The sequence below is a fragment of the Notamacropus eugenii genome, chromosome 4 (genome assembly GCF_028372415.1).
Source record: "Notamacropus eugenii isolate mMacEug1 chromosome 4, mMacEug1.pri_v2, whole genome shotgun sequence".
Taxonomy (NCBI): Eukaryota; Metazoa; Chordata; class Mammalia; order Diprotodontia; family Macropodidae; genus Notamacropus; species Notamacropus eugenii.
This window is the reverse complement of record NC_092875.1, coordinates 238952852-239097030: the sequence shown is the minus strand read 5'-3', so window position 1 is coordinate 239097030 and position 144179 is coordinate 238952852. Positions and strand designations below refer to the sequence as shown.

The 144179-nt window shown below is 37.7% G+C and overlaps 1 pseudogene; it reads left to right on the top strand.

Annotated features, from left to right (window-relative positions):
* The first annotated feature begins 34917 nt into the window (after nucleotides 1-34917).
* Nucleotides 34918-92496, top strand: LOC140502460 (probable E3 ubiquitin-protein ligase TRIML1 pseudogene; annotated as a pseudogene).
* Nucleotides 92497-144179: the final 51683 nt, after the last annotated feature.

The following is a 144179-nucleotide window of genomic DNA, read 5'->3' as shown; positions in this document are numbered from 1 at the left end:
ACAAAAGAGAAGACGGAGACAAGGGCAGGGAGGGAGGATAGAGGAGAGAGCAGATAGGTCACAGGGGCAATTAGAAAGCTCGGGTTCGGGGGGGGGAGGGGATAAAAGGGGAGAAAATTTGTAACCCAAAATTGTGTGAAAATAAATGTTAAAAATTAATAAAAAAATAAAATAAAATAAAAATAAAAATGAAAAACAAAAAAAATAGATTAGAATAGAAGAAAGTAAAAAACAGTGGGGAAATATATATAATTAGGTTATTTTAGGGGAAAATGAAGAGTGTAATAAAGAAAAATGAGACAAAAATTTGTGGAAGGAGAGTACAGAAAAGAATTAGAATATTTATAATTTCAGATACTTTGATAATAAAGACATTTATTTAAACTGGAGTTCTAGAAACATAATTCTAAGAATGACTTGTTTTCTTAAAATGCTAATGTATGGTTTTTTTTAATCACGTCTTCCCTCTTTGTGTTCTCATCGACTTTCATAGGTTCAAGGATCAACCAACTCTTGTCAGATGATTCCCTTTCAACCCTGATTCTCAGCTTTCCACTGGATATCTCTTCTAAAATGAGAGTCCATTCTTCCTGCTTTTTTTTCAAACTTCCCTTTTTCTTTTGATGACATCATGCCTCCCAATTACCAGAATTTGTAACGTCAGAGCTACTTTGATATCTTATTACCATATATTACCAATTGCCAGATCTATTCAATGCTACTCCAACATCTCTCATATTGATTCCCTTTTCTCCATTTGCACAATAAATACTTTATTGTAAGCCTTCACAATATTGTACCTGGATTATCATAACAGTCTCCTAATTGGTCTCCCAGCTCCCAGTCTCTCCATCTCTCATCTATCTTGCGCATGACTGCCAAAATAATGTTCTTAAAGCACATCTAGCAATGCCACTCTCTTACTTAAAAATCTTCAGCAGTTCCCTATTGCCTGTAAGATAAAATACAAACCCCTTAGCCTGAACTTTCACAATTTTACTCCCATCTATCTTTCTATTTATATGATGCTACTTTATTTAGTAAATACTATGTCCCATTCAATAGTTCAGGGAACTGTTGGCCATACCTTGACTAATGTCTCCATCTTCTCCTTCTGTGTATCCACACAAACCATTTCCCCATGCTGAGAATGAATTTCTACCTTATTTCTGCCTTTCAGAATCCAAGTATAACTTTAAGACTCACCTCAGGTTCCATATATCACCTGAGGCTTTCTAATCTAATTTTTGAAGGCCTAATTTCAGAGGCTTGAAAGGTGAACATTCTCTCGGACCCATTCTCCACCATTCAGTAGTAAAAGCTTACTAAATGGATGGTCATTTGGCTATGATTAGTGATAGTCCGAATGAAAGCTGAACTCAGTACATGACTCACATATCTATTATGAGGGGCTTATTAAAGAACACAGGTAGACTAGGGTGAATAATGAATCCCCTCAAGTGGAAGCACAAACTCAAATTCATCCTTTCTGAAGTTATAATTACATAAAATATAGCAATTGGCTCAACGCAATAGAAAGATACAGTTACAAATTTGAATGATGGGATCACTTCAGAGAATTCATTATTTGTACTAACTAACCATCAACATTCAAGGGTGTGAGGAGGGGTATAAGACTGTGCTTTAGTACAATATTCCTTCCAATATTGTGATGTCTTCCTTTTGTAGGTCCCATATATCAGATCTTTTGATATTTAAGTTGTTAAATAATAAAAAGTTCTCAGTATGAGCAAGGTCTCTTGCTCTGGTTTATACTTCATGAGTTTGGGTGACCGTGACTAGACAAGACGCAGGTGGCTGAGATTATGGCTTGTTTTTCTTTCCTGGTATAAACAGTCAGACTGAACAGAATTGAATTAATATCCAAATCTGTAGTCAATAAAACGTTGTTTTTAGTGGCAATCATTAATTTGTTTTGTTCTTTCCTCACCAGAGAATAACCCAAACCTCAATCCTGCCCCTTTTAATCAATTGCATGCATTTACAAGGTGACTAAGTAGGCTGAAGGATATTGTCCTGTGCCTGAGGCCAAGTACTCACAGTGGGGTTTGTTATGGTCTAATTAGCCCAGGATATTTGGATTATTTTAAGGTGTTTATAAAAAAACCAACTTTAATCATCCTATTGTGACTTCATTCAAGTCTTATTTGAGACATTGCCTTGAAAACTATTCTGAGTTGCTTCTGTTCTGTTCTTCTTGTTGGTCTCCCCCTCAATATTTATCAATGGATGACTAGTGCCCAGGCAGAGGGCAGTCAGGTCTGGTTTCACTGGGGCCACAATCTGTTGGTATATAGACAGAAGGGAAGTGTCTCTCAGAAACCAATATGATTAGGATATTATAAATTTTTTACATGCAATCTCACTTACATGAAGCTTCCTAATGGATGCAATCTGTTTTAACTTTCTTATCTACCTATCTGATACTGGAAAAGCCAAGTAAACGAAAAAAATGTGTTGCCCAAATATTGTGAAGTAACTGGACAGGCAGTTGATTAAATGAGTTCTTTAATAGGTGTATCTTGGACAAGCACTACAGATGGATAATCAGCTGAGCTGAGAATTAAATAGGAGGAAGAAATCAAGCTCGAATGCATTTGGAAAAGTGCACAGTGATTGTGATGATCCCAAACTGCTCATTGCTGAAAAAGCCCATCTCTCCAACACTAATATTATCCCAGTGATGCTATCTGGCTGCAAAACATGGAAAAACACAATCTCAGAAGAATGAAAATTACAAATAACTCAGAGAACAAATGGACTGATGTAAACTCCTTAAGGACAAGGACAATTTCCTTTTGAATCTTTGGGGCTTAACACCCAGTACTTTGATACTGTTTGCATTTAATGAATGTTTTTGGATAGGAATTTATCTGAAAGATGAGTGGTGAGTATAAAGCTGGCTGTAGCATGTTACTGGTGGCACCTCACATTTTAAAGTATATTCATGGTGAAAAATGAAGGTATGTTAGTCACGTAGCAAGAATTACAATCAATAAAATGACAAGTCAAATAATACATTGGTACTGTCAAAATGTTAGAACAATGGGATAGACTGTAATCAATTGGATAGATTCTCTATGAATAATTTTTTATAGAAATAATGAACAAAATTTCCCAAGATGAGGAAGTATGGAGAAGTTTTGTTCCATATCATGGGAATGAATTCTCACTCTAATAAAATCATAGAATTTTTAAGAATATCACATTATCCCAACAACTACAGAATCATAAAATTTACAGCTACAAACTAATCCAAGAATGTTAGAACTGGAAGGGACTTTAGGGATCATTTAGTTCAACTCTTTCTCCAATGTTCTGCAAATGGGTATGTCTTTGACTTATAGGATGATATGGTTTCTAAAGAATTAAAGTTGTGGGTGTGAATATGAGTATGAATTGAGTATGAATAATGAACATTATACAAGAAAAACAGTCTAAAGAGTATTATCAATAAACTGTAAGCAGTCATGTAGGAAGATCGAGGAATAAGCAATGATCAATCCATGCGCTTCACTCATATCCATATAGTGCAAAAAGATCTAAAGGGAAGCACTTAGCCATTGAGTCACCCTCTCTGGAGAATTGATGGAAGGACATGGAACATGGTCACACAAGATTACAACTTATGGATTGGCTGTGATCTAAAATTGTTGGAAGAAGTACCCCAAATCATAGAGATGACAAATCCATTGATGTTAGTATAATTTGATTGTTTTGTAGTTTTAAAATACATTCTAAATTTATTAATCCTTTTTTAATACTCATTGGTTGGTTGGTTGTTGTCCTTCATTCTCGAAGAGGACCAAAATGACATCATTATGATAAAGTCAAGTTTCAATGTGTCCAAATGTGGCTGATCAAATGAACACAAACTCAGAATGCTCCACCACAGGTTGGGCACAAATAGTTCATGTAAACATTTGGGGTGGATATTCTAAATTTGCATATCCTGTAATTTCTTTGAGCTGTTTCAATTCTGCTTTGCTCCATAGAGCACAGCACCTTCTCTGATGTGGGCATGCCATGCTGAGTGGTACTGTGCCAGTGTCTCCCATGTCACCCAATCAATTCCATAGCTCTTGAGAGAGCCCTTGAGAGTGTTCATGTACTGCTTCTTCTGGCCACCATGTGATCGACTGCCCCAAGCAAGTTCTCCATAAAATAGTATTTTTGGCAAGTGTATATTTTGCATTCAAACAACGTGTCCAGCCCATTGGAGTTGCACTCTCTGAAACACTGTTTGAATGTTTCGCAGTTCAGTTCAAGCAAGGACCTCAGCTTCTGGTACCTTATCCTGCCAGGTGATCCTCAGAATCTTCCTAAGACAATTCAGATGGAAGCGATTCAGTTTCTTGGCGTGGCACTAATAGAGTGTCCAGGTTTCACAGGCATACAGCAAAGAGGTCAGTACAATGGCTTACACCTTCAGTTTGGTAGTCAGTCTAATACCTCTTCTCTCCCATACTTTTCTTCAGAGCCTCCCAAACACTGGCCTAGTTCTGTCAATGTGTACATCAACCTCATTATCAATGTGTCCATCCCTAGAAAGTATACTATCAAGGTACATGAACTTATCCATAGCATTCAAAACTTCTTCATTTGTTGTAACTGATGGTTCCATGTATGGATGGTGTGATAGTGACTGTTAGAACATCTGTGTTTTCTTGGTGTTGTTAGGTCACTATATATTCAAAGATACAGATTTTTCAGTAAATAATGCTTTGCTTGAAACCCATATATTTTGTCATGTTGTCTTACTGCTATCCTTCTTGATATAACGATTTATCATTTCCATGATTTGTTTTTTGAACTGTTCTTTACTTAGCCTTCATTTAGCTTTATGTCTTAGGTTTATATTTCCTTTATTTATGATAATGTTATGCCATTATGATCAATAAATAATGTGTTTAGTTTTTCTCCCTTTCTTCAATTATTTAGAATTCTTTGTACTCTGCTCTCTTTTATAAGGGTATCATTAAAGCTGAGATTTATAATCTTTAAGATTGAAATTTGATAATCTCTAAATAAATCCACTCATTCAACCATCTTTCTGGAATTCCTTTTTTTCAGCCTTATTCCATATGATTCACATTGATACAGCTTTTATGTGAGTCAAACTGAACCTCTAGTTTTTCTCTGAGCTCTATTGTCTATCTCTTTCCTTTATATATTGGTACAAACCTACTGTTACACCTAAAATGTCCTCCCTACCTCCATCTTTCAAATTCTTTATCTTTCTACAAGACTCAGCTCATGTACCACGTTTCCTTATCCCTCCACTTGTTGGTGTTCTCTAGTCTTTCCAAATCAGGTGATTTGTTTCATTCTTTCTTATTTTTGAATATATGATGCCCTTTATTAAGAAGATAAGCTCCTAAAGGGCAGAACTCGTTTCAGTTTTGGTTTGGATCCTTCGTGTGTTTGTATCTCTCAGAGTGCTGTGCAAAAATTCTGTTTAATAATTTTCAATTGAATCAGGAGTCAGATGCATACACATGATCACTGAAGTCATAGACGTAGTGATGGAGGGTATCTTCTTGTGTGCTTTGTAGCCCCAGAATGGAACGGTCTGATGCAATTATCATTTCAACCATTTGTTTTATTAGAACATTTCTACTATAGCTAGAAATTTTAAAAAATACAGTTGGGTCTGTATTCCTTTAGGCTCTGCTCTCAAGAAGTGTGGGTATGTTGCATATTACTTTGTGTCTATTATATTTATCTGACTTTAATAGACATTTTATTCTTAATTTCCAGAAAGGGGAGAAATAAAAATTTCCTGGAAATATAAGAAAAATGTATCAAATAAGGTGAAGATGAAAATACCTGCTGACTCCCTCGAGGAAGCTTTTAAGTATATTATTCCTTTAGGCTTTGATTCTACTAAATTTATGGACTGAATTTCAAGCAATCTAATCCTTAGAGACTATTCTTCATTTATACTAAGCAAAACTCATGTCCAAGTCAAGAGAAAGTTATCAGTAGGGTAATTATTCTTACAGTCTGTAATCAATTCAGAGAGCCAAAAATAATGTAGATCTCTCTCTCTCTCTCTCTTTCTCTCTCTCTTTCTCTGTGTGTGTGTGTGTGTGTGTGTGTGTCTTTAAGAATCTACCTCAGTTTTTAATTATATACTGTAAAAGAAAATTAAGAGGGATAACCAAAGTAGCTTAACATGCATCACATTTTAATGGTTCAGTATGTCCATTATTCAGATCCTTTCCTTCTCATCTATCATCCTATTCTCCCTTTCTCTTTGGTCAGTATATTTGTGTGCTATGTAGATAGTGCTCAGCAAATACTGCTTGAATGAGTGATATGGTTTCTATTTTGCTAGTGGAAGTCAGCAACCTGAGGGGGTGGAGTCATTATGTCACTCCCTCCTTTGTTGGGGATCAGTGAAGATGTTTGTTCCCTCATATGTGCAAAGGCAGAGACAGTATTTAGCTAATTAAGAAAGCCTCTGTTGCTCTTCCAGGGTCTTTGACTCTACATTTGTAGTCATAATCCTTTCCATCAAAAATATCTGGCCACTGACTAACAAACAAAAGTTACAGACTATGATCTGGTGAGACTTCTGAAACTCTGCTGGCACAACTTTCATGCACAGCATTGTCCCTTCAAAATGCCAATTTGGAACATCAATGCCCACCAGCTAGATGTCTTGGCTGTAGGACTCTAGCCCCTCAAAGATGAAAATACAATTTTCAAATAATAGTTTCAGTTATAACTAATATACTCACTATGGAAATGTTATATTGTAATACTTAAAAAAGATCCACTATTTCCTGAGTCAGTATATAGCTACAGTTGCAGACCATAACATATATATCCCTTAGCAAATAGTCTTCAGAAGGTGCTGTTGATTTATCACCTGACTCCATCTCTTGGGTGTTGACCTTCTTTGCATACTCAGCTAGGCTGGTCCTCAGAGACAGATTACAATCCATCACTGGGCTCATAGTCAAATCCCTCCCGATCTGGTAAGACATGACAGCTTCAAAAGCACAAATTTTGAGAATGAGGAGTCATCTCTAAGCCACAATGAAACCTTAACAGCAGACTTTAATGGAGAAAAGAATTTTTTTTCCTCTTTACTTCTGCCCCACTCCCCTTCATTAGAATCACTCAAGCACAATAGGAATAATGGTGCCACTATTGCCAAGATTGCTTGCCTCACTATGATATGACCCCTCTCTCTCTCTCTCTCTGTCTCTCTCTCTCTCTCTGTCTCTCTCTCTCTCTCCCTCCGTCCCTCCCTCCCTCCCTCTCTTTATGTGTGTGTGTGTGTACCCACACACACACACACACACACACACACACACACACATACAAAGCCTAAATTTGAGCAAAACTCTAGCCAGAAGAATTAAATTCATTTTTACTGGCCAGTATTTGTCAATGACACACACAGACACATATATATATATATATATATATATATATATATATATATATATATATATATATATATATATATATATAGAGAGAGAGAGAGAGAGAGAGAGAGAGAGAGAGAGAGAGAGAGAGACATACAAACATTTGTATGCATGTATGTGTACCAACCCATATTCATTTGAGAATGACAACATAGGTGGAGCAAGAGCCATATCTACCTAGCATATATATATATATAGACATCTTTCAGTAGTCTCTATGTAATTTGCCAGTTTCACGGCCCCCACTTCTATTATTTTCTGATAAGGAGAACAGTGGCACCACTGCATATATACACGTGTGTATGTATGCATGTGTGTGTGTTTGTGGGTGTTAGGATTCACTGAAAGTTGTTAAACGTTTTAAACAGAAGGTTCACCAAACAACTAGGCAATGATGATACTGTCACAAGGTCACTGAAAGCAGCATCTTTGACATGTGGCGATTCCTTTTTTATTTTGGGGGGGAGTGGGGATGTACTGGTTCCAAAGATCATAAGAGTTGCAGTCTAAAAGCATAGCATGCTGCAGAGCTTTGAATATTTCAAGTGCTTAATAAGTGGCTAGTGAATGTTGAATAAATGAATTGGATGAAAAGACATGGAAGGGATGCGTTCTATACATTTGGTGGGGATATTAATATTGTTGATTTTCTATTTTACCACATACAGAACATTTATATGAGAAAACTTTGATCATCACACACTACAAATCCTTGAGGTATCTACATAGTGATTTGGATTGAAATTAGATAAGGAGTATCAGCATAAATTTGGATTTTGTCTCATGAATTTCTGTGTATCTTTACTGCTTTTTTCTTCCTAATTTGTATCTATTTATTATGCCATCTAACTTGTTTGACATACATGCAGTTCCCCCCACCACCTTTTCCTTATTTTTTTAGATTACAACTCTTTTGATCTGATTAGTAAGATTCTACACAAATAAGTCATTCCTAGATGTTTAAAATTAGGAGTTTCCCTGTCTAGGAGTCCATCAATGTCATATTATTTCAATTGGAGTTAAGAAGACGCAAGTATAAATTTAGCCTCAGACACTCACTACCTGTGTGACCCTGAGCAAATCAGTTCACATTTATATGCCTCAATTTCATCATCTGTAAAATGGAGATAATAATAGGAACTAAATCACAGGGTTGTGGTGAAGATCAAATATTTGTGAAGTGTTTTGCAAATCTTACAACTCTCTGGCTATGATTATCTTAAGCTGTCTTTCAAAAATCCAAATTCCTCTCTCAGACACCATCATCTTAACCAGCTGTTCACTTCTCAAATCATCCTTTGAATTCTGAAACCCTTTCCTTCAATCGGCAGTAGTAATGGAACCACCAGCTGGTACCTTCAGTTATTTTCCAAACCTCCTGATCATTAGCAATGCTCTTGGTAGCATCCTTTTGCCAATGTAAATTTCCGTAACTGAGTAGTTGCCAACATAATGGGCTGCAGCCCTCTGTGTGAAATGTCATTGAGTTGGGAACTTCAGTGAAGATGGCGCACGACCTGTTTCTTGGTTTGATTCCCCTGGAAATACTATTTACTTGTAAATTCCAGAATTTGTTCTCCAGATATTCTCTTGAAATATGCAGCAGAGGTCCGATTATTTCAGTTTTTCACTCTGCTTTGCTTAGGACATCATTGACGACAATACAAGGTAGTTATTACCTTTGTTGCTGATGCCACCTTTTTTTCTGAGCACATAGTCTTATGAAAGCCTTATCTTTTCTTATAGATATTATCTCTTTTAACTTCCAGCAACATTTCCCTCCCGCTTCTTTTTAACTAGTTTGTGAGCCTCTGATCCCATGACATTATAGAAAGGTAAGTCCTTCCCTATCAATCTTTCTGGATTCAAGTGAAAAATTTTCAGTAGCATTGACCTTACAATTCTATTAATACATTTTGTTGATTTCAAATGTATATTGCAACATGGTTCAAAGTGCACTGGAAAAATCAATAATGATTATAAGCAGGCTGGCAAATATTTGTTGAGTCCCCCAAAGATCCATCCCTGCATGAAATCTTTCTTCTGGGCGCAAATGAATGAGGCGGGAGGAAGGATGGTATGCACTCCGTTTATTCTCAGCTAGCTCAGAGTATATATAAGCATTCTACTTCCATGCATGCAAGAAGCTCATATACACTGTGTGCTGAGCTTATGTGCTTGGCTGTTGCTGCTCTTGCTCAACATAATTGTGAAGGTGGGTTATTGCTTAAGGGTGGTCCATCACATAAGTCATGCAAGACATGGCATCCCAAGAGATTTCTCCCGAGGACACCATGACCCTGATAATCCGAGAGTTCCAAACCCCTTACACGTTATAAATAATAATTTCTATATGAGAAATATAAAAAATATTATCAGGGAAATATATGCTCAGAAAAGGAGAGGGGCCACTTGTGCAGTGATAATGAGGGAAGTTAGATGGTGCTGAAGTGCTATACTGGAATTCATGGCATATTAATTACTTAAATGAAGATCTTGAATATATTGTCTAGAACTTCTATGGAGAACATGTGGGAGGACTTGGACAAAAATAGTACAAAAGGAAAAGACATAGAGGGAATGCAATCTGTAGATATGGAGGGGGTATTGATATCAAAAGCTAATAATAATAGCTAGCATTTATATAGCATAGTAAGACTTGCAAAGTACCTTATAAACATTATTACATTTTATCCCTGACAACAACCCTGAGAGTTGTTGCTATTATTATCCCCATTTTACAGATGAGGCAACCAGAGGTGCCTAGGGTCATCTTTGAAGTATCTGAGACAAGATTTGAACTCAGGACTTCCTGATTCCAGGTCTAATGTTCTACCCACTACACCACCTAATACTCTTTGGGATTCACTGAAGTATCAAAGTATATTATTACAATGCCACAAGAGTGATCCAAAGGAAGAGAAATATATTGCCATTAGTAATATGGAGAACCTTTGATATTAAAGGATTGAAGATGTATATTTGTTGCTGAAAATGTATTCCATCAAAATATACATTAAATATATCCCCACCTGCACAGTCAGATGTGAGAAAGAAAGAACTGAGCAAACAAAATATCAGAAGACTTTTTTGATTGGGAATGTCAGAGATTCATTAAAGGAACAAGGAATAAAAGGACCTACAACTGCTGGTAGATTAAAGTTGGTGAGATCAATGTTGCTTCTGTCTTTCTGCAGGTGTTCCCAACAGAGCAGAAATGGAAATTAAATGAGAAAAAAATATAGGAACTATTTCATAATCACCCCCAAAACAATCAGCCAAATGGTAAAATAACCTTCCAGAAGAATTCTTCTCCAGCTCAAACATGACATTTTGTAAAATAAGCCAGAGTCTTCTAGTATCTAAACTGTATCTTGCGTGTGAAAGTTGTGTAAATTCTTGCAGATAAACCTAGATATTGTTTATTAAAAGTCTTCCTCAGTCTTCTAAAGTATGTATTTGATCTTTGTGAATAGGAATGTACCAGTATTTACTTTGACAAATGCTGCCTCACCTCCTCATTTCTTCTCCATTTGTGCCAGCATGAATTTCATTCTATTAGGATCTCAGAGGGTGGTATTCAATATGTCTCTTCATCAACACACTAAGTGGTTGCTTGGTGGTCCAGAAGAATTAATGCAGTTTCTGTATCCATAACTTCCAATCAGGGATTAATCTAGGTACAAGAAGACTTTGGCTTATTAAATGACATCTGTAGGGTTTTTGTTGCCATGGAAACATTGGGGGGAAATATCCTGTCTTTACTATGACTCATTCAACAATAAAAACTTATTAAGTAACTATTATAGGAAAGCAGTTATTCAGATTCTATGAAGATTCTCCCCCAGTTGTGTCTACAAAGCTTTTGGTGTGTGTCCTGGAACCCTTTTTTAGCAGATTGAGTGAAGTACATAGACCACTTTCTCAGAATTATGTTTTCATTTTTCCAAATTATAATTGAAGGAAACACTAATTCTCATTAAGAAGTTAATGAAAATAACGATGTAATTTTTCTCATGCAAGTTCATGGATCCTCTGAAATTTATTGATGTACTCTGTGACCCTACTTTAAGAACCACCGGTCCATGGTACCCAGTCTAGCCACAATTTTTACCCAGTGACTTTGTAACATCTTATATCAGCCTGTATCATCAGTCTCATTACAAAAATAATAAAAATGTGTATAAAGTGCTTTACAGTTTACAAAGTCCTTTACATATATTATAGCAATTGAACATTTGTCTAGGCCAGAGAAATAGTATATATCTGGAGTCTTATTATGTATTGAGGAAACAAACTGCAGATTATTTCTGAAATTATGGAATAAAGAAAAAGCAAGACAAACAATTTTATATGAAAAGCAGAAACTTACAAAAACAATAGCTTCTGAATGGAGCCACTGTAATATCCAAAGCAGCTGCTGTTTGTTTCTAATTGCTTTACTTAGTGTTATTCTGAATTGTCATAAAAAGGAGATGGGTGAAATAGAGTGTTTGGGGAAAATTATCTCAGTAAATTGTTATCTCTTACTGTATGCAAGCTGGTGAGAAAGCCTCCAATACATACCAAATGAGAAGGTCTAGATTGGAACTTGACCTGCATTAATCTGACTTTTACTTTTAAGTTCTTCCATAAGGGCATTAGGAAATGGTGATTTTGTAGGAAATGGTGATTTTGTGGGAAATGTATCCAGAGATCTACAAATTACCACTCAAAATAAGGTGTAGATCTTGAGGGGATGGCAAGACTAGATCAGAGAAATTTGGAGTCAGGAAGAAGTAGATTTAAAATTTACCTTAGACCATAAGTCAATTAGCCTTTTTCAATCTCAGTTCCCTCTTCTGTTAAATTCAGATAATAATAGCACTTACTCCACAGGGTTCTCTGAGGATCAAAGGAGATAATAGGGGTTTTGCACATGCCTGGATCACCTAACATGGAGACACCCTGCTTCTAGGAGTGGGGTCACCCTTCTATTTTGTGCTTCTTCACCTCATGAGTAGGAATGTTGTTCATTTGTTTCAGTTTTGTTCAACTTTTTGTGATCCCCTTTGGGGTTTTATTGGCAAAGATATTAAAGGAGCTTGCCATTTGCTCTTGCTGTTCATTTTACAGATGAGGAAAATGAGGCAAACGGGGTTAAGGGATTTGCCCAGGGTTATATAACTAGCAAGTGTCTGAGGTCAAATTTGAAGTCAGGAAGCTAAATCTTCCTGATTCCAGGCTCAGTGCTCTATCCCCTGTACTACCTAGCTGCCCATGGGTAGGGGTAGCCTCCTTGAATTGCCTATACAGCCAGAACAGGTAGTATCTTTACAACTATCAGCCTGATTCAGGTACACACTCCTTCCTGCTTGGTGTGAAAAGGAAGTATCAGAAGAGAGGGGGACTCTGTTCCTTTGCTCTCCCTTGTACTCTGCTGTGGCTCTAAGAAATGGGCATGGAGTCTCTGTTATATTTCACTTGTCCTCAGTTTCAGGTACTGGCTAATCCAACAAGTCCTGAAAGTCCAAGCCATGGTGACATTGGAACTTGTCCTCCAGGGAGGATGTTGCATTCAGCCAGTCCCACAGGGAAACCTTGAGAGGCAGAGTTCTCAGATTTTGAGCCTAAGGTGGAGTTTGGAATTAGAACTAGAACTATGCTATATAGGAATGAAACTAAGCCATGAACTTAATCCTATTCCCCTCTTTGAAGAGTGAGGGGGTATGAGGTAGGGATAATTATACTTCAACTGTCAAGGAATATATTTGTATATCATTGTTATACCTTTGAGGTAAATATTTCTTTGTAAAAGCTAATCTCACTGTTAGTAGTTAAATGAAATTGAGGTGCGGAGGACTCACCCCTACAACTGGGAAAATGAAATCATTGGGGGCTAGAGCTAAAGGCAAAGTCTTGACACTCCCAAACCTTTTAAGGGTAGTGGAGAGCCCTAGGGAAGGAGTGAACTATAACATATTTGGCCTACAGGCAGTGGGGACCAGGGTGGTCACTGTTACATATGTAAAGTGTTTTGTAAACCTTACTGTACTATATAAAATGTGGATTATCACGAAGCGTGGAAAATTTCACATTGCTCTGGTACCCTTCTTTAATGCATTATTTCCTGACCTTCCTGTTTTGCTTCTCCTGTTTGGTGGGATGTGGAGGAAGGATCCTTAGTAGGAAAAGTTTGTGTGTGATTTTATGTTGAACACTTACATCAACTAGAAAGGAATAATAAAGCACCCATCTAGCTCATTGTATTCCAGACCATTGTCTGGTCTCTTCCCTCTGTTTCTCTATATGAAGTCTATCAGTATCCTTATAGTGCTTACTATTTGCAACATCTCTCAACATGTACCCTTCTCTCCTCTGACACTGCCACCAATCTAGTGCAGGACCTTATCACCTCATGAACAGATTATTGCAGTAACCTGCTGGTGAGTCTGCCTGCCTCAAGTCTCTCCCTACTCCAAACCACTCTCCAGCAACTAAGGTGATTTTTCTGTCTTTTCCTGTTACCCTCCTACTCAGTACACTACAATGACTTCCTATTATCTCCAGGAGAAAATACAAAATGTTCTGTTTGGTGTCTTTCATTACCTAGCCCCCTCCCACCTATCTAGTTCATTTATACCATACTTTCCAATATTTACTCTTCAATCCAGTGACATCAACCTCCTTGTTTCATGAATAAGACAATGCATCTCTTAGCTATGTGCATTTTCTCTGAGTAATACTCTCCTTTCTCTGCTTTATTGACCTCCCTGGTTTCTTTTAAGTCCCAACAAAAATCCCACGTTCTACAGGAAGCCTTCTCTATTTCCTCTTAATTCCAAAGTTTTTCCTCTTTATTTATTTATTATTTCCTGTTTATTTATAATGTATATTTATGTTATATTATATATTTATAATTTATTCCTATATTATTTATTTATTTCCTGTTGTTGTTCATATTTTCTTTTTTTAGTTTGCTTTCATGTTGTCTCCCCCATTAGACTGTACCTTGGTCAAAAGGACACCAGAAAAAGGTACTTTAGAGTCAACTACTCCCCATCTCCTAGCTGAACTTTTCTCACAATCTGATCCTGCTTGTCCTAAACTGATCTCCATGATTCAGGTTCATTGGTATAATGTTTCCCAACCTCTACAAAACCTGACATTCTCAGTCTAGAGATGGTTGTGATGGAGCATTAATGATGAACCCCTAAAAAGCCCTGAAATTTCCTACAAATTTCAGTATCTCAGATCACTGGTGCCTTTGTCCAAGTTATCTGGCCCACCCAGCCCATCTTGATTACTTAATTAGCTTACTTGACACATCTCAATCCCATCCAGTCCCCTTTCTTTGCTACCTCCAGACTTCCCCAAGCTACTTGATGCCATCCAGATTTTCTCACAGTCTTTTTCTGTATAAAGGTATCAGTCCCATCCTCATCAAATGTGAAGATTCTTAAAATCTGACCCCTTGCATTGGCATAACAATACCACAAACTGCCTAGAAATATCTCCCATATAACCAGTGTCTTAATAAACTCGTTACATGGACTGAAAGAAGGCTTGAGTGGTTGAATTCTTTCAAGGAAGACCGCCACCCTGTACCCTTGCATTCTGGGATTCCTAGCACCCATAGACTACAACAGTTATGTGTTTCAAAAATATTTAATTTTTGGGTGAACCAATCTAAGCCTTTGCTAAAAGTAATCTTAAAGACCTTTAATATTTTGTTATTATTAATTTGAATTTTGACTCTGTAGCTAATATGTTGCTAGCTCTTTTCTTGCATCTAGAGTCCTAAAACCAATTTAAAAAATTCCAAATCCTCTTATTTACTTAAGAGGGGATATGAGGGGAAATGAGTCTCCGTTTCCTCATCTCTACAATGAGAGAAAATAGGTTTGTATTATCTACTGAGGATCTTTCACTACCATAGTTTTAATTATCACCTCTCTGAAGATGTTTCCCTGATATATTGTTTGGACCCGAGTTCTACATCTCCAACTGCTTGCAAAATATTTCTGCCTGTATATATTGTTTGCGCCTCAAACTCAACATGTTCAAAATTAAATTTATCACTTCATCAAATTCTGCCCAGTCTCCTAACTTCCTTATATCTTTTTCTTTGGAACCCCTGTCCTTCTTTTCCTTTCCCCCAGTCTCCCACCCCCACTGCTCCTAAACAATGGTTAAGCACAGTCATGTTCCTGCTTAGAGTAGCATTTGAACTCAGAGCTTCCTAATTCCAAGTTCAGTGCTTTATTTGCTTTATTGCCTAATATTTATGAAGTGTCTGCTATGTGCCAAGAATTATGTTAGGATTACCAAAGATACAAAGGCAAAAAGTAGACAGTTCTGCCTGAAATAGCTTGCATTCTAATTACATTATACTATATTTCAATATATAACAATAAAACAACTTTAAATGAGGTGCTAATATTAACCAATCATTAATTAATACTATTAGTATTTATGTTTCAGTGGAGTTCAAGGCAAATAAGATGTAAAGAAATGCAAAATCCAGGTGTGATATGAGTTTTACTCTCTAGTGTTATCCCTGCTTCATCTCCCCCTGGCTAGTTCTGCTCAATCATTTCTTGAATGAAATTACACATATGTGTGTTCACACACACACACACAAGAATTATGTGATCTATCTATATACATCCTGTAAGTAAGGAGGATTTTGTTATTCTTAGTTCCCAGGATCCATGGCCATAAGAAGCTCTAGTTCCCAGGTGTTAGATACTGGTTTCCAGGCTCATGGCTTGTAAACATCTCCACTATGTTTGCTCAGTGAGATCTAAGGATGACATAATGTAATATTGACTACACTTGAACTGAATGGTGATATTGCTAAAGTTAACTTGTGAGCTTAAAGCTGGCAAGTTGCCTTCTTTGGCTGTTGCCCTATGAATTAAGCGGACAGTGGTCAGTAAGTGGGAATTTGGGTAATGCATGGAGAACTGTATGCCTCCACTGGACCCCACTGAGGCTTGGGGGAACCCTTGGGGGAATATGACAATGTAATGCTGTGTGTGCCTGGATCAACCCCCATCAAGGCTTGGGGGGATTTGTCAATGTGTACTTTCCTCAACCAGCCCCCATTGAGGCTTAGGGAAACTCTAGGAGTTGTAGCTCCTACTATATTCTCACCCAACCCTGTGAGAAGAGTGATTAGGGAAGCTGTAGTACGTGGTGCTCCCATTATCAGCAACCTCTTGAGAAGACTAGAACAAAGTAAGCTTATTTAACCACTTATTGTGTCTCCACTCATCTTCCTATCTGCCTTGATCAAGAGTAAACCTGTGGTAGAACACCTGTTAGCAGCTCTCCTGTGATTCCACCTGACTTATACTTGGTATAGTTGGTGTTACCTATGTGTTTGCCTGGGAAATACATACATATACATATATCTATATACATACACAGATTTATATGTGTGTTTATTTCAAGAAAGGGCATTAAGGTATATGCATGGATATGGATATTCTGGGTTTGTTTCTAGCCCTTCAGGGCAGTTCTGTGTGCTTTTCCTTTTGTCCTTATCGTTCTCGCTTTCATCTAACTTCTAGGTCACTCTGTCTCTTTCCTTAAGGAAGAAAAACTGACTCATGGAACATGGCAAAAGACAGATATGAACAATATTATAATGCACCATGCATAGAGCTGGTAACTGCTAGTTGTCGCCAACTTCTAATGAGAAGAGACTAATTTCTTAGACAACTGGCTTCTCAGTCATTCAAGTGCCCCTCCTAGGCAGCCTGAAATTAGCATGCGATTGGTTTTTCTGCAATTTTTCAAGATGGCTACCTCATTGATCTCTAACAAACTGTTTTTAAGGGAACCCCCTACCACTTTTACCTCACCTGACAAATTAACTTTGATAAAGATTTTTAAGCAGAACATAAATGGGATTTTAAACTGAGTTATACAGAGGTTTCTCTACACTTCTTAACTATAGTGAAACCTTTCTCCTAAGCTGTTTCCCCTTCTGAGATTTAAAGACAATAACTAAAAGCAGGGAGGGTCATTGATGTATAAAGGAAGGTAGGGGAAGAGAGTAGCAACTCAGCCACAAAGAAACATTGCTGCTAAAGGAGCTGTATGGCATTGGCAATTACATTTCTTCATTATTTCATTCCCTGGCCTGAACCTACTAACTGCTGCTTGCTTAGCACACAGTGAGTTAGACAGTTTCACTAGGAGGCCTATTGTGCCTCCTAGGCACTAGAGAATCCCTGGAGATTTCCTGGCTACATTTTTGTAGTCAGAATCCATAGGTCAAACCTATGTCAGGCTTGCTTTCGGTATCATCCAAATGTCAGCCTTTCTTTCAGTAACAAACTGGGCTTTCAAGCCAGTACTAAGTGACTAGTTAGAAGTGTTGCCTCAAATTCTTTATCATCAATGAAATGTCATTTTCTTAGCCTTGTTTCCTAAGTTATTTAATAAATGGGATCCAGCATTAATCAGTGTCAAGGAGGTCCTAATGCTAGTTTCCTTTCAATTCAACAACATGATTGAGTGAACACAATTATCTTCACTTGGATTTGGTTACTCATAAGCCTGCCTGTTGTCTCAGTGCCTAACCTAAAGCTCAAGCATTGAAGATACTCAAAAGGAGAGGAAGGTCAATGTAAACAGCATTAGACTTTACGGTGTCCTGAATTCACCACCTACTGGTCACTCAGAGCTAAGTACTGAGAGATTTTTTGCCACCTTCAATGATGTATTGCAGTTTCTAATATTCCTCCACATAATAAAAAACTAAAACAGATCATTAAGTTCAGGTTTCTTAATAATACTTCTAAAATTTCTTCTCACCTGTTTGAACCTGATTACTGTGATAAAACCCTTTTTCTAAACACAAATCTGCCTGACTCAACCATTGGTACAAAGCTTCTTTTGAGTTCATTTGGATGTTGCCTATGAGTGGCTTTTTGATTCAATACTTTCATTTTGGTATTTTCTTAGGATCCATTAAGAGGTAAGCCAGTTTCATTTATGTACTTGCAGGTAGACAAAGCAGCGCATAAAGAACTGGGCCTGGAGTCAGGTAGACCTGAGTTTAAATTTGACCTCAGACATTTACTACTAACTAGACCCTAGTCAAGTCTCTTCATATTTTTGGCTCAGTTTCCTCAATTATAAAATGGGGGCAATAATTGCTCATGCCTCCCAGACTTGTTTTGAAGATTAAATGAGTCAATTTGTAAAGCACTTTGCACAGTAACTGTCACCTTGTAGGCACTACGTAAATTCTATCATTATTGGTACCATATTCAACAAATTCAGTGGCAAGGATTCTTATTGTCACAACGGTCATGACAAAAACTGTTGTGCACAAGTCCTGAAATATGTTTAGACTTTCCATCAAACATTGTTGGCAAATTCGTTTGCTCATAATACTGGTAGCACAGCATATTTTTGGGGGGTGGGGTGTTATATTGTTTTGGTATAGTTAGTCTAGTAGTTGGATTTGCACTATGAGAGAATTATGGAAATTATAGAAATCAAACTGACTTCATCTTGTAAAACTAACTCCACTTTGAGATCTAAGTTTCATTTTCCCATAAATTCTACCTGTTTGATAGTCATGGGAATTGAGTGACAGCCTATTTCACATGCACAAAAGTCTAGCTATTTACTCTTCTTCCTCCCAACTATCAAAACGCACTCATGCCTCTCCCAACTCTGAAAGTCCCTGATCTTTTTTTCTAGTTAGAAATCAGATTACCTAACTTTGTAACCTGATTTGTATACTGTTAATTGTTTTATTTTAATTGATAAAAATCTGTTTCCCTTTGTCTGAAGGGTCCATAGCTCATCTGAGGTGACAGGGTCCTGATTTGTTATGCAATTGGCACGAATTGCTTAATAAATTGATATGCTTAGAAGCTTGAACCTTTGTCTCTTCAGTCATTTCAATCAATCACTCCACAGGCCACGGTTTTTGGTAAAACCAGTTAGGTCAAGGTAGGGTTCAGATCCCCAGGATGGGATTTCAAAAACTTTGCAGAAGACTTCCCTGGAGCTTGGACACCCCCTCCGCCCAATTTCATTTCTTTCAACCTAAAGTAAGCCCCCAGCATTGTTTGTTGAGGAAAGAAAATCTTCTGCATTACTTACTGGAGAAGAATAGGAAAGCTCCCAGCTTTCTGGGAAAGGTTGACCCCAACACTGATGATTTTTTGAAAGAAACTAAATGACAAATTTATGGAAAGGTGAAAGTACTAATGTGAACCTTTGGAAATGAGTTAATTGTTAACCCTGAACTCTAAATTTTAAAAAGCAGGTGCCTAATATCCTGGAAAAATTGAGATTTTTGATTTTGTGATTGAGAAACCAGTTTTTGCTTGGAGCGATTTGTCCTGTAGCTAAAATATGATGCGGTAAGATGTGTTTTATTAATTGTGGAATCAAATGGGGAAAAAAGTTTGAAAAATGCAGGGAAACTGGTCCAATCCAATTTCAGCAATATATTAGCTCTGTGAGCTTAAGCTCTTATTTCTGTTTACCTCAGTTTCCTGATCTGTAAAGGGGAAAATAGTAATGGTACCTACCTGCTACAGTTGTTGTGAGGATCAAAATGATAAACTGATTGCAAAGTGCTTAACACAATGCCTAGCACATGATAAATACAATATAAATGTTGACTTATTATTATGTTTTTAATTAAATGTAATCACTTTATACTTGATAACTCTATACAGAGCTTTAGATGTGATTAGTATAAAATGACAAAATTGATAAAAATAAATGATTTTGATATGAGATAATCTGGAAATGCATTCAGCTGAAATGACATTATCTGACTGGTAATTAGTTTTATTTCATGTTTTAAATACATGATATTACGTCAGAAAAGCTGTTAGACAAATAGCTTTTATAATCTGGATACTATTAGATCATGAATTGAGTTGTTAAAAGAATAATAAAAATGGATATTTGAAAACTGCTAAATATCTAATGGGACTTATTTTGTTATAAAATTATTAATCATGATAATATCAACAATAATAGTAGACTATTTGTAGAAATAGTTGCAAAGGTCCTCTATGATGAACTTATCTTTGGGGATTTTTGAGAGTTGTATTCAAGCGGGGTCATAAAATCTTATCAGCCCTACTACAAAATCTAAAGTGCTGAAGTTTGAGAACCTAAAACCAAGGAAATAGAATCCCCTGTCCCACTCCTTATCAAAGGAAGAAGAATTTACAAGTTTAATATAATAGTGAGTTTGCATGTGAAAATTTGGGGCTATCACTCATAAAAATTATGAAATGATGTAACTTCAATATATTAATATGAATCAACTATCAGGTATTTACTATGTATCTAAAATCCTAGAATGTAGTTAGTTCTAATTTATAAGTAAAAGAGAAATTAAATGTGACCATTAGGGAAAATGAGAAAATTAATAATATTGAAGGTCTAAGCTGTGATTAGTGAAATTTTTCTATTTGAGTTAAAAAACTCTTGGGACTATAATTAAATATTATTTTAGATTTTGATTACAAGGGTGGTTGTCATGAAGCCAATAATAGAAAATGGTATGTGCTACAGTTTGAGATTTGCTACAGACGGATATCTATCCCTGGCAAAAATTGAGGGAATGACCTTGGTGTAACCTAAGGTAAGATTTTCTTGACTCAGTTTCTGCACTGTGCTATTTCTTTTTCTAAAATTTTTTAACATCTTTTATTTAAAGTTTTGAATTCCAAATTCTATCCCTTCCTCCCTCTCTCTCCTCTCCTCCCAGAGACAATAAGCAATCAGATATAGGTTATACATGTGCAATTATGTAAAACATTTCCATATTAGTCATTCTGTACAAGAAGACAAAAAAAAAGAATGTGAAAAATAGCAAGATTCAGTCTGTATTCAATCAATATCAGTTGTTTTTCTGGAGGTGGATAGTATGCTTCATCATTAGTCCTTTAGAATTGCCTTAGATCATCATATTGCTGAGAAAAGCTGTCATTCACAGTTCTCTAAAAAATATTGTTATTACTATGTACAATGTACTCCTGGTTCCGTTAACTTCACTATGCATCAGATGATGTAAGTCTTTCCATGTCTTTCTGAAATCATCCTGCTTGTCATTTCTTACAGTACAATGATAATTCATTACAATCATATAATCCATACAACCATACAATTACAATCAGCTTATTTGGCAATTCCCCAACTGATGTGTATCCCTTTGATTTCTAATTGTTAACCACCACAAAAAGAGCTACTATAAATATTTTTGCACAAATAGGTTCTTTTCCATTTTTTTGGATGTCTTTGGTATAGAAATATAGCAGCGATATTGTTTGATCAAAGAGTATGCATAGTTTTATAGCCCTTTGAGCATAGTTCCAAATTGCTCTCCAGAATGGTTAGATATGTTGACTACTCCACCAACGATGCATTAGTGTCCCAGTTTTCCAACATCTCCCTCCAATAACAAGCATTTTCCTTTTTTTGTCATATTAGCTACTCTGATATGTATGAGGTGGTACCTCGGAGTTCTTTTAATTTGCATTTCTCTGATCAATAGTGATTTAGGGTATTTTGTCTTATGGCTATAGATAGCTTTAATTTCTTTGTCTGAAAACTGCCTTCTCATATTCTTTGATAATGTATCAAGTGGAGAATGACATATTTTTATAAATTTAACTCAGTTCTCTATATATTTGAGAAAAGAGACCTTTTTCAGAGATACTTGTTGCAAAATCCCTCCCCCCACCTCGGATTTCTGCTTTCCCTCCACTTTTACCCTATCAATAGAAAATGAATCAGTATTATTGGATGAAAGAGTGAATCCTATGTACAGTCTAAAGATTGTGGCAACAAGAAATTCAACAATGGTACAAAAGAGAACTACTACTTGCAAAAGAAGAAATTAGGAATAAATTTCAGTCAGAAATTGGAATTGTTGATGTGGAACTAGAAAAAAACACAAATGGAAGAGTAGAAAAATTGAGCACATAATTACAACTCGCTTAAGCAGAACCTGTGAGAGAGGCTGTAACAAATTTGGAACAAAAAAATTGTGAAATGAAGGAAAGTATGGCCAAAAAAAAAAGGAAAATCAATTAAGTATTATTTTGGTAGGAACCTGTGATTTCACCCATATGAGGCACTTCTGGTGTCTACTCCTTCCACTGATGCAGATTGGCAAGTCTTCTTAAAGAGTAGCTAGGGGCTCAAAGGTTAAGTATTGCATAGGTAATGTGGCAAGTTATGTATGAGAAACATAATTTGACTTCAGCTCTTTCTGACACCCCATTTAATTTTATTTTGCTACATTGTATCTCATGAGGCATTTGAAATGATAATTAGATGATAAGAGGTGCTTAATTTTAAAAAGTTGTTGATTTACTCCTAAAAAATTGAATTGATTGAAATCTGGATCCAAAATTGATCTAGTTCAATATCTAATAGACATGCTATTACCAAAGAAGAGAGCAAGAAGAGTGGAAATAAAATTTGTGGTCATAAAAGCTTTCATCTTTATGTTGGAGTACAAATAATGAGCAAATAATAGCACACACACAAGTTCTCTCCAAGTCTATTTTTTATTTACAATTTAGACAAAGAATTATAATAATACTGGTTGAGATAAAAGCACTTTCTAAGAAATTTGTTGAACTAAGAATCATAAGACTTAGATCTCATCCTGAATCAGCTATTCATATGAATAAATGTATGATCTTTGTCAATTTATTTAATATTTTTAGTCACAGTACCCTTATCTATACAATTAGGGTGTTGGACTAGATATTCACTAAAGTCCTTTCTTGCTCTAAATCCTGCAATTCTGTGATATCATTGCATGTGAAATATAGATTAAAAAAATTAACACTACAGTTAAACAAAGACTACTTTTAATAAGGCCTACAGTTCTTAGGCTTCAAAGGAATTAGAAAAATGGCATCAGGAAACATGACAGCTTGTTTTGGATTGTAGGCAATAAAGGTTGCTTGAAAACCTCTTGAAATTACATATCAATGGTAAAGTAGTTCCATTGACAGACTTTTTTTGGGGGGGGGGGAATTCCTGTTTTGTATAAAATAAGGTATACTTATTTAGAATACTTGTCTCAGAAAAAGACAAGAGTAAATACTACCTAATTTCTGAATGGGCCAGCTAAGTGGTTCAGTGTCGATACTGAAGTCAGCAAGACCTGAGTTCAAAAATCTGCCAGCTGTATAACCCTGAGAAAGTCACTTAACCCTGTTTACTTCAGTTTCCTTATCTATAAAATGAGCTGGAGAAGGAAAAGGCAAACCACTCCAATATCTGTGCCAAGAAAACCCAATGGGGTCATGAAGAGTTGAACACAACTGAATCAACTAAACAACAACAAAAATGTCTGGGAAAAAAAAAAGCAGCATTTGAGAAAGATTCCTGTTTACATTCCCTTATATAGGGGAATTAGACGGAATATCAAGATAATAAATACAAGCCTAGAAATAGAAATGGACCAGTAGCCAGGCCCATCTCTCCTCTCACCCCCAACCCCAGAAACAGGTAGGAAACAGCTTGGGCAAAGAGAGAAAATTAGTGAAGTGCTTGTACATGAGAAACTCTCACCCATTTCTCACTGACAAGCAGTGGAGTTGTGTAAGTAACAATCCTGTATATAAATTGTGAATCACCTTTTTTTTTAATCATTTGTATGTGATAGATTTTTAAAGCTTCACAATTGTCATTTCCTGATTCCTTGTTTCTCTCTTTATCTATCATCTTGTTCTCTTTCCCTCTGCTCATCATTTACCTTAATACTTAGGCTGCATCAGCAGAGTACTTTTCTTTTTTTTTTTTTTTAACTTCAGCTGAAGCACAACAGATTCTGCTCCAGCCACTTATTCTAATTCTCTGTGTCTGTCTTTCTGTTTCAAGTGTGTTTCTTATAAACAACATGTTGACTTCTGGTTTCTAATCCATTCTGGATCTGCTTTCATTACATAGGTGAATTAATTCCATTCACATTCACAATTGTGATTACTAACTGTACTCTTTCCTCTCTCCTATTTTCTTTTATTTCATCTTCTCTTCTCTCTTTTTCTCTTTTATCCTGTTTCTCCTCAAAAGTCTATTTTTCTTCTAACCACTGCCTCCTTTAATTCACCTTCCTTACCCAGAAAAGTTAAGCATAATGCTGAATGAAAAAAAATGGATAGTTAATGAATTGTCAGATTTTTATAACTTTATTACAAAAAGACCTAAATTTAATAGAAAATCTGACATATAAGACCTAACAGAAATATGAGGTAAACATCAAAGACTAATTACAAGGGACTCAAAAAGGACAGACTGTTTACTTTTTATATGAGGAAATATAAACTGTATGTCTAAGACTGTGACTAGTAACTGGACGGTTTGAAAGAAAGAATGGGGTGGAGTTCAGTATGTGACTCTAAAAAGTAATACTCTCTAGGAAAAGATAATTAGAGCAAATATACAAATGGGGTACAAAAAGAAGAATTGATACAGAGGAATCAGATGAAGTAGGAGGGCTGGTAGTTCTGGAATCCTCTCACTGGGAATGAGTTAAAGAGGAAACAATAGATATAAAATTCAGAAGGAAAGAAAGATGACTCTGGGAAGATGGCAGACTAGATCAGAAAATTCTAAGCTTTCAAGATTTTCCCCCACAGAAGAGTTAAAATAGCACCTTAGGGCAAACAAAATGTGGGTGGAGATAAATGAGAATAGGGCCACAAACATGGGTCTTCCTGAGACAATTTCAGAAGATCAGAAGAAAAATTCCAGGACCAGGTTTGGTCGCTGTGAAGAGTAAACATCTCCAGGCTAGGTTCCATTTTAACAACAAGCAGCCAGTCCTAGGGTTAGTTTGTTTGAGAGGCTGCATATAATGTTAATTATGTTAATGAGAGTTAAAGAGCCTCCCCACCAATTAATGGCTCTGTTAATGTACACATTAAGTATTATCATGAGTGTAAAAGAAAATGGATATCTGACAAACTTAGACTTTCAAGACATAGTTTAAAAAATATCCTGAACTTAACAGAAGATTCAACATACAAGAACCAAGAGAAATATGGTTATGGTTGTTGTCCTTCATTCTCAAAGAGGATAAAAATGACATCACCATGAAAACCTTAAGTTTCAATGTGTCCCACTGTGGCTGATCAGACCAATATGAGTTCAGAACACTCTACCACAAGTTGGGCACATAGAGTCTATGTGAATATTTGGGCTAGATACTCCAAATTTGCTCATTCTATGTTTACTTCACACTGCCTCAATTCTGCTTTGCACATAGAGCACAGAACCCTTTCTGATGTGGGTATGCCGTGGTGAGCAGTCCTGTGCCAGTGTCTCCCACGTCGCACAATCAGATTCAAAGTTCTTGAGAGTGTCTTTGTATTGCCTCTTCTGACTACCATGTGATCACCTGTCCCATGCAAGTTCTCCATAAAATAGTCTTTTTGGCAAGTGTACATTTTGCATTCGAACAATGTGGCCAGTCCATTTGAGTTGCACTCTCTGAAGCAGAATTTTAACGCTTGGCAGTTTAGTTCAAGTAAGGACCTCAATGTCTGGTACCTTATCCTGCGAGGTGATCTTCAGAATTTTCCTAAGGCAGGTCAAATGGAAGTGATTCAGTTTTCTAGCATGGCGCTGGTAGACTGTCCATGTTTCACAAGCATACAACAATGAAGTCAGCACAATGGCTCTGTAGACTGTTGGTTTGGTAGTCAATCTAATACCTCTTCTCTCCCATACTTTTCTTTGGAGCCTCCCAAACACTGAGCTAGCTCTGACATCAACCTCATTGTCAATGTGTACATCCCTGGAAAGTACACTACCAAGGTAAGTGAACTTATCCACAGCATTCAAAACTTCTCCATCTGTTGTAACCAATGATTCCACATATGGATGGTGTGGTGGTGGGTGACTGATGGAGCACCTGTGTTTTCTTGGTGTTAATTATTAGGCCAAAATTAGCACAGGCAGTAGAGAACTGATTCATACTTTTTTGCATCTCAGCTTCAAAGGCTGCATTGAGTGCACAATCATATGCAATCAGAAAATCATGCACCAACATACCCTCCACTTTGGTCTTGGCTTGTAGCCTTTCAAATTGAAGAATTTACCATCAGTGTGGTAACTGACCTTAATGCATTGTTCATCCTCATTGAAAGCATTTGACAACATGGCTGAAAAGATCATGTTCAAAAGCATGGGAGTAAATACAAAGCCCTGTTTCACTCCATTGGTGACTGGGAAGGCATGAGACCATATGCAGAACCTGGGCAAACATACCATCATGAAATTGAGGTACAATACTGATGAACTTCTCCAGGTAACCAAATTTTGACATAATTTTCCATAAACCCTCATGATTAACAGTGTCAAAGGCCTTGGTCAGATCTATAAACATTGCATACAGACCTCTGTTCTGTTCCTGGCATATCTCCTAGACTTGTTGGGCAAGAAACACCTTATCAACTGTTCCTTGGCCCTTGCTGAAGCCACACTGACTCTCAAGTAGATGACCATCTTCCAGGTGAAGGATCAGTGTAGTAAGGAGGATTTTAGCAAGAATATTTTCAGTAATGACTAAGAGAGAGACTCCCCTCTCACCCCCGTGATTGTCCCAGGATAATCTATTTCCTTTACCTTTATAGAGATGGACAATGGAGGCATCCTTGAACTCCTGGGGGATAATCTCCTCTTGCCATATAACCTGGAAAATTTCAGTCAGCTTTTGTATGAGCAATGGTTCCCCTACCTTGTAAATCTCAGCTGGAATAGAATCAGCACCAGGTGCTTTGCCACATGAAAGGAGTCTAATGGCACTCAAAACCTCTTCTTCAGTTGGAGCTTCAGCTAAGAAGGGATTGACTTCAACCTGAGGTAGTCAATGGCCTCAGCATTGATTGATGATGGTGTGTTGAGAACACTAAGGAAGTGTTCAGCCCATCTCTCTAGTATCATATCCTTATCACTAATCAATGTGACTCCATCAGCACTGAGTAGTTGTGATTAACTGTAGGTTTTTGGTCCATAAATAGCTTTCAGAGAATCATGGAAGTACTTTGGATTGTTACTATCAGCATAAAATTTAATTTCATCTACCTTCTTACTGAGCCAGGAATCCTGCATCTCTCTAAGCTTTGTTTGTACTTTACTTTTGATGTAATTAAATGCTGCTGTCTTAGAGATGGATGAACTATCCTGCTGGTAAATCCTGTGGAGTTGTCATTATTCATTTCACAGTTTCTGAATTTCCCCATCATTTTCATCAAACCAGTCTTGGTATTTGTGAGTGTTCTGATGCAAATGAGCAAATGCAGTGTTTTACACCAAATCTCTGAAAGCTGCCTACTCCTTTTCTGCTCCACTGCTGCCAACTGTGTGTTGGCTCAACTTTTCCTCCAATTTAACAACAAACTATTCACACTCAGAAAAGAGTTTTACTTTGTTGACATTAATTCTGGTAGTCATTTTGCCTTGGGGGAGGCACTTTTGATGAATGCAAATATTTAGCTTGAAAAGGATAAGTCTATGATCAGTCCAGCACTCTGCACAACACATTGCCTTCATCACTCTCACATCTTGTCTGTCTCTTCTCCTTATAATCACATAGTCTATTAGATGCCAATGCTTGCTGTGAGGGTGCATCCATGAAGTTTTTTTGCATTTAGGTAAATGGAAAACAGTGTTGGTGATAAGAATGTCATGCAATGCATAAGTCTTCAGCAGGAAATGACCATTGCTGTTGCTGTTTCCAACTCCATTCCTCCCTAGGACTCCTTGCCAAGGTGGGTAGTCTGAGCCTACTCTAGCATTAAAGTCACTCAGAGTTAGAAGCTTGTCCTCTTTTGGTACATTGATGATAAGGGTCTCTAGGACTTCATAAAAAAATTTTTGACCTCATTAGGGTTTGTCATGGTGGGAGCATAGACACTGATGATGGTGGCATGATGTTTTTCTGCAAGTGGCAATCCTATTGTCATGAACCTGTCATTCACTCCTTCTGGTAGTCATACCAGCTTGCTGACTACATTAGTTTTGATTGCAAAACCTGCACCAGATTCATGGTGCTCCCCTTCACTGTGGCCACTCTAGAAAAATATGAAGTGAAGGAAAATGGAGGAAAAACTGGGAAAAAAAGAGTAATACAAGAAAAACAAGAAGGTTATGAAAGAAAAGTCAACCAATTAGAAAAGGGGATCCAGAATTTTAAAGAAGAAAATGATACCTTAAAAATCAGAATTGGGCATAGTGAAATCAGTGAAATTATAAGAGATCAAGAAATAGTTAAACCAAATGTGAATAATGAAAAACAGAAGAGAAAGTGAAACATCTTATAAGAAAAACAACAGATTTGGAGAACAGATCAAGGAAATAAAATATAAAAGTCATCAAACTAACTGAAAGATATGATCAAAAAAAGAATCTTGATACAATAATAAAAGAAATAATTAAATAAAATTGTCCTGAAGCATTAGAACAAGGAGGAAAGTAGAAATAGAAAAAAAACTCCATCACTTAAAAAAATCATCACTTAAAAGAAATCCTATGAGGAAAATTCATAGGAATATCACAGTCAAATTCCAAAATCCCCAGCTCAAGGATGAAATATTAAAAATATCAAGACAAAAACAATTTAAATATGATGGTACCACAATTAGAATTACACAAGACTTAGCAGCAGAGACCTTAAAGGATCACAGGTTTTGGAACACAATATATCAAAGAGCAAAAGAAGTGGGACTCTGGCCAAAAATAACATACCCTGCAAAGTTAAGTATTATCATGAATGTAAAAAAAAAATGGACATCTGATAAACTTAGACTTTCAAGACTTAGTTTAAAAAAATCCTGAACTTAATAGAAGATTCAACATACAAGAACCAAGAGAAATATAAAGTACATACCAAAGACTAATTATAAGGGACCCATAAGGCCAGACTGTTGACATTTCATATATATAAAATGTATGTCTAAGAGTCTTATTTATAATTGGGTAGCTCATAAGAAAGATTGGGGTAAACCTGACTAGGATATGAGTTTAAAAAATAAAACCATTTAGGAACAGCTAAAAAGAGCAATTATTTTATACAAATGAGGAGCAAGGAGAAGAATCAATTCAGAGGAATTAGATAGGAAAGAGGGCTGGTAGTTCTGGTAACCTACTTTCACTGGGAATAGGTTTAAGAGGGAACAATAATATATATTTAGAAGAGTATAAATGACTTCTAAATTCAGGAGAAATAAAACAGTAGGGACATAGGGAGGGGGGAAAGGAAAAGGGAGGGATCTTTAGAGGGGAGAATGAGGGAGTAGGTAAAAGGAGGGTATAGAAGGGTATTTAGATTTATGAGAAAGGGAGGACAGGGGACGGATCCTTGGAGTGGAGTAGGCAGGTAGGAGGGCAAGGTAGAAGTAAAGTAGAGGAGGGAGGAGGGATAGGAAACAAGAAATATGCACAAGCATAAAAACAAAGATCAGGAGTAGAATATGTCTGGGAAAGCATATGTATAAATAAATATATACACACACGCACGCACACACGCACACACACACACATATATGTGTGTGTGTGTGCGTGTGCGCGTGTGTGTGTGCGTGTGTGTATGTATATAGCTATTTCTATAGAGAAACATATCCAAACCATATTGTAAGTTTCTAGGGGTGGGAGGGGGGGAAAGAATAAAGCAAAAAAGTGCACAGCAGAGAACAAAAGAAAATTCACAAGGAAGCAAAAAATAATGGACAATTCTCAACACAACATATTTTTCATACAGGGTTTCTTGAAAATTTTTTATTACATATTTTGAATCCTCTCTTATGTTCCTCTATGCATATACCATGCTTTTTCCTCCTTTCTTACTTTGTATTTAAGTTCCATTATTTACATTTATGATATGTTTTTGTTCATTTGTGTTCTGTCCCTTGAGTCTAAAATAAAAAAAAAAGAAAAGAAGGCAAAGAGGATAGGGAGGGGGGGACAGATAAGGGATGGATTTTTAGAGGGAACCCTTTTCACATCATATCTGGGTTAAAGAGGGAACAATATATACATTTAAAAGGAAATAAAGGACTTCCAAATTTACAAAGAAACAAGAGGGTGAAGGAATAAGATAAGAGGGTATAGAAAGGTCTCTAGGTAACAGGAATGGGATAAAGAAGGAATAATATATCTTTGGAAGGTTATAAAAGTCTTCTAAATTCAAATAGAAGCCAGAGGGAAAGGGGAAAGGGTATGGATTAGGGGGTGGGGGAGAAGATAACAGAGGGACCTTTAGAGGGGTTAAGTAATGGCATGGTAAGATGGGTAGAAGTAAAGTAGAAGAGTCAGGAGGGATGGGAAATAAGAGATACACACAAAAGAACCAGAGTAGAATTTCTTAGGAAAGAAAGAAGGGGTAGTAATCATGACCTCAAACAAAATTAAAGCTAAAATATATTTAATCAAAAGATAAAAATAGGAATACTACACTATATGTCTGCTATATTAATCAATATTGCTTTAGACTATTTAAAATAACTACACAGTATAAAGTTGGAATATTGCTGTGGAGTAGTAAATGATGAGTTCGTGGACTTAGAAAAATGTGGAAAGACTTGGACTTATCAAGGAAGATGTTATCAACCCTCAGAGAAACAGAGGACAAACGATTTCCAGACCTCTCAGCACAGGATGGGGGTCTGTGGGAACAGGTATAGAGGTGGAGTCCTGTACTGAGCCTGTGGCAGTGAGAGCAGCTACTCCTTGGGGTTATCAGGTCACAGACTAAATGTTTGAAAGTCATCTATTTAAACTTCCAGGAGTCAAGATGGCAGAGTAAACAGTAAGTGCATCCACCTTCCCTTCTTGATTTTGACAAACCCAGAGAATATTGCCCCAGGAAAAATCCTGGAATTGTAGAGCCAGGAGAAAGGGCAAGGCAGTCTTTTAATTCGGGGGATTAATGGGAAAAGGCCCCTTTTACTGTGACTGAAGGGAATGAGTATAGGATGAGAGTCATCCAGGATGACCAGCATCAAACCCTACCTTAGGAGACTGGCAGGAGATCCTGAGCCCCAGGGTGGTGGAACTGGCAAGAGCCAAGCATGCCTTTGCACAGCCAGGGAAACTGGGAGACACCAGCATGGATGGGCACCCACCAGCAGTTGAGCCTACCTGTGCTAAGTACAGGTCTGACCTCCAGGGGTCAGACCACCCCTCCCTAACAACTCATACTGTGAGCTTCAGTGTAATCCCAGGGAAACACAGAAAGACCTCACCTGGTCTCAGTACACACCAACCAGTTCTAGCTCAGCACCAGGCAAGCTACAGCATTATATTGCTTCCAACTGCCAGAACCAGAGGCCACAGCACACAGTCAGTAACCAGGCCCCTAGCCCCCAGTACAAGAAGTGTGGGACAGAGTCCCATCTGCCCCAGAAGCAGAGATTCACTTTAAAAGCCAAGAAAAAGGTGTTTAATAAGAAAGCATGTGTAGAACCCATATAAGATTGCATGCCATCTTGGGGAGGGAGGGGAGAGAGAGAAGGGGAGAAAATTTAAAACTCATGGAAGTGATTGTTGAAAACTGAAAACAAATAAATTAAATTTAAAAAATTTAAAAAAATAAAAAACTGGTCTTAAAAAAAGGCAAAAAAAGGCAATCACAATGAACAAGAAACAAATTAGAAAAATAAAGATCATAGATTCTTACTATGGGGACAGGGAAGACCAAAATATGAATTCAGAAGATGACAGTATTGATACCATACTCATATCTGAAACCTCAAAAATCCAAAAAACCTCGGAATATGAACTGGTCTCAAGCCCAAAAAGCATTCTTGGAAGAGCTCAAGAAGGATTTTAAAAGTCAAATTAGAGAGGTGGCAGAAAAATTGATCAATTCTTTTAAAAATATAATTGACAAAATTGAAAAAAATTCACTGAAGAAATAGGACAAACAAGTATAGTGGTCTTACATAGATGCATATGACTATATATCTATATATGAGTATGATTATAGATATATAAGTATGTGTATATATGAATTTGCATATATATATGTAGGTATGCATGTGTGTATATGTATATACATATGCATATACATGTATGTGTATATATATGTATGTGTGTGTGCATGTATACACATTTAATTATATCCTTCTTGGAGGAGACAGGGAGGAAGGGGAGAAAAACAACAAAGTAAAATGCACAGCAGGGAATAAAAGAAAACTTACAAGGAAGCAAAGAAAAGATAGACAGCTCTGAACACAATTATATAGGCTTTCTTGAAATGGAAATTTATTGCTGTATATTATGAATCCACTCTTACGTTCTGCTGTGCACATGGCAGCAATTTTTTTCTTTTCTTTTTTTCGTATTTGTTTTAGTTTTTAAGTATATAATGTTTCTTTTTATTTTCTTATTCTGTAAGTTTTAGTATTTAAGTTTAAAATAAATTAATAAAAATTTAAGAAATTGACCTTCCCTTTTATCACCATTTCCCTCCCTTTTTTTAATCCTTTCTCCTCCTACTTTCCAATTAAGATAGATTTCTGTATCTAACCAGATAGTTATGTGTGTATTCCATTTTTAAAAAAATTCAGACAAAGATGAGGTTCAATTGTTGCCAATCCTCCAATTTTTGTCTCAGTTGTAATACATAATACTGTACATAAGCTGTTCCTTATGTAAGTCTTTCATGTGAGATAATTTCCCCCATTTTTTCTCTCCCTTCCCCTTTTCCCAATGCATACCTCTTTCTCACCCATTCATTTTTTGAGATCTTCCCAACATAATCTATGCTCCCCTGTGCCCTCTATCTATTTAGACTCCTTCTAACTTCCCTAACAATGATAAAGCTCTTAGGAGTTGTATATATCATGCTTCCACACAGAAAAGTAAGTGGTTTAATTTTATTGAGTCTCTTATTGCTATTCTTTTATGTTTACCTTTTTATGCTTCTCTTGAGTTTTAGGCTTGCATATCAAAAATGTATTTGTCTCTGAGCCTTCTGTCAGGAATGCTTGGATGTCCTCTATTTCATTAAATATTCATTTTTTCCTCTGAAGAATTATATTCAGCTTTGCCAAGTAGATAATTCTTGGTTATAATCCTAGCTCCTTTGCTTACAGAATATCATATTCCAAGCCCTTCACACCTTGAATGTAGGAGCTGCTAAATCTTGTGTGATCCTGACTATGGCTTCATAATATTTGGATGATTTCTTTCTGGCTGGTTGAATTATTTTCTCTTTGGCTAGAAGCTATGTAATTTGGCTATAATATTCCTGGGAGTTTTCATTTTGGAATCTCTTTCATGAAGTGATTGATGGGTTCCTTCAATATCTATTTTATCTTCTGGTTCTGGGAAATCAAGGTAGGTACCCTTGACAATTTCTTGAAATTTGATATCTAGACTCTTTCTTTGACTATAGCTTACAGGGAACCTAATAAATTTTTTAATTATCTCCTCATGATCTATTTTTCAGGTCAGTTGTATGTCCAATGAGGTATTTCATATTTTCTTATTTTTATCATTATTTTGACTTTGTTTTATTGTTTTTTGATGTCTCAAAGATTCAATAGTTTCCACTTGCCCACGCCTAATCTTTAAGAAATTATTTTCTTCAATGAGTTTTTTACAGCTCTTTTCCACTTTGACAAATTCTGCTTTTAAGGAGTTCTTTTCTTCAGTGAATTTTTGTGCCACTTCTACCATTTTGAAAGTTCTAGGGTGTCTAGTTTTAGGGTGTCATTTTTAATGTGTCACTTATAAGGTGTTATTTCCTTCAGCATTTTTGGTGCCTCTTTTATCAAGCTGTTAATTCTCCTTTCATGTTCTGCAAACAAGGGAGTGGTTGGTTTATCAGCTATATTTATTCCAAATTTGAACCTACTCTCCTAAGGGACTTTGTGTATAAGTAGAAGGGACTGTATATTCCACACAGGGATGGGACTTTGTATCTACTACTTAAAGTGGATACTTAAACATTCTCTCTCCAAAGAACCTAATAAAAGAGATAGAGTGGCCCAATTTGATGATTTTGGGACTTTTTTCTCATGTTTTTACTTTTTGTCCAAGCTATACCTTCTCAGTAAATATACTTATATAAAAACCCATTGAAATTAATGGGCTGATTGATATTGGATAGGAAAGACAGTTGCTTTTAAGAGTGTACTGGATGTCAGTGAAGTGTGATGAACAGTAGTAACAGAAGATTGACCCTATCAAGGTTAATCCATTGATAGAGCTCAAAAAAGAATAAATGTGAGACAGAGACAAGATGGCAGAGTAGAAAGACACACATACTCTAGCTCTTCCCCCACAGTCCATAAAATAACCTGTAAAGAAAGACTCTCAACAATTTCTAGAGTAGCAGAAGCCACACAATGATGGAATAGAGGAGATTTCCAGCCCAGGGCAACCTGGAAGGCCAACGGGAAAGGTCTGTCACACTGGACACAGAATACAGCCCAGCGTTGGCCACATGGTGCCAGAAGGAGCAGGGCCAGAGCAGGCCTCAGTGGAAGAATCCCCGGCAGCAGCTGTGGTTCCCAGATTCCTCAACCTACAGACACCAAACACAACTTCAAAAGTCAGTGAGAGAATTTTTTCACCTCTGTTACAAGGGAGCAGGGTCTTCCCCTAGCCCTGGCCCCAGGCAGCTGCAGAGCAGCAGCCAGTATCCACTGTTCCATTGTTAGAGGGCTCAGCTTAAATCCCTGGGGGGAATTGAACAGCTGATCTGAACCTCAGCCCTGAGTGATGGCCCTGCCCCCTGTCTAAAGCCCCTGGGGGAATTAAAGAGCTGATCTGAACTTCAGTCATGAGCCCAGTTGGGGAATAAACTCCTCTCCCTTGATTGTGCTGCCTTGGAGGAATTGAGATCTTACAGATCCCAAGAGTATACCCTACTCTTGACAAAGGACCCAAAAGTCAAGTAAGTGGTTGGAAAAATGCCCAAAAAAGGAGGATAAAAGACAATAGAAGATTACTTTCTTGGTGAATAAGTATTTTCTCCCATCCTTTCGGATGAGGAAGAACAATGTTTATCATCAGGGGAAGACATAAAAGTCAAGGCTTCTGCATCCAAAATCTCGAAAATAAATATGCAGTGGTCCCAGGCCATGGAAGACCTCAAAAAGGACTTTGAAAATCAAGTAAGAGAGGTGGAGGAGAAATTGGGAAAAGAAATGAGATCAATGCAAGAAAATCATGAAAAGTGGGTCAACAGCTTGCTAAAGGAGACCCCAAAAAAATGCTGAAGAAAAAAAAAAAACCTTTAAAAATAGGCTAACTCAATTGGCAAAAGAGATCCAAAAAGCCAATGAAGAGAAGAATGCTTTAAAAAGCAGAATTAGCCAAATGAAAAAGGAGGTTCAAAAGTTCACTGAGCAAAATAGTCTTTTAAAAGTTAGAATGGAACAGATGGAAGCTAATGACTTTATGAGAAACCAAGAAATTACAAAACAAAACCAAAAGAATTAAAAAAAAAATGGAAGGTAATATGAAATATTTCATTGGAAAAACAACTGACCTGGAAAATAGATTCAGGAGAGACAATTTAAAAATTATGGGACTACCTGAAAGCCATGATCAAAAAAAGAGCCTAGACATCATCTTTCATTAAATTATCAGGGAAAACTGCCCTGATATTCTAGAACCAGAGGGCTAATTAAATATTGAAAGAATCTACCAATCACTTCCTGTAAGAGATCCAAAAAGAGAAACTCCTAGGAATATTGTAGTCCAATCCAGAGTTCCCAGGTCAAGGAGAAAATATTGCAAAGAGCTAGAAAGAAACAATTTGAGTATTGAGGAACTACAATCATGATAACACAAAATCTAGCAGCTTCTACATTAATTGACCAAGGGGCTTGGAATATGATATTCCAGAAGTCAAAAGAACAAGGATTAAAGTCAAGAATCACTTACCCAGCAAAACTGAGTATAATATTTCAGGGGAAAATAAGAGGGTCATTCAATGAAATAGAGGACTTTCAAGCATTTTTTAAAAATATATTTTTATTTATTCATTTATTTATAGATTTTGACATTCATTTCCACAAAATTTTGAGTTCCAATTTTTCTTCCCATCTCTCCCATCCCCCACCCCATAATACCTTCCATTTTGATTACCCCTTCCCTCAATGTACCTTCCCTTCTATCACACACTACACTTCCCTTATCCCCATCTTCTCTCTTTTCTTGTAGGGAAAGATAAAATTTCTATTCCCCACTACCTGTATGTCTTATTTCCCAGTTATATAGAATAATAATGCTCAACATTCGTTTCTAATACTTTGAATTACAACCTCTCTCCCTCCCTACTCATCCCCACTGAGAAGGCAAACAATCCAATACAGGATATGTGTGTGTGTGTGTGTGTGTGTGTGTGTGTGTCATTTTGCAAAAGACTTCCATAATAGTCACACTGGGTAAGACAAATATATTGCCCTCCATCCTACCCTGTCCCCTGCCTTTTATCTTTTCTCTCATTTAATCTTGTCCTTTCCCAAAAGTGTTTACTTCTAGTTACTCCCTTCTCCCATTTTCCTTTCCTTCTATCATCACCCTCACCCCACTTGTCCTCTTCTCCCCTTCTTTCTTTTAGTATAAGACAGATTTTCACACCAAACTTAGTGAGCATGTTATTCCCTCCTTAAGCCATATTTGAAGAGAGTAAGCTTTATTTTTCCCCTCTGACCTCCTCCCTTTTCTCCTCCACTAAACAAGATTTTTCTTATCTCTTTTATGAGTGATAGCCTGTCTCATTCCATTTCTCCCTTTCTCCTCCCAATATTTTCCTCTTTCACCCCTTAATTTTATTTTATTTTTAATGCATATCTTCTCTTCTCATTCAACTCAACCTGCACTGTGTGTGTGTGTGTGTGTGTGTGTGTGTGTGTGTGCGCGCGTGTAATCCCACCTTCTACCCAAATACTGAGAAAAGTCTCAAAAGTTACAAATATTATCTTTCCTTGCAGGAATGTAAACAGTTCAGCTTTAGAAAGTCCTTTATGATTTTTCTTTCCTGTTTACCTTTTCATGCTTCTCTTGATTCTTGTGTTTGAAAGTCAGATTTTCTATTCAGTTCTGGTCTGTTCATCATGAATGCTTGAAAGTCTTCTACATCATTGAATGACCACTTTTTCCCTTGATGTATTATACTCAGTTTTGCTGGGTAGGTGATTCTTGGTTTTAGTCCTAGTTCCTTTGACTTCTGGAATATGCTATTTGAGGCCCTTCCATCCTTTAATGTAGAAGCTGCCAGATGCTGTGTTATCCTGATTATATTTCCACAATACTTGAATTGTTTCTTTCTAGCTGCTTGCAATATTTTCTCCTTAACCTGGGAACTCTGAAATTTGGCCACAATATTCTTAGGAGTTTCATTTTTTTGAGTCTCTTTCAGGAGGTGATTGGTGGATTTTTTCAATATTTATTTTGCACTCTGGTTCTAGAATATCAGGACAGTTTTCCTTGATAATTTCATGAAAGATAATGTCTAGGCTTTCTTTTTGATCATAGCTTTCAGGTAGTCTCACAATTTTTAAACTGCCTCTCCTGGGTCTATTTTCCAGGTCAGTTGTTTTTCCAATGAGATATTTCATATTATCTTCTATTTTTTCAATCTTTTTGTTTTGTTTTTTAACTTTTTGGTTTACCTTATTAGCTTTCCAGTCTCTCTTTTAAAGAACTATTTTGTTCAGTGAGCTTTTGAACCTTCTTTTCCATTTGGCTAATTCTGCTTTTTAAAGCCTCCTTCTCCTCATTGACTTTTTGGACCTCTTTTTCCAACTGAGTTATCCTATTTTTAAAGGTGTTATTTTCCTCAGCATTTTTTTGATTCTCCTAATAAGCTGCTGACTCACTTTTCAAGCTCTTCTTTGGCTTGAACCCATTTCATATTCATTTTGGAGGTACTGGAGGCAGAAACCTTGACTTCCTCTGATAGTATGCCTTCTTGTTTCTCACCTGAAAGGATAGAAGGAGACGCCTGTTCACCAAGAAAGTAACCTTCTATGGTCTTATTTTTCCCCCTTTTTGGGCATTTTCCCAGCCATTTACTTGACTTTTGAATCCTTTGTCAAGAGGAGGGTTCTAGTGCTCCTCCTCCCCCCAGTACCATACTCAAGGCTGAGATTCAGATCAGCTGCTCAATTCCCCTAGGAGCTTTGGGTGGGGGTGGGGCTGCCACCAAGGGTTGAGGTGCAGATCAGTTACTCAATTCCCCCAGAGGCTTTAAGCTGAGTTTCCTAGACAATGGACCAAGGCTGCTTCCACAACCATAGTAGCTGCCTGCCATACCCTGCTACTGCTGCTGCTGCTGCCACCACCTCTGTTGCCACCTGGGACCAGTGCTGGGGAGATCCTGCTCCCCTCTCACCCAGCTGAGAAAGCCCTCCCACACTGATCTTTGGAGCTTTGTTTGTTGCTTGTGGGTTGAGGGATCTGGGACCCTCCCTGCTGGAAATTCTGCCCTAGAGGTCTGTTCAGGTCCTGTTCCTCCTGGTGCCACACAGCCAGGGCTAGGCTCCACTCCACTCAGTGTCCTGTGAGTTCGACCCTTCCTGTTGGCCTTCCAGGTTACTTTTGTCTGGAACCCTCTTTCACTCTGCTGTTCTGTGGCTTCTGCTGCTCTAGAATTTGTTGAGAGCCATATTTTACAGGAATTTTGTGGGCTGTGGGGGAAGTGCTCGAGTATATGTGTCTTTCTACTCCACCATCTTGGCCTTACCACTTTCAAACATTCTTGATGAAAAGACCAGAGCTGAAAAGAGAATTTGACTTTCAAACACAAGAATCAAGAGAAGCATGAAAAGATGAACAGGAAGGAGAAATCACAAGGGACTTACTAAAGTTGAACTGTTTACATTACTACATGGAAAGATAATATTTGTAAGTCTTGAAACTTTTCTCAGTATCTGGGTAGTTGGAAGGATTATATACACAGAGAGAGAGAGAGAGAGAGAGAGAGAGAGAGACAGAGAGACAGAGAGAGAGAGAGAGAGCACAAGGTGAGTTGAATAGGAAGGGATTATATCTAAAAAAATAAAATTAAGGGGTGAGAGAGGAATATATTGAGAGGAGAAAGGGAGAAATGGAATGGGGAAAATTATCTCATAGAAGAGGCAAGAAAAAGTTTTTCCAATAGTGGGGAAAAAGGGAGAGGTAAGAGGGGAAAAGTGAGGCTTACTTTCATCACATTTGATTCAAGGAAGGAATAACATGCACACTCAATTTGGTATGAAAATGTATCTTACACTTCAGGAAAACAGGGGAGAACAGTATAAGCAGGGTGGAGGGAATGATGGAAAAGAGGAAAAGTGGGAGGAGGGAGCAATTAGAAGTAAACACTCTTGGGGAGGGACAAGGTCAAAAGAGAGAACAGAAGAAATGGGGGCAGGATAGGATGGAGGGAAATGTAGTTAGTCTTACACAATATGACTATCATGGAATTCATTTGCAAAACCACACATATATGGCCTATACTGAATTGTTTGCCTTCTCAGTAGAAATGGGTGGGGAAGGAGGAAGGAAGAGAAGTTGGAACTCAAAGTTTTAGGAACAAATGTTGAGAATTGTTTTTGCGTACAACTGGGAAATAGGAAATACATGTAATGGGGTATAGAAATTTATCTTGCCCTACAGGACAAGAGAGAAGATGGAGATAAGGGAAGGGAGGAGTGTTAGTAGTGAGGGCACATTAGTGGAAGGGGCAATAAGAATGCAAGGTGTTATGAAGTGAGGAGGGGGAGATATGGAGAGAAAATTTGTAACTCAAAATTTTGTAGAAATGAATGTTGAAAATTTAAAATAAATAAAATTTAAAAAATAAAATCAAATTTACAAAACAAAAAAAATAATAAAAGAATAAATGTAAACTTTCTCTTGGGAGTTGGGAAAATGAATCCAGAAAGGGTGATATATTTGAAATGTGCTTCTTTTTCATCTATCCCTCCACAAGTCCCAAGTTTCCTTAAAAGTTCAGCTTAAATTCTGCCTCCTATTTGGGGATTTTTCTGATTCCTCATGTCTAAACCCCACCCCCCCTCCATTTGGGGGGGGTGGTGGTGGTAAAAACTGGCATATGATTTTATATTTACATGTTTTCTCTAAGACATGTAAGCTCCTTGAGGGCAGGGACTATTTTATCTTTGTCTTTCTATCTCAAGCATCTAGCACAGTGCCTGTATGGAATAAGTTCTTCTTTGTTGTTGTTATTGTTGTTGTGAGGCAGTCAGGGTTAAGTGATTTGCCCAGGTTCACACAGTATTGATTTGAACTCAGGTCTTTCTGACTCCAGGGCTGGTGCTCTATCTACTGTTCCACCTAGCTACAACAGTATATTCTTAATAAACATCATTTTGATCGAAAGAAAAACAAAGAAATTTATGTAACCCTGTCTCTAAAGGCAACAAGAAATATCATTTATTGGAACAGTTCTTCATTTTGTCCTGAAGTACTCTGAAAGAGCGCAAGCAAAAAGACCACAGGGAAGCTAATTATAGATTATGAGTCAACATCTGTTGTGAGTTGTGGAGTGCAAAAATTCTACAAAGAAATTGATAAATATGACAAACCAGGTCATTATGTATGCTGATACTTAGAGACATCAATTCAAGCATTAGTGCAAGAAAGGAGAGCAATAGGGGGAAAATGAAAAACATTGTTCAGGACTTTGACATAAAACCTGAGTTATAATCTCATCTGTAAGAGTAACTAGTTGTGTGACCACTGATGAATTGCATGTCTATGAGTCTCAGTTTCCTTATCTGTAAAATGGGTATAATAATCCCTCTTGTATCTACTTCACAAGGCAATTGTGAGACTGAAATGAGATGGTACATATAAAGCATACTCAGCAAAGATTATGTAGGTATTATTTTAATGCAATAAAGCAACACTAGCTTTCAGTGATTACTACATCCTTTTCTGTGTCCACCAACCTTCCCTTTAATAACATTTTCTAGAATTTTTCCAGAAATAGAAGGCTATCTCAGATATGTAATTGACAGACTAGAGTACTCACAGAAAATTAAATCCTGTGGCACCTGTTTTACAAAGTGTTTCAAATATCTGTGAGAGTGGTTCTGCAATAACATTAATAATGACACCAATCAATCAAATGTCATTTATTAAGCATCTACTGTATGCATTAGGTACTGTGATAGATGCTAGGAATTCAAAGAAAAAAAATTAAACTGTCCCTGACCACAAGGAGTTCACATTGTAATGATAAAAATAACATATACTCATATAAGCATTTAAAAAGTAAATGTAGGTTATGTGCGTGGCACTGTTTTGTTTTATCCATGTAGGGTATGTGTGTACACATGGGTCAATCTCAAAATGGGTTCTAGAGAGGGAAGAAGAGATATCTCAACAGTTTCTTTTCCCTTCCCCAACTTCCCCAAGGGACATTTTGATTCCTTCCAGAAGGAGAAGAAAGGTTTGGACCAGAGGCTGCCCATTCTACTCTCCTAAAAGGGAGGGCATGAGACTAAAATTAGGTTCAAGCTGAACTCCTGATCACTATCCCTTAACAAGAAAGCAATGCCCCAAGATGTTTCCTGAAAGTTTGACTCCATTCCACCAAATGCAAGTTCCACAATAAAGACACATAGAAAATGGCAAAATAAGCCCATTTTTCCAAACAGAAAGCAGAAATCAGAGAAATATACACATGCAACTATGTACCAGACAACACAGAGTAAAAGAGCTCTCCCTTTGGGAGCGAGATTATCCAACCATGAGAGATTCCAAATCTCATCCAAGGGAGAATTCCCTAACAATTCTAGTGTAGCAAGATGAGAATAGGAGGAGGATAGAGAGTGGCAGCCTTCTACACATCAGCTTATTTTAAATAATCTTTGTCTCTTTTCAGGCACCCGAAAAGAGTTTGGAACCTTGCTCCTTCTCTCCCAAAGCCAGAAGCCAGAAACCCAAGACGTTCCTTCTCTCTACTTCTCACTAACTCAACCCATTGTGCTGGTGTGGAACACTAAATAATCCATCTCCAGCAATAAGCAGAGTTTAATGCAAAGAGACCTTTAAGTCATGCATTACACAAATATGAAATGTTTGGGGGAAGGGAAAGGAATAACTAGCAAGTAGAGAGATGAGGCAGAACTTTACATAGGAGGTACCATTTGATCTGAGCTTTGAAAGGAGACAAGTGGGTTCTAGAGTGGAGACTAGGTTATGCAATGGAACTTATAAATAAAAATTGAGATTAAAGGAGGAGACAAGAGGATAAAGGAAGAAAAGAGAGGAAAGATATAAAATACGAGAGTTGGGAGGAGTACAAAATGATTAGTTATGGCACATTTATGTGTGTATAGTGATCCTTGCAGGTATGTGAAGCAATAGGCAAGTTTCACTGGGAGTCTTCCTAAATTTTTTATCCTATAAATCTGGCTAAAATCAATATTATAACTTGCTGTGATCCATGCAACAAGAGAAAGATAAAATCAATCTAATCTTTCTTTCTGGCTGTTGCATTAACATTCCTTCCTAAGCATCTTCTAACAGAAGCTAAAATGAGTCATCACTAGGGAATAGAGAGAGGGGACATTATTTTAAATCACAAGATAATTTCAGCTGTCATGGAGCTTTCATCAGAAAAACTGGTATTTCCTGAGAGCCTGGACATTCTGTACTTCAACAATGTGAAAATGGCCTCTTAGCTTTGGCAAGCCACAGTTGGACTTTCAGCTGCTAAGATCACTGGGAAGCTATGGGATTAAAGGGTTAAATTCCTTGCTTAGTAAGGCACCTATGAACTCCAGATCAGTATACTGAGTTAGCATCACCAAAGTGTGACATCTGTTGTCTACTCCAAGACTAACTAAGACAATTGTCTTACAATGGTCTTACCCCATTTCATAAATTTAACCCGCTGATACAATATTTCTATTAATACTGCCTATTAATAATATTTTAAAATGAAACTTCAGAAGCTGCAGTATGCCTTAAATAGCCTGTTTGCCAATCATCCTTTCCTGATCCCATCAGATGCCCCTGAAATAGACCTCTGCCCACAACCTGGTAGATGAGGGTTAATGATAGTTATGACAATCACTTGTGGCAAAACTCTAATTAGTGCACCAGTGTTGCTCTGTTCTCCTTATTCAGTCACAGTGTGCCGCTTGCTCCAATAAAGATTTTCAGCATCAATGATACAGGCTGTTCCTTTTTTTCTTGAAAGGTGAAAACAAAATTTAAAAAAAACTACATATGGATTTTGCAGCACAGACTGTATTTATGTGTAGCTGACAGGAGAGTTCAACTGATTTGGCTGATACTCATTGTAAAAAGTAAATTACCAATGAACTAGAATAAGCGACCAAGTTAATGAAGTTGGAGGTTCCAGTTGGTATAATTCAACTTTGTCAATTCTCTGCCATTAAGAGAATGTCTCCACTTATCTTAATATTGATGGGAGTCGTCTCTATTGATATGGATGAGATATGGCTGATATGATATGGCTGAGACAAAATGTAGTAAACTTCTTGAATTGGAAAATTCAATACCTTAGTTATATGGGGATGGGGAAGAGGTGGGGGAGTGTATCTTATTGAGCTGTCAGTGAGAAGTGAAAGGCCTGACACCTTGAACAGAAAAAGATGATAAATCGTTGGGATCAGGGTGTCAGTATTCTCTGTTATACAAATGCTGGAAGCATTCTTTCAGAAAGCCAACAGGAAATTATGGGAAAGGCAAAAGAGGTCATAGGCTCTGGAACAGGAAAACACGGCAGTCTAAGGCTAGCTATTGAGGCAACTGATGTTTTGTAAACAGGTTACAGAGATGATAAAGCCTTCTGTTTTTCTAGCCCTATGACTAAGCCAAGAGACTAGATTAGGCCCACTGGAAAAACAAAACAAAACACCTAAGCTAAACTAAATTTCCCTAACAATCAGCAAGTGATCATGCTTTAAATAAATGATATAGGTTTGTTCAAAGAGGTAGATTGATGGATTAGGGAAGAGGAAGCGATATGTTGAGAAATAAAGGTGATACAATTTTTTAAAAGAGCAACTGTACAAGGTGAAAATTAAAGAATTAGAGGGAACAGTAGGGCTTCCAGGGAAAAGTGTCTTAAAGGCATCAAGGAAGAGCAAAGGATGTGTTATCCAGGTCAGAATGTACAATGACCTGAAGTCCAGAGAGTAACTATTTAGGATCAGATTGGTAAGGACTTCCTCTTTCCATTTAGGGAACTAGGTGATTCAGCAGAATTGTATAAGATATAGAGCCTTAAGTATGTCCAGAAAGAAGAGGAAAGGCAACTGGAAGGTCAACTGAGACTTGAAGCCACAGCAATGAATACTCGTGATTCAGGTAGAAGTAGCCTCCCCTACGATCCTTTACCTGGAGACATGACAGACAAGAGAAGCAGAGTTTAGACATGACTGAGAATACTGAGAAAACATAAATATTGTTGTTGTTCAATCATTTCCTACTCTTTGTGACCGCATTTGGGTTTTTCTGGGCAAAGATACTGGAACAGTTTTCCATTTCCTTCTCCAGTTTCATTTTACAGATGAGGAAACTGAGGCAAACAGAACTCAGGGTCACATAGCTAGGAAGTGTCTGGGACCAGATTTGAACTCAGGAGGATGAATCTTTCTGATTCCAGGCCCTACATTCTATCCACTATACCATCTAACTGCCCACAATATAAATACAATCTCTATCTAAAGCTGTCTTACGCTAGAAACCTGAGTAGCTTGGTTTATATAACCAGCAAGAAAAGACTAAGATAAGGAATGGGACAAGGTCTTGGTATCCTATTAGGCATGCTAGCCAAGTCAATCTAAACGTAGACTTTCCTTACTTTAGAATATAAAACAAACTGTTCTCTGTAAACTTTTTTCCATACTTTTTGAATTTTGTTTAAGTTTTTCCTCTCTCCTTGTGAAGATCCAATTGAAAAGATCCAAACTTACCTCAGTTGAACTAATTTAATAGTCATTAATCTTGCATCATGGCACTCTTTACCACTCTGGCAAAACCCAAGAAACCTTTCTCAGAATAATGTTTTAAATATATAAAACAAATTACATAGGATTACAAAGAAAATTAATTCTTCTGAAGTGCAAATGGAAATGAAATTCTAATGAGCAAAACATTTTTTTAAAAAATTCATGGACCCCAGGTTATGAACGTCTGTACTAACTGGAAAAAGAGATTTATCTACACTTAGACCTAAATCAACCTTGTATAGAATAGGTGAAGGTGAAACGAATAATACTGGAGAAAAAAAAACAATCTGGCTCATTCTCAATCCTTGGTATTACATCCAAAGTATGTATGTGTATGCATATATGTGTGTATATACATGCATGCACACATATACACATATGTAGATGTAATATAGATTCCAGACTACCTGGATCTCCAAGCTCTCCCTATATGTCATACCCTTCAAGCAGAGTCTATTTCATAACTATCTTTGTTTATTGAATTTCATCTCTAAGCCAATCACTTAAAAGACTCTCTGCAGCTGCAAAGCTTTTCTTGGAGCTGTAGGGCAGCCCATGTAAAGATACAAATCTGTAAAAGGCAAATGCATGAATCGTTTACTGTTAATCATAATTCAGTTTTTCCAGTCAAAGCACTAGAATAACCCCAAGATGGTTTTGTGTAATTGTGGAGATATTGTATTCCCTTGTTGAACTCCTTTGTGAATGCTGATTCAGCCAGTTTTGCATCCTCTTCACAAGCACCTGACATAGCAGCTGGGCTACTAGAGCTCAGTGGGGAGGAGTGGCTACTGTTGGTCTCTCTGATTCAAAAGGCCACCTTGTGAAGTACAGAATCCCAAGCTCCCGACCTCACTAATTCCTGCTCTTTGATCCTCCTCTCTTCATCCCCTCTTCTTTTTATGTTTTATTTATTTATTTTTCTTCCTCCCTTCTTGTTACTGACATGCTACTTTACACCTGGACACTGATTTGTTAGGACCTGTCTCTGGTTTTGTTGTCTCCTGAGCATATGTCTCTTTTCCCCCACTTTTCTTTTCCTTTTTCTCCTCTCTATCTCCTCTTCTGCCTTGTCTCTCTCTCCCCTTTTCTTCACTTTCTGCTTCTGACACTTATTACCTGTGTAACCTTGGGTAAGTCACATAACCCAGTTCCCCTTCACTTTACTCATCTGAAAAAGAAAGAGAGAGAGAGTTGGAATAAATGACCTCTGAGTGCCTTCCAGCTCTGAATCTATAATCCAGTGATCTATTACTGAATTATCATTCTTTCCTGGCATCTCACAGTTGGTGTCTTCCAAGAACTATCCTCGACCCTTCTTCCCCTCTCCCTCTTCCTCCTTCTCCCTCTCTCTTTTCTTTTCTCTCTTTCTCTTGTCTCACATAGATTCAATTGTCATCACTCTAAAAACGACTTCTTAACTTCATTTTTCATTTGTAATACATCACCAACTGCCCATTAGACATTTCCGGTTGGAAGGAGCATAGGCAGTTGGCTCAAACTTAAACCATCCAAGGCAGAATTTATTAGTTTGGGTTTTTTTCCCACAAAAACATCCCTTTTCCTAACCTTCTATTTCTGTCAAAAAAATCACTATCTTTTCTTTCACTTAGGTTCACATCCTTGGAGTCATCTTTAATTCTTTCACTCTCCTTGACTCCTCATATCCATTCATTTGATAGATCTCATCAATTCTCTCTCCAGAACACCTCTCACATTTGTCTCTACTGAGGACTCCACCAGTAGCACACTAATTCAGGACCTCATCATTTCTTTCTTAGTCTGTTCTAATATTCTCTAATTGGACTTTCCATATCTAGGCTCTTCTCTCTTCAATACATTCTCCACCCAGTTGCAATGTTATTCCTTTGCTTGAGAAATTTTTGCTTGTTGGATCAAATGCAAATTCATCTGTTTGGCATTTAACGCTCTTTGTAATCTGGCTCCAGCCTAACTTTCTATTATCCCCTTCACATACTCTATGTATCAAACTGACTTAATTGCTGTCACTTATCCAATCATTGGATCAGGGATTTAGCCCTAGAAGCGATAATAGGGGCCACTTAGTCCAGTCTTTTCATATTACAGATGAGGAAAATGAGTTCTAAGGAAATTAAGAGACTTACCCAAGATTATACAGATTTAGCAGAAATGTGAGATGTTTTAACCCACTCTGTTTGACTCCAGATATATTTTTATTTACTTATACATACACTTCTGTACAGTAGAATGTAAGCCTTTTCTTTTTTGTCTTTGTATTACAAGCACTTGGCATAGCATTTAGTATGCAGTAGCAATTTAATAAATGCTCGTTGAATGCAAGAATGCTTAATTGACTTGGAATATTTTAATTTTTATAATTAAAAAAACCTTTTGGGTTTTGTGTGGAGCAAGAAGATAACTAATAATAGGATACAATTGTGGCTTGAAACAGGTGGTGTGCTAGTAACTGATAATAGAGTAAATAAAACGATTTCAGTTCTATTTTACAAGTCTTCTGTATCAAAGAAAGATTTTTCATACTGTTTTTTAAAAGGGAACGTATGCCTAATACTTATGAAAAGATTGTGAGAAGACCTATCTGGGTAAAATCAATTCAGTATTTGAAACTCAGACAAAGTACATCATCCAATATTGGCAGAACTTGCAGTTGTAAGCGTTAAATTGATGCCAGTAGTTATTTTTTTCTATGAACTCTATGTAACAGAAAAGGTTTTGAATCCTAGAAGATTGGAGATAGGTAACTGTTATGGCTTTTTAAAAGGGTAAATTTGTTGAGTCTGTAACTTATTGATCACTGAGAACTAGCCTAGGTTCACTAAGACAAAGTCATGCCAAAATTAATCCCATTTCTCTTTTTCTTTCTTTCTGTCTTTCTTTCTTTTGCTGTTAGAATTATTAACTAGTTAGTAGATTAGTATACTTCTACAGATCTCCATCTGGATTTCTTCAAGCCATTTAGCAAAGTCTTTCATGACCTCCTATTGACAAAAGGGAGAAATGTCAAGTGGAAGATTGTAGGTTAGGGTACTTAATAGCTTGTTGAAGAACTGTACCTAAAGAGTATTGATCAATGGCTTCATATCATCCTAAAGAAAGATTTATTGGCTTGTTATGAAATATATTTGAAACTTGTCCTGTTCCAAGCTTTCATTTCTGATGAAGACAAAGAAGGTATATTTATCAAATGCACTAATGCCACAAAGCTGAGAACTAAAACTAATATTGTGGGAATCACGTTGCCCTGGAATTCAGGTAATATGGATTATAGTCATGATTTTGATATTAATTAACTATGAGACTTTGAATAATTCAACTTCTCAGGACCTGCAAAATGAAGAATGTTGGGCTAGATGATACATACCCTTTTAACTATAAAATTCTGAATAGAATCAGGATCCTGAAACATCATGGCAAGTTGGACCCATTGACTGTACCTAATTAGATGGAATTATTAAACATAATTTTTAATTTAAATCCCAAGGGATTAGTTTGAGTTGACATCTCAGTTATAAAAGTATGGTCTGTGATAGGTAAGATTTGATTTAACAGGAGTTCATGTGAAATGGACCTAGAGATTTATACTGACCACAAGCTCAATATGAATCAAGGAATCTGGTGATAAGCCGCTGGCCATGTCCAAAACTCAGTATTCCAAAAATCAATATTTTTAATAAATTAAATTGCTACAGCAATTATTTCTTACAGTGAGATGTGTGTTCTAGATCCTTGTTGAAAAATGGCCCATTGAATGGATGTACTCACTCCTGATTGGTCACTAAAATTTGTGTTTGTATTAAAGATTATTAGCTGTGGTCAAGAGGGAATCACCTATTCACTGGATTACAAGAAGGGAGGAAAACCATCTCATTCTCTCTTTAAGGATTCTTCTACTCGAGTATCTTTGATGCAAACTCCATCACTGATGACCAGTTAGAAGTAGATATATCATATCTCAAAAAAGAACATGATATTCAGCAAAGAATCAGGGTACATGTTCTCCTCAAGGGATAACGCCCATTACAGAATGATTTTCTTTTTCTTCCTATGCCATATCATTCACCTCCAGTGTCTGTTTGAAAAATACCCTTCTGTTGTCTCACGGACTTTGTCCCCTGTGTTCTTCCTTAGCCATGTAACTATACACCAATTTTGATAATTCAATGGATATATGAACTCATTAATATGAATACTCCACTGATGAAGATCTAAACTTTGACATATTTTCTCATCCTATGTTTTTTATTCATGTTTTTTTCCTGCAAATTTTCTTTAGAAGATCCATTAAGTGTAATGGAGGACTTACCCTGGTTCATTTAATATGGCACACAAACTTTTCAGACTTTCCTCTCACTAGATTATACACCCACCTCCATTTCCAATCACACACATTCTTCCTTGGTTATGTTTTTTATGTCACTGACTGAACTTCATTCATTTACTTATTCATTCATTCACTCAATGGTCCCTTTAATCAAACTGGGAGGAATTTTTAAGACTTTACCTTAAAAGTACCAAGGACTCCCACTATATCCTGATCTGTCTCCAGTCATTCTGATTAATATCTGGCCACTAGACCCACTTGGCTCTGGAGGAGAAAGTGAGGCTGGGTGACCTTGCACAGTTCTCCTTCAATTAAATCAAAGTCAATTTTAAGTCATGTCATCATCTCCCTGATGTCATGGTCCTCTTCAAAAATGAAGGACAAACCACCATACACACACATTCATTCAAAAAGCTTTTATTTAACTTACTTTTCCTATGAAATACAATGGTTCAGAAACTGGTAGCTACTAGAGATACGGGGATGGGGGGTAAGTATGACTCATTTTTCGGTTAGTTTCTGGTTCATTTGAAGTTATATTTCTTCCCAGAAGTTCCATCGTTTTCAGCCATTACTGAGAACACTACTCTGAAAGAGTTGGTTTCTGGTGACCTGAACAGATATAAATTACTGAAAGTACTATTCAACACTCCAAGTACAGTTCAGCCTGATCCTCTTCTACACAATTCAGGACCCAGCTCATCATCTTTCAGCAGTGACTGTTCAAGAGATACATACCGATGTTCTAATTTAATAGGCTGAACATGCAACTGCATGCCACAATCTAGGCAGAGTGGCTAGATATATACAGTCAACTAAAAGAGAAAAAAACTGAAACATTTGAACAAATATTTTATGTGTTTCAGTGTCCTAAGTTCTTTACTACAAATTCTTCGGGTATTCCATTGCTGTGAATATTCAACTAAATCACTTGAAATGTCAAACACTGACTTGGCATGAAGTCAGTTACTGATAGATATGAATGATATTTACCTTTTTCAGACTATGCTGAACAAGAATGATGCACTGTCTTCCTAAATCCTGGAAAGGGTTGATGTGTCTTTCAAATATTGAACTTAGATCAGATAGTAATTTTTGTAGTAGATATAATAATGGAATAAAAATAGGAACCACATTATTTGCATTCAGGTTTTTTTACCTCTCCTCTTTTTAAGCCTCTATCCTCTCTTGACTGGCAGCTTCTCAAAGGCAGTAACATAGTGGAAAGAATGTTAGGCTTGGAGTCAAGAGACCTAAGTTCAAACCCTAGATCTTACTCTTACAAGCTATATAACTACAGGCAAATCAATTTACCTCTCTAAGCCCCAATGTCCTCAAAAATGGAAATAACAGTATTTAATTTCATCACTCTATAGAACTATTATAAGCAAGATGCTTTGTAAACTTTGAGTACCATATCAATAAAGTAAAGGAATTCTAATTATTTCATTTTTGCATCTCCCACAAGAACAAGTAGCTGATTTATATATACCATTTGATCACAAACGTGTGTGTGTGTGTGTGTGTGTGTGTGTGTGTGTGTGTGTGTGGTTTAGACCTGTAATTTCATCAGCATAGTGAGTATCCTGTGTGGAAATTCTCTCTGCCAATGCAGATTAATAATTCATCTGTAACAGGGAGAGTGAGGTGCTGCGGTGGATAGAGTGCCAGACCTAAGTTAAAATCCAGAAACTTGCTAGATGTATGACCTTGGGCAAGTGCTTAGCCTCTATTTGCCTCAGTTTCCTCAACTGTAAAATGGGGACAATAATTGCACCTATTTCCCAAAAGTGTTGCAAAGGTCAAATGAGTTAATAAATGTAAATTCTTACCACAGTTCCTGGCACAGAATAAGCACTACATAAATGGTGGCTATTATAATTAACACATGATTCTAGTCACCTAGAGCAACCATAGATCAAATGAATTGACCACATTTGCACACATACTATGTGTCAGAGTTGAAACTTTAACCCAGATCTCATGATTCCAAGGCCAGCTAGCTATCCACTGTGGCACACTACAAACATTATTAATCCCATACTCTAGATAAGGACATTAAGTTACTTGCCCATGGTCACGCAGCTGGCAAACGTCAGAAGGTAGATTTGAACTCAGGTCATCCTGAGTCCAAGTCTAGTGCTCCTTCTGTTACACTCACAGTGCCTCCTTGCACATTGTAGGAATTTAGTTTACATTTCTCATTTTAAGTTAGATGATAATTTTCTGAACAAGTCAACCTCACTAAACATGGGTTTCCTATATGCAAGTTTGCACTAAAGCAATAATTAAAGAGCAATGGAGACCCCATTGGTACCTCTGAGATCTCAATGATCCCATTAAATCTCCCCTTCAGGTCTCCACAGGGATAGCGTTTATAGGAATGATATTTTCAAATAGTTATAGCAGTTGATTTTTTTTTTTACTATGACTCTTCCAATAATTACACTGGGTACTGATTATTCTCTCTAGAGATATTACTACAGCTCAGAAATGAGAAGCCCCAACTGGACTTTTGCTTCAGAGTCAGGATGCTTACAAAGATAAAAATGGGAATCTTGGATCTTAGGTGGTTCCTAAACAAGAACAGATTGGATGAGATTGATTTTATTGTTGCTACTCAGAAATTCAGTTCAACTCTTCATGACCCCATATGGAGTTTTCTTGGCAAGATATTGAAGTAGTTTGCCATTTCCTTCTCCAGCTTATTTTACAGATGAAGAAACTGAGCAAACAGAGTTAGGTGACTTGCCCCCAGTCAAACAGGTTATGTGAGAGACCATATTTGAACTCAGGAAGATGAGTTCTGACTCCAAGCCCAACATTCTATCCATTATACCACCTCACTGCCCATATCCAAGTTATCCAAATTTTTCAGCTCCATTCACTTTTTAGCCAACAAAAAGAGATGTGTAGTTTCAAAGAGGAGAGGATTACAAGGAGACGGAACAATGAAAAGAAAGTTGGGGGGAAAAGGAGATGAGATATGAAGTCAAGACTCTCTACAGACTCAGAGATGAGGTAGATGGGTTAAGTGATTTGGTCAAGGTTTAAAGAAATCAGAAAACAGTTTTGGATTGATAATCATGAGGAACACCCTAGCTCAAATGTTCCCACTCTTACCCTTTGGTAGGAAAATCAAAACCAATATTTGGGAAGAGGCTTAAACCTTGTTCTTTCTATATTTGAATCAAGCTGATACACTAGAATCTGGAGTTGACACTAATCACATCACCCTTCAACTCAAAAATGGTCAGTACCTCCCCATTACCTGCTGAATGTTTAAATTCCTGGCATTCAAAGGCTTGCACAATTCCCTTTCAGTCTACATTCACAAGCGTATTTTCTATTTTGGCCTTTCATGTGCTCTACGTTCTCACCATAGTGACTTCCTGTCTATAAAAGCACTATATGAATGTCAGTTATTATTATCATGAGTGATGACATATGCCAATGGTTATCTAATAAAAGTCAGACTTAAAAGAACAAGAGACAGAACAATTCAAGGATCTCTCAGATGAATTTTAGTAAGAGAGGAAAGCATGGGAATTAGGGTATAAGTGAATTTATAAAGTAAATTTTCTCTCTCTCTACTCCTTTCAAATATCTTAGATCAGAGCTTCCTAGCCTCCATCCTTGTGACTGAATGAAACAAGGGCAATGTGGCAATTTTACTTTAAGTCTCTACATCTATTCACTCTTTCCTCTCAACCAGAAAGTCTAGTATCTACACCAACAATGATGAATTCAGAAGTATTTGCTGGAGGTACTTGATTTCCTTCAAAGTTCTTTTTTCTAACACGTGCTAATTGGGCACAATCAGTACTCTATGCAGGAAGAGTTGTGCTTTATTACCAAAGTGGGACACATCTGGCAGACCATTTCTAACATCTCAGCATGTTCACTACTAGAAAAAGGATGTGCTTGATCTAACCCATAAAGTAGGTCAAGAGTGCCATTTATAAGGTTGCCTAGGATTGTAGAATGAAGATTAAGCTTTCTTAAAACTTGTAGGGGAAGGAATAAGGGAGGCTAGGGAAAGCTGCTTGTAAGATCAGTGTTTAGTGCACATATGCCTTTTATGGGATGGAAAAAGAAAATACATATGTAGTTGTCATTGAAAGTGCCCCACAGGGGCCCCAAACAAGCAGAAAATTCACCCTCTCCTTTTTCTTGGCCAATATCTGAGATTCTACAGTTTGGCCTTTCCTATTTCTTTAGCTTAAACTCGGTGTTGTATTCAATTGAAAATACTCCTGGGAAGGGTAGAATTGGAGACTTTTTTCAGTCTTTTAAGTCATACTGTGAATGAGTTTTACACTATGTTTTTTTTAAAAAACAAGGTACAAGCGTCCTGGAGGCCAACTAGTTTCAGAATCACAGAATATCAGACTTATTTCAATATCACTCTCAAACAAGAATCCATCTTACAGTCCCTTTGACATGTAGCCAATCAGTCTTTACTTAAAGACCTGTAGTGCAGGAGGAATCTGCCACATCTCCATGAAGCCTATCTTCCTTTTGGACAGCTCTAATTATTGATGATAATGATGATGATAATAATGATGATGATGGTGATGGTGATGGTGATTAGCATTTATGTAGTGCCCTAAGGTATACAAAGCATTTTACAAATATTATCTCAGTTTTTCCTCAAAACAATAACTCTTGGAGGTGAGTGCAATTTTGTCCCTATTTCACAAAAAAGAACACAGTAAGAGAGGGAGTTGAAGTGACTTGCCCAGACCTTATAAACACCAGAGGTAGGATTTGAACTCCGGTCTATTTTGAGTATAGGTCCAGCACTCTATCCACTTCACTATACTGTTTTACTCTTTGTGGAGTAGAAATCTCATACATGCAGACAGTCCATTTCATAAATGAAAAAAATGAGGGCTAGAGAGGACAACTAATTTGGCCAGTGTTACACAGATATTTAATAGGACAGTAAAAAGAGCCTTTCAAGAGAACAAGTTTTGGTAGTAGGAGGAATATGATAATACTGGCTTTACTGAAGGGATTGAGGAGTACTCCCAAAGGAGGGCTAGACTGAATGGGAAAAGGTGAGAGTAGGAGGCAAGAGATAAAATTTAGAATTTCATCTGGGGTCTGAATTTTATTTAACAATATATTTGTTATGTGCACACCTTTTGACCCAGCAATGTTGTTTCTAGGGCTGTACCCCAAAGAGATCATAAAAATGGGTAAAGGTCCCACATGTACAAAAATATTTATAGCAACTCTTTGTGTTTAATCATTTTCAGTTGTGTCTGACTTTTTATCACCATATTAGGGGTTTTCTTGGCAAAGATACCACACTAGTTTGCTGTATGCTTCTCTAGCTCATTTTACAGAAGAAAAAACTGAGGCAAACAGGGTTAAATGACTTGCCCAGGGTCATACAGACAATAAGAGTCTGATTTGAATTCAGGAAGATGAGTCTTCCTGATTAGGGCTGGCACACTATCCACTCTGCCACCTAGTTGCCCAGAAAAATATATATATATGAATACATATATAAATATATATATGTAAGTGTGTGTGTGTATACAAATGATCATTTCAAGCTCCTAGGTAATAACTTTCCTGTTTTAGTCATGAAGAAGTAGTGTGGTCCAATGAAAAGAACTCAGACTAGAAATCAAGAATCCTCAACTTTGAACCTAGCTCTTTCAGTCACTAGCTGTGTGTCCCCACAAGCCACTAACCATCTTTGGGACATTCATAACTTCTCTACCTACTTCACAGAGTTTTTTGAAGGATAAAATGAGATAATAGATGTGAAAGTGTTCCAACAAGTTAAAACTGAACAGAACCACCAGATAGTCTTAGCATAGGCAGTTAATTGATACCTATCAAATAGTTCTACTAAAGAACTTTTGTTTCCTCATCTAGAAAATAAAAAGTTTGGCACAATCTATAAAGTCTATTCTAGATCTAATCCTCTACGATTCAATTTCTCTAAGATAATTTGTAAGAGATCATGACTTAGAAACTCACAAGTTGTATGACCCTGGGCAAGTTATATACTTCATTGTTACTCAGTTTCTTCATCTGAAAAGAGACAGGTTAGGGCTTGTTGGACTCTAAGGGTTGTTTTAGCTCTAACTTCAATATTCTGTGAATACTTTTTATTGTTTAATTTATCTTTCAATTCTGAGTCATTCAACCAACACATTCATTATTAAAAATTAAAAAGCAATAAAATATTATATGGTATGTTTTCCTTGGGGGATACTGATAGGGCCATCCGAAAAACAAACAGTATTAAAAAGCTGCCAATTTCTCCTTCTCTCATCCCTATGTAATCATCTACCAACAAAAATGACAACAATTTGGACAACTGACTCCGAACATATGTTTCATTTAAAATCCCAAGCTTCTCATTAATTTCATTTATCAAGCTGTAAATATCACAGATCTCTATGAATCATACAGAAGACAAATGAGTACCATTTCTGTCCTCCAGTATTGAACTTAAATGCTGTTCTTAATTGTACTTGGATTTTTTTTAATAAGGGCATTTAGGGAAACAGTGCATGGGTTTGTAATTAAATCATTCCCCTTGACAAATAACAGAAAGCATTTTGTCTACATATGCCTTTTTCTTGTAAAAACAATGTCATTTTCTTTACATAACTCTTCAAAGATGTGATCATACCAATCCTTATTTGGTTATCTCAGTACTGAACTAATTGCATATTTGAAATAGATCACAAAATAACTATTAATTTAACGGTTTATGTTAATAAAACAGAGAATCTCTCCATTCTCTTTTAGAAAGAGAATAATTCCAATTTCTCTGATTTTATGGTTAAAAAAAGAATTGATGTTTCATATCCAAAAAAATCCAGCTATTTCCAGTACAGATTTAGGATGTATGGTTGCTATGGTGATACAACACAGTTGGCTAGATTTCATCAGCTACAGCTACTAACTCTCTATTATTTTCACTTGTTTATTTATGAATCACTTCTTAAAAGTCAGTAGACTCATTAGAATTCTGACTGCCAAAAGTACGCCATGCTCTGCTCATGTGGAAGGGGTATGTCCTCAAAGCAATGTGCTTCTGTCTGATTCCAAGACTGTACATTTTGTGTATGTCATGTTTTTATGTATATGGGCCTATATGTGCATGCCATAAGGGAAAAGTTACTAAAGTTTAGGTATATTGGTCTAGAAAAGCACTATTGTTTTTCCAAAGACCTTAATTTAGAAAGGTCAAGGTCACCCATTTCACCCTGGGCCATCATCAGAAGTCTTGGCTTTTGTCTTATCACTGGAATCCAATGACTGGAGGAGAGAGTATGGCTGACGAATTTGCACAAGAAATCCAATTCACTCAGCAGTCAAGATATCATTCTTGTGATATCACTGGTCATCTTTGAGAACAAAGGACAAACACAATCTGTTTTCCCAATTATCAAGGTCTCCACCAGTCTCTTAAGGTACTTCTGTATCTCATGTCATGTACAAACCCTCTACTGTGCCCTTCTCTGTCTCAAACCTTGTTACTGATCTGCAATAACAGTAAAATAGGAAGTATTCGAGGGTCCTGGAACACAATATAAAAAAATACTTGGAAGGGTTTACTTCCTTAACTCTTCTAGAAAATCCCATATGCTATGTGGAACTGCAATTGCAAACTCTGCCAGTGATACTGCATCATGGATGATAATAGTCAACATCTACCTAGTGCTTTAAAGTTTGAGGGAACAAAACAACTTTATATACATGATCTCATTTGATCCTCAGAACAATGCTATGACATAGGTGCTATGATTGTCATCTCCGTTTTACAGATGAAGAATTTGAGGATAAGTGACTTGCCCAGAGTCATGCTGAGGATAAATATTTGAGTCAGGATCTGAACCAGTATCTTTCTTATTCTACATCTGGTACTCTACCCGCTAGGCCTCCTGATTGCCTCTAGATCTCAACATGTCAGAACTGGAAAGAAAACATCTAATCCTTTTCCCTAATTTTGAGAGAAGTGTGGTTTCATGAACATCTGGATTTGGATTCTGCATCTGACACTTCATGGCTCTGTGACCAAAAAGGCCATCTTTTAGTCCAGGATAGCTATAGGACATCCTAGTTCAGAAGATCTCAGAAGGCTGCTGCCCTGCTCCCAGCATTTTTGAACTTTCTTCATCAGAAAGAATAGTCTCAGATAGTTTGAATAGGTAAAATTCTTCTGTTGAACCTAAAGCATAGTATCACAGACACATTGTTAATGTGCTGAAAAGGCAAGCACCCCAACATACACAGGAGGGCCTGCTATCACACAGGTACTTAGATCTGCATTTCTCAAAAGAAAGCAACTTTTGAGGGGTCAATAATCACTTTAATCAAGCACATGGCTTATTCACTTAGTTGAGGAGAAAAGTTAGCACCCTGAAAGTCAGAAAAAATACAAAGAAATAATAATCAACAGACAGGGCTTCCAGCTGTTTGAGTGTAAGCAATACATCCATCACAGATCAATAGACAGATCTAACTGCCTGATCATAGTTACCAGAGAGAGAAGCACCAACATGTAGGTTTTCAAAGGCCGGGGCTGCTTAATGGATTCCCAGAGTCCCATCTGGCACACAAACCTTCTTCCAAAAACTAAGCCCCAAAGTAAAACCTCATCTCAGATTCTTTATACACTTTTCAGAGCCAGTGGGCCTCAACCCTTGAGAACCAGTGCCTCACAAGAAATCAGTTAAAGGTGTGGGCCTCCCCTAATCAAGTTTCCCTTAATAGGCAGGCCCATTAATGGGTGGGGAAGACCTTTAACCCTCTGATTAGCATTGCATGTACCTAACATTAACTGTGCCAAACCTAGAGAAGACCTCAGAGAGACATGTAAACTCAGTCATACACAAATGAAACAATCTGTGTTGGAGGGAGAATATTTTGTTACTGCTGTTCAGTTAATTAGTCCTGTCTGACTTTTCATGACTCCATGTGATGTTTTCTTGGCAAAGAGACTGGAGTGGATTGCCATTTTCTTCTTCAGCTCATTTGACAGATAAGGAAACTGAGCCACACAAAGGTAAGTGACTTGCCCAGGGTAACACAGCTATTGTCTGAGGCTGGATTCAAACTCAGCTTCTTCTGACTCCAGGGCCACTGCGCCACCTAGTTGCCCTTGGGAGAAGAACATACAAACTATTTATTCTCCTGCCTTACTTCTCAAAAGGGTCAGTGTGCTTCAAGAACACATTGATACACACACATACATATGCACATTCTCAAAAAATGTAGATGCTTAGGGATCCAAGACTACCTGCAGCTTCATTGCCTTATCATAGCCTTAATGTTAGTGTCTCCTTCTTACTTTCTCCCTATGATAAGATTGTGGTTTGCATTAGCATAATTATAAGAAGACAATTTCACTTTAGAAGTAATTGTATTCCCCTTATTATTTAAATATACTAGCTATATGAAGCCTTAGCATTATCTTTGTCTCCTAAGCCCTACTTGGGCTCCTTGGATCTCCCAGCACTCGTTCTGTATTACTGTTGAGAGTATCACCATCCTTCTGGTTCCCTGGGCTTACAGTTCCAGTGTCTTCCTCAATGCCTCTATCTTAGTCACCCCTCCCTTCTAATATGTTACCAAGTCTTGTCATTTCTACTTTCATAGTATCTCTAATATACATTCCCGTCTTTCCACTCACACAACTTTCACTGTTATCCTCTTGCGGGCCCTCATTATGTTATTCTTGGCTTTCTATTATAACTTTCCAGTTGGTCTCCCTGAATCAACAATTCTCTCCCAACTCTAGTCCATCACCCATTAAGCTACCAAGATAATCTTCCTAAACCATAGAACTTACAATGTCATTCCCTCTAACATTTTTATTCCACTCAGGAAACTCTAGTGGTTCCCTATTACCTTAAGGATCAACTATAAATTCCACTGTTTGAATTTTAAAGTCCTTCTGACTTTAAATATAACTTTATAATCTTAGATTTTACTCCTTTTCACACAGTCTGTGATCCAGAAACACTAGTCATCTGACTATTCAATAAACACCATCGCCAGTCTCTGTCTTTTTTTTATTTGCTGTTCTCCATGTCTGAATGATTTGGAAAAAGTATTTGCACTTGAAAGATGAAGTTGAGAGTCAGAATACAGGGAATTTAAAAGAGAATAAGAGGAGAGGAAGTGAAAGCATCAATTACAGACTGCTTTCTCAAGGAGTTTAGTGATGAGAGAGGAAAGTGTAGGATGAAAACTAGTTGGGATAAAAGTATCATGTAAAGGTATTTTAAGGATGGAAGAGACATGGGTATGTTTGGGGGCAGGAGGGAAGCAGTCATAAGAGAGGGAGAGATGCAAGGTCAGTAGGAGCACTGGGATAATAGAGATGGAAATCTGTTGGACTGAATGGGATCAAGGGTGCATGTAGACAGCTTAGAAAAGAAAAATAGCTGAGTGATGTGAGGTGAAGAAGAGGAGGGAAGCAGGAATGCTTGGCAAATGGCCTTAATTTTTTTGGTGAAGTATGAGGCAAGCTGAGAAGCGGGAGGGTTCTATGTGAGGCTTGTGAGCGTATAAAAGATTTGGAATAGTACCTGTGATGAATGATAGGAATAACCCAAGGTTGGGTTTGTCAAGTCATGATAAGCAATATGATAAGGGGGCAAGGGACTCACACATAGAATAATAATATAGATTTACCAAGAGATTAGTTAGTCAGTCAATAAACATTTATTAAATACTTATTATGTATTAGGCATTGGGCTTAAAGCTGAGAATACAAACATGAAAAATAAGGAGCTTAACAATGGAATGAGAAAAGACAATGCAAAAGAAATGAAAGCTAAAAAACACAGGGGTAGGGCATGGTAGGGGAGAAGATATATGGTACTAGAATATGGTAGAGAAGACAAAGACCAGGATTAATGCAGGCAGAGAAGTAAAAGAAATCTGAAATAAGTGCAGAAAGGTGAGAAATGACATGTCTGTCCTGTGCCCCCTCTTTCAATGGAGGTTGGTACTACCCTCCAATCAAAGTGGCAGACAGTATTAATGTGTTAAAAGGATGGGTAGGGAACCTGTGGCCTTGAGGCCACATGTGGGCTTCTAGGTCCTTGAGTGTGATCTTTTGACTGAGTCCTAGTTTTACAAAAAAAAAATCCTTTTATTAAGGGTATTTGTTCTGTGAAATTTGGATTCAGTCAAAGGGCCATGCTTAAGGACCTTTGGATATGGTCAAAGGGCCACACTTGAGGACCTAAAGGGCCACAGGTGGCCTTGAGGCTGCAGGCTCCCCACCTCTGGTTAAAAGTCTCAGGCCTGTCTGAATATTGCAACATTATGAGATTTCCAGTGGTGAACTAAGTACCTGAGGGCATGGTAGAGAAGTCAAAGAGGTCCAAATTGAGTGTAGCTGAAGAAGTCAAAGTTCAAAATGAAGTAACCAGTGGGAAAATGATAGAGAAAGAGTAAATTAAAGGAAAAAGAATGAGTACAGTCAACATAGGGGTGATGATCTAGGAAACAACTATGAGGTAAAGGGATTGGAGGTCATATTAAGGACAAAGAAGAGGGTTACATATCTTAAGTCAAAGGGAAAGATGGAACAATAAAAAGTTCTGATCACATATAGGAATTTGGGAGTACATGAACAAGGAAGTGGAACTCAGATTATTTAAAATCAAGGTTATGACAATCTCTTTGTGTAGCTGAAGTGGAATATAAGAGTACATCATGGGAACTGAGTAGATTTCAGAACCAGGAAGTTAAGATATTTGAGGGATTATCAATATGTATATTGAAGCCCCCTAGTATAAACTTGAATGGAGTTTATAATCAGGTCCTGAAGGGAGGAAGGACGGTGGTATTTGCATGGACTCCTATACAAGCTCTGAATCCAGGGCCCTGGGTTGTGGCCCCTTCACTTTGAAGTTAGCCCCATATCCAAAATGCCTGCCTGTGTCCTCTGACTTTGATTCAGGGCCTTTCCTGGTTCTCTGCAGACCTTTCTTAGATCAGACATCCTAAATTATTAGTTACTTGCATTCATATTAAAATTTATACTTTCCATTCCCTCCATCTGACTCTTACTAAGAACTGGCTCCCTCCTGATGACATGGTATCCCTGGTCACCCTATCCAGTACTGGTTGTATTTTCACTTTATTCCCCATTGCCACTTCCAGACTCTCCCTCTTCTACCTATCACTTAGAAACCTCTCCTCCTTCAAAATTAATTCAATAGAGACTTATTCAATCAAGATGCTGGTAGCTATTATCTATCCATCAGAAAGGCCCCATATAGAAAATGGTACTTGACCCAGATTTGAAACAAATCCAGTATTCCAGGTAATAGAGGTGAGGAGGAAGAACATGTCAGCAATAGGCAACAGCAAAGGGAATGATATGGGATATAGAATGTCACATATGAGGAATAGGAAGGATCTAGTATGGCTGGCCTATATAGAGAGGAGAGGAGCAGTTAGAGAGAAAAATGAAAAGGTAGCATGGGTCCAGGTTGTGAAGAGTTTTAAATTCCAAGACAGAAACTGTATCCTAGAAAAAAGAAGCCACTGAATTTGATATCAGAACTTTATGAATATCACATTATTTACTATGTGGAAGAAGGATTTTAGAGTAAAGAGATTTAAATTCTGTTCAGGCAAAACGTGATGAGAACTAGCATGGTGATTGTGTTAGTAGAGAGAGAAAGATATGTGTAAGTGATACTGTGGAAGCTGAAAAGACAAGGTTTGGTAACTAGTGGGTTATAGAAGATTAGTGAGAGTGAGGAAGTGAGAATGATGCTGATGCTGTGAACCTGTAATGGTCATTTAAATGGGAAGATATTTCCCATTCATTAATAGGCTCACCTAACCTGCTTAAAACACTTGGAAGCCTAAGTCACACATGGTGGAGAAGCTTGCTGAATGGGTGGAAAAGGGAGGATGGAGCAGAGCTGGGAGGAAGTTGGTCAGGCTAGTCAGAGCTGGGAAGGATGCAGACAAACAGGCACAGCTAGATTTTTCAGTGTTTGTTTGTGGGAAGGCCCCAGTGAGGGGCGTGAGGTGGGGCAGTTTTGGAAATGCCTTTGTCCCCCAGCAGTGCTAATGTGTACTAACTTCTTGGTTACTATGGTGGATTTGGATTCCTGGTGTTGGGATTTGGCTTTCTGATGTCTAAATAATGTTTTTCTTCTGCCTTCTATATGGAGAGTCTGGTATACTTTGGGATTCAGAATTACACTGGCATATTCATAGTTGCCCTCAGTGCTATGAATATTGCCTGGGCAATACATTTGGCATCATGAACAGGATCACAGGGCATAAAATCTCTACTTTGAGGCAGAAAGGATGGGAGGAATTACCATATTCCTCCTTGGCAAGGGAATGGGCTAAAAGCACTGGGCCCTGTGAGAACTAAGAACCGAGGTTACAGGAGGGAGAACATAGAGACTTGGAAAAATGCTTGCAAGGAATACCAATAAGACCAGGGAAAGAATTGGCAGGAGTGTGTAGGAGAGGCTGGATTTTATTAATAGGTTACTGTATTATATATAAAAGCAGAGATGACCTACTGAAGGAAAAAGTTTAGATAAAAAAGAATTAGTTGGTTTGTATAGGAATTCTCAGCATTTGGGCTCACCTTTAAAAGAGTAAACTAGGGCGTCTCAGGTGGAAAAAGAGGCTGTTCATTTGGCTTAGAAGTGGAAGGCTGGCAAAAGGAGGGTGCATGTAACTTTTGTAAAGACCCATCCTAGTTGCCATGATGATGACTGCCAGGAGAGTGCATGGGTGGAAAATGTAATGAAGCCAGAATTGGAAAATGAAATAATTTTATGGGGGAGACTTCTCAGACTGAAGCTCAACCCATACTAAGGCAAAAACAGGAGAACCAAGCAGGGAACACAGTGCTTAGGGAGAAAATTTAGGATTTTACTCAGCAGGAGATCACAAATATTTTGAGTCAGTTCACCCAAAGGATGAGAGAATCATTAATAACTTGGATGGTGAGAATCAGTGATGAGGGAGCCAGAGGAGTATCTATAGAAAGCATGAATTGCTTGAAATTTATAGATATCAGTCAGAATCCTTTTTTACAGTAAACCTTTAGATAATACAATATGAAAGAAGGTAACAATATGACTAATCTGTTAGCTTTGGCTGCAGTAGGATGCCATAGGCAGTATCTTACTGACTCTATGTGACCTAGTGGAGATAGACCCTCATATTCACTTAGGTAATGAAGACTGTCATGATGATCAGAAATGCAGATGTATACTATGAGACTCCCTTAGCACTTTGCCATAGGAATATAACAGTGAAGATGATTACAAGGATCTTCTTACAAGCTTACAATCACCTAGTTTTGACTCTAATAATCGGAGAAATAGGGCACCCTCTTTTGGAGGTGCTGGACAAGATTTCATAGTTAAGTGACTTAGGGGACTGGAGAAAAGATAAATTTCCTCAAGAGAGAAGAATAAATAGTGGATTCAAAGTCAGAATAGATTGACAAGGAAAGAATTGCTTACTACTCTTTTGAGAACAGGGGTAGATTTTGGAAGCATAGATGTTATTCCAACTAATGAACTATACAGAGTGTACCAAGACAAGGAGTTTGATACTGAATAGAATAGAGAAGTAAAAACTGTCCCTACAGATCCTTTGTATCCAAGTGTGTCACACCTTCAGGAAGAATAGGAAATTAGCTGAGCCCCAGCTCACATTAAAGAAATACACAGATGGGATTACAGACCCCATATCAATTTGATCATATATTGGAAAAAATCTATCAAATACTGTAACTAGGACATTAATAGATACTGGGACAGAGGCCTCCTTTACACATAGAAACCCTGATAAGTTTAAACATGGAACTCCTATCACCATCACAGGACTGGGAGGGGCTGAAATATCAGCCAGACAAGTCAAACTAATGATGAACATTGAACAATTATTTAAGAAAGAATATACCGTGGTAATTGTACCCATTCCTGAATACATCATTAGAATCAATATATTGAGAGGTATGACTTTAAATTTACCTGAGGGGAGATACCAATTTGCAGTAAGGAAAATGAGAATTAATACAGTTTTAGTAGGTAAAATAAAAATGGACCCAATCACTTTATCTGAACCTTCTGAAATAATTAAAGCAGTATCATGTTCCAGGTGGGCAAGATGAAATCATCAATACTATAAAGGAATATGTTGAGGCAGGAGTGCTAGTCCCTACAACCACTTGATGGAACAATCCTGTCTGGTCAGTACAAAAATCAGATAGGACATGGAGGATGACAGTGGATTATAGACAATTGATTAAGATGTCTCCTCCTTTGTATGCTGCTATTCCAGATACCATTACCTTAATAGAAAGGATCCAGAAATATGATGGGACTTGGTATGCAGTTAATGATTTAGCTAATGCCTTCTTTACTATCCCAATACATTCTAAACAATGGGGCCAATTTGCTTTCACTTGACAGGGCCTACAATATACTTTTACATGCTTGCCACAAGGATATCTGCATAGCCCCACTATTTGTCATCGGATTGTGACTAGACAGTTAGATGAATTAGAGTTACCTAGTCTACAGTTTACCCACTACATAGATGATATGATACAGGGGAAAAAATGTAAAAGAAGTGGAGGAGTTCGATGCTTTTAATTAAGTATATGAAAAGCAAAGGGTGGGAAATTGACTCTGCAAAGATTCAAGGACCAGTTCAAACCATAAAATTTTGGGGTATACAATGGAATAAGGGACTGTAAGAGATTCTCCCACAAATGCAACAAAAGAATGAGAAATTTCTTATCCCCACCAATAAGGAAGAGACCCAAAAGTTTACAGGATTACTTGGATATTGGCAATATCACATACTGCATCTAGGACAAATTTTGAAATCCTTATATAAAATTACTAGGCAAAATGTGAATTTGGTTGGGAATGTGAGCAGAGTAAAGATATTGAAGAAGCAAAAGCTGCTGTACAATTGTTCCTAGATTTATGGCTTATGCAAAGTGGCCAGGTGAAGTTATAGGTGACTGTACAGGATGAATATGCAAACAGGAGTTTATGGCAAAAACAACAAAGCTGGAATGAACCCTTAGGATTTTGGTCTAGGAAACTCCCTTCATCTGGAATTCAATATACCCCCTTTGAAAAGCAGTTGTTAGCTGCATATTGAGTTTGGGTAGAGACTGAATAACTGACTTTGAGCCATGAGGTAATATTAAGGCCTGGAATCCCAATTATGACCTGGGTAATGAGTACCCTAGCTTCTCACACATGTTCAAGAGGTTAGCATAACTAAATGGAAATGGTATATTCAAAATAGATCTAAAGCAGGCAAAAGTGGAGTTTCTGCTTTCCATGAATCTATAGAAAACATCGAGACTGAGGGAAATGGTACAGCCCCTGAACTAAAGCAACAGTTGGTACAGTCCTTGGTAAAATGGAATAAGGGATATGATGGATTAACTGAAGAACAAAAGAGACACACATGGTTTACTGATGGGACAGCAAAATATTTGGGCCACAAAAGATATTGGAAAGCGGTAGCCTATAACCCACGTACTAGGTGGACTTTAGAAAGTATGGGGATAGGTGTAAGTAGTCAGTATGCTGAACTTATGGCAGTATATCAAGCTATCAAAATGGAACAAGGAGGACAGTGTCATATATTCATTGATTCATGGGCGGTAGCTAATGGGTTAGCTACATGGATGCCCATGTGTAAAAATCAAACTTGGGAAATTCATGGCAAACAAGTCTGGGACAAAGAATTATGAGAAGATGGAAAATGGCTTTGGTTACTAATTTGTCAATTTTTCATGTAGATTCTCATGTGGCTCCTCACTGCACCAGAATGTGAGTACAATGCACATGCTGATCAACTAGCAAAGATTGCTATTTAACACATTTTCCCTACTCTGACACCAACTGATGATCTGGTACTAGCAAAATGGGTCCATCAAATGGTTGGCCATTCAAGAGTCCAGGTCACACACCAGTGGGCACAAGACAAAGGAATTAATATTTCTCACTCACTGTTAAAACAAGTAGCAGAGGAATGTTATATATGTCAGATGGAAAAGGAATGAACTGTTCCTCAGGTAGTAAGTGGAGAGATTGCAAGGGGGAAAGTACCAGCCCAGATCTGGCAAACAGATTACATTGGACCCCCACCCCAAGATAAAGGATGCAAATTTATATGTACTTGTGTTGACACCTATTCAGGTGTCCTAGTGGCTTGTCCCTTTAGAATGAAACTCAGAGGGGGAGGAGCCAAGATGGTGGAGTAGAAAGACACACATATGCTAGCTCCGAACCCACAGCCCATAAAATATCTGTTAAGAGGAGCTCCCAATAAGTTCTGGAGCAGCAGAGGCCACAGAACAACGGAGCAGACAGGATTTCTATTCCAGAGAGATCTGAAAACCTGACGTGGAGGGTCTGTTGGGCACTGGACTTGGAGTAGAGTCCAGCCCTGCCTTGGCCGCATGGTGCCGAGGGGAGCAGATCCCAGCAGGCTTCAGGGACAGAGGCTCTGGCTGCCATGTGGGTCCCTCCGCCCATGGGTGGTGGGGATCAGTGAGAAAGTCTTTTTGGGTGGCCGACAGGGGAGTGGGGTGTCCCCGTGGCTCAGGCCCCCTCGGGAGGCAGCAGGGGCAGCAGCGGACAGAGGCTCCCAGGACAGGCAGGAACCCAGATCCATTGTTGAAGGTCTCCACAAAACCCCCCTGAGGGAACTGAGCCCCTTGTGGCAGCCCTGCCCCAACCTGAGCACCTGAACTTAATCTCACATTGAATAGCAGCCCTGCCCCCCCAAAGTCCTGAGGCTGGGAAGCAGCATTTGAATCTCAGATCCCAAGCTCTGCCTGGGCAGTTCTTGAGGCAAGGTGGGGGTGGAAAGAAAACTCAGAAGTCAAGTCACTGGCTGGGAAAATGCCCAGAAAAGGGGGAAAAAAATAAGACTATAGAAGGTTACTTTCTTGGTGAACAGATATTTCCTCCCTTCCTTTCTGATGAGGAAGAACAATGCTTACCACCAGGGAAAGACACAGAAGTCAAGGTTTCTGTATCCCAGCCCACCCAATGGGCTCAGGCCATGGAAGAGCTCAAAAAGGATTTTGAAAATCAAGTCAGAGAGGTGCAGGAAAAACTGGGAAGAGAAATGAGAGAGATGCAAGAAAAGAATGAAAAGCAGGTCAACACTCTGCTAAAGGAGACCCAAAAAAATTCTGAAGAAAATAACACCTTGAAAAATAGGCTAACACAAGTGGCAAAAGAGGTTCAAAAAGCCAATGAGAAGAAGAATGTTTTCAAAAGCAGAATTAGCCAAATGGAAAAGGAGGTTCAAAACTCACTGAAGAAAATAGGTCTTTCACAATTAGAATGGAACAGATGGAGGCTAATGACTTTATGAGAAACCAAGAAATCACAAAACAAAACCAAAAGAATGAACAAATGGAAGATAATGTGAAATATCTCATTGGAAAAACAACTGACCTGGAGAATAGATCCAGGAGAGACAATTTAAAAATTGTGGGACTACCTGAAAGCCATGATCAAAAAAAGAGCCTAGACATCATCTTTCTTGAAATTATCAAGGAAAACTGCCTTGAGATTCTAGAACCAGAGGGCAAAATAAGTATTCAAGGAATCCACAGAACACCGCCTGAAAGAGATCCAAAAAGAGAAACTCCTAGGAACATTGTGGCCAAATTCCAGAGTTCTCTGGTCAAGGAGAAAATGTTGCAAGCAGCTAGAAAGAAACAATTCAAGTATTGTGGAAATACAGTCAGGATAACACAAGATCTAGCAGCTTCTACATTAAGGGATCAAAAGGCATGGAATAGGATATTCCAGAAGTCAAAGGAACTAGAACTAAAACTAAGAATCACCTACCCAGCAAAACTGAGTATAATACTTCAGGGGGGAAAATGGTCTTTCAATGAAATCGAGGACTTTCAAGCATTCTTGATGAAAAGACCAGAGCTGAAAAGAAAATTTGACTTTCAAACACAAGAATCAAAAGAAGCTTGTAAAGGTAAACAGCAAAGAGAGGTCATAAGGGACTTACTAAAGTTGAACTGTTTGCATTCCTACATGGAAAGACAATATTTATAACTCTTGAAACTTTTCAGTATCTGGGTAGTGGGTGGGATTACACACACACACACACACACACATGCACACACACAGAGAGCACAAAGTGAATTGAATAGGATGGGATCATATCTTTAAAAAATGAAATTAAGGGGTGAGAGAGAAATATATTGGGAGGAGAAAGGGAGAAATGGAATGGGGCAAATTATCTCTCATAAAAGAGGCAAGCAAAAGACTTTTTAGTGGAGGGAAAAAGAAGGGAGATGAGAAAAAAACATGGTTTACTCTCATCACATTCGACTAAAGGAAGGAATAAAATGCACACTCATTTTGGTATGAAAACCTATCTTACAATACAGGAAAGTGGGGGAGAAGGGGATAAGCAGGGTAGGGGGGAGGATGGAAGGGAGGGCAATGGGAGGAGGGAGCAATTTGAAGTCAACACTCTTGGGGAGGGACAGGATCAAAAGAGAGAATAGAAGCAGTGGGGGGGGCAGGATAGGATGGAGGGAAATATAGTTAGTCTTACACAACACAACTATTATGGAAGTCATTTGCAAAATTACACAGATATGGCCTATATTGAATTGCTTGCCTTCCAAAGGGAATGGGTGGGGAGAGAGGGATGAAGAGAAGTTGGAACTCAAAGAATTAGGAACAACTGTTGAGTACTGTTCTTGCTACTAAGAAATAAGAAATACAGGTAAAGGGGTACAGAAAGTTATCTGGCCCTACAAGACAAAAGAGAAAATGGGGACAAGGGAAGGGAGGGATGATAGAAGAGAGGGAAGATTGGTAATAGGGGCAATTAGAGTGCTTGGTGTTTTGGGGTGGGGGGAGGGGACAAATGGGGAGAAAATTTGGAACCCAAAATTTTGTGAAAATGACAGTTAAAAGTTAAATAAATTAATAAAGAAAAAGAATGAAGCTCAGAAAAACACCTGTAAAACTCTAGGTATCATAAGTCTATATTATGGAACCCCAATGCAGATCCAAAGTGACAATGGGTCACATTTCAAAGGTAGAGATATTGTGTACTAAACAATATGGAATGGATATATCACATTCTATATTATCCACAAGTATCTGGATTAATTGAAACAATGAATGGATTATTGATAGAACTGTGAAGGAAGTTACATTCTAATAATTCTTAGCAACACTGGTAAGATAATTTGTTCACTGCTTTGCTAAATTTGAATAATAGACCATCAGGAGGAAATACACCTATAGCCAGAATGATGACCCCAAATCTGCAAATTAAAAATCAACAAACAAATAAGATCCCAAATATTGAGTACTGGACTGTGAGGTCAGATGTCCCAGCACCGTATCTAGGGACCCCTGGTTCAGTAGGCTATGATTTAACATTGTTTAGAGGTCTTTAGGTTGGATAGAAAAGAAATAACAAAAATCTCTACTGTAATATGTATGAGAATCCCTAAAAATAATTTTGGATGGATATTACCTATATCAGGATTAGCAGATCAAGGAATATATATATTGGCTGGTGTGACAGATTATAATTGTCAAGGAGAAATTATTGTGACATTCCAAAATTTAGGTTCAGTTTTGTAAAAATGATAGAATAGTTCAAGTGATTACTATTCCTTGTGAAACATTACTGGAACATTGTGGAAACTGACCCTCCTTCTGAAATAGCTAGTGAGGGAATTGAAGGATTAGGTTATAATGAGAGAATAAAATTGGGAGCTAAAGTATGGGTAAAATGGAAGCCAGATGATGCTCCAAAGGCTGTGGAAATTATAACACATGGGAAAGATAATACCATAACTGTTGTTTATTCAGGAGAAGATGCTTACCAAATTGTACCCTTAACTCATATTCTACCATGAATGAGGCTATGATAGTGGGTTCATGGACTCCAAAAGCACAGCTGACCCTATATCTACCCTGCTTCTGGTTATTGTCTCCTTGTTTCTTTTTGTCTTTTTGCCTGTTAAACTTGTTTGCTAGATTTGTTTTCTACAGGCTTAGTATGCTGGATGTCATCCCTTGTCCACAACTGTGATGTGTCACCCCTGGACCCAGTATCAACCAAGCTCCAGATGCCAGCTAAAGAAATGACCCCTTGAATGGGACCTCTTGGGGCAGAGACAGCTCTTTGTCCAGTCTCAGCAGCAAGTAGCTATGGAAGAAGAGACTTTTGCCCCTTTCCCCAAGATCTGGGGCCTCATTCGTTCCAGGGGGGAATGATGGGGTGCTTGTGCTCAAGCCCCATCCTAAGACACTATTTTATGTGCTTATTTTGTGTGATCCCTGTTATATTGTGAAGTTCTATAGACACCAGTTGACTAAGATATTGTTTTATATGCTTATTTTCTGTTATCCCTGTTATAGTTCTGTTGATACCAGTTGCCCCACTGACCTATGTAATGAACACAAAAGATCTTGGGGTCAAATGTAATGGTAATTTAAATGGGAAGACCTTTTCCTATTCATTAATAGACCCATGTGACCTGCTTAAATCACATGGAAGCCTCAGTCACATGTGGTAGGAGGAGCTTGCTGAACGAGTGAGACAGGAAGGGTGGAGCAGAGCTGGGAGAAAGTTGATCAGGGTAGTCAGAGCTGGGAAGGATGCAGACAAACAGGCACAGCTAGGTTTATCAGTGTTTGTTTGTGGGAAGGCCCCAGTGGGGGTGGGGGGCGGGGTAGTTTTGGAAATGCCTTTGTCCCCAGAAGTGCTAATGTGTATTGACTTCTTGGTTACTATAACAGATTTGACTTTCTGGTCTTCAGATATGGCTTTCTGATGTCTGAATAAATGTTTTTCTTCTGCCTTCTATATTGTTATAGTTTGCAATACAGAATTATGCTGGCATATTCATAGTCACCCTCAGTGCTGTGAATATTGCCTGGACTATACAGAACCCTGAATAACCAGAAAAATTGTGCTGATGAGTTTATTATATAATTGAGTTGTTTTGTAGAAATTCCTTTTGTGCCCAATCACTTCTCTGCTACTTAACTCCTTTGAAAAACAATCAATAGATTTTTATTTATTACAAAGGTAACATTATAAAAATGAGCACAATTAATTAAACTTGCTTAGTAACTATTTCCATTTAAATTAATTAATTTCAGCTCAAGTATCATGACACTTTTTCAGTTTCTGTTCTCATCAGAATCCTATTTTCATTCTTACAAACTTTGTTCATGTGACTCTGTTCTTTTGGTTATGCTCTCTTTGTTAAGAATTATTTCATCAGTATCTTTCCAGATTTCTTTGCTTTCCTTATACTTGTCCACTTTAATTACATTCTACAATTCCATCTTATTACTGTACCTCAACTTATTTGTGCCTACTTTTAAAAATGTATATATGCTATGAAAATATTTTAACAGATTTTTCTTTCTTGTGGTGGTGATTTTGCTTGTCTTATTTATAACACACTTACTTGATTCCTTTTCCTGCTGCCTCATGTCTCTCCACATTGCTTTTTCCAGGCCAATATGTGGTTCAGAGGTTGGTAGAACGGAAGTGCCAAATGCAGCATTAGCTGAACATGAGTAATTTAATGATAATTATATCAGGGCTCCCACAGTAAATATTTTCCACTTCATTCCCTGGCTATAATTCTAGTTTTGGTACCAACTCATTGTATGACTTAAGTTCAGTCTCTCTCTTACTTGCTACATCTGTAAAATTGAGATCCACTCTTGCAGTAGGGAAGAGAGAGCTGTAATTTGACCAATCAACAAGCATAATGCATTTTGAAAGGATAAAGTATGGTAGTGCCAAGTGTCCTATCAAACGATGCATTCAGATTATCTCAATCAAAATCAAGTGTGTATTGATAGATAATTGTTAGGACAAAGCAGTTGATAACCACTGTCAGAGAGGCATCCTTGGCTCTGCTTTGAGCAGCTGGTTTGTATGAATTGCTTATGCTGTACAGTAGGCTGTGCAATTAGGGTGTGAGTGCCTATGTGCTTTATTCTAACAAAATCATCTCTTTGCTCATCTGCTTGGTCATTAAATTTTATGTTGGAAGTTGAATGCCTAATGAAATTGCAGACTTCAAATGTCATATATCCTTTAAGAAAATCGCATCTACTCTATAGGTGCTATGAAAAGATGTGAATGGCAGATGGAAGTGTACTAAAGAATCATAAGCAGAAAAGGAAAATTGACTCTAGAGACACACAGAAACAAATCATATAGCATTTTTTCAGGAAGCTCTCCAGCATTTGAATATCTCATATGCTAAGGCTACAACCATAGAATCATAAGGGCAGAAGACATCTCAGAAGTTCTGTATTTGAATCTTCCTACAAAGTATGAATCCCTGACAAGTGATCATTTAGGTTTTCAATTAACATTTTTAGTGATGATAGATCAGTAGCTCTTGGGGGAGTCTAATCAATATCTAGACAGGTTTAATTGTCAGGAAAATTTTTCTACTACTGAGCTGAAATCTATTCCTTTGTCACATTTACTTATATTCCTCTCTCTGAGTCTAAGAGTATAAGTTGTCTGTTTTCCACAAGAAAACTCTTCAAACATTTGAAGGTGATATTGTGTATCTCCTAAATCTCTTCCTCAGGCCACATACAACCCATTTTCTTCAAATAGTCCTAGTATGGCATGGTTTTGAGTTTCCTTATCATTGTGTTTAGTTCCTTTGGAATGCAGTCTAATTCATCAATGTCCATCCTAAAAGGTTGTACCATCAATTGAACATGATTCTTTAGATATGTCCTGACCAAGACACAATATAGTAGAACACCTTTTATTTTATTTCTGTTAATGTAGTCTGAATCATTCTAGCTCTTATGGCTGCCATCTCATGCTACTAAGCTTATAATTCCTACACATCACTTCTCCACATATCCTGTACCTGTGCAACTGAGTTTTTGGACACAAGGAGGACTTTACATTTATTTCATTAGCTTTCACCCACTTTTACAGCCTGCCAAGATCATTTTGGATTCTAATTCTTCACTCCCTTTGTGGAGGAGAGAAGTTAGGTTGTTTGGCTAACTCTATTATCTCCTTGATGATGGGCACATAGCCATATTCTGAGGGTGGGGTTTTCTGTTTGTGTGTTTTTTCATTGATCTTTCCTCTACTCCTCTCTTCTTTCATTTTTTTGTTTTGTCCTTTTTGCTTTGCTTTTCTTCCTAAATTACAGTTTACCAGAACTTAGCTTCTTTTGGCTCCTACAATCCCATCTATGAGATGTAGTAAGAAGGCAAATTCTATAATGGATAGAGTATTGAGCTTAGAGTCAGGAATATCTGGGTTCAAATTCTACCTTAAATACTTATGAACTTTCTATACCTCAGTTTCTTCATTGATTAAATGGAGATGCTGGTTCCTTCCAATTCTATATCTATGATCCTATGAGCTATATGACTCTAGGTAAGTCTTTGAAATGCCCCATGCCTCAGGTTCTTTTGTAAAATAAAGGGTGTGAACTTGATGGTCTTTAATTTCACTTTGAGTTCTAAATCTATTATGCTATGATCCTAAGATAAGTCATTTCCCTCACAACCCAAATCCCTGTTAACCTTTTCCTTGAGAATTTTGTGCCAGACTATCTCAATAGATGACATAAGGCACTGCCATTATTTTTCCATCCAGCATTCTTTGGGGAGCATAAAATCTTTCATCTTCTAGGGGACATTGAGTAACTCAGAATGTAGGATAGTAGTTCTATCTAAAACCAACACCCACTCAGCTGTTTATAATTAGGCATCATTACCCCTACAGGGGGAATCCAAGGTCATAGAACTCGGCTACCATTTCCTCTTCTGTGGCTGTGTCTACTAGTATAAGATATTAGATGATTCATTAGGGGCATCTAGGTGGTATGGATGTATAGAATACTAGACCTGGAGTCAGAAAGACCTGAGCTCAAATCCAACCTCAGATACTTACTAGCTATATAACCCTGGGCAAGGCACTAAGATTCTACTGGCCTCTGTTTCTTCATCTGTAAAATGGACATAATAATAGATGAGGAGAAATTAGCAAGGAAGAGGTGGTTGGTAGTGTCCAAAGCCACAGAGAGGACAAATCCTAATCTTTCTCAACCTATCTTCTGTATTTGACACTGTTGCCCATCTTATTCTTGATACTCTCTCTTTTCTGAGTGTTCATGACACTAATTTTATGTGGTTTGTTTCAAGGTTTTGATCCTCATATTATCCTGAACTCTTGACAAATCTTGCCATTATTACCTTCAAAACATCTTCCAATTCAACCCCTTTTCTTCTTCAGCTACCACCTTAGTTCAGGCCTTTTACCAACTCTCACCTAGATTATTGCAACAACCTCCAAATTGGCCTTCCTACCTCAATTATTACCTCATCCTAGTTCACCTTTTCCCCCCCAACTTTCCTTATACCCACATCTGCCCATATAACTTACTTGATCTTGTCTCTGAGATAAAATTCATCATCTTTCTTACCTATACATCATAGACTTTCTCTCTTCCTTTAAGATGAAGATAAAACAAAATCTTCTGCATGCATCATTTCCTGCCCCATCTCAATTGCTAGTGCCCTCCAGCCCAAGTTATATTGAATTTAATTACTACTGTAAATAGGTTCATATTCATTTGCTTTATAAATGCTATGTATGCATATGGATGGGTATACATATGTATGTTGCATATGTTTGTGTGTGTTGCTGTTATTCAGTCATTTCTGTGGTGTCTGGTTCTTCGTGACCCCATTCAGAGTGTCTCTTTATGCCATGGCTTGGAATTGGAATCTGAGGGGATGCCTACCAATTAATAAATGACTAGACAAGTTATGGTATATGAATATGACTGAATACTATTATGCAATAATAAATGACAAAGAAGATAATTTCTGAAAAAACTGTGATGACTTATATGAGCCAATGCAAAGTGAAGTAAGAAGTAGGAGAACATTATACATAGCAAACAACAATATGGTAATAATAGTTAATTGTTCCAGATTTAACTGTTCTAATAAGCACAACAATCCATGATCATTCCAAAAGGCTCCTGATGAAGAAGCTACCCAAACCCAGAGCGATAACTGTTCAACTCTGAATACAGATTGAAGCATATTTATTTTCATTTATTTATTTATTTGCAACATGGTCAATATGGAAATATGCTTTGCATGATTTCATGTATTTAATGACCATCATGTTTCATGCTTTTGCAATGTGTGGAGAAGGGAATGGAAGGAAAGAATTTGGAAATGAAAATAAAAATATTTAAAATTAAAAGTAAATAAAGGTCAAATTTAATCGCTTTCAGGTCCATGAGTCCAGGTTGAGAACTTCTACTCTCTTTGAACAGTTTCATTGACAGGCATCTCATTCCTTCTTGTTAACTTATTCTGTTATTGTGCATATCATTTTCTTAGTTTGTGACTGGTTAATTTTATGTGTATATGTGACTTTTTCTAAAGAAAAAAATGCTTGGATTAGAAGAATAGTACTACTGACACTTGTCTTGGAATAAGTGACTATTTAATTCAGCTTTATTCCTGGTGGTTACTATTGGAGACCTTGTATTTCCTTAAGTGATTATGGGCATTTGACATAAATGCCATAGGGGAGATTTCTATACTAGGTAGGACTTGGCCTGGATGAATTCTGAGTTTCCTTCCAACCTAAAGTCTCTAAGATCCTGTCATTCTAAAGGACAATGGTGAGATGAGCAGATACCCCTTCTCATTATCTTGGTGAGTATCACGAAATTGCAGCTATAGCAGGAGGGTAACCTTGTGATCAGGGGCAGCGCATTAAGCAGTACATCTTTGAACTGACCATAATGACTCTGAATTGTAGCTGGAGCCCATACAAGCTTCAAAGATCATTTGTCTATCACCTTTCCCTTCTAAAGCTAAAAGTACTTTGCTCAGAAAATTGTTGGAAAGAAAAATTCTATCGGATAAAGATTAACAGGGATACCTTGCTACAAATTCCACTCACTGACATAAGTGATATGACTGGCATAGTTTAGGTAGTGGGCAAGCTATGTACTGGAAAGGAAGTCAGTAAGATTAGTAGAAAGGAGCAACCACAGCTATTTGACATATGTTTGTGTTAAGATGAAAGATAAACCCTCTGCATTGTACCAAAGAATGGTACTTAATTGACTAGGACCTTAAAGACAGATGATGAGCAGGCATTCGTTATTTTGGATCATTGGCTGTTAAGGGCTTATCTGTTGTTCATTTGTTTCTGAATCTATGTGACCCCATGGACAAGTCCATGAAGTTTTTTGGCAAACGTACTAAAATAGTTTACCATTTCCTTCTCTGGTGTGTCCCAATGTTGTATGAGAAACTGAGGCAAATATGGGTTAAGTGACTTGCCCAGGGCCACACAGCTAGTAAACGTCTGAGGTAGAATTTGAACTCAGATCTTCCTGACTCCAGGCCTGGTGCTCTATCCGCTGCACTACCTAGCTAGCCATTGATTTGAGGGCTTATGGGATCCCTCATAGATTGAGTAGAAGGAACTTTGGAAAGCATCTATATCTAATCTTTTTCATTTTGCAGATGAGAAAACTAAGACACAGTAAAGGTAAATGACTGTCCCAGGATAGAAGTGGAGCAGCCAGGACTTGAACTCAGGTCCTCTAACTGGAGAACTAGCATTTTTTTTCCTGTACCATTATCCCTCACTGTTGTGCTTTGGGGATACTAATATTGTGATTCTAAGTTTGCATATTCTTACTCTCTGTGGACAGTGCTGGTTAGTACTGTGCAATTTTCTGTTTCTAAAAGGTTCTCTTGCCACAGAAAGGTTCTGCTTGCCCTACTATTCCAATGCCTTCCCTTTGTTAGTTATTTCCTATCTATCCTATATAGAGCTTGCTTTGCATATATTTGCATGTTGCCTTCCCTATTAGATTGTAAGCTCCTTGAGGTCAAGGACTGTCTTTTGCCTTTCTTTATATTACCATCACTTAGCTTAGTACCTGGAACATAACAGGAGCCTAATAAATGTTGATTGATTAATTAAATATTCTTTCCTTTCAGTAGTCAACAGAATGAACACGTGTTAAATTGGATCCATAACAGGAAAGTATAATTGAGTATAAGGGGATTGGCCATTCCTATTGAATCACTATCCCATTGGAGCTAGGATAGGGACTTCTGAGCATTCTGATGTCATAAAAGAAGAAGGCCTTGGGCAAGGAAGTTGTATTAGTAAAAGCAACACTCCAGAGTCATCTATGCTCCCCTTTGCAGTATGTCCTCCTGAGACACGGAGCTAATTTCTTTGGCTTTATGTGTATCTCTGTTTTGTTTGTTTCCAACATCTCATTTTATTTATATACCTATTGGACTTGAACTTCAAGATGAATTTTGATTAAACTTATTCTGGCTTTTACTTTACTCTTCCTTGCATCATAGGTTGGGTGATACCTTTTTTATTCAAGAAGAGTCTTTCCCCTGGGGGTTCTGGATAGTTAAATTACCATGGAGAGAGACATGGCTAGTAGAAGTGACGGGAAGGAGATGCTACATAGATACGTTAGCTTCTCTTTCTCTTTTTGTTTAAACTACTGATAGAGTACAGTACAAATAATCTCTTTTATAGGTATGAAATTTTTTTTTTCTTATTTGTTTCTTAGGCCATCACTGCATGCAAAAGACAAAATATATCTCAAATAAAATACTGTAGTTTCTCATAGGTCCTACTAATATTTTACATGTTATTGTTCACTCATTTCAACTGTCTTACTCTTCATCATGCTATTTGTGATTTTCTTTGCAAAGATATTAGAGTGGTTTGCCATTTCCTTCTCTAGGCCATTTTTTTTAATGGCTCAGTTAAACAAGTATTTATTAAGCATCTATCATGTGCCAGGCACTATAGTAGGTTCTGTTTATATGAGACAGAAATGAAATAGTCCCTACTCTCAAGAAGCTCACATTCTATGAGCTCACGTCACTTTTGCTCAGGAGTCTTCAGTGGCCTATTATGGCACTCAAAACCTTTCACAGTTTGGTACTCTGACCCTCCATGCATTTATGCTCCAAAAAAATTTGATTATTCTTTAGCCCCAGAACATAGCTTTATTTTTTGTTCTTTTTCAATTAAAGATATTTATTTATTTTTAGATTTCAACATTCATTTCCACAAAATTTTGTGTTCCAATTTTTCTCCTCATCTCTCCCCTCGCCCCATCCCATAATACCATGCATTCTGTCTACCCCTTACCTCAATGTATCCTCCCTTCAATCACACCCCACCCTTCCCTTATCCCCATTGTCTCTTTTTTTCTTGCAGGGCAAGATAAATTTCTATATCCCATTACCTGTATTTCTTATTTCCCAGTTATATGCAATAATAATTCTCAACATTCGTTTCTAATACTTTGAATACCAACTTCTCTCCCTCCCTCCCTCCCTATGCATCCTCACTGAGAAGGCAAACAATTCAATACGGCCTATATATGTGTCATTTTGCAAAAATCTTCCGTAATAGTCATGTTGTGTAAGACTAACTATATTGCCCTCTATCCTACCCTGTCCCCCTCTTCTTTTTTCCATTCTCTCATTTAACTTTGTCCCTTCCCAAAAGTGTTTACTTCTAGTTGCTCCCTTACCCTATTTGCCCTCCCTTCTATCATCCCTCTCACCTCACTTGTCCCCTTCTCCTCTACTTTCCTGTAGTGTAAGATAGATTTTCATACCTAATTTAATGAGCATGTTATTCCCTCCTTAAGTCATATGTGAAGAGAGTAAGCTTCATTTTCCCCCATCACCTCCTCCCTTTTTTCCTCCATTGAACAAGATTTTTCTTATCTCTTTTACGAGTGATAGCCTGCCCCATTCCATTTCTCCTTTTCTCCTACAAATATTTTCCTCTCTCACCCCTTAATTTTATTTTATTTTATTTTTATGGATACCATCTCTTCTGATTCAACTCAACCTACACTCTCTGTCTATGTGTGTGTTTCTGTGTGTGTGTGTGTGTGTGTGTGCGTGTGTGTGTGTGTGTGTGTAATCCCACCACCTACCCAAATACTGAGAAAAGTCTCAAGAGTTGCAAATATTATCTTTCCATGTAGGAATGTAAACAATTCAGCTTTAGAAAGTCCTTTATGATTTCTATTTCCTGTTTACCTTTTCATGCTTCTCCTGATTCTTATGTTTGAAAGTCAAATTTTCTATTCAGTTCTGGTCTTTTCATCATGAATGCTTGAAAATCCTCTATATCACTGAATGACCATTTATTCTCTTGAAGTATTATACTTAGTTTTGCTGGGTAGGTGATTCTTGATTTTAATCCCAGTTCCTTTGACTTCTGGAATATCCTATTTGAAGCCCTTCCATCTCTTAATGTAGAAGCTGCCAGATGCTGTGTTATCTTGATTGTATTTCCACAATACTCAATTTGTTTCTTTCTAGCTGCTTGCAATATTTTCTCCTTGACCTGGGAACTCTGAAATTTGGGCACAATATTCCTAGGATTTTCTCTTTTCAAGTCTCTTTCAGGAGGTGATTGGTGGATTTTTTCAATATTTATTTTGCCCTCTGATTCTAGAATATCAGGACAGTTGTCCTTGATAATTTCATGAAAGATGATGTCTAAGCTCTTTTTTTGATCATGGCTTTCAGGTAGTCCCACAATTTTTAAATTATCTCTTCTGGATCTATTTTCCAGGTCAGTTGTTTTTCCAATGAGATATTTCACATTTTCTTCTATTTTTTCAATCTTTTGGTTTTGTTTTTTAACTTCGTGGTTTACCTCATAGTCATTAGCTTCCCTGAACTCCAGTCTCTCTTTTAAAGAACTATTTTGTTCAGTGAGGTTTTGAACCTTCTTTTCCATTTGGCTAATTCTACTTTTTAAAGCCTCCTTCTCCTCACTGGCTTTTTGGACCTCTTTTTCCAATTGAGTTAGCCTATTTTTAAAGGTGTTATTTTTCTCAGCATTTTTTTGATTCTCCTAACAAGCTGCTGACTCACTTTTCAAGCTCTTCTATGGCTTGAACCCATTTCATATTCATTTTGGAGGTACTAGAGGCAGAAGCCTTGATTTCCTCTGACAGTATGCCTTCTTGTTCCTCATCTGAAAGGATGGAAGGAGACACCTGTTCACCAAGAAAGTAACCTTCTATGGTCTTATTTTTTTCCCTTTTTTGGGCATCTTCCCAGACAGTTATTTGACTTCTGAATCCTTTGTCAAGAGGAGGGTCCTAGTCCTCCTCCTCCCCCCAGTACCATGCTCAAGGCTGAGATTCAGATCAGCTGCTCAATTCCCCCAGGGGCTTTGGGTGGGGGCAAGGCTGCCACTGAGGGTTGAGGTTCAAATCAGTTACTCAGTTCCCCCCAGAGACTTTAAGCTGAGCTGCCTGGACAATGGACCAAGGCTGCTTCCACAACCACAGTAGCTGCCTGCCATACCCTGCTGCTGTTGCTGCTGCTGCCACCACTGCTGCTGCTGCCACCTGGGGCCAGTGCTGGGGGGACGCTGCTCCCTTCTCATCCAGCTGAGAAAGCTGTCCCACACTGATCTTTGGAGCTTTCTTTGTTGCTTGTGGGTTGAGGGATCTGGGACACTTCCTTCTGAGAATTCTGCCCTAGAGGTCTCTTCAGGTCCTGTTTCTCCCAGTGCCATGCAGCCAGGGCTGGGCTTCGCTCCACTCAGTGTCCCATGAGATACACCTTTCCTGTTGGCCTTCCAGGTTACCTTTGACTGGAAACCTCTTTTACTCTGTTGTTCTATTGCTTCTGCTGCTCTAGAATTTGTTGAGTCATTTTTTTTACAGGTATTTTCTGGGTTGTGGGAGAAGCACTAGAGTATATGTGTCTTTCTACTCTGCCATCTTGACTCTGCCCCTCTCCAAGCCATTTTACAAATGAGGAAATTGAGGCAAACAGAGTTAAGTGACTTGCCCAGGATCACACAGCTAGTAGGCATTTGAAGCCAGATTTGAACTCAGGAAAATGAGTCTTCCTGACTCCAGTCCTGGCACTCTACCCACTACACCACTGTAGTTGCATTTAGATGACTACTGGGTCAGCTAGGTGGTGCAATGGATAGAGCACCAGTGCAGGAGTCAGGAGGACCTGAGTTCAATTCTCACCTCAGACACTTGACACTCACTAGCTGTGTGACCTTGGGCAAGTCACTTAACCCCAACTGCCTCATCCTGGGTCATCTCCAGTCATCCTGATGAATATCTGGTCACTGGATTCAGATGGCTCTGGAGGAGAAGTGAGGCTGGTGACCTGCACAGCCCTCCCTCACTCAAAACAAAGTCAAGTGTAAATCATGTCATCATTTCCCTGATGGCACAGTCTTCTTCAGCAAAGAAGGACGAACACACAAACCACCTAACTGCCCTATATTGTATATAATCACAAAATTCTTTAATTGGAAAGAAGACAACATACGTAAAACACTTTGCCATCATTAAAGTACTATGTAAATTCAAGGTACTTTTGCTGTCATTATTATTAGTGTTATCGTGATCATCCCAATCACCACCATCATTGTCATCATCATCATCATCATCATCATCATCATCCATTCCCTATCATTTTGTAGATGAAGCAACTAAGATACAGAGAAAATAAATTATTTGCTTGGGGTTAATGACTAGTTACTCACAAGGTCAAGATTTTTGCCCAGGTTTTCTTACTCAGTATTTTCTTCAGTTCACCATGTCTCATTCTATACATTATTATGGATCATTGTGGGACCATTCTGTAGGAGACCATATAAAGGAAGAAACTATTTGATATGCTATGTGGTAATTTTATATAATGTCCCTTATAGGATCAGCAGTGGACTATATGCATCATCCAAAGGGCCTCCTAACTAATTTCTGAGAGGCTTATCATCAGGTTGACTACAAGATGATGAATTTGTTTTGCTGTGTTAGTTCCCAGACTGTTTTTGTGACCTAGAAAGCTGAAGACTTGCATCAGTGAAGTGAGTACCTAGACTCAAAAAATCCTGAATCTTTGAAGTCCTGAAGGTAGGAAAGACTCCTAGGAGTCTTCAGGTTAGCAAAGAATTCACAGGAACTGGGGAAACAATTATAGAAATACATTTCCTCTTCACTTCTATCATATGTTACCAGGAGGTAAAGATCCTCAGGAAACTTTTGTAACTATAGATTTCTCATTCTCTTTAGTCTACACTGTCTGACCAGTAAATAAAAGTCCAGACCTTCTGGTCAACCAGGTCTGTTTAGCCATTCCTTCTGTCAGTGGTCTTCTCTTTCTCTAAGAGGAATATATTTGCAAAAAGCACCTATGGCTTTCATTCATCTCCTAGGAAGCTACCAAGCTCTGGAATTGATGAGATAGCCACCAAGGTTTGAAACATCCATCTCAGGGTCACTGTTTCATCACCTACAGTAAGATAAAGAAACACATACACACACACACACACACACACACACACACATACATACATATGAGTCAGCTAATGACTTGAGAGCCAATATCAAGCTTACCTAGACAAAAACATGTATACACTATCATATGTGCATAGATACTCCAAGAGCTAATGGGGAGTAGGAAGGAAGAGAAATTCCTTCTTCACTTTCATGGAGTTCATGGGAAAATTGTTAGAATCCCAAGACATTGTTCAAAAGAGAGGAAGAGAGAATGAGACCAGAAATTGTTTCTACTTTGAGTAGATAGTTGTTCCTGCTCAGGAAGGAAGGCAGTTTCGGTAGTCATCCTCAATAGAGCCCCTAGTGATGGTGACACACAAGGATCAACAAGGAACCTCCAATTATTATAACTACTTTAGCAGGACACCTGAACATGGAAGTCACTAGAATAGGCTCAGGTCAATGCAAGTGTCATACTTCAGACTATCAGGAGGCCTTTTACATTTTCTTTTTGTATAACTTTTATGTCACCGAACATATTTTTCCAGTGTTCCAAATGTGTTTCTACCCATTGAGACATCTCTTGTAAGATAGAATTTTTTTAAATGAAAAAAAAGCAATTTAGAAAAACTAACCAAGAAATAAACTAATTTCAATGGAATGTGCAATGTTTTACAAAACACTATAGTCTTTACTCACATCCCATCTCCCATGCTTGCAATATGCTACCTCCTCATCTCCGCCTCCTGGCTTCCTTGAGGTTCTAGCTACAATCCTATCTTGTAGAAGAAGGCTTTATCAATCATTTTTTAATGCTAGTGCCTTCTTCCTATTAATTACTTCCAATTTGCCTGTATATGGCTTGTTTGTACATAGTTGTTTGTACATAGTCTTCCCCATTAGATTGTGAGCTCCTCTAGGAGCTTAGAGTATGGGACTTTAGGGCACAGACTGGGTATTTTTTGTTTTTTTGTTTTGTTTTGTCTATTTTCTTTGTATCTCCAGTGCTTAACACAGGCCTGGCATGTAATAGACGCTTAATAAATGCTTATTGACTCACTGATCTACAGAGAGATATGTTTTCTCTCTCCTATAGGATAACTGTTTTTAAACATTATCTCTGTTAATCAATATCTGGGGCAGCTAGGTAGTGCAGTAGATAGAGTGCCTAGCCCGAAGTCAAAAAAATCATCTTCCTGAGTTGAAATCTAACCTTAGACACTTACTAGCTGTGTGATCCTGAGCAAGTCACATAACTCTGTTTGTCTTAGTTTCCTCATCTGTAAAATGAGCTGGAGGAGAAAATGGCAAACTACTCCAGCATATTTGCCAAGAAAATCCCAAATGGAGGTTACAAAAAGTCGGGCATGACTGAAATGATTCAACAACAGCAACAAATCAGTATGCAGGGAGATAGTTAATGGTGTTTATCACTGTCATGAATGCTGTCCTCTTTAGAATCTAAAGAGTACTTTCTATAGATGGCATTGTTTTCCTGGGATTCTTGATTGCATATGGCATTATACTGACAGCATCATTCCAATAATACAGGGTCAACTCAACAAGATTAGTTGTTCTTGTGTTGAGTCATTGAGTCTGACTCTCTATGACCTCATTTGGAGTTTTCTTGACAGAGATGCTGGAGTGTTTTGCCATTTCCTTCTCTAGTTTATTATACAGATGAGGAAACTGAGGAAATGAGGGTTAAGTGGATTGTCCAACGTCACACAGCCAGTAAGTGTCTGAGGCCAGATTTGAACTCAGGAAGATCAGTCTTCCTAATTTCAGGTCCAGCACTCCATCCATTGTGCCACCTAGCTTCCTGAAGATTTATGGTTGATCAAAAGAAATCAGTCTAGTTAGAGAAAGATGTTGAATATAGAATGTATATTACCAAGTCAATGATGGGATCTACAGCCTATTGATTCAGTCCATCAATACAAATACCTTGAATAGACAGTGAAGATTGTGTAGTTTATCCATTATTCTTAAAGGGGACCATGACTTCAGGAAGATGATGCCATGACTTGCAAATAAATTGAATGTAAGTGAGGGAGGGCTGTGAAAAGTCAATAGCCTCACTTTCTCCTTTGAAGCCATCTGAGTCCAGTGGCCAGACTAGATCAGGATAACCTGAGATGGCCCTAGATGGAGTGGGAGTCGTTGGCCTTTTAAAGCTAAGGTCTTTCTGAGTTTTTACTTTGACTGAGGCAACACCTACTCAGCCTGTTTAAGAAGTGAACCAAGGAATGGTCCCTTTAATCTAAAAAATAATTTTTTTTTTGAAAAAGAAAAAATATCAAACTGGGAGAGGAAGATCCTCAGGTTTTCTGGCAAAAGAGAAACAATTACTACTCACATTCATTCTGAGATATCCAGGCTCAAACAATAACCATTAAGTGGTGCTTGGATAGAGACCCACTGTTAACCAATCAATGAGAGCCAGAGTGAATTGGGTTTAAGACATAATCTTTAAGAAAGAAATCTAGCCAGTAAACCCCAGGGCAATGCATGCCATAATCTAATATTAAGAAGAGAGTGGAGTAGATGACGTGGGAATTGACATAGAGTTTTCAATGATCCAAAGCTATTCCTTACTATTAAGTCCATCTATTTTTTTTTAATGATAGCTTTTGTTTTTATCGCACCAACAATTTCTAATATGTCTTTCTCCTTTCCTCAACAACAAAAAGAAAACAATACAAAACCCCTTAAAAAGTGGGTCCCTACCAGCAACCAATCTGTAAAATGTCATCCCTCTCAATGCTGGAGTTCATGTTGCAAGCAGAAAAGAGGCAGCTGTGACATAGAGTAAAGGTTAAGGTCTTGGGGGACAGGGCATCCACATTCATGAATGATTCTTGGTGAATTACTCTACTTCTTGAAATCTCAGTTCCATCATCTGTAAAACAGGGATAATGCTACTTGCCTTCCTCTACATGGATTGTCTTTCTCAATTAGAACGGTTACATCTTTTAGAGATTTGTCTTCTTTTTTTTCTTGATTGAGCACACTGCTTAACATATAAGCCCTTAACCAATGTTTTTCATTTCTCCTCACTCATTCTTTCATTCATCTCTCCTCCCCTTACCTCTCATCCCCTTTCTTCTTTTTGCATTCCCCTCCTTTCCCTTTCCCTCCCCTCTCCTCTCTTCTCCTGGGGTGCTCTACCCGGGGGAAGTTCCACTTCCATGGCCAAAAGCTGCCATTTCTCCTTTGGATTTACTGGCTACATTTCTTGCTAAAAGAACAATCCTTAAACCCAATCACTCTGGCGCTCATAGATTAGACACCAGGTCCCCACCCACCTAGCATAGAGTGAATGTAATTACTAAATAGGAACTATTACTCTTTTACCCAGGAACCCTAGGGTCTTCCTCTCCCAGTTTGATTTTTTGGTTATTTTTTTCTTTTATTAAAAGGGGCTATCCCTTGAGTAACTACTTAAAGAAGCCTATTCATTGAATGGATATATCTCACTCTAAGGGAAAATCTGATAAGACCTTAGCCTAAAATGGCCAAGGTCCCACATTGCATCCTACACCATCTCCAGTCATCCTGATGAATATCAGGCCATTGGACCCAGATGACTCAGGAGAAGAAAGTGAGGTTGGTGAACTTGCACAGTCCTTCCTCACTCAAATCAAAGTCAACTGCAAGTCATGTCATCATCCTGATGTCATGGTTCTCTTTGAGAAAGAGGGACAAACACAACTTTCTCAGACAGTCATCTCTTAAAGAAAAAAATTTTTTAAAAATAAAAATACTGAAACAGTTTAGCAAAATCCATCAACAAATCAACCTAATCCTACATTATATGCAATGTTTCACTCTCATAATCCCCTTCTTCTGATAGGGTGATGGGACCTGGACCTTTAAAAGGAAAAGACCATGTCTTTGGAAGCAACCCAGTCTCTGGATTTACCCATATATTTGAATAGCCCAGATCATAGGCTCTTGGCCCAAGGCATCTGGTCCAGTCTGATACACCTCGATCACTTAATTAGCTTATTTGACTGTCCTTTCACTCTAGGCCTACCCTGACTACTTAATATTTCTTTCACTATCAGACCAGGTCCACACCAGACTACTTACCATTTCTTAATCCTATCCAGATCCATTCAATGTCCTTTAGGATTATAAGCAACAGTCTCACCCTCATTAAGTTGCAGGTTCACTAGGAACCCTGCCAACTACTATTGCCCTTACAATAAATCTTGCCACTTGACTGGAAGAAGGTTTGAGTGCATGAATTCATTCCAGGTGGAAGCCCCCTGTACCCTGACATTTTAGGCTTCCCAGAAACCCCAAACCACGTTACCTACAAACACAGACACAGACACAGACACAGACACACACAGACACAGACACAGACACACACACAGACACAGACACAGACACATACACACACACACACACACACACACACACACACACACACCCCATATGGGCAAAGAAGGAAAAGTGGTAAATTCTGAGTATATCTTCTTTGGAAATAAGCTTATTTACTAATTTCATGGCCTTCAGTCTTAATTACTCTGTTGTTTTTATCCATTCCATTTCCTTTGTTGCAGTTATTGGGTATATTGTTTTCCTGGCTCTGCTTATTCTCTTTGCATCACATAAGCCTTCCCACTTCTCCCTGCATTCTTCATATCCATCATTTATTGTAGCACAATAGTTGTCAGTTATACTCATGGACCTCAATTTGTTAAGCTATCTTTCCAGTTCTTCGCTTCAACAAAAAGTGCTACTATATTTTGGTGTGTATGGGATCTTTCTGTAACCACCCTAGGGTACAGGTTGCTAGATGAACCTGTGAACGGAACACTGGAACCGGCGCCAGGAAGAAAGAAGTTGAAATCCTGCCTTTAAAATACTTTAAACAATAGACATTTACTATCTGTGTGATGTGAGGTTAATCACTTAAACTCTCTGCCTCCATTTTCTTACCTGTACCTTGTAGAGTGAGTGTAAGAATAAATGTGCAAATAAATTGAGTAAATATTTGTAAAGTGCTTTGTAAATTTTAAAATGTTATTATTAGCCTAACAGTAGCAAGTCTAGATCAAATGATGGGGAAATTCCAATCACTTTCTTAACATAATTAATATATCTCTAATCCTATTAGAGATAGCAGATAGGGGGCCTAGTAGAAAGAGTGGAGGGTTTGCAGTCAGGAATCCTTCCTCAGACATTTACTAGCTGTATGATTCTGGCAAGTAGCTTAACCTCTCTCAAACTCAGTTTCTTCACTTGTAAAATAAGGATAATATCACCTGCTTCATGGGGTTATTCTAAGTATCCAACGTAAAATGTTTTGTAAATCTTAAAAGTACTATACAACTGTTAGCTATTTTTAGAAGTAATGATATTAATAACAATATTTAAATTCCAAATTGCTCTTCAAAAAAATTGTTGTGCCAGTTCAGAGCTCTACCAACAGCACACTAGTGGGTCTATCTTTCTTTAGTTACTCCAGCATTAGCTATTCCCATCTTTTGTCATCTTTGCCAATTCACTGGGTATGAGATGAATCCTCAGAGATGTGTAGATCACATTGCTTTATCATTAGTGATTTGGATTCATCTTTCATTTGTTAATAGTTTGGAATTCTATTGAGAATCATTTATTCATGTCCCCTCTCATCTTTTATGTCTCTTTTGGTTTATCTATATATCTCAGATGTCATACTCTGTTGCCAGAGATATTTGATGCAAAGAGGTATTTGTTTTCCCACCCAATGATTTTTTTTCCAATCACTTCTGGTTGTGTTAATTTTGATCATGTGAAACCTTTTCAACTTCATGCAATTGAAACTACCTGTTATCTTTCATGACTACCTTGTTTGCCTAATAATTCTCTCCTTAGCCATAGCTGTAAGAGATATTTGATGTGGTTCACTTAATTTTTTTAGGAGATGACCTTTAAAATTCACATTTTGAGCTTAATGTGGTATATGTCGACCTAAACTTGATTTCTTACAAACTACTTTCCATTTCTCTTAGCAATTCTTTTCATGTGACATTTCTTCCCTAAGTAATTTGTGTTCTTAGGTATATGAAATGCAGGATTATTAAGTTTAATTATGTCTACTCCCTAACTCACTTGCCTGCCTGCCTGCCTTCCTTCCTTCTTCCAAACAGTTTTGATGATTAGTGCTTTGAAACAAAATTTGGGGTCTGGAAGTGCATTCTCACTTTTTTCATTATTTCTTCCACGTTAATTTTATTATTAAGGAATTTTGTTCAGCTCTATATGGTACCCCTTTGGTAGTTTAACTGAGATAGCACTAAATCTGAGAACTAAATTCGGTTGTTCTCATTATTTTAATTTTAATGGCATGGTCCTGCCAAAGCCTTTTAAAAAACCAGTTCCTTCCTGGTGACAATATATAGCTGCCAATTATGGAACTCTATGAGCTGAAAGGACTCATAATCAGAACTGACCAAAAAGAAAATTAGTGAATAGAAGTAGGATGTAACATTTTACCAAACATGATTTGCATGCAAGAAATGGAATGAAAGATATCACTAGCATGTATGACCACAAAAAGAGATAGGCCTTTCACTGGGAAGGAGGAAATATAACAGAAGGCCAGTCTCAAGACTGCACTGGTATCCATGAAAAATTTAAAAACTCAACAGAAGTCCTCCAGCATGTTAAAGCAAACTTCTTGGTGTGTGTGTGGCGGGGGCGGGGGAGGGGGGTAGGGGGAAGCAGGTTATGGCAACAACAGACAAGATGAGAATACATAGGTAGCTTGACATATGCTCTTTGGAAGGTAGAACCCACACCAATGAGATCTCAGATCAATCAAAATTATAGTTAAAAGGTTGTGCCATGTAATCCTGAAGTTAAACAATCAAGCCAAAATGTATTGTCTAAATAATAACAATGATATAAGCTTATATGTAAAGGAACAGTCCCCTGTGATTTTATCAATGTAGGAAAGTCTTCAGCAAGGAAAGTAATTAAGTTCCACTTCCATCTAGATTGAGGACCTGCTAGGCCTTGAAGGAGCTACAAAACTAAAAGAAGATCATACTTCACAAGGAAGTCACCAGGACATTCCACTACAGCAGGGAAGATAAGACATCTACACAAAACATCGTCTTCATAAATACGTTATATGAAATGACATGTGCATCATATATAACCTATATCAAACTGCTTACCATTCTAGAGAGAGGGGAGGGAAGGGAGAAAAATTCGGAACTCAAATTTTAAAAAAATGAACGTTACAAACTGCCTACATGTGACTGTGAAAAGTAAAATACTACCCCCCCAAAAAAGGAGAATTTCTACTCTGAGTGAGAAAGGATTGAATTCTGCTGGGCATCAGAATCAAAATAGGAAGGGCTGATCCCAGTGTGAATATTGGTGCTGTCTGCATCCAGTCACTAATAGACATGCTGAGATATATATTGACTTTTGGAAACTGCAACTGAATTGACTTCTTTCACTTTATACCATTGTTTAGTTTGGAGTTGTTGGCACCTGACTACCTAATGGAATTGCTGTTGGAGAAAGTAAATGAATTAATGAAAAAATAAATAAATAAACAAGTGACATATGCAAGCAAGAAAACAGCAAAGTACAGAAGCAGGAGACTGAAGCAAAATATTTTTCAAAATAAATTTTTATTGCTATCTTCTGCTTTTATACTGCTATTCTCATATGGACCTCCCCTTCCGTCTTTCTATGCATCAAAGAAGACATTTTAAAACAGTACTTATATTATAAACAATATCTGTAATGAAACATGAATCATTTTCACCCAGATTTTACTGACTTGATGAATTAATGCGCAAGATAGCTCTGGCCTGAAGTCTGTAGGTGTGAACTCTGTTGTGAATTGTACTACTTCACTCTAAAAAAAGGCCAGAATTTAATAAGAGGAGAAATTTAAAGTCAAATTGGAATAAGAGAGTGAAAGAAGGGGACGATATAAGAGGGTATACATGTTTTTAAACAGTTATTGATGTCCAAATAGGAGAAAACTCACCAGTTCTTATAGGATGAAGAAACTCTACACCTGCAAAAACTGAACCAGGAATTCAGAAACAACCTGGTTAAATTCAAAGAGAGCAAGGCCAAATTGTCAAAACAAATCCAAGAACTGCAGCAAATTATATAAGAAGTAGAGGAGAATTCGGACAAGGTACACTTGCGTGTAGATCAGAGACCACTGACAAATAAAAATCAGAGACTTCTCAAGGTAGAAGCAAAGGAGCAAGATTTTATTATGATCTCATGAGAAAGGGTATCTCCTCTCTGATAAGTAATCAGGAGAGTGAAGCAATTACAGAAGGCAAAAATAGAGATTATATAGCCCTAATGCAGATCCTACCCCCCTGCAGGCCTTTTACTCCCATTGGCTGGGAGGCAGGGTCACAATCTAAACTTTTCTACCCTGTGAATAGAGGACAAAGGAGCAGTGGAATTAGGTTGATGTGGATATTGATGTGGCAACTCAAAGCGGAGGTTGTGTTATACTGATATGACAACCCAAGGGAGGGTAGTTTAAGTTTCGTATTCCCAAAAGTCACATGATTTCTGGGAAACCGAAACTTAGGCCTAACCATCTACTAAAAGCCTGTTATTAAGCACTGAGAAGTTTTCACTAACTTCATTCCATTCACTTGAAAATGCTTCAGGGTGTGAAAGGCACCTTGGAAAGGAATGAGGAACTTCCACTTCAAAAACCAGAAGTTGCTTCCCTTGGTCCAACACCTGCCCCATCATTGGCTTGAGAGAAATATTCATGAGTTTCTACAAGGATATAACTAGGGATATAACTCTGGATCCTGAACAGCCAATCATCATCTCATCATGTCCAAAGACTTGAAGAGTGTCAACTATGGAAATGTTCTCCAGGACCTGCCTGACAAAAAAGAAAGATTTGACTATGCTCTTCTTGTATTGGGGGCCCAAACCTTCACCTCAAGTAAACACTATTGGGAAGTGGAGGTGAGAGATATGACAGAGTGGGAAGTGAGCATCTGTAAAGATTCAGTCTGCAGAAAGGGGAAATGCTACTTATCAGCTGAGGATACAAGGACCCTCACAGGCTTCAAATATGGAAATGATTTCTTTCTCTGGAATTCCCAAGATGGTTATCATCCAATCCAATCTATACACAAAGAGGGCATTTTCCTTGATTATGAAAGGGGACATGTAACATTTTATGATGCCATAGAGAGATATCTTATCTATAGTCCTCCAAACATTATCTTTCAGGGGCCTCTTCATCCTTGCTTCTTTACTTACCTTCCCAATAAAGAAAGTACCCCTGGATCTTTCATTATCTGTCCCAGGAGTAACCAGTAGATGGCTGACAAATGATAATAATGACTATAGGATACTTTCAATTTCAAGCTACTGAAAACAAACACCTGAAATTTCCATTCCTTAGAACCCATGTGAATCAGGTCAACAAAGTTATGGATGACTATCAACTATAATGAGAACAAAATCTCTCTTATTGATGCCTTTTATTAATATTAGTCAGCCTCATCTCACTAATACCTCATCTAGAATATTGACAGTACTGTCACAACACAACCCATTCTTGGAAAATTATTGCTTTCCTATGGTCCATGGAAATGAATGTTACTTACAAATAGTGTATCTGTCCAAGATACAGATGTATATACACATATGTGCACATATATACACACTCGTACACAAACACCTATACAGAGATAATATGTATATTTTGTGTTATATGTATAAATATGTATTATATTGAAAGAAATTAATATTATGCTATCATATTATTAGTAATTATTAATTTGTGATACATCCTTTTCCTCCTATTTTTGTTAAGACTTCAGTGCTGAGAAGATCAGTCAGTCTATAAAGTCTATAACTGAGTAAGGTAATCTCCCAGACTCAAGGTATCTACCTTGGCAGGTACCCTTACTTTTATTTTAAGGATTTGTTTACTCTGCTGGATCTTTTTTGTTGTTGTTTACTTAGAGAGAGTTTTTCCTCCAGAACATGGCTCCTTGTTCTTGATTTGCTCCATTAGAGTTTAGGTTGACCCAGCTCATGAAGGAGAAAATTAGCCAGAAAGGTCTAGATGGAAATGGCTTCCACTGTCCAGATGCTGAATCTCATGATCATGGCTGCTGAATCTCATGATCAAACCATGTTCACAGCCAGAGATGTTAAAGACATTTAGCTCACTTCCTCATTAAATGTACACCAATAAGGGTTGAGTTTCACTGGTGTGTGAGTGTGTATGCATCGGGCGGGGGGGGGGGGGGGGGGGTGGCTCCCTGTCAGAAGGCACACAACTCTTTTAAGGTGTTTAAGAGTTCCTTTGGTATCTTTGGATAAAGATAATGACCATCAATTTATTGAGCATTGGTCAGCCTAATTTATACACTGATTATTAATTACCTGTCAACTCTGTGTCTCAGGGGTCTTATTCATTACAGCTTGGAAACTTGAATCAGAGCTCTGTACCCCAAATTCTTATCAGAAAACTCCACATCTTTTTGGACTCAAGTGGAAAATTTATTCACAACAGCAAACTTTCTGTTAAGCACTCTGGCCTTAAATTGACTCCCTATTCTCAACTATTAAATCTTCTCTGTGTAAAAATATGTTCTGTGTGTTTTCTATGTGCTGCATCTTTTAATAACTGGCTGCTCTCACAATAGGGTCATCGGTAAAATATGTTCTGATTGATAGAGACCTCCAGAATTAGACTAGAGAGATAAAGTATAATTTCTGGCCACCTGAGGATTTGATGTATTGTGAGGTTCTATCTACAAACCAAAAACTACCTAACTGTGTTTCAAATTCTTGAAGTATATAGGTCTTCTAAAGGAAGTCTGAGACATTGATCTGTGGGAGAATAAACTTTAAAACTATTTTATATCAATCAGTCTGAGTCAGATAGCAGGTCTCTGTGTGGTAACATATCAGATTAAGTGCTTCAGAACCAAAAACAACAACAGAAAAACCAGTTTGACTACATAGGCACTTTAGTGTAAAAGATTTCCTTGGGCAAAGGAAGAAATTGGAAAAAGCAAAATTTTTTTTTTTATTCACTGAGACTCTATATCCCTGAGTGTGTTCTTTTCTGTTTTTTTTTGTCTCTGTATACCTATAGTGTAATACTTGATGATCAGCCCTAACTGTGGGCATGTGTTTCTGTGTGACTTCAGTTGTGCTAGGCATGGGGCAGAGAAAAGGGTCTTACAACAGTTTGACCAGCAAGACTTTGCCAGGAGGCTCTTCTGCATCTCTAACACTAGTGTTATTTGCAGTTTAACTAGGATGCTTTTTTTTCTTTCTCTGAAAGGGTGAGAGTAAAAAGAAAACTTTAAAAAAATCTCTGTCTTTTGATTGTGACTAATTTCTTTCCAAATTAATTTATTTACTTTCAGTTTGCAACATTCATTTCCATAAGTTTTCAATTTTCTCTGCCTCCCTCCACTTTCCCCTCTCCAAGATAACATGAAATTCAATATAGACTCTAAATATACCTTCTTATTAAGCATATTTTCACATTAGCCATGTTGTATAGAAGAATTAGAATGGATAGGAAGAACCATGAGAAAGAAAAAAGCAAAAGAAAACAAAAAAAGAGAGCAAATAGTATGCTTCCATCTGTATTCAGACTCCATATTTCTTTGTCTGGCTGTGGATGGCGTTTTCCATCATGAGTCTTTTGGTGTTATTTTAGGTCCTTGCATTGATGAGAAGAGTTAAGTCTATCAAAAGTCAGTCATCTCACAATACGGCTGTTACTGTGTAGAATGTTCCAACGTTCTCCTTGTTATGCTCACTTCACTCAACATCAGTTCATATAAGTCTTTCCAAGTTTTTCTGAAGTCTACCTGCTCATCATTTCTTATAGGACAAAGTTTCCTCATCTGTAAAATGAGGGAGTAAACTCTGAGTCTATTAACTTGTAATTTGTTTATGTGCCTACTATGTGTTGGTGCTGTGGTAGGTTCTGGAGATAGAAAGTCAAATCAACAGTTATTTTGTTAAACACCTACCATTACATTCATATACCGCAACTTGTTCAGCCATTGCTCAATTGATGGACATCCCCTCTATTTCTAGTTCTTGACCACCACAAAAAGAGCTGCTATAAATATTTTTGTACATGTGGATTCTTTCCCCATTTTTATAATCTCTTTGGGATACAGTCATAGAAGTGCTATTGCTGAGTCAAAGGGTATGCACATTTTTATAGCCCTTCGGGTATAGTCCTAAATTGCTCTCTAAGATGGTTGGATCAGTTCACAACTGATTGTGGCTAAAATTAAAAGACAGAGAAGGGGATATTTCCCCCAAGTTAAAGAAGTTTGACATCAACTAACTAGAAATTACTGAGGTCTCTTTAAATTGTGGAATATAGAGTGAAATTATTGTAGTGAATCCTGAATTAGCATACTTGGAAATTTGTTTTAAGAAAGTTAAAAAAAACATAACTTTGAATGTTACAGGCAGATTTATTGTTTTACAGCTAAGAAAGGAAGGAAGCAGATTTATATAGTCCAAGGGATTTTTTTTCTCTTTCCTTTTTATACATGTGTATCTGTGAGTAAAATGCAAGCCAATTTTTTTTTCTCTTTTCCTTCTCCTCAAGCAGCAGGGGAGGAGTAGGTTTAGTAACAACATCATACCTTTCCATGGCTCTAGCTCTGGGTAGGGAACTTGAGGCCTGGAGGCCACATGTGGCCTTCTAGATTCTTAAATGTGGCATTTTGACTGAATTCAAATTTTATTTGTAAAATTTGAATTCAGTCAAAAGGTGCACTTAATGATCTAGAAGGCCACATGTGGCCTCCAGGGCACAGATTCTTCACCCCTGCTTAGCTGCTCAGTGACACTGTTGTGGTTTGGGGTGCTGGGAACCCCAATATGTCAGGGGAAATGGGGAGTGTAGCACTAACATGATATTCACAGCACCTACAGCGATCATGAATATGCTGCTGCAATTCTGAATCACGAAAAACAACAGACTCTCCACATGGGAGACAGAACCAAATCATTTATTCAGACACCAGAAAGTCAAATCCCAACACCAGAAAACCAAACCCATCATAGTAACAGACATCTATACACAATAACAATGCAGAGGGCAAATCTTCCCTCTGTTAGGCTTCCCACAAACCAAATCCCTTAAACAAATCACAAACAAGCTCTCTCCCTTGTGCTAGCCAGCTGCCTGTTTTCCCTCTCCCTCAATTCTGACTGCTCTGACCAAATTACCTCTCAGCTCTGTTCTAGTTCTGCCTCTTCCTTTTCCACCCTTCCTGTTCTATGTGATTTAGACATATGTGACTCAGGCTTTCATGTGACCCAGGCAAGTCACATGGGCTTATTAATGGATGGGAAAGATCTGCCCATTAATAAGCAAAATTACATTACCAAGCAAAAAATGCATTATCAATACAGGGGGTCTACCTGGAATGAATTCACACACACACTCAAACTTTCTGCCAGTCAAATGACAAGGTTCATCTTAATGCCAACAGGAGCAGGCAGAGTTCCTAGTGAATCTATGGATTTGATGAGGATGGGACTGACACACACAAAAAAAGGGAGAAAGGATAAGTGAAAAGATCTTAATGAGATTAAGCAGTGGCAATCAGCCTCTGGTGGGCCAGATGCAGACAATGAAAGGAGTTAAGTAGTGGAGAGTCACAAGGCTGCTAACAGGATTACTGAATATCTAAATGGGATGGGATGGGCCAAATGCCACTGGAGAAACACTAGGGTGGGAAAGTTCAGGGACTGGGCTGCTTCAAAGGTATGGTCATTTCTTTTTAGAGGTCCAGGTCCTGTTACCCCATAAGCACCAGAAGGACAACACTTGTAAATTCATTTAGGGGAGGAGATAATGTCTCCAGGTGTAGCCTCCCCCTGTTCTTACCTCCCTGTAGTTTACGCACTGGGGTGCCCCACACAGAGAATGGAACCTACATTGGGCAAGCATGGTGCTATGAACCCAGTCACAGAAAGCAGAGGCCAAGGGCAGAAATTCTCTGATTCCAGGAGACATATGTGTCCTGTACCTTTAATTCTTTTTTTTTTTAATTTTATTTTTATTTTTTAATGTTTAACAATCACTGCCATACAATTGAGATTTTATCCCCCCCCACCTACCCCCCACTACCCCCCTCCCTCCCCACGACCGCATACAATTCTGTATAGATTCTACATATACTTTCCTATTGAGTATATTTTCACTATAGTCATGCTATGTAGTCAGACTAAAATAAATGAAAGAAATCTTATAACAAATCAGAACATGATACACAAACACATACACATACACAAACATGATCTGCTACATTTTGTGAGTGACTTCCATATTTCTTTCTCTGAGTGTGGAAGGCATTTTGCCTTGAGAACCACCTTTGGGATTTTTTTTTTTTCTTAAAGGGCAGACCACATATGTCTCAATTAGCATTAACTGATAGTCTCCCACCCACACTAATCTGCTCAAAAGATTGAGTTAGAAATTAAATTGAAAGATTTAAATCTAAATTGGATTGAGAATTTTTACATATATTTAAGAATAGCAAAAATGGCATGACCAAAGAGATTCCCTTAAATGAGTCAGAGAAAATAGAAAATGAAAAGGCAGTTGGGTCATCCAAAAGATTCTCCTCTTTGTCTAATCGGGATGATGTGATTTTAAAAGTGCTACACTACATACCTTGTAAGTCCCAAGATGTTTGTATTATTTGAGTCTCAGTACAGGAAATCTCAGGTTACCCCAGACTTCAAGATCCTAGACCCAACTTTTGTCCAGGTGTTTCCTTCACCCCACTTTCCCCACCCATTCTAGAAGATGAATAACTATTTCTTCTAATGATAAGGTATCCACTAGCAATTTGTGTTCATCCTTCGTTTTCTAAGAGGACCATGACATCAGAGAAACGATGACATGACTAGCACTTGACTGTTTTGAGTGAGGGAGGGCTGTGCAAATTCACCAGCCTCACTTTCTGCTCCTGAGCCATTTGGGTCCAGTAACCACATATTCATCAGGATGACTGGAGATGGCTCAGGATGCAATGGGAGGCCTTGGTCTTTTAGGCTAAGGCTTTTTCAGGTAGTCATTTAAAGTGAGGTAATACCCATTCAGTAAATAGGCCTCTTTAAAAAGTAGTCAGGGGGATGACACCTTTAAGGAAAAAAAAATAGATAAATCATGCTGGGAGGGGCAGGAACCTCAGGGTTGTTGTTTAGAAGAAAAACTGTTACCAATGACATTCACTCTAAGCCAGGAGGGTCCAAAAACAGCCATTGAGAGGAGGTTGGGCAATTTAACAAATGCTAATTGACTAACTGTAGCTGAGTGTGCTAAGAAAGTTTGTTTTAACTCAGAAGTAGCAGTAGGATAAATTCTCTTCCTGATTTTAAGGCTAAAACTTTAATTGGAAAATGATCATGAATATTAAAAGCTTGTAAATACAGATTTAATTGAGTTCCCAAACTAAAGTTTGTAGATTAAATTCAATTTAAATCTGGGGAACTGTCTGGCTACGATATTCTGTTCTCTAAAATTGTCCACCCAATATCAGACATCAGGGTAATGCATTTTAAAAAGCAAAATAAGTTTTTTGTCCTTTAAGGCATACTTTGATTAAGGTTTCTCTATTTAACTGAAATGCAGAGTGAGGTGAACAGAACCTTAACTGAAATCAATTCAGAATTTTAGTAATTAATGTTTTGGCATATATGTTACCACTGTAAAAAACTGTATAAGAAATGGTGGTAAGAATTGAAAAATAAATTCTGGAAAGTAAAGAATAAGTGAACAGAAAAGAGAAGAAAGTAAAATTTAATTTGGAAAAATGCTTTGAGTTGACTTTTGTAGACAACATAAGAGACCTTGACTGTTAATTGGGCAGTCAAACCTTTTGTAAGCTATCTACCAGGTTGGAAGAAACCAGAACTCCACTTACATGCTTCAACAGGAGCATCAGTCACTGCAGGCCTCCTAAAAGTTTTTGTAATTACTCTGATGTCATTTTAAGTGAAATATGTCTCTCCCAATATGTATTTTATTATTTGGCATTAAGGCAAAGTGTTGGAAAAATGCATAGATCTGAAAATTTGTGTGGTCTTAAGTCAAATTACCTCAGTTTACCAATTTGTTAGCTGTATGAAAATAGTTCCTAACACAAATGTGATAATTCATTGTATTAGAAAAGTGAACTCATTCTTTTGGGTTATAGATTTAATTTGTCAAACGACTGACATAAATGTTTTTTTAAAGTCTTTATAAATATAGAAAATAGTAATAATAGTTATCTGTAAAGTTGGTATAGCAAGGACCCCTTATCAGTTAAAAGCACAATTCTGAGCTCTAACCAACCCTACTAACACTCTGAAGCAATTAAGTTTGAGATTTAATTTTAGTTGAGAACTAGAAATTACAAAAGGAAAAGATTCAATCGCTATCCATTGTACCAAACTGCACCAAGAATTTTCTGAAGCTTTAACTTTTTAGTATCCAAGTGAAGTGAGATAACAATCTGGTAACCATGCTCACCCACCTGTTTCAGGGTTAGTTATAGGAAGCTTCTTATTCATAGAGTGTTTATCCTTGGACCTTTCCATATTACACATCTATGTGAATGTTAACTATTGCCCTCTGGGACCTTAAATGTTTCCTTCAATTATGAAAATCAAAAATCATTTAATTGACTTCCCCTGTGAAAACTCTCAAAGATTTCTGCTTGGGGAAAAAGTGCCATGTACTGCCAGCATAAGAGGAGAGATTTCCAGAAGACCAGACAACTGCTTTAGGAAATACTCTCAGAAACCAGAAAGCTATATGTGATATCTGAATCCCAATATTTGATTATATGTAAAAGCCATTTTAACATTTTTGTAAAGTTTTGAGTTAAAAATTCTATCCTTCCCTTACTTCCCTATCCCCTCTCAGAGACAGTAAGCAATCTGATATAGGCTATGCATTTACAATCATGTAAAACATATTTGCAGATTAGTCACTTCAATGGGAGAAAACTCAAACCCTCCAAAAAAATTTAAAAGGAAAGAAAGTGGAAAATAGTATGCTTCAGTCTGTATTCAGACACCATCAGTTTTTTTCCTCTGGAGGAGATTAGAATTTTTCATCATGAGTATTTTGGGATAGTCTGAATCATTGTATTGCTGAGAATAGCTAAGTCATTCAAAGTTGTTCATCATTCAGTATTGCTGTTACTATGTTCAATGTACTCCTAGTTCTGTTCACCTCACTCTGCATCAGTTCATATAAGTCTTTCTGGGCTTTTCTGAAATCATCCTGCTTGCCATTTCTTGTAGCACAATAATATTCCATTACAATCTTACACCACAACTTTTTCAGCCATCCCTCAGTTGGTGAACATCCCCCCAACTTCCAATTCTTAGCCATGACAAAAAAAAAAAAAAGAGCTGCTATAAATATTTTTGTATAAATAATTTTTTTCTCTTTTTTTCATCTCTTTGAAATGCAGATTCTTGTTTTTGTTCACAAAGTAAACACAATCCAGCCTCAACTAAATATTTTCCCCTGGGACATGTTCCCTTGTCCTTGATCCCCTCCATTAAAATTTAGGCCAAAAACCAGCTCATAAAGGAGAAAATCAGCCAGATGAAAATGGCTTCCCCTGCCCAGATGCCTGGATGTTGCTGAATCTCACAATCAAACCACAATAACATCAGGAGAAACTGAAGACTTTTAATCCACCTCTTCATTAAATGTTCACCAATCAGGACTGAATTTCACTTGTCACGACAGTTTCCTATCAAAAGGTACACACCTGATTTAAGGTGTTTCAGAGTCTCGTTGGGGTCTTTGGTTACTGAGAGAAACCAGTGGCCATCAATTTATTAATTATTGGTTAGCCTAATTAATGCATGGGTTATTAATTACCTGGAAACTCTTGGAGGGGGTGGTATTTGCTACACTATAGTAAATGTAAGATACAGTAACATAAAGTACTTAGTACAATGCTTGGCACATAGTAAGAACTATATAAAAGTTAATTGTCTGTTATCGTTATTATTCAACTTGCTATCCATTATGGCACACACAAAATACTAATTACGAATAATATTTACTGCCAATCCTTATTAAAATAATTTTAAGAATAACAATAATGGCATCCATGGATGATGGGGGGAGGGTTGGGGGCAAGAGGCTCATTTTTGAGATATAGCCTATCCCTAGGGACTATAGTCTTACCTCTATGACAAGCTACATGGCATACTAGATAGAGTATTGAACTTTGAATCAAGTTCAGTACCAACACTTGAGTTCATAATCCCCTATTCGTCATTTATTACACATGTGACCCTGGCTTAGGGACTTAAATCATCTGTAAAATGAGTGGTTTTTACTCAAAGGCCTAAAAGGTCCAATTCTAAATTTCTAATTCTGTGGCCTTTTTTGGTCAGGGACATTCTAAATTCCAAGGTGGCAGAAGACACAGTTTCCACTCTACCAATCTACAACAGGAATAATAAGTAACTGGAACTTGGTATTTGTTGTACACTTGCCCGATGATGAATCAGGCAGATTTTGCATCTCTAAGTTGAATAATGGCATCCCTGACAGCCTGAATACAGCAAACATGTTCCATGTATACCAAGATCAGTGCTACATCAACTGTAGTTTTTTAAAGAGTTGTTGTTTGGTTTTTTTTTTTAGTTTTGTAACTGCTTTTTTCTTAAGGCCATTCTGACAGTGACAGTCTATAAGTGATCTCTGACTTAGGGCCTTCTTTTCTCCTTTCTTCTACTCACCCCTTGGAGGTGTCTTCTGGCACAGTTTGAGCTGTGTTCAAAGCACCCACCAAAGTCCATCCTGTAACGGTAAATTCAAAAACAGAAATTTGTGGTAAAATAAAGAGGTGATGTATCATTTTTTAAATCAACTAATACTCATTGAATTTCCAGACTGTATCTTGGTTATGTTTCCCATAGCACCCAGTAAAATTCTAGGAACAATGAGGCTTCAAAAATATTATTAACTGACTAATGGTAGCTTAGAGTAAATAAAATTAATAAGATTAGTACGTGTAAGACAGGTAGAGCTCTTCAGAAGATCTAAACAACAAAGACAGAGCTAGAGAAGATTAATATACATAAGTTCATATTTTTAAGGATGTAAAGACCTAAGGGTCCTTAGCACTGATATAATTCAACCCACTCTTATTAACAATAAAGAAAATAAGGCCCAGAGATATAAAGTGACTTGCCAAGATCTAACAATGTCAGAGCTAGAATCAGAACCACAGTTCTTGTTTTCATAATCCAGTGTTATTTCCAGTGTTCCATTGTCATATACTTGGTTTCTACTCTGGACAGGTAGAAAAACCTTTGAAAAACCTAAAGGAATGATGGCAGGGCATTTGTTCATTGAACATATATTTAATGAGCATTTATTAAGTTCTTTCTATGTGCAAGGTACTATGCTGGACACTGATGATTTAAAGATAAAATCAATACAATCTCTGCCCTCAAGGAACTTACATTCCATTGTGTGGAAATCATCAGTAAACAAGAAATTGAATACAAAGTAATTTCCAGAGGGACATCCAATCTAACCCTTTTTATTTTACAAATGAGAAAACTGATGCCCAAGAAACAGGGCCTTCCAGAAGCAGAGAAGTAAGAGCCATCAGTAAGCTGAGTATCTTATGGATAGGAATAAACTTATGCAGATTTGGAACATAGTTCTTCAGACTCCAAAGCAGGTGTTCCTTCTACTGTGCCTTCCTACATATCTCATTCCTTACCTGACCTCATCCATATTTTTGCTATCCCAAATAATACTCATCTTCATGATTTAAACATCTGTTATTGGATATCAAAGTGCCTAGCATGTACATGACGTTTAATAAACCTTTTTTAATTGACTGCATGATCTTAGTCTGGTGGTTCTTCATCATTTATATTTGTCATATTGATTATAGCAGTCATTCAATAATGGTTCATTAAGTGGTATGTGTCAGGCACTGTGGGCTATAGGTACCCATCTCCCTCTAGAGTGAATGAAGCCAAGTATATGATTGAAACTCAGTCTCCCCAATCAGCAATTAACCCTTGATGTCTGGCCATGTAGTTGAGGATCAAGGCAGAATACTAGATTTGGATGCTGGTACCAGAGCCCAATCATAGGAATTCAGAAGAAGGTGAAAGGTTAACATGGCCTGGAAGCCTTGGTTTGAATCTCAATTTTGATGCTTACTAGCTTTGTGGCCATTACTACTTGCTTCAGGGGCTGGAGGATGTTTTGTAAATCTTTAAGCACTATATAAATAGGATCTACAATTATATTATGTGGAATCTACCTTAACACATTAGAATGGAGAACAAGGTAAGTAGTATAGACAGCTGGAGTGCAAATCCATGGAGAAATCAAGGTTATTAGTAATACAAATGTGTCTGGCTAATTGAAGGAAAGTGAGAAAATGAGAGTGTTAAGTCTACACGATTAGTCAAATATCAATCTCAGTCATACTGAGAATACCACCATTCAAATCAATCATAACAGCAAAAGGGAATACCAAGCAATAAAGGTCGGTTGTATCGGGTTGGCAGTGGAGCTAGATGGTAACTGTGAGTATGAGGGGCAACAAGCATTTTTTAAGTGGCTGCTATGTGTCAGGCATTTTCCTAAGTCCTTTACAAATATTGTTTGATCCTCACAATAACCCTGGGAGGTAGGTGTTATTGTTATCACCATTTTACAGTTGAAGAAACTGAGGCAAGCAAAGATTATGTGACTTTCCCAGGTTTGAGCAGGTAGTAAGTGTCTGAGGCCAGATTTGAACTCAGGTCTTTCTGATTCCAGGCCCAGCACTCTGTCCATGGCACCATCTAGCTGCCTCACTTCCCTGGCAAGTAAGGGCAACTTTTGATTTGGTATGTCGTTCTGCGGAGGCTACCCATCATAATGTCTTTTGAAATGATTTATTTACTAATATCTTTGTTTACTTCTCCTTCTCCATTATCCAGTCCTTGTGACTAATAAGAAAAAAGGTCATTAAAAATTGTATAACACAACAACAACTAAATCTTAATGTTATATTCATTCTTCCCCTCCTTTGCAAAGAAAAAAGCAAGATATGCTGTTTTACCTTTTCCTTATGACCAATTTTTGCCATTATAATTATACAATTTGTAATTTTTTGTTTTTCTTTCCTTTTCCATGTGGTTTTAGTGTTTTATTACATGTTATTTTCCTGGTTCTGCTTAAATCAATCTTCATTCGTTTATATAAATTTTTCATATCCATTTCTTAGTGTTTTGTTCATTACATCCATGTGCTAAAATTCTTTTCGCCATTCCCTAACTGATGAATATATGGATTTTTTCCCCTAATTAATTGTTACCACAAAAATGCTATTAATGTTTTCATATATTTAGGACCTTTCTTTTTGTCTTTGAAGTCCTGTAGCCACAATGCGTTACTGACAGTGGTTAAGGTGGCTGTGAATATGCCAGCACAGTTCTGAACTGCAAAATATAGAAGACTCTCCATATGGAAGACAAAACCAAAACTTTTATTCAAACACCAGAAAGCTGAATCCCAACACCAGAAAACCAAATCCATCAAAGTAATAAATAAATCTATATACAAGAACAATGCAGGGGGCATTACCGTCCCCAAGCCTTCCCTCTGTTAGGCTTCCCACAAACCAGCTCCCTTAAACAAATCACAAACAAGCTCTCCCACTCATGACAGTTGCTGCCTGCTCTCTCTTTCCCAGCTCTGACTCACTTCCTGCTCCACCTCTTCCCACTCCACCTGTTCAGCAAGCTCCTCCCACCACAGGCTCCATGTGACTCAGATTTCCATGTGACCCAGGCAGGTCACACGGACCTACTAGTGGATGGGAAAGATCTTTCCATTTAAATTACCATTATACCACCTTGGGCTATATTGAAATGGAAACCTTGGGACAAAGGACAGGAACATTTTAGTCATTTCCTTGGCTTAATCCCAAATTGCTTTTCAGGATAGTTAGACCAATCTGCTGTTCCATCAATGGAGTAATAATTTCTCTGTCTTCCCCAAACCCTTTGACAGTGACCATTTTTATCTTTTATTAACTAACAACTTTCTGAGTATGAGGTGAGTTCTTAGTGTCTTTGATTTGTATTTTTAATTTGTGATTAAGAAAATATTTAATATGACTGTTAATATTTTGCAATCCCACTTTTAGGAACTCTTTATTAATATGCTTTGACCCCCATAGTGTCTGGAATTCTTTCCTCTTTCCCCCCTAATTTCTTCCCCTGGCTTTCCCTGTCTCCTTCATGTTTAAGCTGAAAAGCCTGACTGCAAAATTACAGTCACTTCATTTAATGCTAGCTCATTATCTCCAATTTATTCTGTATCATGTCTTATTTGTACACAGTCCTTTGTACATTTTTTCCTCCATTAGACTGCAAGCTCCCTGAGGGAAAAGGACTGTCTTTGTCTTTTTAAAAAAATTTCTAGTGCTTAGAATAGTGCCTGGCAGCTCTAAGTCATTGTACACATGCTTGTTGGTCTTTTCTTGGTCTTTTCTCTGTTGGAGAACGGTTTTAGTCTTACATATTTATGTTAGTCTGTGTATCTTGGTTATAATATCCTTACCAGAGATGTTAAATGCAGACATTCCATTCCCAATCAACAGCTTCCCCTCTTAATCTAAATGCACTGATTTTATTCACACAAAAGCTTCAGGATTTCATCAAATTGAAGTTACCTCTTTTGTCTTTTGTGACCATCTCTATGACTTGTTTGGTTAGCAACTTACCCTTATCCAGAGCTGGGAAAGAAACCAGGTCTTGGAGTCTTCTATTTTTAAATTGTATGTTCTTTCGTATTGATGTCTTGTATTCATTTTGAGATTATTGTGGAACATAGTATAAAATTATGGTCTAAACCTATTTTCTACTAAATTAATTACTTTACTGTTCTCTCAAAGCTTGTCAAAGCTTGTCAAAGCTTGTCCCTTTTTCAGACCTGGAACATGTTTTCTGTTCTGTTCAAAGTTTCAGAATTTAACAGCTGTAATTTATCAATCACATCCACTATTTCTTTTATTATTCTAGGACATAGTTCTCCCTGCATTGATAACTTTTACTAGGAGAAGCTAAGTTGCTCTCTTGTTACTTCCTTAAATTTCAAATATCTACTAAACCATTTTTGAGCTACTGTTAATAGGCCAGTACGCTGAAAGGTAAGACTTTCATTGTCTGGATTTCTCTCTATAGTGATTTAGCACTAATCAACATGTTATTGAGCACATATTACATACCAGACACAGTACTAGACCTGAGAGATGCAAGTCAAGAACAAAATAGTTCCTGATCTTGAAACTTACAGTCTTTCATGATCTTACTTGGTATTATCATCCCATCCATTCCCAAGCAGTGGTCCTATCCCTTATTTTTACCTATCTCCCAGGGATGTTGTAAAAATCAAATGAGATACTATTTGTGAAAATATGCACAGTCCCTCAAAATACAGTACATACTATATAAATGCTTATTCCCTAACCCCTTCCCCATCATCATCATTTTCTCCTCCTTCCCCTCCTCCTCCTTCCCTTTCTCCTCCTCCTCTTACATGGCTTAAAAACCACAGCCTCTGTTCATTCTGAGTTGTAGGGCTCATGCTTCAGACACTTCTAATAGCACTATGCCATAGAGAACACTGTTGACCATAGAAAGAATAGTTTTGGTTGCTTGACAGAGGTGAGTAACGAAGAGAGAAGCCAGACTTCAAGGGATGGAAATGTAAGTGGCAGTTGAAAACGTGGAGGCAAAGAGTATAGAGGACTTTTATCTAGGCCTTTGGCTATGGAAGGTAAGGAAATACAAAATGGCTTCTTCTTAGTTTTCTAACGTCAAGTGAAGTTGTTTTTGTTTGGTTTTTAGGATGGGAGCAAATCTAGTCACATTGGTTGGCATCAGGGATTAACAAAATTGAAAATTATGGGAAGAAAATAGAAGATCAAAGAGGAAAATTCCCAGCAGGGACAGAAGATGGTGGAATCAAAGTTGTATATAAAGGCTGATCTTGGCAAGGAGAAGAGCCAACCCTTTATTAGAGACTGGAACAAAGAAACAGATCATGGAGAGGCAGTTTTGGGGGAATTTGAAGGGTAGCATTAAGGAGAAGAGTGAGTGTTATCCACTATATCATCTAGCTCCTTATAGATTTAAAGTTGAAAGGGACATTAGAAGTCAAATACTTCATTCCCCTCATTTTACAGATAAATAAACCGACTCAAAGGGTAAAATTACTTTCCTAAAGTCTTATTAAGGTGGTATGTGGCAGGAGTTTAGATTCAAACCCAGGTCCTCTGACTCCAAATTCAGCACTCTTTCCAACACCCCAGAAGGTTTGGAACAGTGTGGGGAATATTTATAGCATAAGTGAGAACAGAACAAAAGCACTTGTGTACAGCTATTAGGGCACAGCTAAGATAAAATAAGATAATGATGGGGTGATGGGACCTGGACCTGTAAAAGGAAAAGACCATGTCTTTAAAAGCAACCCAATCCCTGAATTTTCCCATACATTTCAGTAGCCCAGATCACTGATGCTTCTGCCCAAGGCATCTGGCCCACCTCAGCCCACCTAAATCACTTAAACAGTTTATTTGACAGTTTTGGCCCACCCTAGACCATTTGCATATACCAATCACTCCTTAATCCCATCTAGATCACCTAATTCGCCTACTTAATATTCTTTCACTTTTTTCTTTTCTTTCCTTCTTTTTTTCTTCCTCCCTCTTTCCTTCTCTCTCTCCCTCTCTCCCTCTCTCTTTCTCTTCCTCTCTCCCTCTCCCTCTCTCTCTCTCCCTCTCCATCTTTCTCTCTTTCTTCTTTCACAAAACCTTAAACCCACTTCACTCTGAAGCTCATAGATTGGACCACAATAGGTCCCTGTCCAAGCTCCACTTAATGACTGTATTTTGGGGCCCCCTGACTTAGAGTGAATGTCAATTGTAACTGTTTCTCTTTGGAACAGCAACCCCCAAGGTCTTCTCCCTTTCAATCTGATTTTTTTTTCTTTTTTTCTTCTTAAAGGGACCATTCCTTGACTCACTCCTTAAAGAGACCTTTTCACTGAATGGCCATTACCACTCACTCTATGTGAGTACCTGAAAAGGCCTTAACCTAAAAGGGCCAGGGTCTCCCATTGCATCCTGAGCCATCTCCAGTCATCCTAATGAATATTTGGTCCTTGGACCCAGATGGCTCTGGAGGAGTAAGTGAGGCTGGTGACCCTGCACAGCCTCCCTCACTCAAATCAAAGTCAACTGCAAATGATGTCATCATTTCCCTGATGCCAGGGTCCTCTTCAAAAACGAAAGACAAACACAATTCCTTTCACTATTGCATCTGACTTACTATTTACCACTCCCTAATCCCATCAAATCCTTTCATTGTCCTTCTTGTATATAAGCATCAGTCTCACCCCCATAAAGTAGCAGATTTCTTAAGAATATCACATCTATTGGTGTTACAAAAAACCTTATTATTTGACTGGAAGGAGGTTTCCACTCATGAATTCATTCCAGGCAGAAGGTACCCTGTACCCTGACATTTCAGGATTCCCAGCAATCCCAAACTGCATCCATAACATTAATCTGTGTAGGGCTAAATTAGCAGGGTTATATAATTTCAATAAGCAATAATCAGCAGACAACTTCTTTTTGCTTTTCAGAATCAGCTTCGGAATACTGGATTCTCTCAATACCTCTTCCATCTTTTGAAGATGAGTCAAACATTTATTAGTTGTTTTATTTTCAAAGATGTAGGACTCCTTTCTGGACCTAGTGCCCCAACTTGACCTTGAACTTATAGGCAGAGTCTGCAAAGGGCAAGTGACTAATGCTATGATCAAATATATTGGGGATAGCCCTAAGGGTGTGGGTTTCTAGTATTTTTGCTTATGGGCCCCTAGCTATGTTTCCCATTGATTATCAGCCAGTAGCACCAATTATCTTTTAGCAAAGAGATTCATTGAAAAGATATAGCAAGAATAATTAGTACAAAACATTCCCCCTGAACTAGGTATAGACTACCCCCTTGTACAAAGGAGATCTGTGTAGATAGAGTAGGCGCCAACTTAAAGTACAATAGTAGTGAATTACATATGTGGCCAAAAGCCAAACTCATAACACCCACTTCTAAGAAAGTCTGTTTTCTCCTGTGTGAGCTTTTTATAAAATTCCTCTTAGGTACAGCTTTCTACTGTGCTCCTACGATTGGTGACATTATAGGAAGCACAAATGACAACTCTCTGCCACACGGGATCTCATTCCCTAAAACTGTAATTGTCCCAAGGTGACTGTCTTTCCATGTCTATCTCCATGTTCTTCCTCTGTTTTCAGCCATTAGCACTACCTCTGATCACATGGCGGAAGGAGAGTTTCTCTTCCTCTCCTCCCACCTCCACCAAAGCAATTTCTTCTCAGGGACTTGGCTAGAGGCCTACTGATAAAATGTATGATTCCATGTAAGGGTGGGGTATCCATTCTACCCCCTAATCAATTACCAAAGACCTAGGAATCTTCAGGGCAACTAGATGGCATAGTGGATAGAATGCTGGCAATGGATTCAGGAGGACCTGAGTTCAAATCTTACTATATGCCATCTCCAGTTGTCCTGATCTATATCTAGCCACTGGACCCAGATGGCTCTCGAAGAGAAAGTGAAGCTGGTGACTTTGCACAGCATTTCCTCACTGTAATCCAATTCATTTGCTAGTCATAGTGTTATCTTCCTGATGTCATGGTCCTCTTCAAGACAAACCAAGGACAAATCATAAATTTTGATGGCTAAAGCCAATCTTGAAGTCTACTGGCTAGATCTCTTCCTTAAAGACCAACCCTGCAACCCAATTCACTCTAACTCTCATTGACTGACCAACAATGGGTACCTGACCAAATCAGTTACTCTTATATTTTTTGGTCCTGATAGCTCAGAGTGAATGTAAATAATAACTGTTTCTCTTTTGGCCAGAAACAACTCTGAGGGTCTTCCCTTCCTAATTTGATATGATTTTTTTTTAATTAAAGGGACCATCCCTTGACTCACTTCTTAAACAGCCTTAATCACTGAATGGGCATTGCTTCAGTCAAAGTGACAACTTGGAAAGACCTTAGCTTAAAAAAGTCAAGGTCTTCCACTGCATCCTGGGTCATTTCCAGTTGTCCTGATCTATTTCTGGCCCCTGGACCCCGATGGCTCTGGAGGAAAATGTGAGGCTAGTGATTTTGCCCAACCTTCCCTCATTGTAATCCAATTCACTTACAAATCATGGTATCATCTTCCTGATGTCATGTCCTCTTTGAGAATGAAGGACAAATCACACACAACCCTGGGCAAGTTAATTGTGTTTGCCTCAGTTTCTGCATCAGTAAAATGAGTTGGAGAAGAAAATGGCAAATTATTCTGGTATTTTTGTCAAGAAAACCTCAAATGGGGTCAAGAAAAGTAGGACATGACTAACCGACTAACCAACAACAAAGATATCTTTAATGAATTATTCAAAAGTAAACTAAGTTCTTAATCAATTTGAAATGATCCTAAGGGCTTCGAGTCAATAGATGAAAGCAGATGATACCACACAACTATTTTATGACTGATTGTGAAAGAATTAGCCACGTCCCGGGGTCTAAATAGCAAAACAGCAAGCTAGTTTCGACAGAAGATCTAGAGTTCTCAGTCATCAGCAGTGGTGTCCCTGGAACAGTAGTATTTGCATTGCAACCTGAGAGACACACCAAAGAACAATTAGACACACTGAACAAAGAGAGCTTCATGGCATGGAACCCTCCTACAATAGAGAGAAAGAGCCCCAGAAAGGTGACAATCCTGACAGCTCAAAAGAGAGCTGTAAGAGACATGTCACGAGTATTCCAGGAAGGTCAAAAAGGACTCCTAGCATTGGAATTTGCAACATATCCCTTTGCCATGTACATTCTCTGAACAAGTGCCCTACTACCTTTAAGTGTGAACTCAGTCTTACCAAGGATGGACTTCTGGTTTGAGAAGGGAGAAATTTGTCCTTCTGCAATTTTTGCCTATCAGTCCTGCTTTTGCCCTTTGGAGCCAAACAGAACAAATTGAATCTTTCTTCCACATGAGAGTCTTTCACATACTTAAAGATGGTTTTCATACTTCCTCTGAAAAGTTGCTTCTCAAAGCTAAACATAGCCCTTTTCTTCAACCAATATAAGATAGATGCAGGACCCTTTAACCATCCCTGTTGCCACCTGCTGAACATTTTCTAGTTTATATTTCCTAAGTTATGGTGCCCAGAGCTAAACACAATACTCTAGACGAAATCAGATGAGGTCCAGAATATACTGAGACATTCAAGTGGTGGAAGCTCTCCCCCTCTTAAATTCAGCCAAAGATTTAATTAAGGATTTTTTTGCTTGTCTTCTTTTTGTTTGTTTTTGCTCTGTCATGACCCTGCTTACTTATTTATCGTGTAGCCTACTAACATCACAAGATCTTTTGCGAAGTAACTGCTATCTAATCATACCTCTCTTGCCTTATAGTTATGAAACTAATTTTTCATAGTCAAGGGCAAGATTTCATATTTATTCCTTTTGGTTACATTTTATTAGATTCATTCCAATGCTCTAGCCCAGGCCTGCACAACCTGTGACCCTCAGGCCATTTAGAGCCCGAGGGCTGCTTGCAGCAAACCAAAAGATTTTTCTCTACCCACAAATGATGTTTTCCTCTACATTTTTGGCACTCTCCTACCCAGTCCTTTGGTGTGTGGCAGGCTGTGCTGGCCTGCTAACCTGTTACGATCCTCTTGAATCTTGAGTCTGTTCTCCAGTATGTTAACAATCCATTCCAACCTTGTGATGTATGCAAATGTAATGACTATATCATCTATGTCTTTATCCAAGCCATTAATAAAAACGTTATAGAACAAGGCCAAGTGCACATCAATGTCAATATTGATACGATTCAATTCTTCCTGTCGTATGTCCACTAGGTAATTGAGCAGAGGTCTCACATTTATAGTACAAATAGTTAAGTTAATGATTTTGTGTGATCTAAAAACGTTTAGAATTCTTAGTACATTCTGACTCCTTTTCCACCAATCTGGTACCATTAGAAATGGACCTTGCAGGACTAAGGGTAATATTGTTTTTCTTTGTTTCATGGCTTTTCATGGTCAGAGAATTCATCATCAAATGGTCAGTCTACTACTAATAAGCCTCATAACTGAGAGCTACATAATAAATGCATTAGAGCATTAAAAAATAAAGTTGTGTGTGAAGTCCAAGAGAGACCTTTCCAGAAGACTTCCCAAAAGAGGTCGCATTTGAGTGGAATTTTAAGAATATGTAGAATTTCTTAAGGAAGAGAGAAGCTCAACAAACTCAGTTTGCCCAGAGGCCTGTGCCAGTGCTGTCATCTATGAACCCCTGTGTCAGGGCCAAGACGGCACAGGGAAAAAAAAAAGTTCTCCAGATTAGTGAGATCTGGAGAAATAAAAATGGAATGATTTAATTCCACTTAATGCTCCTCCCAATTAAATATAAGTTCTCAGGGAATGGAAAACCTCTGATCTGGCGCATGGTAAACAGCTGTTGCATAATTCTTCAGTGAAATAGCTACCCAAATGCTTGTTACATCATTACATAAATTCCTCATGTAACAAGTGGGGAAAAGCAGACAACTGAGATCGTATAAATAACAAAAAGAGCAAGTAAGATGTTTATATAACAAGGTCATAGCCAGAATCCCTAAAGTCATTACTCAAAATGTAATTTTGTAAGCATGCCTAGGGAGAGGTACTAAGTTTTCCTTTCCTTTAATTTTAATGTTGGTGAAATCAACGTTAATCTTCCCTGAATTTTTTTGCCTTATCTATTAGGATGGCCATATGTGTTATTGTATGTTGCCTAGATGCCTGTCATATTATTGGTGATTTATGGGATACATCTACACTGCTAAAGCATCGCTGACTTAACTGCTTTGGTGACATTATACGCTACGCATTTCTGGGCGTGCTCGTACAGATAAATAGGTGTGTGTCATGTCAATTCACTTCTGTTTCAGTTCCTTTCTTCAATCATTCATTACAACTCCTTTGAATTTACTCCATTATCAATGTGTCTTCCTGGTTTGTGAAGAATTTGCTTTTTCTTGAGAGGTCGTCGAACACATAGTACCACATTTTGTCCAAGTTGTTATATTACTAGATTAAAGGGTAAGTACCTAAATATTAGAGTTTGTTAATGTGACCTGGGTTACCTCTGGAGGCCAATGTGTTCCTCATCTGTGTAGTAGGATCAGCATCAAGTAGGGCTCTGTCATGTAGACTAGACTAGATGCTGCCTAAAAGGAAGAGAAACTATCCTCAAGAATCCACTTGCCCTGGAGACTTGATCCACTAATGTGGTTTTCACTTCATCTCAGGCAAATACTTAACTTGTTTGCATCAGTGGAAATCTTTAGTAGCCTGATAAAGTTTATGAATCTTTTCTTAGAACATTTATTTTAAAATGTAAAATAACATACATAGAATTAAAAAGAAAAATTTTTTGAAATTATCAAAATTGTTTTTTAAGTTCACAAACCATAGTTTAAGAACTAACCTAGGACATACAAAAGACCAATCCACAAGGAATTGGTGGTGTACTAGATAGAGGACTGGTGCTGAAGTCAGGAAGACTCATATTCTTGAGTTTAAATCCAACCTCAGACATTTACTGTCTGTGTGACCCTGGGCAAGTCACTTAACCCTGTTTGCCTCAGTTTCTTCAGTTGTAAAATGAGCCAGAGAAGGAAATGGCATATCATGCCAAGTAGCTTTGCTGAGAAAATCCCAAATGAGGTCATGAAGAGGCAAACATGACTGAAAAATCAAAACTTGATGGATGCTTCATTGTCAATTGAAGTCAACTAATGTCTAGGACCTTCTTCTAGGAGGAGGTGTCCTTCTGGTCAAACTTACTCTTCTGATCAGATACATTTCATTACTGAAAAAGGGAGGGGCAGTCTATCTGAAACATTGCAATATCCTTACTGAACATCCTTACCATACTGTTGTTAAGAAAACATTTTTGATAATTGTTACATGGTAGCTAGATATTGCCTTTCATTCAAATCTCCAGCTAGAACCACTGGCCTGAGTTAGCTATAGTCTAGGATACCATCACTGGAGTTTTTCAAGCAGTGGAGTGTTCATTTAGACACTTTCTAGAGAATGTACAAGTATAATTCCTGTTTCAAGTAATAGTTGGACCTTAAAGATCTCTACCAAATCTAAAATTGTATCTTTTAGGTTCTTATTATAGTACAAGAAATATAGCCTTGCTACTTATTGTCTTTCTCAGTCTCTCACCTTCACCCAAATCTATAGTACAGAGAGAAAATACACTACATTGTTCTAGGTCTAGATATAATACATTTTTCTAGATTAGTCCTTGTCAAAGGAGAATGTTATTTTTGAAAATCCCTTGAAGAGGAACCTTCAGGGATGAGGAGACTACCTCCTCTTCAACCTCAGTCTAAGTCTTCTCTTGCCTTGACTGGAGGATTTTAGAAACGTTGAGAGGTTCAAAGGGTTTTTATCTTCTTTTGGTGCCCCAAGGACAGCAGTGGCCTGAGTCAGTGTTCCACTAGGAGCCAAGAACCACTTGGATGTGAATATGGGAAGGCAGATTGATAGCGTCACAAAGAAGCTATACCCTGCCTACCGGGAGCTTATTGAGCACCCCACTAACCTCGCTTAATGCCTGAAGCTTTCTCCTACTGAAGTAGCCAGTCACTGTGCCAATTCCCTTCTCCCATTAGCAAATACCTCTTTAGGCCTCCATTTTGGATTGAGGCCCAAGATGGATAACCTGGTTGTGTTTCTGACTTTCTGAACTTCAACATCATGACCTTAAGCAGGTACCTTCATGCTTGTACTCCCATTTTTGTATGTTTTCCTCCTATTAAAATATAAACTACTCGAGGGCAGAAACTGCCTTTTCTTCTTGTATTTGTGTTCCCAGTGTTTAGCACAGTGACTGGCACATTACAAGCTTAATAAATACTTGCTACCTATCTTACCAGGCAGTTTCTCCAAAAAACAATTTATCCCTGTGAAGCTCAGTTTCTTCATTTCTAGAATAGTGTGAATAATGCATGGACTCTGAAGCATGTAGTGTGTTAGTGTACAGAGAGCCAGCCTTAGAGCACAGGAAGCCTGGGTTTTCCCACCTTTGACATGAACCGATTGGGTGACCCCAGGTAAGTGACTCTCTAGGAAGTTCTCTTAGATCAATGGTATCAAAGCCTATTGAGGCCACTAAACCATATATAAATATTTCTTCAGGCCACAAATTGTCTTAGAAAACTACATATATTTAAATATTTCTTTTGCATTAATACTTTAAAATCAGATAGGAATCACATTTTAATCTGACTTGAAGTGTTGTGGGCTGCATGCAGCCAACATGAGTTTGACAAATCCATCTTAGACTTTAAGTTGCAGATTAGATGGCAACCCACACTGGTAGAGGGAATTTCCTCTCCAGGAGTTCCCTCTACCAGTTAAATCACTACCCTGTTAAAGCAAGCAAACAAGAAAATGCTTGTTCCACTTAACCTCACAGGTTTGTAGCACAATCAAATGAGATAATTTATATGAAACACTTGGGAGCACAAAGCACTGTATAAATACAAGCTATTTTTTTCTCCCAGTTGCTACAAGAGTGCTTTGAGCATTGTAAAGCTTAATAAATGTGGAACCGATGTCATAGATCACTTGTGTCAGGGAGCTGAAACTGAGAGCTATAAGCTACAAAGACAGTACACAGCCAGAGACTCCAAATGTAGTTTGCACAGTAACACACATATGGGGGGTGGCAGGGTGAGAGGGAAATGCTTGGCCTTCTGAGACATGAGATATAGAGCCTTGTATACTGTGCCTGAAAAGTATAATAAGAGCAATTTAATAGATGAAAAACCATATAACGTAATGATACCACATTTAGCATAGGAGACATCCCCAAGGATATTTATGACTGGAAAAGGAGGTGGGCCAGTTATGGAGTAAGAGGGAAAAGTAACAGACTGACAGGTAAACTGCTATACTGGTATTGACCAAATGAGGTAAGAATCTCTCTGAGCCTGTTTCCTTACCTATAACTGTGGCTACAGACATCTACACTATGTATTTCATGGGGTTGTTGATACAAAGCACTTTGTAAGCCTTCATGCTTTATAGAGATATATAGACATAATATTTGTTTATATAGAAGTATAGGTGTAATATTTGTATATATACAAATATATACACATATAAATACAAATATATAAATATTTTTACAAATTTTTATGTATATGCACAAATATACATATCTGTATATGTGTATATGTATATGTATATATGTGTGTGTATGTATGTATATGCATATATTAGAGTTGGAATGGACCCTCAGGATCATCTAGTTTCATGTCCGGTCTTTCTAGAAGAAGAAATGAAGGTCCTTACATATGATGATGATAGCATGCATTTTTGCATGTTCATGAATACCCTTATTTCTCTCTCCTGGGTCATACTCTGGGAACTACTTAGAGATGTTGAATGCTATTTTACTCTATTAGGCCATTAAGGAGCTCTTATGGAAATTGCTAAAAAGTAGTCTTTGCTCCACAGCTAAAGCTCTGGGTGTACAAGGTCTGGGTTCAGTATTGGGATTTCTCAGTAATTGCTAGCATTGACACGGTGGGTCAGTAGCTGCAAAGTGGTCATTCTGTCTTTACAGGCACCTTCAATTTTACAAATGGAGAAAGAGAAGCTGAGAGAGATTAAACCAATTAGTCCATATACACTTATGGAGCATTTACAATATTCTAGGAATTATGGGGGAGGAGCCAAGATGGCAGAGTAGAAAGATACACATATACTAGCTCCAAACCCACAGCCCATAAAATACCTGTGAAAAACTCCCAACAAGTTCTGGAGCAGCAGAAGCCACAGAACAATGGAGCAGAGGAGATTTCTGTTCCAGAGAGCCCTGAAAAACGGACCTGAAAGGTCTGTCGTGCACCAGACCTGGAGCAGAGCCCAGCCCTGCCTCGGCCACACGGCACTGAGTGGAGCAGATCTGAGCAGGCTTCAGGGACAGAATCTCCAGTAGCCACACAGGATCCTCCACCCACAGGTGCTAAAGGTCAGTGAGAGAGTCTTTTTGGCTCTCCAAGAGGGGAGCCAGGTGTCCCCATAACTCAGGCCCCCTTGGGAGGCAGCAACAGAGGCAGCAGCTGACAGGGGCTCCCAAAGCAGGCAGGAGCTCAGGATCCATTGTCAAAGGTCTCCACATAAACCCCCTGAGGGAACTGAGCCCTGTGTGGCAGCCCTGCCCCCACCTGAGTACCTGAACTGAATCTCACACTGAATAGCAGCACTGCCCCGCCAAAGCTCTAAGGCTGGGAAGCAGCATTTGAATCTCAGACCTCAAGCACTGGCTGGGCAGATCTGGAGGCAAGGTGGGTGTGGAGAGGACACTCAGAAGTCAAGTCACTGGCTGGGAAAATGCCCAGAAAAGGGAAAAAAAAACACCAGAGAAGGTTACTTTCTTGGTGAACAGATATCTCCTCCCTTCCTTTCAGATGAGGAAGAACAATGTTTACCATCAGGGAAAGACACAGAAGTCAAGGCTTCTGTATCCCAAACAACCAGAATAAATATTCAGTGGGCTCAGGCCATGGAAGAGCTCAAAAAGGATTTTGAAAATCAAGTTAGAGAGGTGGAGGAAAAACTGGGAAAAGAAATGAGAGAGATGCAAGAAAAGCATGAAAAGCAGGTCAACATCTTGCTAAAGGAGACCCAAAAAAATGCTGAAGAAAATAACACCTTGAAAAATAGGCTAACACAAGTGGCAAAAGAGGTTCAAAATGCCAATGAGGAGAAGAATGTTTTCAAAAGCAGAATTAGCCAAATGGAAAAGGAGGTTCAAAAGCTCACTGAAGAAAATAGTTCTTTCAAAATTAGAATGGAACAGATGGAGGCTATTGACCTTATGAGAAACCAAGAAATCACAAAACAAAACCAAAAGAATGAAAAAAAGGAAGATAACGTGAAATATCTCATTGGAAAAACAACTGACCTGGAGAACAGATCCAGGAGAGACAATTTAAAAATTATGGGACTACCTGAAAGCCATGATCAAAAAAAGAGCCTAGACATCATCTTGCATGAAATTATCAAGGAAAACTGCCCTGAGATTCTAGAACCAGAGGGCAAAATAAGTATTCAAGGAATCCACTGATCACCACCTGAAAGAGATCCAAAAAGAGAAACTCCTAGGAATATTGTGGCCAAAGTCCAGAGTTCTCTGGTCAAGGAGAAAATATTGCAAGCAGCTAGAAAGAAACAATTCAAGTATTGTGGAAATACAATCAGGATAACACAAGATCTAGCAGCTTCTACATTAAGGGATCGAAGGGCATGGAATAGGATATTCCAGAAGTCAAAGGAACTAGGACTAAAACCAAGAATCACCTACCCAGCAAAACTGAGTATAATACTTCAGGGGGGAAAATGGTCTTTCAATGAAATCGAGGACTTTCAAGCATTCTTGATGAAAAGACCAGAGCTGAAAAGAAAATTTGACTTTCAAACACAAGAATGAAGAGAAGCATGAAAAGGTAAACAGCAAGGAGAAGTCATAAGGGACTTAGTAAAGTTGAGCTGTTTACATTCCTACATGGAAAGACAATATTTGTAACTCTTGAAACTTTTCAGTATCTGGGTAGTTGGTGGGATTACACACACACACACACACACACACACACACACACACACAGACAAAGAGCACAGAGTGAATTGAATAGGATGGGATCATATCTTAAAAAAATGAAATTAGGGGGTGAGAGAGAAACATATTGGGAGGAGAAAGGGAGAAATGGAATGGGGCAAATTATCTCTCATAAAAGAGGCAAGCAAAAGACTTTTTAATGGAGGGAAAAAGAGGGGAGGTAAGAGAAAAACATGAAGTTTACTCTCATTCCATTTGACTAAAGGAAGGAATAAAATGCACACTCATTTTGGTATGAAAACCTATCTTACAATACAGGAAAGTCGGGGAGAAGGAAAATAAGCAGGGTGGGGGGGATGATGGAAGGGAGGGCAATGGGAGGAGGGAGCAATTTGAAGTCAACACTCTTGGGGAGGGACAGGATCAAAAGAGAGAATAGAAGAAATGGGGGGCAGGATAGGATTGAGGGAAATATAGTTAGTCTTACACAACATGACTATTATGGAAGTCATTTGCAAAACTACACAGATATGGCCTATATTGAATTGCTTGCCTTCCAAAGGGAAGGGGTGGGGAGGGAGGGATGAAGAGAAGTTGGAACTCAATGTTTTAGGAGCAACTGTTGAGTATTGTTCTTGCTACTAGGAAATAAGAAATACAGGTAATGGGGTATAGAAAGTTATCTGGCCCTACAGGACAAAAGAGAAGATAGGGGCAAGGGAAGGGAGGGATGATAGAAGAGAGGGCAGATTGGTGATAGGGGCAATTAGAATGCTTGGTGTTTTGGGGTGGGGGGAGGGGACAAATGGGGAGAAAATTTGGAACCCAAAATTTTGTGAAAATGAATGTTAAAAGTTAAATAAATAAATTTTAAAAAAAATAAAATAAAATAAAATAAAATATTCTAGGAATTATGTTAAACACTGGGGATATATATAAAGAAAGACATTCCTGTCCTTGAGTAGAGAACTCAAGTTCTAATGGAGTGAACAACATGGAAACAACTACGTATATATATGTACAAACTGAAGGATATTGTTCATGGGGGTGACCTGGCTGTGAATCAATCATCAATTATCAACCTATCATCTCTACTGCGGTATCAGTGGGGCAACAAATAACCAGGAAAAAAACAAGAATTCATTTTATCAAAAAAGCCAACCTTCACAGCCGTCATAACAAAGATATTATCAACATCAAGAAAAAAAACTCGCCTCATAAGGAGAATAACAAAGACTCAGGACAATGCTTGAGCGAAATAACTTTAAGAAATTTGTTCCTTTCATGTCCTGTCCCCCACAAAAAGTCTGAACTCTTCTCTGATCCGTGGTCTTGCTACTAGGTAATGAGATTTAAAAAACAAAAAACCAGATAAAACCTTCACTTGCCACATGATATGGTTTCCTTTATGTTGGTGCTATTTTTCTCAACAAAAAGGGGGTCAGTACCCCTCAATTCCATGTTCCTTCTCCCAGCCATAGGTTACAGTAGTAGAGAAAGGAGGAGGGAAGGAAGGAAGGAAGGAAGGAAGGAAGGAAGGAAGGAAGGAAGGAAGGAAGGAAGGAAGGAAGGAAGGAAGGAAGGAAGGAAGGAAGGAAGGAAAGAAGGAAAGAAGAAGAAGGATGAAATGAAAGAATGAAAACTACAAACACCATATATCTTATCTAGAGTTGACCAGTAAAGTGTTTTGGACTCTGAAAAAAATAGCATTGCACACATCAAAAATTTTATGTTATGATTATGAGATGAATGTCGTTTTAAAGGCCATGAAAGAAGCTGGGGTGAGGAGGAGGCTCAGATATAGACATGTATATTAAATATGTTTCACTATATAATGTGCTTCATTATAAAGCAGTTGGAAGCAAACACAATACTCCATCGTGATAGACAACTCAGAAGGCAACATATGGCTATGACCCTTAAGGCTGCACTTCAGAAAGATTTCCTAAGAATCCTGCTATAATATATTGTCTTAAAGTCCTTTTGCTTCCATTAGTTTACCAGCATGTATAGCCCTTTGATGAGACTTTGTGAAAAGTTTCTAATTCTTTTTATTCCATATGTTTTCAATTGTAACTTTCCTCATTATGGGATGGTTTCTAGGGGAGAGCAGAACCTAGTTGCCATGTCTAGACAAGTGTCTTTCACCTTGTAAGTGCTTAATAAATGCTGAGGCAGCTAGATCATGCAGTGGATAGAGCACTAGTGCAGGAGTCAGGAGGACCTGAGTTCAAATCTCACCACAGACACTTGATACTCACTAGCTGTGTGACCTTGGGCAAGTCACTTAACCCCAACTGCCTCATCCTGGGTCATCTTCAGTCATCCTGATGCATATCTGGTCACTGGATTCAGATGGCTCTGGAGGAGAAATGAGGCTGGTGACCCGCAGAGCCCTCCCTCACTCAAAACAAAGTCCAGTGCGAGTCATGTCATCATTTCTCCGATGGCATGGTCTTCTTTGGCAACGAAGGACGAAGACACACACACTTAATAAATGCTAATTGAAAAGGATGTTAATGGAATAATTATTATATTATGTAAATACAGCAGAATATATATAATATATATATTACGCATATATGTGTGTATGAGTGAGTATATATATACATATATATATTTATATAAGTGTGCGTGTGAGAGAGAGAAAGAGAGAGAGAGAAATGGGAGTAAATTTTACCAAAGTTGAGGATTCTTAATATTTGCATTATCACTCCATCAGTGTGCTTCCCTCCTAACCAGATACCATGTAATGGCAAGAAGAAAATAGCTACAACTCATTTCTTTCTGGAATTCACCTCCTCCTCTGATCCCAACTATATTTACTCACTCTTTGAGTCATATGAATTGGAAAATTTCTGTTTTTAAAGAGGCAAATAAGAATTAGGGTCTACTTTGTAAAATAAACAAAAGCAAATGTTTTCATATTTTGTAAAAAAAACAATCTTATAAGTTAGAAAGATAATTGCTTTCCATGTAAAAGTTAAAAATCAGTGTATACTATATATTTTGAAAATGTTTATCTTTTCATTATGTAAGGGGGTGGAGGAAGGGAGGACAGACAGAATGAGAGTAGTCTAGTAGCAAAAAGAGGGTCAGACAAATGCTGGCTATATGAACATGGGACATTCCTTTACCTCTGAGAGGCTCTGGGTAACTAAGAGTATCAATCACAATCACCACTTGCAAACTTTCATTGATAGAGGTAATTTCCTCTCTCTTTCTCTCTATCTCTGTCTCTATGAGAGGCTGATGACTTTGTGCAGCCCAGCCTCACTTAAATCCAATTTACGTACAAGTCAAGACATCACCCTTGTGAAGTCACTGATGCTCTTTGAGAAGAATCAACAATAGCTAATTCTCTCTCTCTCTCTCTCTCTCTCTCTCTCTCTCTCTCTCTCTCTCTCTCTCTCTCTCTCTCTCTCTCTCTCTCTCTCTTCTCTCTCTCTGTCTCCCCCTCCCTCACTCCCTCTCGTATGTACATACACACACACACACACACACACACACAATTTTCCTCAGTAGTAAAGTGAGAAAGTTAGACTAGATGGCCTTAGGAGTCCCTTCTATCCCTGATTCATAACACTAGTTTATAACTGGAGTCAAGAAAACCTGAGTTCAAATTAGTCTCATGCACTTACTAGCTGTGTGACTCTAAGCAAGCCATTTAACCTCTGTCTGCCTCAACTTCCTCTGCTATAAAAGGGAATAATAATAACATCCCTCTTGTAAGGTTGTTCTGAAAATAAAAATAAGATAATATTCATAAAGCACTTTGTGAACTTTAAAGTGATATATAAGTACTGGCAATGTTTATCAGTATATAATTACAGATATAGGTATATGTATCTCTATACATACATACCTTTATCTGTAATTATGGTGGTTGTTGTCCTTCGTTCTCGAAGAGGACCAAAATGACATCACCATGATAAAGTGAAATTTCAGTGTGTCTAACTGTGGCTTATCAGACCAATATGAGCTCAGAATGTTCTGCCACAGGTTGGGCACAGATAGTCTGTGTAAATGTTTGGGGTGGATATCTCAAATATGAGCATTCTGCATTTACTTTGTGCTGTCTCAATTCTGCTTTGTTTATAGAGCATAACATCCTTTCTGATGTGGGTACACCATGATGACCAGTTCTGTGCCAATGTCTCCCATGTTGCACAGTCAAATCCAGAGTTCTTGAGAGAGACCTTGAGAGTGTCCTTGTATTATTTCTTCCGGCCACCATGTGATCACCTGCCCCATGCAAGTTCTCCATAAAATGGTCTTTTTTGGCAAGTGTACATTTTGCATTCAAACAAAATGGCCAGTTCATCAGAGTTGCACTCTCTGAAGCATAGTTTGAATGCTTGGCAATTCAGCTCAAGCAAGCACCTCAGTATCTGGTACCTTATCCTGCCAGGTGATCCTCAGAATCTTCCTAAGACAGTTCAAATGGAAGCCATTCAGTTTCCTGGCATGGCGCTGATAGACTGTCCATGTTTCACAAGCATATAACAATAAGGTCAGCACAACAGCTCTGTAGACCTTCAGTTTAGTACTCAGTCTAATACCTCTTCTCTCCCAAACCTTTCTTCAGAGCCTCCCAAACACTGAGCTAGCTCTGGCAATGTGTACGTTGACTTCATTGTCAACATGTACATCCCTGGAAAGTACACTACCCAGGTAAGTGAACTTATCCACAGCATTCAAAACTTTTCCATTTGTTGTCACTGATGGTTACACGTATGGATGGTGTGGTGGTGGCTGATGGAGCACCTGTGTTTTCTTGATGTTAATTATTAGGCCAAAATTAGCACAGACAGCAGAGAATTGATCCATACTTTGTTGCATCTCAGCTTCAGAGGCTGCATTGAGTGCACAATGATCTGCAAACAGAAAATCATGCACCAACACTCCCTCCACTTTGGTCTTGGCTTGTAAGCCTTTTCAAATTGAAGAACTTACCATCAGTATGGTAGTTGACCTTGATGCTGTGTTCATCCTCATTGAAAGCATTTGTCAACATGACTGAAAACATCATGGTAAAAAGTCTGGGAGCAAGCACAGAGCCCTGTTTTATTCCATTGGTGACCGGGAAGGCACGACAGCATTGTCCATTATCCAGAACCCAGGCAAACATGCCATCATGAAGCAGACATATCTGATCAAGGCTTTTGACACTGTTAGTTGTAAGGGCTTATGGAAAATTATGTTAAAATTTGGTTGCCCAGAAAAGTTCATCAATACTGTATGTCAATTTTCTATAATTTTATACTGATTATCTATGAGTATATATATTTTCTGTGTATATACACGCATGAATACAGTCATTACTTATTAAAAGGAGAACTTGAATTTGGGTCTTCTCTCCTCTGAAGCACACTTTCTAGCCCCTATATCATACAACTCCCCTGTCTTCCTTTATAGAAGGTGAACGTTTCCAAGGTACAAAGTACATAAAATCTTTGCATGCAAGAAATGATCTAAGAGGGCATTTTTTTTAATGAAAAGCTATTTTTGTAGAGCTATATTTATATCTGGATTTCCCTAAGCACTTGTTTACCCCCACTTCCAAGAAAAAATATAGGTATCCATGATTTCACCAGAATTCCCTCTCCTGGGCAGGTTAGCAACCATTTGCAATTTATAGTCTTAGAACATTAGCTGGGGGCATGGGAGGTGGAGGGAGGATATAAATGTCTTGTACCAGGGGCTCCCAGCCAGGATGTGGCAGATACAGGACTTGAAGCCAGGTATTCCTGACTCTGAAGCTAGATTTTTATTACCTATACCCATATTTCTTTTTGTGTGTATGTATGTATAAATGGAGAGAGGGAGGCAGATAGAGAGTTTCTCTGTATTAGTCTCTCTCTGTATGTATATAGGTAGGTATATGAGTATGTATGTATATACACAAATACATTCATATACACATTTGGGAATGTTTATATTTCTGTGTATCTTGGTCTATTTCCACTTGGCCCTCTGGAAAATTGAGATAAAAATACTTACTTCCTCCTTCATTAAGGGTTATTTGGGAGAAAAGTTTTATAGAAATGCAAATATGTGTTCTATTGAGTCTGTGCCCAGAAACACACATACACACCCACACACATTTGATGCAACTCTTGGTATTAGAGGATGGAAATCTAAAAGGAGGCAGCATGATACAGTATTACATCATGTGCTCTGGAGTCTAAGAATCTGGGTTCAAATCCCTTCCCTGATGTTTACTACCTATATGGCCTTGAGTTTTCTCAAGAGGTCTCTTAACCTCTCTGGGCCTCAGCTTTTCACCTGGAAAATGGGAGATTTGGACTATATGGCTTCTGGAATAACTTCTACACGTAGTTCTAAGATGTCGTGACTGAAAGGCTTAGAAGATAAACAATAAATCCTAAGACTCCTGGTTTGTCTTTTTTCAAACCATTGGTAGACTCAACTACCATTTGCTTGGGGTGTTTTTCCTATTCTGGGATCACATTCTAATTTTAAAAATGTAAACATTAATGCCCCACATCTCCTTTTGGCCAGTCCAGTAGAGCCTAAGGACTGATGACACATAGAGAGGGAGATATTCAGATTCTGACCTAGAATTCTTGTTCTCTTCTCATAAGAACACCAAACCTCTGAGAATAACGGAAAAAAATTCATTCAATCAATATGGACATCTATATGACTTTCATTCTTTGGTATTGTGTGGCTAGAGTATATAAGTTATTTGATTATTTTGTAATTATGTCCCTGGGTCTATCACAATGATGAGCATATAGGAGGCATTTGATAATTGTTTATTGATTGACTGATTGATTTCTTTGGCTTCCAATGCATCATTTTCCTTATGTATTAAGTGATAAACCACAAACTACATCCAATTTCAATAGAAACAACATTAGTGATTTGAGTGATTCCAGAAGGCACTCACCCAGTGAGAAAGTATGAATTCCATTTATTTAAGTGAAATAGTGTGTTCATCTTTTGTTGCCAAAGAAACCATGCCATCAGAGAAATAATGACATGACTTGCACTTGACTTTGTTTTGAGTGAGGGAGGGCTGTGTAGGTCACTAACCTCACTTCTTCTCCAGAGTCATCTGAATCCAGTGATCAGATATTCCTCAGGATGACTGGAGATGACCCAAGATGAGGGAATTGAGGTTAAGTGACTTGCCCAAGGTCACACAGCTAGTGAGTGTCAAGTATCTGAGGTGAGATTCGAACTCAGGTCCTCCTGACTCCTGCACTGGTGCTCTATCTACTGCATAACCTAGCTGCCCCATTTAAGTCAAATACATAAGATCCGAAGACCATCACTAGATGCTTCTAAGTTAGGTAAAACAAAGGACCCTTTTCCATGTTAGTTTCAGAAAAAGTCTGCTTCATTTGCATTGCTTTGGGGAAATTTAAATGAGAGTGTTGGTGTGGAAGGGGGTGTTTGAGAGAAACACTGGCAAAGACATTGGGGAGAAGGGCGGATATCACTGCAAGTAACAATGTAAGTAGAACAATATGTACCCAAATGCAATGTTGTTATGAAAAAACATGCTTTTTTGATATATTCTTTTTGATAATGCCTTAGAGAAGCTAAATAAAGAAAATGTTGGGTATGCTAAGATTATTATATAGATTAAAATTCACTTTGATAGCTAAAGGGAAGCAAGTGACTCTCAAATTCCTAAGGTCTCTGCTGGCTCCAGCATTTGAGGCATAACCCACCTCCCAGAGGTGCAGAAGTCAGAAATAGGTCATGCTTCTCCCTGCCAACAAGTTCATTTTACAAATTGCACAATCATTCCGTTATATTCCTTCACCTCCCTGGGGTTCCTACATGTTAGGTCTGAGAGGTCTGAAAAATATAGTCACAAATATGAGGGCTGCAGCAGTTCAACCCATTCCTTATTTGTTTCTTGTCACAGTTCAGCTCCAGCAAGAGTAAAGCAAGGCTCTCAAGGCACCACTGCAAAAGAAGCCTGAACAAACCCTGCAGGGTTCCACTTATTTTACCAGTCTTGATGCTCATGAAAAAAATATACTCTCATTTCATTGGTTCTGCCTTATCTATTCTGACTGCCTGGATTTAATCACTACCATCTTCTTTACCTGGTCAGGTTCATCATGTTTCTCCATGCTGGGGGTTGCTGTCCAAGGTCCCTACATTCCTCCATTTTCTTTGAGTCGCCAGCTTCTCATTAACACTAAAAACTTTTCACAAACAAAAATCTGATTATGAGTCACACATTCACCCATGATGATTTCATTCCTTTTAAACACAACCTTAAAAAAAAAAAACAGGAAGTTTTATTGAGCAGTTGCTTTCTGATTCCTCCATAAGATAAGGCTGAGTCTTTTATCCTATAACCCCTTTATCTGTATGCTGTATAGTCACTTACATATAAGAAGATATTTAGCTAAAATATTTTTAGATTGTTACACTTTATTACATATTTATAGCAAGCAAGGCTGTCTTTCTTGTCATATTTCTAATCATCAAAGCCTAAAAGGAAGATAACTATAACAGCATGCTGCATACCAGGGAAGAAAATTTACTAAGATATTTATTTCTCTGTATGTGAGAATGCACTGAATAAAACGGCAGAGAGCAAAATCACTACTCTCACTTGGTGTCTCAGCCTTTCCCCTTGTATAAAAAAAAGGAAACATGCGACCCTATTACCTTCAGTTTTCAGATAATCAGTCTCTAAAGACCCTTCTAGAATCTTATTTTGACCCACTGGACTCTGAGACTCACTTTATAGGAAACAAATGGCCTTTGAAGCCCTTTTCTTCTTCCTCATCCAAAATGTACCACTTTCTCATTCCACCATACAGCCTATACCAACTTATCCCTAGTAGGGAATAGAAAATCAAGAGTTTTTAAACAGATACGCTTGCGAGCATAGGATTGTTGAAGCAAATTGTTTAGCCAGAGTCTGTCTGTCTGTTATTCCTAACCATGCAACTCTCTTTTTATTATGTGCCTCCAAAACCTGACTCTCCACCAACTCCAATCTGCCACGCTTGCATGTCTGCTTGATCTTTGAGCAGTGTGTTTGGATCATGTCTTCACCTTGGTTTGACCTCCTAATAAAAAGAGCAACGAAGAAAGAATGAGCAGTCCTGATTTATAGTCACAGTCCTACTATTAATTCTCTCTTTGACTTTGAGCAAGTCCCTTCACCATGTTAGGCCTCAGTCTAAGTTTCCTCCCTTCCCACTTTAGCATTCCACAATTCTCAGATATGTTTATCTGCACACTGGCTGGGCACTCCTATTCTATGCTTCTACTTGCAAGGGGCTCCTTCCACCTGCTTACAACCAAGATCAGACATTGCATAGTTAGTCCTCATTGCAGAAAGGTCCTCCCTCCCACTACCTCCTCCTTCTGGCTAAACTCTGCCTAGTTAGTGAGCTCCTGATCAAGCCAGGATATTTAAACAAATTCCAGACCATTTGTTTTTCTGCATTGTACTGAACAGAAACTCTCTTAGAGTTGTAGTATATTGCTGTCTTCTTCCCCAAAGTTATATTGAGATTGATCATAATGAAGAATAAAAAGTGCTTTCAAATTCTTGGGTGAAAAGTGCTAAACAATATTAATAACTTAAATATCAGCATAATTGTCTTCTGAATGAGCTTTAAATTAAATGTGTGCTCTCTTATCCTTTTGCAATGGCTTCTTGCTTAGGTGTACATGGATAATTTTTTGAAAGATTCTCCTACCTTAACTCATTACTTAAAACTCTAATACACGCATATACATACATAAGAATTGAATTTAATGGTTTTTGTGTTTCTGCTAAGGGTCTCTTATAGGTTATAGGGACTAATTAGTCAGGACTTATGTCTATGACTGTGAGATAGGAAACCTAAATGAATTCCATTTTACAGATGGGAAACTGAGGTAAGGGAGAATGAAACACTATTCAGATCTACCTAAAAAGAAAGCCAGGACTATAACACTGTTGTCTTGATTCTTTTTATTGAACTCTGATTCTAAGTGTAGACTATTATTATAGTGATAAAGTGGAAAGGACAAGATAATATTTCATATAGAGTGGGCTGTCACCAAGGGGATAAAATGACTGGTGACCATGGCAAATAAATGAAAATGATGAAGAGATTCATAAAACTGGAACATACAGTACAAATGGTTTAGTTGTGAAGCCATAACCAGGGTGGGGCCATCAAGGGGTTTGCTACAGAACCCTGAAATTCAGAGATCATTAACAGCAATTTCATTCTTTGGTCATCTCAAAAACTACTTCGATGAGCAGCTATTATAAATAATTAGTTACATCAGAAGAATTTGATTATATCTTGCTTGTCAACTCTTTGCCACCTTCTCACCCTAACAATTGGTTAAGCATTTCTTGGGATCTTCATATTCTCACTATGGGACCTTGTATTTCTTATTTCAACCCTCAAATGAATTTATCTTTAAAAAAAAAAAAAGATTCAAAAGCTATTGTCAGGCTGCTTTCCCTGCCATTTTTTTTTTATTTGCCGAAGTCACCACAATGGCAAGTTGGGGCTCTGTAATTTGTATATTTAGGTGCCTTGTCTTCAGACATAAAATTTTCTTAAGTTCTCTATAGCAAATATATACCATAATCCAGGCTAATCACTTTGTGGAAAAAATCCTTTGATGTCCCCATTTGGTAGGTTTTACAGCTTATTGAGTATCTGTGGTAAACTTTTGTTTCAAAATTTGTTTTCCTTCCTCTTCCAAATGGTTTTGGAATATCTTACCCAGCAGTTAATTGACTTTACCCAGGAAATGAACTTTTTAAAAATAATAATCCTCCACAAAACATATATAGAAAGCTATATTTTTAAACAATTAAATCATGCAATACATTCCAAATAAATTTTTGTATGTATGTTGTATTATTAGCATATTTTCTATACATTAGCAGTTATTTAAAAATAAGAGTAAATATGGCAGGAAAATAACTCAATTTAACATATAATAGTATTATTTTCTATAAAGTTTTATGACAAGAGAAAGTTCAGACAACTTAACTTTCTTTGCCATATTCTTTCAAATTCTCAGAAAGAACAAGGATCTCTCATTTCAAAATGGTCATCCAGGTAAAGCTTCACCTGAATAGGAATCCCCCCTTATAAAAATTACTCATTCAGCCAAAAATCATTTATTAAATACTTACTATGTGTCAGGAACTGAGGATAAAAAGACAGAAATAAAACAGTTTCTGACCTCAAGAAGTTTACATTTTATCGAAAGGGAAATGGAGATAAGTCAATACAATGTGACCAGTGGTAGTGGACAACTAGTAACTAAGGAAATCAGGATGGGGATTATATAGAAGTTGATACTTCTAGCTGAACTTTGAATGCAACCAGAAATTCTGTGAAATAGAGGTAAGAAGAGAGTGAAATCCAGACATGAGGGATAGCTTATTCCAAGTAATAGAGATGAGAAATGGAACGTCTTACATAGGCACCAGCAGATAGACTAGTGTGAATGGAACAGAGAACTTATGTAAAAATGTAATAATAATTACATAATTATGTAATAATGAGCTGGGAGTAATGTATAATAAGTCTGAAAAGGTAGACTGGAATCATATTATGAAGAACTTTAAATGCCAAACCATGGTATATGTGTTTTATTGTAAAGGTAACAGAAAATCCTTAGAATTTTTGGAGTAGAGGAATGAATGACACAATCAGACAGATATCTGAATGATATCATTCTTGCAACTATAAGGAGGCTACACTGAAGAGAATTAAGTAAAGTCAACAAGAATTTATTAAGTGTGTAATATGGGCCAAGCACTGTGATAAACATTGAGGCTACAAAGAAAGTAAAAAATGAGCTCTGCTTTCAAGGAGCTCATTGGCTAATGCAGGGGTGGAGAGCCTGTAGCCTTGAGACTACATGTGGCCTTGGGTGCAGCCTTTTGACAGAGTGCAAGTTTTACAGAACAAATCCTTTTTTTAAGGGAATTAAATTTAATGGGAGAGGAAAAAATTGTAGCCAGGAAATTACAAAGGAGACCATTGCCATAGTCCAGGTGAGAGATAATGAAATAATGTGTTAGGGTAGATGTGTTTTAGTAGACAGATAAAGGCAAGTATGAGAGATACTGTGGAGATAGAACAATGAGATATGACAACAATTGAATGTCAGGAAAATAAAGAGTCAAGGATGACTGACTGTGAACTTGAATACTTGAAGACTAGATGTGGGCCGCAACAGAAAAAAGGAAGTCTGGAAAAAGGGAGGTTGAGGGGGAAATATAATTTTCGTATATATGTGTATTTGTGTATATGTGTGTGTATGTGTATGTGTGTATATGTATGTATGTATATGTATATACACACATATACATATATATTATATAATAATCAACTGTTTCATTGGTATTGAATTTGAGATCCAGACAATATATCTAGTTATAAATGTCTAATAGATGGATATGCAATGAGCCCATGAGAGAGCAAAGCGGTAGGAATATAGATCTAGGACGTCATTTGCATAGAGAGAAGGCATGGTTGAACTTATGGGGACTGATGCAATAATCAAGAAAGAATATATAGATAATAAAATGGCACAAAACCGCACTCTGGAGCACAGCAACAATCCTGGCCCTGAAAAGGAGACCTATAAGGAGATCTTGGCAGGTAGAAGAGGAAGCCAGAGACATCGTGATGTGAAAACTTGAGGAGATGATAACCAGGAGGAATGGGTCATTGAAAATGTCAAAAACTGCAGAGCTCAAGAAAAATGAGGTCAACGAAGGCCATCAGGTTAGAAAGGAATTGGTTCTGACTCAGTGATGTAGCCAGCATATAAGCTCTACCTTCTAATTTTGTATTATCTTCAAATTTCAAAATCATGTTAGTTATGTCTTCATTTAAGTCATTAGTAAAAAAAAAAAAATGTTGAGTAGCATGTAGAAAAACAAGATGGGGAGGGGGTGAGGTGTGGCACTCCAAATTGACTTAAAGCTTTTGAAGATCATTTTTTGAGTCTGGTCATTCAACAGTTCTAAATCTAATTATGTTATCTCCTAGCCTCTCCATTTTATATGAAATTATATTATGACAAAAGCATTGTTAAATGCTTTACTGAAATGCAGTTACACAACATTGATGTCATTTTCCTCATCTGCCTATTTAGCAAACCTGTCGAAAAAAGAAACAAATTTGCTATGACCTGTTCTTGGTGAAATAATACTGATTCTTACTATCCCTATATACACATATATGTAAACCATCTGAATTTTGTATCCATTTATATGCATATATGTGTATGTACACATGCACATGTATGCATATTCCTGGGTGTATATCTATCTACAAATATGCATATATATGTTATGTGTAGTGTGTGTGTGTGTGTGTGTGTGTGTATGTGCAGAGTGAGAGAAAAAAGAGAAGAGAGGGAAGGGAAAGGGAAGGGAGGGGGGAGAGGGAAGGAAAGAGACAGAGAGATAATTTACCAAGACCAATAAGCTCTTGCTTCAGCCTCTGATTTAGCTACTGCTGTTGCTATGATCCAACTCTCGCTTGGATTTACACTTAGCAATGTATTTAGGATGAATTTGGCTAAGAAGTATGAAATTCCAAATTTGGCCAAAAAGATATTAAAAAAAAAAAAGATGTGGAGGCCAAGAAGAAACTCTCTATCCCTTAATTACTAGTTAACTCTGGTAGCATCTTCTTTAGCTAATTTCATTTCCAAGATTGGGTGCTTTTCTTTACTCCAAAATACAATGAACTTTCTTTGAGCTTAAATGCAACCTTGACACCAAAATCACCCCCTACTATTCCCTTTAACTCCTCTGACACCTGCTTGGGAGACTCTAAAACTTGAAATATGGTGCTTGACTAGGAAATGCTAGTTTCAAATAGAAACATCACATGGTAATGTCTTAACTCATGGCTGAATTTGGTTTAAGTGTGTCTAACTTGCATAAAATCATCACCCACACTCTTTCTTCCAGTCATCGAAGTCTAGTGGCAGAAGTCAGGATGATGAGTGATGGCCCAGAATATAGTGGATTACCTTGGTGTCTTCAATGTCTGACCACACCCTAAGTGCTCCATAGCATCTACTTTAGCCACCTTCATGGCTGTTAGAACAAATTGTTTTCATCTGCCCATTCCACTGGGAGATGTCTTCAGTAGACAACCTACTAACTTACTGATGGGTCTGTGGCACCCCAGTTAGCCTCAACCTGGTTTAGCTCATCTGCCAAGATGCTTTACTGGAGTGTGTATATATAATGGATATACATAAGTACATCCACAGTCACACATTAACATGGATAATATAAAATTATCTTTATTTAAGTTTCTCTACTATATGCATTTGTGATCTTATGAATGTGACCATACCTTCCAAAATGACAAATAACAACCTATATATGCCTTTTTATCTTGAGTGTCTCTTTTCCATGTTCTTCTATATATCCTCTAAGTAGGGGCTACTTTATTTAGTGGTAGGTTCTTACTCTTGATATAACATGGAGTACATGAGTTTTCTATCAGTTATCCTTTACTTTCAGTAGATAACTGTACTGTTTCTTTCTCCTGTTTTATATTCCTATCCTTTGAGTCACATTCCTTATGTTTTAATTCTTCATTGATAATATACAATAGTTTGCTCACACCCACCATGTACCTCCCTATTGCCTTATGGATAACCCCCAAAATATACCTACAAACAGAAGTAAATAGTCATATGCATGCTACAGAAACATGAGTAAAATCAGCCCACAATCAACAAATTTTTATCAGGTTCTTGCTATGTGCTGAACACCGCATTAGGCACTAGAGGAGATGGAAAGTTAATGAAATACTTTTTCATTTTGCTTTTGTCAGTTATAGAAACTTTCATGGAGAGAGCATTTGATTTGACCACTAGTCAAACATCTACTCACTAGTCTGGAAAATTGTAGTGCTTTTGACAAAATGATTAAGACATATTGTGAAAGCCCAACTCAGGAAAGTAAAACTTCTCTCCCTATCTTTAGTACTAATAGCACTCATCATTCTTCTCCATAGAACAGTCATATCACTTTTCTGATGTAAAGTAGCAGCAAACTAAGTGGACTAGAGTGGTTCCTAATAATTAAATATTTAGAAATCATTTTATTTGAAAATCCTTTTATCAGTAGGCTCCATTAATGTCTCACTATCTTGATCTTGACATCTTACAAGAGTCTCAGTCTGACTCTCCAGACTCTTTGGTCCTTGTCCTCATCATATTAGTATTCTATCCACCTGTCCTGTTCTCAGATACTTCTTTCTCAGGCCCTACCAGATTTTTTTCATCTGCCCCACTGGCTTTGCTGAATCTGTATCTTCCTCTCACTTACTCCCATGTGGGATGAGCACAAATGCTCTCTGCCTTCATCAATAATATTGAGGCTACCAGCCCTATCTTTGTTGGGTTACTCTAAATCTTGACAATTTCTGAGCTTTGCCTTGAGGTGAATGGATCTTATTTTACCCTATCTTTTGCTACTCTGCAAAATGGGATTTTTTCCCTCATACTTATTTTAAGCAATGCTATGTGAATTAATCAGATATTTTTCATGAAATACTCCAAGAAATATGTAGACTATAGGAACATATACTAGGGAATAAATTCAACTTTCTACTTTCATTTTTGTAGATGAATGAATTTTATTTTACCCTGTCTTTTGCTACTCTGCAAAAAGGAAAAAAAATCCTCATACTGATTGTAAGCAGTGCTATGTGAATTAATCAGATATTTTCCATGAAACACTCCAAGAAATATGTAGACTATAGGAACATATACTAGGGAATAAATTCAACTTTCTACTTTTATTTTTGTATCATCTTCTCCACACTTTGATTTACTTCTAATTCCTGTCTTCCAAACAAATGCAACAAAAATGACACTTCTTTCTAATTCTCACTTTTCTGTGCCCTGATCTCCCTTTTGGGAAAGGAAAAGTAGGAGGTTCAGAGAGAGAACATTTGCATCTAGATGGCAATTTGGGCCAAATGTAGTTTATTCTCCTAAGGACTTTTTTTTAAAAAATTGCTTTCAGCCACAAGCTCCATCCTTCCCAAGCACTTCCTGTCACAAGAATGAGTGCTCCTGGTCATGTGGGTGTTCATTTTTAACATGCAAAAAATACAAAATAAATTTGGCAACAGGCAGAACTCATCCTTCTGTTCCTGTGATATTTCTGGCATCACTGGAACAGAAGACGTGTGCCCGATCAGCACTTCAGTCAATATGCCATTTACGCAAGGCAGGAGCAATGTGTTGGCATCGCTCTAACACAGGCCAGGACTGGTACAAAGGAAGGAGATTTGGGACCCAAGTAAAGGCTTGGACCCTAAGAAAAGAAAATGTCCCAGGATGTTTCTAATGACATAGTGAGACTATAATACTTGCTGAGTTAGCATGTGACCTACAGCAAAATCATTAAAAAATACTTTTGTCCTTGGGGAGTATTCTTCTGTTAGGCACCTTGAGGACTTTTGGTAGACCTATCTATCTCCTGAAGACATATTCTGTAGGCTCACTTTAATGGGGAGTGAGAAGCTCAGATAAGGCTCTCACACATTTCAGGTCCTGATTTAAAGATTTTGTGACTTCTTCTCTTCTAGGGCTTTGTTGGAGGATTAATGAGAAAAAGAGAATCAGGAAAGCTGGATTCTAATCCTGGTTCTTCCTCTAGCTTACCTATAAGACTTTGGGTAAATTATAAATAATCTGGACATGTTCCTTCATCTGTAAAATTAACTTGATGGTCTCTAGCTAAAAATTTCTGGTGTATATCAGTTTTAGTTTTCTCTTAGAGGTCTCTTTATCTTTATAAAGAGGTATAAGCCTCTTCCTTTAATTGGTTGTTTCATCCTAGAATCTCCATTTTAAGGATGTTCCTTTAATTGGTTGTTTCATCCCAGAATCTCCATTTTAAGGATGTTCCTTTAATTGGTTGTTTCATCCCAGAACCTCCATTTTAAGGATGCCTCAGATACGTAGGTCTTCATTCCACTCCAGAGCTGCATTCCTGCCTCTCTGGACTTTCTCTACCATGCCCCCTCCCTTTCCATCACTCACTCTCCTGTTTTTCAAATTCCTTTTATATGGTATCTTCCCCTTTAAAATAACAATCTTGAGGATAGGTATTGTCCTTCTTTCTCCTTGTATTTATATTCCCAGTGTTTATCACATAGCTTGACATGTTGTTGTTGTTCAGTTGTGTAGTCATGTCCAACTCTTCATGATCCCATGGTCCATAATGTCCATAGGGTTCATTTCCTTCTCCAGTGGGATAAGGCAAACAGAATTTAAGTGATTTGCCCAAGGTCACACAACAAGTACACATAATAAATGTTTAATAAATACATGTTGTCTTGACTTGAAATATTGTACCTCTTGAGACTCTGAGAAAAGACAGAATATAAAATCCTGGTTAACAAACAGAATATGTATATATGTGTATGTGTATATGGATCCATGTGAGAGACAAATACACAAACATATTGATCTAATTGTGGAGTATAAAATACTAGTCAAGAAATACCATATGTGCATGTGTAAGTACACATACCTACATATATAGAGATGCACACCCAATTTTTCAGATGCAAATGTTTCAGACTTTCAAAACTCATTTTATATTTGGGCAGATGTGTGTTTTCTCACTGCTTCCTTTCACTGTATGCTTGTCTCAGCAAAGTAGCTCTTTTGCAGATAAAAATGAAAGGAGCCAGCTGGAATCTAGGGAAAAGAGGGAGAAGCCTCTGTGGACTAATCAAAACCCTCATAGTAGAAAGGTGAAATCAACTTCGTCTTTGTTCCAATTTGTTCTGACACCTCATGTAAGACATCCTAGAAAGACATAGGTATCTTGAAACGAGCTGACTCTGAAATCTTAGAACAGAGATGGTCACTTTGGAGGGCCAATTCAAATGAAATTCATCTTCGAAAATCAGAAAGAACCTTATGCTTCAATGGATCTACAATGGATTCATGATAGTAATATGTCTTCTTAGGGACCTGGTTCTTCCTTTACTTCTGGTTACCAACTTGGGATCTCTCTGGATCTCCCCAGGACTTAGATTTTTAAGGCCCCCTGTGCAATAGTTAGTTTATTTGCTCATTAAGTGTGTTCCATACCTCATAAAAGTATCACCAAACACCAATAACTAGCATTTATGTAATGCTTACTATAGGTTAGGCACTGTGCTAAGCACTGTAAAAATATTTCTTTTGATCTTCACAACATCACTGGGAGGTAGGAGCTATTATTATCCCTATTTTACAGATGAGGAAACTGAGGCAAATAGACAAAGTGACTTGTCAATGGTCACAGAACTAGTAAGGGTCTGAGGCTATATATGAATTCAGGTCTTCCTGAAGCTAGGTCTACTGTGCCACCTAGCTCACCTGCAATAATACGTTTACATTTGGTTTGGCATGTCACTAATACCTAGTGAATTTATCCCATTCACATTCATGATTATGATTACTGTGTATTCCCCTCCATACTGTTTTCTTTCTCTTTTTTACCTTATCCATCTTCAAAAGTCTGTTTTGCTTCTAACCACTTCATCCTTTAATCTTGTTCTTGTCATTCTCTGTAGCCCATATCTCATTCTCTTCCTCTCCTATTTTCCTAGTTAGTTTTTTTCCATGAGATATTTTACATTTTCTTCTATTTTTTGATTCTTTTAATTGTGTTTTATTGTTCTTTGATGTCTCATGGAACATTACCTTCCACTTAGCCAATTTTAATTTTTAATGAATCATTTTCTTCAGTGAACTTTTGTACCTCTTTTTCCATTTGTCTAATTCTACTTTTTTAAGGAGTTCTTTTCTTCAGTGAATTTTTGTGCCTCTTTTACTATTTGATCAATTCTGGTTTTTCAGGATGACTGGATCAGATGACTGAGAAAGACCTTAGCTCAAAAAGACCAAGGTCTCCCATTGCATCTGGAGTTATCTCCAGTTACCCTGATCTATATTTTGCCACTTGGCCCAAATGGTTTTGGAGGAGAAAGTGAGGTTGATGACTTTGAATAGCCCTCCCACACTCAAATCCAATTCACTTGCAAGTCATGGCATTACCTTTCTGATGCCATGGTCATTATCAAATGACAAATGACAAGAAACAGCAACAGTAGGGCTATATTCTTTCTAGGCTGGGAGGGTGGTCACAGGTCCACTCCCACATATTTACATATGCCAGTTTAATATCAAGGTAAGGTAAGTTATCAAGTAGAGGTCACAGAGTAATCCTGCACCTATCTCACCCCAGATTTGTTGCACTCAGTGATAACAACCAGATCAATATTATTCACCAACAAAAATATTTGAGAAGACCTCACCACCTATGAAAAATTTCTCTTCCATGTGTAGCCTGTGACAGACCTTGTCCATTTGAATAGTAACACTTTTGATGAACATATATTTTACCTTACAAGGATTACTTGCAATAATCATCACCTAGGCTTTCATGTAGTTTCTAGATGACATGTTGGCTATATCATTTCAGGATAATTTTCTACAAAGTGTTCACATTTATAAATGTTAAATCATTATATGTGAATCACTATGTCATAGATTTCTATCAACTTCTCATACAGAATAGAATCTGTATGCCTTTCTAAAACTGTTTCCTAGGAATTATTTTTTTATGAATTAAAAAGACCTTCCAGTAAATACTCCAAAGCTATAGCATAGCATAAAGGCAATTTTGGTTTCTTAAAGGCACTACGAGCGAAGCACAAATTCGAATAGGCCCTACAAAGATGGAAACACTTCTGGTGCAGTCCTAGCAATGGCCTATATGTCAGTTGTCCAAGATTCAGCTTAGAAAAATTCAAGTGGTTGAGTGATTGAAGGCTGGTCACCAGGGGTATGAACTATTTATTTATCTTTCTATTTATCTGCTTGCTTATCCATCATCTATCTATCTATCTATCTATCTATCTATCTATCTATCTATCTATCTATCTACATATCTAATTACTGCCTGTGGCAACTAATGAAAATGATCCATTAAGGTACATGGGCATTGAGAGCTGTGTCCAGAAAGAGAAAGCTCATTCTGGGGACAGCACTAGTCATTTAAATATGAGGTATGAGAATTGTATGGGGCAGCTAAGTAGTAAAATGGATAGTAAGCTGTCCTTTAAGTCAGGAGGACCTGAGTTCAAATCATCTCTCAGACATTTACTGTATGTGTGACCCTAGGCAAGTCACTTAACTCTGTTTACCTCGGTTCATCATTGTAAAGTGAGCTAGAGAAGGAACTGGCAAACCACTCCAGTATCTTTGCCAAGAAAAGTCTAAATATGGTCATGAGGATTTGGACATGACCAAAAAAATGATTGAACAAATACTGTCATTTAACTTTTCGTATGTGTATGTCTTCCTTTTAATCTTAGCTCTTTGATTATGAGCTCATGGATGACAGGATCTGGGTATTTCTTTATAGCTCCCCAGAATCCTTCCATTTTAATTATATAATAGAAAATTCAAATATTTATTATCTGAATCTATTCTAAAACACACATACACTCTCACACACACATACAAACTGTGAAAAAGTACATGAAAGCTTTAAAGTACCATTTGCCATAAATTCAAGCTATGCCAAGAATTTTGGCAGAACAGTGCTTCTCCATGCTGACTAATGAGAAAGTAACCCACTGTTATTAGCAAAGTCTTCAAAGTCCCAAAGCAGCCAGAATAATAAATAACAACTTTCTAGATAATATGAATAGGTAAACATGAAAAGAATTTGGCACATGCAGTTCAGATGATACTACAGTAAGATAATGAGCAAAAATCTGACCAGTTCTTTAGAGATTCCAAAATACTGCAATTCACAGTGACAGCCAATTTAGCTTAACTCAAATGTTTTTTCCTCCATGAAGCTTTCTTTGATTTCCTGTTTGATGATGTCCTGCCTCCTTGGAGCTCACATCACACTCTATCTATAGCTCCCTAAAGTATATATCATTCATTATTTGTACAGCTCTCTTTGTTGGTGTCACCTTTCTATATGCTCCAGGACACATAGGTCTGTGTTTTATCTAAATTGCTTCATCCCTAGACTAGCACAGTGTTCTGAACACCATAGTGGCTGAAAGAATATTTGATTAATCATATAGTTAATTTGAGGAGCAGGAGGCAGGCAGAGATGGTAAGGGGAAAGCAAATAGGTTTCCTCCTCAAAATCCAAAGTGGGAGGCTGTGGTGAATATGTGTATGGAAGAAATACGTGAACCAAGTCAATATCTGGCTTTGCACAAGGAACAGTCTTAGTAAGTATTTCTTGACTTGAACTGAGCCTCTAGGTGGTTAATGATTTTAATGACAAATTCATTGTGTACCACCTTCAGTGGTGGAAACAATTGCCCACAGGAGATTCAGATGGCTCTGCCAGGCAGAAAGCCATGAGCTTTCGAGGGAAGTCTACCTATAGTTAGATGTTTCTGGAGAAAAGATTCCAAGAGCCATATTTGAAATATCCTATTAAGCTCCTGTCCTAGTCTGACTTCACAATTCCTAATTTCCTTTATCTCTTCATACACATTTTATAAATCGGCCACAGAAAATTATCAGTGGAAATAGTATAATGGAATGGAAAGATCACTACTGGATGTGGAGGAATGAGGAATCGAGTTCACATTTAAGATGCGTGTCCTTGGACAAATCACTTCCCTCTCTATACCAAATTTATTTATCTGAGAAATGAGGGTTAACTAGATGTTCTCCAGGGTCACAACTAGTTTCAATCACAGTTTCTTAACCTGGGGTCCATGAACTTCTTTTTTTATTATATTTTTATTTAAATGCATTACTTTATTAATTTTAAAAAAAATCAGAGAAGGGATCGCCAGATTGCCATAAGGGTCCAAGAAACAAAATCTTGAGAATATATGCTGTAAATATGATTTCTATGATTAAGTATAAACTACAGCTTATCGATTCATTCTTAAAATTTCCTGGATGAATTTACTCAACCACTGGTGGACACAGAGGGTATGGGAACCAAAAGATGTGATCCTTCCTGGTTCCTATCTCCAAAGAAGATGGAAAACTCTTGTCTGGACTGAGGATGAGATTAAGTCCAAAATAATTCTGGAAATTAGAGACATATAATCTCACCCTTTCAAGCCACAGTGACCTTTAAGTGACTGCTGAATGGCTAAATAGGGAATGGAGAGCCTCAGCAGGATTGGGGACAATTACTAGATTCAATCACTGTGAGAGAATGGGTCCTCAAACTACAGTTATTAGCTATAATCTACCATTTAGAAATCATAGTTGAATTGTACACACGGACACACACACACATAATTTATAATTATAGCTAATTGGCATTCTAGATTTGTTTGGTTCCTGTGTACAGTACAGCTCTTATTCCCTGGGAAGTCCAAAGAACCATGTTATGGTAGTAAAATATAAGAGAATAATTGGGTCTAAAAATGTCTACCATGAAAGGGCTAATCAGTCTTAATAATATACTTTAAATGAGTATACAATACATGCATGCTTAGAAAATGTTGAAGTGCACTTTTGAAACACATTTAGCCTTGAGTCCTACATCCCACCTTCATTTTTCACCTACTATTCTACCTTCTGAGTTGAAGCTTCTTGTGCTGAACATCCTGGTATCTGCCAAAATATAACTTTTCTGAGGGCAGTACAAGGGTACCTTAGTGGAGGTGTGGCTACACAATAGGTCTAATAAAACCTATTAAAAAAAACTTGGGATATCAGTGGTCTGCCAGTAGGCAAACAGAAAAAAGAAATGTGGACTTAGCCTGAATAAAACCATAGTGTCCGTAACAAGGGTTCTCTCTCAGAACGTAGCAAAGTACTCTACTGAGAATATGTGCTCAATAAACGTTTATTTCATTGAACTCAGTTGAACTGGAAAAACCAAATATTTTCCTGGACCTTTTTTTATTTGCATGACCATGACCTAATATGAGGACCCCCAAATGTTTCTGCTTTAGTCAGAGTGGCAGGTGGCAAGTATTTTATTGGCTACAATTAAAACTCAAAAAGCTTCCCTCCTCATTTGATTAAAATGGAGAGTAACATCAATATAGACTCCTCTAACTTCGCCTTTGAGAACTTGATTTCTATTTCCACTTCTCTCTGCCCTCCATCAAGATTAATGGTACAATTTGAGATTTTACAAATCCTCCAAAATTATGTAGGTAAAATCCATCTTAGAGATGGAAAAGAATTTAGATATCATCTACTCTAATCTTCTACCCTGTCTATCCTCCCACACTCTATGCAATAATCCCTTTTAAAATATCCAATCCCCTTCCAGTGATGAGGACATTATTCATTGATAAGGCAGACTATTCCATTGCTGGACAGGTCTAATTGCAAAAAAAAATTAAAAAATAAAAAGACTAGTGAGCTGAATTTGAAGTAGTAGCATCAACATCCATGTAAAATCCAGTTCTATACTATCTACCTTCTCAGCATCCATTCTTCACCTAAAATTCCTCAGGAATCAATAACAGGGCAGTGAATCTAGCTCTTTCCTTTGTAGCATCTCTGGAGTTGATGACAAAGCAAAGACTTCAGATCCCAGGACAAAGAGAGATGAAATCTCATTTTATCCTCCATCCTTCAGAATAATACGATGTGAGGAACCCTCTGAGGTTTAGATAAGATAGTAAAATCAAAACTTGGGTCTTTGGGTTTTAGAAAAGCTCTACCATTGCAAAAACTTTATTTTCTTTCCTCATAGAGTTTCTTCTTTTAAGAAATATGAATAGAAAACTAACTGAACCAGAATGAATCATATGTGAAATGAAACAGCATTACAACAGATCAAAAATCCCATGACTAAATAACTTTTAATCTGTAAACACAGAACAGGCCTCTTTTTTTATTAGCATCTGTAAATTCTACTTTTTCCTGTTTGGATGACTTCTTTTAGATGGAGAAAAAAAATCATTAATACAATTGAGGAAGTATGTTAAAGCCTTTGTTTGGGGCCTACTTGACCCAGCAAAATTTTCTCACTTCTCAATAGGACAAGTCACTTGATTTTCCCATGCCTCAATTTTTCCCCCTGGACAAAGGGTAGGAAACCTACTATCTTGAGGCTACATGCATTTCTCTAGGTCCTCAAATGTGGTCCTTTGACTGAATCCAAACTTCACAGAACAAATCCTCTTAATAAAAGGATTTGTTCTGTAAAACTTGGACTTGAGGGCCTAGAGGGCCACATGTAGCCTTAAGGCTGCAGGTTCCCCACCCCTGACTGGGACCATTAGTTGTTAGGTCATTTGACAGGCTAGGAAGAAATAAACAGACGATAAATGATTCTTCAGCACTCTGTGTTTTAAACTCAGATGACAAAAAATTCTGTTATAACCTATGTATAGTCATCTTTATGCCTATCTATTCTTTCTTCTCTTTGGCATGCAAGCACAAGATCCTGATGCCAAGTGATGGAAAGCATTCTTCTAGCATTAGCACCATCTGTTTCCTTGGCATCTACTACAGACAGCTGTGTTGCCAGTTCTCAAGCTGTTTCTTGGTGTGCCACGTGGCAAAGCTATTGATGGACTGACTGGCCCTCTTGGAAACTAGTCTTTTTTGTTTTCTGTCTGAAATATTTACATAATACCATGTAATACAGGATATGGCTTACATGATGTACAAATGGAGGCATCCAATAATCTCAGTGCACTTCAACAAAGATCTCTTATAAGACAGAATGAGCATCATGTACACAAGTATGACTGAAATGCCATGAACACTGTTGGCCACCAAACCCCATGAGAAAGATTGGTCAGCCCAAACTTGTAAATTTAGGTGAGTGTGCTCTCAGACATTTTCTAGAGCCTTAGGAGGGGAGAAGGGTAGTGGAATCTTTGTACATTCAAGGGCTTACACATAGTAAGTGCTTAAAAGTTTGTGGAATTTATAGAATTGAATGAAGGGAAAACTAAAGTGATGAAGGGAATGAGAAAACTGCTGGGCAAGGACAGATTTTTAAAATAAGGAACCTTTTTGTATGGTAAAATGAAAGCTGGGAGTAGTTATGTTTGAAGTCCATAAGATCTTGCAGGGAATATGAACATGGAATATTAAACAAATGCAAGTATACTAAAATCAGGGATGTGCTAGAGTCAGTTAATATTGCTCCAAAGATCCAGTTGTTAAATTCTCAGTATGAGCATTTATACCTCAGAAATTGGCAAATTCTATAAATCAGGGCTTGATTTA